Source organism: Protopterus annectens, chromosome 1.part1, assembly GCF_019279795.1.
Source record: "Protopterus annectens isolate FY-2018-M chromosome 1.part1, PAN1.0, whole genome shotgun sequence".
Taxonomy (NCBI): Eukaryota; Metazoa; Chordata; order Ceratodontiformes; family Protopteridae; genus Protopterus; species Protopterus annectens.
In genome coordinates this window covers 1,728,143,806-1,728,287,984 of record NC_056726.1, presented here as the reverse complement: position 1 = coordinate 1,728,287,984, position 144,179 = coordinate 1,728,143,806, and positions in this window count along the sequence as shown.

Below are 144,179 nucleotides of genomic sequence, written 5' to 3'. Positions count from 1 at the left end.
TATCTTTAGCATAGTTTTGTTACAGGTTTTGCTGTATCCAGATCTGTTGGTATGATTCCTGTGTTTCCTGCTATGCCATCTTATGTTAACCGGGGCCTGCCTGCACTTAGTGGGAGAAGGTAAACTGGTTGGAACTGGTCTGGCATAGGGTGTTTAGCTAAGAGCTCAAGGACAAGGGTGGATTGGTCAATTCCAATGTTTCAAGTTCACTTTTTTTGTGGTATTTAAACCCCATGTTTGCATGGGGTTGTGCTTGTTTGCACATTGTGCACCACTGCTGCACTGTGTTAACCCTTTGCAAGGTATCTCAGCTGCATTTTATTCCTTTGCTGGAACTCCTGTGTAAGTGAAGCCCTTGCTTGCAACTACTGTATTGATTTTATCCTGCCCTACTCACACCTATAGGTACTCTCCTCAGATAGTACACACTCTACTATCCTGACCTCTCTTCCGCAGATTCTGACAACCATGAATGGACAATTTCCAGTGGATTCTCCTGCTAGTCTGGTTGATATGGGCATCCTGAGACAGTGTAGCAACTGCCTTATGTACACAGACAACCCTCTACTACTACCATCTAGGAACACAATATGTGAGAAATGCAATTACATTAAGAACCTAGAATCCTTGCTGTCTCAGTCACAAGCCAGTACATCTAGCACTGAGAAGGTTGTCTGTACAAACACTACGAACACCACACCTCTAACACCACCCACACCTGTACAACAAACTCCTACATATGTGAAGGTTCTCAACAAAAACATACATAAACAAAAGAGACCTCCGAAGCAAATATACACACACACACACACACACACACACACACACACACACACACACACACACACACACACACACACACACACACACATATCACAACCCACAGCACCAAGCATTACACATAGTACACACTCCTGTGTCTCACAGCCTGTAAGGCTCAGCCACAAACCCAACATACTAGTCATAGGAGACTCTATTGTGAGACACAAAAATGGGCCCATCACCAGGCTAGACAAGGAAAAAGTCACTGTAAGTTGCTTGTCAGGTGCTAGAATCCACCATATCACACATGCACTCAAGTCTCTTAACAGCATGTACTGTTATGACTCTGCCATAGTCCATGTTGGTGTGAATGACTTGAGATGAATCTCTCTGGACTATATGAAGAGAGACATGACTGAGCTCACTGAATATGTGTCCCAGGCAGGTGTTCCCCCTAGCCTTAAGCAGCATCCTACTGTCACCCAGAATGATGCCTCAATATAAACAGAAAATAATTGACTTTAACAACTGGCTTAGTTTCTGGTGTCATTCCAAGGGGATCCAGTACCTGACACCCTGGGAAGACATGATTGACAGACCACGATGCTTTGCCAGAGATGGCCTTCATCTGTCTCCCCTGGGCTTTAGGTTTCTGGCAAAGGCTCTTGCCTCTCCCATAGTGCCTTTTTTAGGCAAAGTCATGAGCACAAAATTACCAACATGAAACATTCTTCTAAACAAAATTTAAATGTCATGTTGCTAAATGCAAGGAGTCTTAGTCAGCATAGTCTGGTTACAGGTTTTGCTGTATCCAGATATGTTTGTGTGATTCCTGTGTTTCCTGCTATGCCATCTTATGTTAACCAGGGTCTGTCTGCACTTAGTGGGAGAAGGTAAACTGGTTGGAACTGGTCTGGCATAGGGTGTTTAGCTAAGAGCTCAGGGACAAGGGTTGATTGGTCAATTCCAATGTTTCAAGTTCATTTTTTGTGGTATTTAAACCCCATGTTTGCATGGGGTTGTGCTTGTTTGCATATTGTGCACCACTGCACCACTGTGTTAACCCTTTGCAAGGTATCTCAGCTGCATTTTTTTCCTTTACTAGCACTCCTGTGTAAGTGAGGCCCTTGCTTGCAACTACTGTATTGATTATATCCTGCCCTACTCACACCTATAGGTACTCTCCTCAGATAGTACACACTCTACTAACCTGACCTCTCTTCCGCAGATTCTGACAACCATGAATGGACAATTTCCAGTGGTTTCTCCTGCTAGTCTGGTTGATATGGGCATCCTGAGACAGCGTAGCAACTGCCTTATGTACACAGACAACCCTCTACTACTACCACCTAGGAACACATTATGTGAGAAATGCAATTACATTAAGAACCTAGAATCCTTGCTGTCTGAGTCACAAGCCAGTACATCTAGCACTGAGAAGGTTGTCTGCACAAACACTACGAACACCACACCTCTAACACCACCCACACCTGTACAATAAACTCCTACATATGTGGTGGTTCTCAACAAAAACATACATAAACAAAAGAGACCTCTGAAACAAACACACACACACACACGCGTGCACACACACACACACACACACACACACACACACACACACACACACACACACACACACACACACACACACACGCACACATATCACAACCCACAGCACCAAGCATTACATATAGTACACACTCCTGTGTCTCACAGCCTGTAAGGCTCAGCCACAAACCCAAAATACTAGTCATAGGAGACTGTATTGTGAGACACACAGATGGGCCCCTCACCAGGCTAGACAAGGAGAAAGTCACTGTAAGTTGCTTGTCAGGTGCTAGAATCCACCATATTACACATGCACTCAAGTCTCTTAACAGCATGTACTGTTATGACTCTGCCATAGACCATATTGGTGTGAATGACTTGAGATAAACCTCTCTGGACTATATGAAGAGAGACATGACTGAGCTCACTGAATATGTGTCCCAGGCAGGTGTGCCCCCTAGCCTTAAGCAGCATCCTACTGTCACCCAGAATGATGCCTCAATATAAACAGAAAATAATTGACTTTAACAACTGGCTTAGTTTCTGGTGTCATTCCAAGGGGATCCAGTACCTGACAGCCTGGGAAGACATGATTGACAGACCATGATGCTTTGCCAGAGATGGCCTTCATCTGTCTCCCCTGGGCTTTAGGCTTCTGGAAAAGGCTCTTGCCTCTCCCATAGTGCCTTTTTTTAGGCAAAGTCATGAGCACAAAATTACCAACATGAAACATTCTTCTAAACAAAATTTAAATGTCATGTTGCTAAATGCTAGGAGTCTTAGTCAGCATAGTCTGGTTACAAGTTTTGCTGTATCCAGATCTGTTTGTGTGATTCCTGTGTTTTCTGCTATGCCATCTTATGTTAACCAGGGCCTGCCTGCACTTAGTGGGAGAAGGTAAACTGGTCGGAACTGGTCTGGCATAGGGTATTTAGCTAAGAGCTCAGGGACAAGGGTTGATTGGTCAATTCCAATGTTTCAAGTTCATTTTTTTGTGGTATTTAAACCCCATGTTTGCATGGGGTTGTGCTTGTTTGCATATTGTGTACCACTGCTCCACTGTGTTAACCCTTTGCAAGGTATCTCAGCTGCATTTCTTTCCTTTACTAGCACTCCTGTGTAAGTGAGGCCCTTGCTTGCAACTACTGTATTGATTATATCCTGCCCTACTCACACCTATAGGTACTCTCCTCAGATAGTACACACTCTACTATCCTGACCTCTCTTCCACAGATTCTGACAACCATGAATGGACAATTTCCAGTGGTTTCTCCTGCTAGTCTGGTTGATATGGGCATCCTGAGACAGTGTAGCAACTGCCTTATGTACACAGACAACCCTCTACTACTACCACCTAGGAACACATTATGTGAGAAATGCAATTAAATTAAGAACCTAGAATCCTTGCTGTCTCAGTCACAAGCCAGTACATCTAGCACTGAGAAGGTTGTCTGCACAAACAGTACGAACACCACACCTCTAACACCACCCACATCTGTACAACAAACTCCTACATATGTGGAGGTTCTCAACAAAAACATACATAAACAAAAGAGACCACCGAAGCAAACACACACACAGACACACACACACACACACACACACACGCACACACACACACACGCACACACACACACACACACACACACACACACACACACACACACACACACACACACACACACACACACATCGCAACCCACAGCATCAAGCATCACACATAGCAGCATCCTACTGTCACCCAGAATGATGCCTCAATATAAACAGAAAATAATTGACTTTAACAACTGGCTTAGTTTCTGGTGTCATTCCAAGGGGGTCCAGTACCTGACAGCTTGGCAAGACATGATTGACAGACCACGATGCTTTGCCAGAGATGGCCTTCATCTGTCTCCCCTGGGCTTTAGGTTTCTGGCAAAGTCTCTTGCCTCTCCCATAGTGCCTTTTTTTAGGCAAAGTCATGAGCACAAAATTACCAACATGAAACATTCTTCTAAACAAAATGTAAATGTCATGTTGCTAAACGCTAGGAGTCTTAGTATGAAACTGCACTCATTTCAAGCATTCCTTGCCCTGGAGGATGCTGACATTTGTGCCATCACTGAAACCTGGTTCAGATGTGCAGAGAGCACCCCAGCCTTGCCAGATTACTCATTCAACCCTACTTTCAGACCCTAAATGGAAGGCTACAAACCCAAATGAGGTGGAGTTTCAATATTTATCAAAGACATACACACCTCCTGGCTGGTCAGATGGTATGATGCACAGGAGACACTCCACATGCAGTTAACTGTTCACAAAACACCTTTTCAAATCATAGCTAGCTGCAGACCCCAACCATGACTCAAGACACCCACTCCACCTATCTGGACTTACTTGAATCCATCAAGATTCAACCCTCTACCCTGATCCTGGGTGACTTTAACTACCCAACCATAGAGTAGAAGAACTATTCTAGCCCAAACATGAATGCCCAGAGATTCCTTGACTTTGTCAGTGCCAATGCATTGGATCAGCTGGTCAACACCCCTACGAGAGGTGAAAATACCCTGGATTTGGTACTAACCAACATGAGTAGCCACTGTATCACCCCTACAGTGTAATCTTTCTTGGTAAGCTCTGACCATAAAGCGATCACTTTCAAAGTCACCATCTCCCCTGACCCCGTCCCACTTGTCAGGATCAAACAAAAAAACTTTTCCAAGGCTGACTACAATCTACTGAGAGCAGGTATAAGCAGCTCCTCAGCCACCATCCCTTAAGTAGGAACTAGCACTAATGTCCAAGCATACACAAAAAACTATATGAGCACCTACATAGCTGCATGGACTCAGCAATACCTGAAAGGACCAAATCATCTTCCTCAAGGAAGATTAAACCTGTCTGGTGGACAGCAGAAATAAACAAAATCTATAATAAAAGGAAATAAATTGTTGTCCAGGACCAAGAAGTAGCAGGTGCCAAATTGGAAGCAATCTCTCCTTTGTCTGAACAAGCAAATAAGGTCATTGGTGAAATCTTCTAAGGATAACTTCGAGTCCAAATTGGCCACATGCACTAAGGACAATCACAAGGCCTTCTTCACATACATCCGTAGTCTGAAAGGTAACACCCAAATCTGCTCTGAACTGGTAGTCAATAACACCACATACACAAACACCGTAGATATAGCCAACTTAGTAGCAGACAAGTTCAGTGAAAACTTCACCCCCCTGTCCCCCCATCAGTAAACCAGGACATCCCCAGCACCTGCCCCCTCTCCCTTCATCACCAGGGAGCAGGTGTTTAATGCCCTCTCAAAGGCAAAAAATACAGTCTCCATGGGTCCCGACTACATCCCTTGCTGTATCCTACATGAACTCAGGCATGAACTGTCAGCTCCATTAGGCACCCTATTCAACCAAAGCCTGAGCATTGGCTTCGTCCCAACTGAATGTAGGACAGCCACTGTGATTCCTCTACGTAAATGTGGAGCGTCCACTGACCCAGGCAATTATAGGCCCATCAGCCTCACTAGCCTGATCTGCAAGGCCATGGAATGCATTATCATGGACCTTATAAACAACGACATTGATAACCTCCAAATGCTTGACCCCACACAGTTTGGTTTTGTCAAAGCGAGATCATAGCTGTTAAACTTAGTCAGCTTCTTTGAAACAGTCACCAAAACCATGGATGAGGGGAAGACAGTGTACACCGCCTACATTGACCTAGCCAAAGACTTCAACACTATTCCCCACTCAGGCATAATGGATAAACTCTCCCAGCTAGGTATCAACCCATGTTACCAGATGGGTAGCTAAGTGGCTCACTGATAGAACCCACTCAGCCAAAATATGGAAAAACACCGCTAGTAGTAGACCAGTAATGAGTGGTGTACCCCAAGGATTGGTCTTGGGGCCTCTACTGTTTGGGATATGCTTTTCTGAGCTGCAAGCCAAAACCACTGGTCTATGGCTGACCAGGTTTGAAGATGACTGCAAGCTGGGTGCTGTCTTAAATTCCCCTAGTGATGTGAACATCCTCCAAGAGGGTCTTATACAAAGAAATGACAGGTGCTAGAAGCATGGCCTCAAACTGAATGCCAAGAAATGCATCATTATTCCCTTTGGGGAAAATGGAGTTCCCACTAATTATCACATTAATAACAACATACTAAGCATGTAATCAGTCATGAGGGACTTAGGCACCCAGATTAATAGCAACCTGACTTCTGACCACCATGTTGCTTCCGTTGTATGGAAGGCTTTCTACATGGCCCACCTTATAAGTAAGGGTATTTCATCCAGGAACAAGGAGGTCATAACATCCCTGTACTCCTCCCTTATCAGATGCATTATTGAGTACAATGCCCACTTCGACATGTACCTTGCCAAGCACATGCAACAGCTGTAGAGACCACAGAGGTTCCTGACCAGGGAAATCCAGGGTCTCAAACACCTGTCCTATACTGGTAGGCTAAAAGCCCTGTCCATCTACTCAGTCTCGTACAGACAGTTTAGAGGTGATCTATGTCTGGCATACAAGGCCATCTCAGACTCGGCCTTGATGGAGTTGCTGCATATCTGTAAGTCAAACTCCATTAGCACAACCCACACGCAAGGCCTCAACCTGGTCTGTGACATTAATAGTACTTGTCAGCGGGATAGATTTCTGTCCCAAATACTCCCCTATCTTATGGAATGGACTCCCTCTCCATGTCAAGCATAGTACCTCTCTAGTCCTCTTTAAGAGGAACCTGGATGACTGCATGGGAAACAGAAAATACATCCCCCCCCCCTGTGATCCCACCTGTGTCTCTGCTGGACAGGGGAAACAGGTGCTACCTTTGCGGGAACATGGGCAAAATTCTTGGCTAGGCTTATAAGGGCCTGTGGGCCATTAGCTTAGTATCATCCTATGAACCTATGTTTCTCTTGTTACTCTCCTTGTTTTGTACCTTCCTCTTTAGTTTTTGACCCCTGTTGAATCTTTACAATCTATCAAGTGAGGAATACTGACAGCCTTCCATAGGTTCATAGGTTCATAGATTAGTACTAAGCTAACTGCCCTTGCGAGCCATTTTAAGCCTAGCTAATTATCTCTTGTGAGACTCAAACCCTGCACCTTGTGCTTGCAAGGCAAACACCTTAACCATTAGGCCACCCTCCCAACCCCATGCTTAGATTTCTTGCATTTACTGCTTTATCTGTAAATAGCTTATTTGTACTCCCATTAGGGGTCGCCACAGCAGATCAACTGTTTCCATTTCTTCCTGTCCTCTGCATCTTGCTCTGTCACACCAACCACCTGCATGTCCTCTCTCACCACATCCATAAACCTTATCTTAGGCCTTCCTCTTTTCCTGTTACCTGACAGCTTCATTCTTAGCATATTTTTCCCAATATACTCTGCATCCCTCCTCAGCACATGTCCAAAAAACATAATCTTGCCTCTCTGGCTTTGTCTCCAAACCTTCCAACCTGGGCTGACCCTCTAATATACTTATTCCTAATCCTGTCCATCCTCGTCACACCCAGTGCAAATCTTAACATCTTCAACTCTGCCACGTCAAGCTCTGACTCCTGCCTTTTTGTCAATGTCACTGTCTCCAACCCATATAACATAGCTGGTCTCACTACCCTCTTGTAGACCTTCCCTTTCACTCTTACTAGTACTCGTCTGTCACAAATCACTCCTGATACTCTTCTCCACCCACTCCATCCTGCCTGTACTCTCTTCTTCACCTCTCTTCCACACTCACCATTACTCTGAAGTGTTGATCCCAAGTATTTAAACTCATCCACCTTCACCACCTCTACTCCCTGCATCCTCATGATTCCTCTATCCTCCCTCTCATTCACAGACATATATTCTGTCTTAGTCCTGCTGACCTTCTTTCCTCTTCTCTCTAGAGCATATCTCCACCTCTCCAGGGTCTCCTCCACCTGTTCCCTACTCTCACTACAGATCACAATGTCATCTGCAAACATCATAGTCCACGGGGACTCCTGTCTGATCTCGTCTGTCAACCTGTCCATCACCATTACAAATAAGAAAGGGCTCAGAGCTGAATCTTGATGTAATCCCACGTCCACCTTAAATGCATCCATCACTCCCACCGCAGACCTCACTGCTGTCACACTACCCTCGTACATATCCTGTACCACTCTTACATACTTCTCTGACACTCCCGACTTCCTCATACAATACCACAACTCCTCTCTAGGCACCCTGTCATATGCTTTCTCTAAATCAACAAAGACACAATGCAACTCCTTCTGACATTCTCTGTACTTCTCCATCAACACTGTCAAAGCTTGTGTGATCCTTATATGTGTTATTATTTTTTTGTCTTTCTGGACACAAAATGTCTGTTTGACTTAGGCCCCCATTTTCTGAGAGGAAGAATGACCTCATCATAGAAGCCTTATATTAACAGCATGCAGTACTGTTGTCTAGAAGGTGGGCCAATATGGCTCAGCGTACAGCCCTGTGGGACAAATTAGTATGCAACATAAATGATATTGGGCAACACAGTCACACTTATAAGCAGCTGCATCACAGAGGCACCGATATGATAACAGCTGTAAGGAGGCATACAGCTGCAGTGGCACGTGATCACCAGATCGCCAGTGGTGGGCCTGCTGCAGAAACCCCTCTCACTGCCACAGAAGAATTCCCGGGAAACATTGCCACACAGGACAGCTCCCAACAATCAATGACCCAGTACATTCTGGATATGGGTGCCACTCCTGCATCTCAAGAGGAGCTTCCAGGTATACTTTGTTAGATCATCAATGGAGTACTGTGGCATTCTGAAATAGTGTCAGTAGTTTATATGTGTGTGTCACATTTTTTGGGTGGGGGAATTTAAGATAGCTGCAGTTTTAAGCTTATTTTGAAGTCATCCACCCCATTCTTGTTAACATTTGAGTTACTGCAGATATAGATGGGTAAAGGTATTAACCCTGTAATACTGTTAAATGTGGTGCTGTTACCATTACCTCTTCCTTTACTCATTTCAGGACCATCAGGAATTCAGAGACATAGGCCTCCTGCAGTTGATAAGCACAATACATTTAAGTCAGTACTGTAGATAAATTCCAAGATATGTGATTATATGTCCTCTCAGGCCTACTGTATCTATTGCTGTACTGTCTGCATACTTGTCTACTGTACATATTTTTGCTGAATGTCCAGATTTTTGACTCATATTTTTGGCTGGTAGTTCATATCATAGTGATTTTCTGGCAAATTACTGACAAGTCATTAAAAATTGAAAACACAAAGTAATGACAGAGATCTGAGTTTCAGACTTCATACCCTTCAGAACTGTCATACTAAAGAAAAACAATGTTATTCTATCAACTTTCTAAGTTTGTAAGAGCAATATTTCAAAATTGTCCCTTTTCCTGGGCCTTTGTCCATCCATTATTCATGACTTTGTCTGGATTTCTTGCTCTAAGAGTTTGAGAGGTATGACATTCTGAAATAGTGACAGCAGTGTAAATTGTTTAGCATATATTGCAGCATAGTAGTGCAGGTATCAATGTATTCCTGTGTTTCTTCCTTTTATCACACGTGATCATGGAAGTGGTTCTGCGTCCCCTGTACCACCTGATGTCAATGTCTCATCAGACTCTGATGATGATGGTGGTCAAAGTGAGGCACAGCCAGGGGTTGCAGAGGCTGAATCTGACACCGAGGCTGACACTTTAGTGACCCCCCCCATTGTCCCCATACACAACCAGTATGCCTATGCATTCCCAGTCCACTGAGTCCACAGATATTGGACAGGTGGAGGGTGAGGACATTGATCAGGGAAGTGTAGCTACTGCTGCTTCAGAGCCTGTTGACTCTGGCCATAGCCAAACTGTTGGCAAGGTGCCACGCAGGAGGCTCGATAGGAGTGCTTGGAGGAGACCTGCTGTCCCTCCTCCACCTGGTCCATGTGCCTCTTCTCATGTAATGCAACATATCTTTAGGGGCATCATGGAGGCACAGGCGTATTTAGAAAGGCACTCCAGACCAATGCTCAGGGTTGTAGATGTGGCACAGTCTGACATCCATGATTGCCCCCACCATGTTGTTGATTCCATGGATTAGATGAATAACAAATTGGAGCAAGGTGTGTTTGTGATGGGGCATGGAGAATCTGTTATTGAATGCACACTGTCTGTGACAGAACATCTGCTGGGAGGGGATGGTTGGCCTTGCTGACATAGGTCAACAGCTACATCTGCTGTCAGCCAACGTGGCCATGCCTGATCATGCTCCCATAGTGGCAGTACTTCCACTGCTCCATCAGGGAGTGTGCTGTCCACACCCAGATGTGGCAGACCATGGGGTCATGGTCCTGGGCATTCTCAAGAAGGGAGCATGTCCAGCAATCATTACTCACCTGCAGGTAGTAGCCCTGCATCTGACCTTGGGCATGGAGGTGCCAGTGGAACTACTGGCAGAGCCAGTTCCCATGGTTGGGGGGTGATAATGATGAACTGTCAATGCTACCATGCATGTCTCACATCTGTTCAACATACAAACATGTAGAGCTAGCACTGAGCTTGGCTGTGTGCATGCAGGCACTCACACACCAATATTACATTGAGGGCACCTACAGAGACGCACACATTTTCATACTCCATCTTGCCTGCTTCATTTCTTTGCTCACACACACTCACTTACCTTTTGTGTCAGCCTAGGCCTCCTGTACCCCCACACAACACCCCGTGTAAGTGATGTTAACTGTGCCATATCCCTGTTTTCTATCTTTTGGATTCAGGAATAGTAAAGCACAGGGTGACTGTTTACATAAATGATGATTACATCTACATGTCTGGTGTTGAACTGATGATTGCCCCTGTCAGTTATTTTGTACTTAGCCAGTTATACAGATGCTACCATCATCATTTCACTACTTTTCAGTGGATGATGTTGTAAGGGGTGTGAAGTTAACAACTGTAATGTGTATCATACCATTTGAAATTTTCACTGGAATTATTTTTGTTACAGTTATGGTGTACATCAGAAGTCACAACATCAGATTCAGATATCGGGATTTTAAGTATGCGCTGTAGTTAACTCTCATCAAAACAGTAATACAGTATAATAGTATTGCTGGCATGTATATCACCATAGCTTCATAGGTACATAGGATGTTACTAGGGTATTAACCTGATGGTGTTTAGATGCCTAGCCATTAAATCACAATATACAATTTGATATCAGATATCATGTATGGGCAAAATTTTCTAACAAGGACTACCCATGTCCAGGTGAGAAGCAGGGGCAATGCAGAGCAGAGATTAACAGTTTCACATCGTGTCATCCAGGCTGTGATGACACAGTGTCATGGAGGTGCTCAGCATGACATGGTTTTTAAGCCTTTTCCAGAGGTGTGGCAACATATGGGAGATGTATCTGTCTCTCCAGCATGTCATATATATGTCAGTCCACATTGATAGCCCTTGAACAGCTGACTGTAGTCTCAAATGATATATGTTGGGCCAGCATTTCCATCACAGCTGGGTCAGAGATAACACTATAAGGCATACATAAGTCACCTTGAAGCAGTCTATATCATAGTGAGTACAGTGACAGCTACATCAGCCTGTCCTTATTAGACACGTTTGACACCCTGATTTATATTATTTGTAAATCTCTGAGGTTTGTCAGGTTATTGCAGGTGTCTGTTGCACTACATAGCAATGGGAGCATTACATTCAGGGATAGGCCTGAGGAGGGATGACTATAAGGTATTTAGAACAAAATTTGATACTGCTGCGATGGCTTTGCTAATCTGATGCAATATGTAGAATACATTCCTCACCACAGTAGACAGATGTTGCAGTCTACTTGTGTTCCCAGATCTACCAATACAGAACTGGTGATTAAGGTACTCAGGGTTATGTCATAATAGGCTGGAACATTGTTAATACTGAAGAAAATGATGATGAATTTATATGAAGGTCATTTAGCAGCACAGAGGTGTCATTAGTCTGTGTAATCCCCTTTTTGAACCGCACTAACATTGTTAGGGGATACAGTGATAACACCTAAGTGTCCTTCAACCACCAACCTGCCTAAACACAGACGCTTTGTTTTGGTCTTGACTTCAGAGAAGTATATGGCGAACATGAGTGGACACAGCAGTGACACTCGTGGTAACCCATGGGTGATGGTTCTGCTAGAGGTGAACTCTCCCACTTTGAATGAGTGTTGTTAGTCTGTGAGCCAGTATGCAACCTACTGGACAACATAGCAGTTAATATTCACCTGGCTTCACTTCTCGCTGATGCACAAATGTGGGATTGTGTGGATGGCCTTGGCCAAGTCAAGATAGACAAGGTCAATGCTGTGCACACATGCTGTCTCTGGTCACATTACTGAATAATGAGTTTGAGCATGAACAACCTTCCCTTGGGAAAACCATGCTAGAACAGATGTAGTGTTTGGATGTCAACTCTGTCCTTGTGTCTGACATCCATGACAATCCACTCCATTGTCTTACTGTTAAGGCTTGTGAAAGCTAAGGGGCTATAAGTACATGTATATGTTGCTGAGGGTGGGAGGGTGGCCTAATGGTTAAGATGTTTGCCTTACAAACACAAAGTGCAGGGTTTGAGTCTCACAAGGGATAATTGGCTAAGCTTAAAATGGCTCGCAAGGGCAGTTAGCTTAGTACTAATCTATGAACCTATGAACCTATGAACCTATGATCCACCATTGTGTAGAAGGAAATAGGTTGCTGATTTCAAATCTGTGTGGATAAAGGCGATACTCAGACTGTGATTGAACAGGGTTCCTAGGGCAGTAGTTCACTGGTTAAGAACATTAGAAACACATACAAGAATACCATCTGATCCCATGGCGGTTATGTTCCTTCTCTTGGAGAGAACAGTGATTACTTGCTCTTTGTAGAGGGAGGTAAAGTTGGGGGCGGGTGGGTGGATAATTTTTATCCAAGCATGTCTGCTAGCAGGTTTTCAATTTACACTGGGTCATTGTGTGCAATAGCATCCACAATTAATTTGGCACATATCTGAGTTATACCTTTGATGTTGTAGATACCGCAGAGGATAGCCTATGGTTATCCTTAGCTGTGGTTTCAACATATTTCCCATAGCTGCTCTGTGAGGATTTTACAAGGTACCCATTTTAGGGATTTACACTTTTGTATTTGGAGACATCAGCTTTATTTGCTTGCTGTATAATCAAGTAATGTCAGACATCCATCGGCATAGTTATTATTTTCGTAAGGATCCTTCTTTGACCCTATGACCCTATGAGGTACGTCTGTGTCTATACATTTTTGTAGATGTTTATACAGGGCATCATGGTATACTTTACTATAGTTGTCAATGTTTTCTGTGGAAACTGTAACTTGGAAGAAGATTATACCATCCCTTAGAAGAGTGTTGTTACCTTGGAAGATGTATTTTCAGCCGACCACTCATTTTGTAATTATGTACCTATTGCAAATTCTAAACAAAAAAAACTACTTTATGGTTGGATTGAAACAGTGCAGGCCTTACACATGAGGGGTTGCATTGGTCAAAGCTATTTGTGAGGACTAGATCTAGAATATTACAGACACTGGGGTGGGGTGCAGTATTAGTTCCATGGCATATGAATTATCAAAGTCCAGAAATTATTATGCAAGTGAATTTGGCCTCATATAAGTTCCACACTCAATCTAGTTATAGTTGAAATCATCCCTGAGTAAGTTGTTTTGTTCAACTTTAATTGTTACAGGTACTTATAAATAGGCTGTGTGGCCTTTCTTATTCATGGAAGGGGAGATATAACTGGCAATAACATTAAGAAGTTTCTTAGCCATGGTAGATTGAAGTTACATTAACTCCATGGACTTACATTGTCTAACCCCTGTAGAGGAGGAATTATCTTCAATGAAGAGAGATAATCCACCTCCTGTGGTTCCCACAACTTCAAATTGCAGTTTGAATGTGTGAAAGGCATTGTAGCCTTGCAAGGCTGGGTTATTTACTGTGGCCTTGAATCAGGTCACTCTGACTGCACAGACATTCACCACTTCCATTGAGACAAATGCTGACAGAGAGTGCAGCTTCTGATGTTAACTCCTACTGTTTAGCAACATGACCCTTACTTTGTTGGCATTATAAATTTTCACATAGTAACTTCTGTTTTTCTGACCTTGGCTAATACAGGCATTATGGTGGAGGCACGTGCCTTAGCCATCAACCAAAAGCCTAGAGGTGCCAGGTGAGGTCCATGTCTTGCCAAGCAATGTGGTCTATCCACAATGTCATCCCACATTGACAGGAACTGGAGCCTCTTAGCATGACACCAGACACATAACCAATTTTAGAAGATCTTTTGTTCTTTATATTGTTGTGTTATCCTAGGCAAGCTTGTAATGCTCGCCAAACATAGGGACATACATGCTTGGGACACATATTTGGTGAGCTCAACCATGTCTGTCTCCATATATTCCCTAGAGATACATCTCAAGTTGTGCATACCAACACCAACTATGATAGATTAATAGTGGGACTAGTTGTGGAGATACCTGATTGCATGTGTGATTCTACCACACAGCTGACCCTAAATTTCACCTTGTTTAAGCTGGAGAGTGGGACAGGTGTATGACTCATTGTACAATCAACTGTAAGGACAACCTTGGCAATAGATAACTATTGTCTTAGGCACTTCCTGGGTGAGACACTGGTGCTCCTTTTTATGTGTATTGTGTGCATTGGGTTTAGTGTTAGGTGTACCATGCTTGTATTTTGGATGTCTCTGCTGTTTATGTAGGTTGCTGGAGAGTATCTCCGCCCATGATGGTACTTCATTAATGTCGTAACACAGGCCTGAGGCATTATCTGCATTGAGTCAATAAATAATTGTCAACTAGGCTAGCAGAAGAAAAATAGGGGAACTGGAAGCTTGTAATGTGAGGTGGGATCCTGGTATCTGCATAGGGAATAAGAAAAGGATGGGGTATGTGATATGGTGCTATTTTAGGGGGACTAACATATGGGGTGTACAGTAGGAGGTGTATCCAAAATTGGGATCTATGGTTCTGTTGTGGAGTGATAAGATGTGATATTACTGTGTATTTAACTGAAAATTGACCAGCTCTGTTGAGCTGTTGAAGATCTGCTCTGCTAGATAGCATTGATTGATTGTAATGGAAAATAATTGTCTTGATTTTTCTGCATCTACAACCACAAAGAGTTAAACTCTCTGCACGTAAACATGAGCAGAGCAGCTAAGACAAGGAAACAGTGTTAAACATTGAAATGAGACCAGAAACCCTTCAAACATATAGTCCTAGTGTACACTCCAGGCACAAGGGTACAGGGATGTTTTCTCAGAAATCATGTGTCATGATGTTTACTTAACAGTAAAACTGAACTGTATTCATGGAATGTGAATCCAATGTATAGAATGGGCAACACAACTGCAACAGAATAAAAGCAGTAATTGACAATTTGTTTGTTCATAACATTACATAGGTAACAGAGTCAAAAGCACAATATTTTCCAAAATTAATCATAGGAACACAAAAAACTAAACTATACTTCAAAGTAAAAGCAGCAGCTGGACATACTACTGGGCTTTCACTGCATAACAGTGGCTAAAAACAAAGGCACGATGAATGTAAATAGAACAGTGTTCCATAGGCTGCTGTAAAACACTCTCTTTGTAATGTCTAGTAACAGCTCAGATGCACACACCACCTCCCCCGACTAAGTTGACTGCATTAAAAATAGAATCCCTACCTATCTAAGTACACAGAGTACAGAACACAGTACTTAACATAGGTGCTACAGCACAAGTCCGATTTTAACAGGACTGTATGTGACTTTATAGTAGATGACATCAACAGCCCATGTGGGGGACAAGAAGTTGGAGGCCTGCTTGAAATGGATGTTTGTGCAAGCACCAAAACACTGCAAAACCATGGCATTGGAGAAGTCAGTTAGGGATACACACTTTCACTCTTCTTTATGAACACACATACACACACACACACACACACACACACACACACACACACACACACACACACACACACACACACACACTTAACTTTAGTGAGAATAGAACCCCTACCTATCTAATGTACAGAGATTACAGAACCCAGTACTTAACACATGCACCACAACACAAATCTGATTTTAAGAGGACTGCAGGTACAGACTACAGAACACAGTACTTAAAGCAAGTTCCATGGCACAAGTCTGATATATCTAAGACTGCAGGTGAACTTATAGTATATGACATTAGAAAACCATGTGGGGAACAACAGCTTAAGAGGTCTGCATAGGCACATCACTTTTTATTGTCATCTGAGGCTAGTAGCCTAACAGAAGTATACTATTTAGAAGCCTAGCTGTGTAACAACACAAGTACCCTTATTGGGCATATTTGGCTGTTTGAGTTTGGCAGAGCAAGCCTGTGAACACCACCAAATGGACCTGTCAATGAGGAGGGTACATGATATTAAAGCTTGTATTGTGATTGATATATGTGTTGAAAAATTAAGGAGACCCCAGGGTTGCACTGATTGTTGGTGGGGTTGGTGGTGGGGAAGCAAATGGATGGATTGTAAATATCTGTAGACATAGTTATATTATAGCCTCAGTTTGCAATGTTTCCACATGTAGTTTTAGGTCAGACAAAGGGACTGAGAAATGAAGAGCGATAAGAACATATCATGTTTATACATATATATATATATATATATATATATATATATATATATATATAGAGAGAGAGAGAGAGAGTAAGAGAGATAGCATCGGATTTGTGCTATGGTTAACTAAGTGTATTCGCATGCCAGTTTTCCTCTTTACCTGTTTGCGTGTCGGTAAGCAGTGCACAAACGCTTGCTGCATTGCTAACATCTGAGACTTACTATGATGTAATAGGTTCATAGGTTAGTACTAGGCTATTGGCCCTAGGGCCTATACAAGCCTAGCCATAACAATTCCCTGGCTATTTCTTCCCACAGAATTTACTTCCCTGGACCTCTGTCTAGCAGGGAGACTGACATGATCCCCAGGGTGAATTTCCTATCTCCCATCGAATCATCAAGGTTCCTTTTGAAGAGGGCCAAAGAGGCACTCTGCTTGACATGTATGGGCAGTCTATTCCAGAGTCTGGGGAGTCTCTGAGTCAGGAACCTATCCCTCCAGCATGTTTTGTTCATTGTGATGACAAGGTTTAGATCCCTGGAGCATGTGTCTCTGAGGGATTGGGATTTCTTTAAGTGTAGCATGTCCAACAGCTCTGGGCTTGACATGGTCTTCTATGTTAAGCAGAGATTGCCTCTGAGTAGACGATATGCGACAGATTATAGGTAGAGTTTTTTTAGACAGTCAGCACAGGGCATCTGCTTTAGGCCTGTGATTCTTTTAGTGAGGTATTTCTGCGGCCTTTCCAGTTGTTGCAAATGTCTTGAGAGGTACATACAAAATGGGGCATTATATTCTATAATGGGTCTAATGAGGTATGAGTACAGTGGGACAATGACCTCCTTTTTTCTGGATGAAAATCCCTTAGTGATGAGGTGCACCACATAGAAGGATTTCCTGACTGTTGTGGCAATTTGGTTATTGAAGGTGAGACCGCTGTCCACCTGTGTCCCTAAGTCTCTTATCACACTTGCGGTGTTTAGTGTACTGCCACCTATGTGGTAATTCATGGGTACATGTTTTTTCCCAAAGGGGATAACTATACATTTCTTGGCATTGAGCTTGAGCCCATGGCTCTGGCACCAAACATCTGTTTCTGTAAGGCCCTTTTGTAGAATATCCACATCATTTGGGGATTCAGTAATGGCTTCCAATTTGCAGTCTTCTACAAACTTTGTTAGCCAGAGTACCTTAATGTTGGCCTGTACTTCAGAGAAATAGATGCCAAAGAAGAGCAGTCCCGGGACTGAACCCTGAGGTACTCCACTTGTCACTTGCCTGGAGCTGGATTTGGAGTCACCTACTTTTACAGTGTGGGTTCTTTCAGTAAGCCAGTTGGCAACCCATTGAGTGAAATTGGGATTAATGCCCAGCTTAGTAAGTTTATCTACGATTCCTGAGTGGGGGATGTGTTGAAGACCTTGGCGAGGTCCAGATAGGCTGTGTGGACCACCTTACCCTTGTCTACGGCTCTGAAGACTGATTCGAAGAAGTCAATCAGGTTCAGGAGACAAGACTGGCCCTTCACGAACCCAAACTGCGTGGGGTCCAGTGTTTGAAGGTTGCCGATGTCCTTGTTTATAAGTTCCATGATAATACATTCCATGGCTTTGCAGATCAGGCTTTTCAGACTGATGGGGCGGTAGTTCATGGGATCCAAGGTGGAGCCCCCCTTGTGGAATGGGATAACTGTAGCTGTGCGCCACTCAGTGGGCATGAAGCCTGAGGTGAGGCTATGATTAAACATGACACTTAGGTGAGGTGCCAGTTCATTTTGTAGTTCATGTAGTATACAGCCTGAGATGTTGTCTGGTCCCATGGATGCTGTATTCTTAGATGTGGAGAGTGCATTTTTTACCTGTGTGGCCATTATTACCGGAATTTGGCAATCTTTCGATATTGAGATGGGCCCTTTAGGGGGTGAGAGGGGGTGAAGTTTGCACTGAATTGATCTGCCAGGATATTGGCAATATCCTTAGAATCAGTATATTTAATGCCATTCTGTTGTAGCTCTGAGCAGATCTGAGCATTGCCATTTAGATTCTTGACATAGCTATAGAATGCCTTGTGGTTGTCTTTGGAATCTTTGGCGATTTTATTTTCGTAACTAGCTTTGGAGGATTTTATGAGGGATCTCAGCTTCTTACTGAGGCTGGCAATGGAGTTTTTTGCATCCTGGGATTTTCCTCTTTTCTGCAACAGTTTCTTCCTTTTGTTGTAAAATTTGTTTATGGCAAAGGACCAGCAGATTGGCTTCCTTTTTTTGGAAGAGAGCGTCTTGGTTCATTGGGGATGGCACAATTCATGCACTAGTGGATGCACTCATACAGTGCCTTAGTGTAGGATTCAGCAGTCGAACTTTCAGTTCCCGTATCCCGTATGGGTTTCATGAAGTTTGTGACTTCTGATTTGAGTAGCATGAAGTTGGCTTTGGAGAATTTTTTTTACAGAGGTTTCCTTACTGGTGGGTGGGGCTGGGATGTGGATGTCAAGGGTGATTAGCTTATGGTCAGACCTGACCAATGAGGGGGTGACCATAGCTGTAGAGCATCAATTTCCTATGTTGGTAATGACCAGGTCCAGGATATTGGAGCCCCTGGTGGGACTAAGGATTAGTGGATCCAGGGCGTTGGAATTAATGAATTCCAAGAACCGTTGGGCAAAGGTGTTGGTACACAAGTAGTTTTCCCAGTTAATGGCAGGGTAGTTGAAATCACCCAGTATTAGGGTGTTTGGTTGTATCTTAATATTTTCCAGTATGTTTAGAAAGGTGTAGTGAGAATCTTGGGGCATGGTGGGGGATCTGTAGCAAGCTGCAATTTGGATTGCAGTCTTACCTAGTGTTAGTTGCACGTGGAGAATTTCAGACGCATTGTGTTGGGCAACTAGCCTGGTGTTGTGAATATCCTTGGTGAATATGGACAGTCCTCCACCTTTAGTGTTTCAGTCCTGGTTTGGTGGCCAAAAAGTGTGGTAAGAGTTGTAGCCTGCTATTGCAGGGGTGCTCTCTGGAGCCTTGAACCAGGTCTCAGTTACTGCACAGATATCGATGTTCTCCATTTTTAGGAGTGCCTCGAGAGAGTGCATTTTGAGGTTTAGACTTCTAGCATTGAGTAGCATTACCTTCAGATTTTGCATGCTTGTACCTGTTACGGTGGTGGTTTTGTTTTTTGAACTTTGCCTAAAAAAGGCACTATAGGGGTGACAAGAGCCTTAGCCAGTAACCTGAGTCCCAGGGGTGACAGGTGCAGACCATCTCAGTCTAAAAAGTTACGTTTTAGTGGAGTCTTTTTTTTTTAATCAGCAAGATAGATTGAAAGGGGGTGGTCACTTTTGTATTCTGGTACTATGGAATACAGTAGGATGGCCAATAAATTTAAATAGTTGAAGGGGAGTGATTTCACAAAATGATAATTTTGTGCTTACTCACACAAGCCAGTAAAAACAGAGAGGAAATGAGATATATGGTCAAATTAACATAAGGAGATGGCAAATAGAAAGACATTGGTGGTTAAGAACACTACAGTAACCGTCTGGGAGGGTGGGGAAAAAAACTTCTGCCTGACTCACACGAGACAGAGCTGTGGTCTCTTTTCAAGTTTTAATATGCAGTTAAAAGCAGAATACAAGTAAAACACAAGGTAAATAAAACAAATCACAGTATTAAAAATTGAAAAAGGCAATAAAGTAATACAACAAATAAAAAGCAAGCTAACCTTTCCCTCACAGCAAAGTGTAGCAGAGTCTGGGTGAGCCTTTCTAGGCCTTTCACCTATCTGTACTCCAGGCTGGGATTTCCCAGTGACAGAGCAATAATCGACTGCATCCGCTTTCTGTTGTTGGACGTCTCACATACATTGTTTCCCTGTTTCTGCAATGCTGCTCTTCACACAAACTAGGTAAGTCTTCTTAAAAATATTTCCTAGATGCAGTGCATCACAAAAATGTGGAATTAAAACAACACAAAGAGGATAAATATTAAAAGTATGGGACACATAAGCAAAGTCTGTAAAAGCACACTACCAGTTGATAATACACATCCAAAATGTTTACGTATGTCAGGATTAGAACCCTCACACCAATACAGCTTCAGCAAACAGGATGGCTACCTTAGTCCTCTTTGCCTGGGGTCATTCTTCACACAACCAACTGCATAATAATGTACACTGCTATCAAACCATGGACTATATATTGTACAAGTAATTCTCTGTATTATATTTGGACATAGAGCAGTTAGTAGTCATACAGCCTGTCATAATTATGGTTACAAATATACATCTCTCGCTCTCTCTCTGTCTTACATGTGTCTGTTTGTTGGTGATTCATCAGTTACCTAGCACATGCAATGGGTAAGTACTTTAATATAATTGTCCTTAAAATGTGAGAGGATATTAACTGTGGCAATAAACACGCATATACTGTGAGTTTGGAGGTAGCGTAGCTGAGCTTCTGTTATGGCAGGTGCAAGGGTACACTCCTATTTTGGGGCATGGGATACAAAGTGCACTTACTGTGATGACACAAACAAGTCTGAAGTCAGAAACTGCAATGTGTAGCCTCACTTTCTAACTTCTGTCTTGAATGATTTACCAATATTCTGCAGACGTGTGACTGTGTGAATGTTTCGTGCCTGAGGCCTGCCGATTACAAATGGACACATATTAGTAAAATAAGTGTTTGTATTCCCATGTTACTATAATTTCTGTACAAATCCACAACTGTTTACTTGCTTACTGTACCATGTTAAGAGATACAAGGATTTGTTTGTGTCTTTCGGCTTTTCCTGGGTCGGGGTCGCCACAGCGGAACTCCGGTCCGCTAATGATTGGTAGTGGATTTTTACATACCAGGTTACCAGCCCTGACGCACAACCTTCAACAAAGGTATGCTCCATTCACGTATGCCTCCACACAGAAGACGCTATAGCTGAGAATCGAACGGGACAACGTCTTGCTATGAGGCGACAACACTACCACAGCACCACCACCGCAGTCATTAAGAGATACAAGGATATGTCATAATAATCTTCAAGAATACAGTCTACGTTCAGGACTTACCTTGAAAAATGCAGCAACTGACACACCTTTAGGTCAGGGCTGACTCTGTCTGATGCAAGCAGTATATAGCCAATACATGGATGGGTAAATGTTATGCAAGTTGCTTGGCATCACTTTTAATATATGTATGTGAGTAGGAGAAAGGCATTAGGTCCCTAGGTGGCTGGTGAATGTGCTATGTGTTGTCTCTTAGCCAAAGCAAGGGCATACTGAGCATGCATACGTCTGCATACAGGGACAGCAGCTGGTAGTTCCTCCTCAGAGTTCTCCTCTGACTGTGGCTGTGGTGATTTAGGTGTTGGTGGGGGGGGGGTGTGGCTCTTCACATTGCTGATCCTGCTGCAGCTGTTTCCGCAAGATCAGATTGTGGAGCATAGCACATACTGTAAATATCTATATACATGTGCATGGATTATACTACAGGGCTCCACCAGACCAAACATATGCTCTATGATGTTTCTAGTTTGAGATTTTGCCTCATTATGGTGTTCTGCTGTGGGTGTGTATGCATTTTTGATAGGTGTCATCATGCAAAGTTCCAAGGCCTAGCCAGGATCCCCCAGTAAATGGCCCTGTGGGATGTCTCCCCTACCAAACATCCAGTACAGCTGTGATGTGTGCCAGATATGGGAGTCATGATAACTACCAGGGTTGCCAGCACACACATTCAGCATAATCCCCTGGACATTGCACACAACTTTGCTGTTGATAGAGTGGTATCCCTTGCAGTTAATGTAGACTCTACCCTGCTCACCAGGTGGTGTCTTGATGTGTACATGAGTGCAATGTATGGCACCCAGTACTTCAGGGTAGTGCGCTACATGGTAGAATTGTTCCGTATTGCTGTCCCACTCCTCAGCAGGAGGGGAAAATATATGTGCTTATTGACATGTATAGGCATAGCATCCAGGAACTGGTGGAGGATCCTGGATGCTGATGCCTGTGACACACCCATCAAGTTCCCAGTTGGTCTTTGAAAAGTATCTGTAGCTAATATTCTAAGGGCTACACATAGGTTCATAGGTTCATACCGTAGTTTCCACTGAGATGAGTTCCACTCGGTTGGCTCTGGCTCTGGCTCTGAGTTGAGGGCGGCAGAATTCACAGTTCTTGTAATGTGTCCCTGTCTACCCTGTAATGCTCTACTATCTCCAGCTCATGTAGCACCTGAAAAGTCACCCTGGGCCTGAACACTCTTCTTTTTCTCAGCCTAGGCCTATTGTCAGCTGCAGCATCAGTACTGGCTTCAGCTTCTAGCACATGCAGATGTAGAATATCTGCAGCAGCCCCTAGCATTATCTCAGTTAAAATTTCAAAATCTCTTCTGCAATAGTATTCAAGTATTGAGGCAAAATAAGACAAAATAATTTGTATGGCGCAGTGGTGCAGTGGTAGCATTGTCGCCTCACAGCAAGAGGTTCTCCAGTTCGATTTTTGGCTGAGGTGCCTTGTGTGCAGAGTCTGGATGTCCCCCCTACATTTGTGTGGATTTCCTCCCATGTTACAAAGACATGCATCTGGAGCATTTCTCCCCAGGCCTCTGCTGAAAGTTGGCTTTGTTCCAAGTCGTACTTTCCCAGTTAACAAATGTTAAATAAATAAATAAAAAAAAATAAGACTGTAGGCTACATGGATACTTTATACATGTGTTGAATAGTTCCACTGTGTGAAACTGGCTAATTAAGATGCAATTCACCTGCTTAGGCTGTAATTAGCATGAGTTTAACACACCTGCTGAGTGCTCAATAGTGCTCTATGTGCACCTTCATGCAGCTTTGCCCACCATCGCATAAATAAGGTAAGCATAAGAAAAATTCATATTTTTATCTCTGTTTTCCTGATATTGCACAAACATGGGACATAAAACGTGAAGAAAAGCTTGTACATCCTCTACTCAAACCCAGAACTATTGAGACCATTGAGACTATAGCCTGACGCATACGTGTGCTGCTATAGAAATAGTTTCATAACAAGCACACGAAAACTAGCCTTTTAGTGCTCATTTTCCCATGGGTGCACTAAGCGCACCAATGCACAAACATGTTGAGAAAAAAAGAGAGAAGCTGACACCCCCCGATGCCATCACTCACTGTTGACATCCATTGGAAATAGAAACACTGTGTAGGTGCCTACATGATGTGAGCATCTCTACAAGATTACCCTTTTTTGTAATTCAACAAATGTAATGAGTTTTGGCCTCATTTGCTTAATGACCATGCTGACAACCTGCAATCTACACAGTTAGTAGCCACGTAAATAGAGGAACTGCTTGGGAGCACAATATTGTAAACACAAGGCAGGGTATTACTTTGCCTAAATATGTGAAACATACTACATAATGGTTACAGTATATTACAATACTCAGTCTCATGAATTTTGAGAATTTTAGCAGCTTGCATTACGTACAAGTTTATTCTTCATTTGGGGGTAGGAGACCAAAGGTGCATTTATGTCACGGCAGTTATCATAGGTTCATAGGTTGGTACTAGGCTATCAGCCCTAGGGCCTATACAAGCCTAGCCATAACAATTCCCTGGCTATTTCTTCCCACATTATTTACTTTCCTGGACCCCTGTCTAGCAGGGCGACTGACGTGATCCCTGGGGTGAATTTCCTTTCTCCCATCCAATCGTCAAGGTTCCTCTTGAAGAGGTCCAAAGAGGCACTCTGCTTGACATGTATGGGCAATCTATTCCAGAGTCTGGGGAGTCTCTGGGTCAGGAACCTATCCCTCCAACATGTTTTGTTTATTGTGATGACAAGGTTTAGATCCCTGGATCGTGTAGCTCTGAGGGATTGAGATTTCTTTAAGTGTAGCATGTCCAACGGCTCTGGGTTTGACATGGCCTTGTATGTTAAGCAGAGATCGCCTCTGAGTAGACGATATGCGACAGAGTATAGCTGGAGTTTTTTAAGGTGGTCAGCGTAGGGCATCTGCTTTAGGCCTGTGATTCTTTTAGTGAGGTATTTCTGAGGCCTTTCCAGTTGTTGCAGATGTCTTGAGAGGTACATACCAAATGGGGCGTTGTATTCTATAATGGGTCTAATGAGGGATGAGTACAGTGGGACAATGACCTCCTTTTTTCTGGATGAAAAGCCCTTCGTGATGAGGTGTGCCACATAGAAGGATTTCCTGACTGTTGTGGCGATGTGGTTATCGAAGGTGAGACCACGGTCCACCTGTGTCCCTAAGTCTCTTATCACACTTTCTGTGTTTAGTGTACTGCCACCTATATGGTAATTCATGGATACATGTTTTTTCCCAAAGGAGATAACAATACATTTCTTGGCATTGAGCTTGAGCCCATGGCTTTGGCACCAAGCATCTGTTTCTGTAAGGCCCTTTTGTAGAGTATCCACATCATTTGGGGATTCAATAATGGCTCCCAGTTTGTAGTCATCTGCAAACTTTGTTAGCCAGAGTCCCTTAGTGTTGACCTGTACTTCAGAGAAGTAGATGCCACACAAGAGCGGCCCCAGGACTGAACCCTGAGGTACTCCACTTGTCACTTGTCTGGAGCTGGATTTGGAGTCAGCTACTTTTACAGTGTGGGTTCTATCAGTAAGCCATTTAGCAACCCATTGGGTGACATAGGGATTAATGCCCAACTTAGTAAGTTTATCTATGATTCCAGTGTGGGGGATGGTGTCAAAGGCCTTGGCAAGGTCTAGATAGGCTGTGTGGACCACCTTACCCTTGTCCATCGCTCTGGAGACTGATTCAAAGAAGTCAATCAGGTTCAGGAGACAAGGTCGGCCCTTCACAAACCCAAACTGGGTGGGGTCCAGTGTTTGAAGGTTGCCAATGTCTTTTTTATAAGTTCCATGATATATTATATGACATTATAGTGACATTTTTGGGGGGAGAATGATTTTATAACATCCACAGTGTGTACTTAGTCCATAATATGTACGAAGTCTACATGGTTTCATTATAGGTTGTTGGATCACTCAGTTGTACTGATTTGCTTCATTAGCATAAATTTGAGCTACTTATGCTGAAATTTGCATTCCACGAAAGTTTCCATATTTGCGAGTGAGTGCATGTGATTGCACACCGCTACACGGAGCTTATTGAATCTAAAATGTGCTGTTCCCTTGTGCGCATTGCGCTGCAATATGCACACGGTAAAAATTATCATGTAAGCTTTACTGAATTCCCTCCATCATCTGTTAAGCAACATAACCTGATGTCCTCAAATGTTCTGGCATAACATAAGTAAGTTACTCTAAACTGGTAGGTACTATACTCCTTCTCTAACCTCGAACATTACAAAAAGACTATGAGTATTTTGAAAGAGCTGTCTCATCTAATAGCTATCATGGATAAGTCTGTCTTTAAAATCCTAATATTAAAACAATAAAATTATTCCTTAAGAAGTGAGCATTGCCTAGATAAGAAAATTTCAGTCCAAAACCTTGGTCAATGGCTGCGTAGGGTTTGAAGGTGTTCCTCCTAAATGCACAAAGCTTGCCTCATATTCCTTGGCCATACATCTGACCAAATGACTGAAGAGGACATTCTAGAAGGTTTGGTACCTGCTATGTTGAAAGACATCTCCAAGGCATTTCAGAAAGGGAAAGCATCAGTCAAGCCTAACAATATTAGCCTGTTCCACTTTCAAGCAGTACAGAAAAAATTACGGTATAAATAGTCCTTCAAGAGCTCACTAGTTATATCAAGTCTAATTATTCAGTAAGCAAATCTCCACTTTAGAAAGGGCTTCTCTATAAGCATGACAATGCTGATATTGCATACTCAGAAAAAAAACCCTCAGCCAAACTACTTTGCAGAGGTCTTAGGGGTATGTGTTCATCAAAACACTCAGAATTGTTTTAAGTCACCTGTCAGAATTTACATAGAGGGAAACAAAAATTTTCTGGAAAGCCTAGGTGTGACAAAGTAGCTCTCTAAGGCTACATTAGTGGGTGAAGGAGAGTAACTTTCCGATGAATAGTAGAGACTTTGATGTCCTTACATTCACTGCTGCAGTATTCTTAACAGATGGGATTCCTTGTTGTGGAAGCCTGAATGTCAGGCCAGTCTACCAAAGACTACTTGTTGCTTTTAAATGCTACAATGAACATCACCCAAAAGCTCCTTGCATAGCATAGGGAATAAAGGTGATGTTCAGGCCTACCATAATCAGAACGTCTTTGCCAACAGTCTGTACATATCTTTTTACCATCGGTCTGTTTGCCTGCATCTCTTTTCTTCCAGTTGAATGCATTTTTGTTCTCCAGTGACTACCTACACCTGTTTGCTGACTTCTGTTACAGTTGCAGATAAGTGCCCTATTGGGGGAATTAGTTTTTTCTTACCTTTGTGATCCTTGGGGTTAATGTCATCCAGGAAGGGTAAATGCCAGTGTGGGAGACAGATTCCCCATAAAGACCACCATGATAAGTGTCTTTTTTGTCTACGAGCTTCTCATGACCATATGTCTTGTTCCATTTCTCAGGTGTTCATTCTGAAAACCCTTCACAGTAGACTTTCTTCCTTTTCCATGTATCTTGAGAACCAGCATCTTAAACTTCTTGCTAAAGATACAGTAGAAGGAATCTTCCACCCTGAGGGTCAGCCGTTAGGGAAGAAGAAGGTGAAAAAAGTACGACCGGAATCTTCCAGGTGTTTCAGCTGAGGTTGTTACAAACCCAAAGGCTCGCCCATCTGTGTTGTCAGATTTCTATGCCATGAGCTTGTTGGAGGCCAGTGAGGGTCCAGCTGGCAGCACGTCCAAAGAGGCTTTGCAGGCATCTGTCTCAGATGTTCTGGTTTCTGAAGCCAGTGAGGCTCCAACATGCACATCCTCTAGACTTTGAAGTTTCTCTTCTTCCTTGTCTCAAGCAGAAACTTCACTGGTGGACTAGGAACTTCACTGGTGGATTCAGCAATTACCTCTGACTCCTGGGATCCTTTTTTATCCCCCTTTTCCCTCTCAGGAATTGTTCACAGATGCTTCAGACATGGGATGGGGGTGACATTTGGCTCACTAGAAGTACAGGGGGTGTGGTAACCTCATCAGCAGAAGGAACACATCAGTGTCAAAGAGATGAGAGCTCTTCTACTGGCTCTTCCAGCCTTTCATCCTCTTTTTCTGTCCAGGGCCTCTCAAGGTATTCACAGACAATACCATACTGATGTGGTATATCAAAAACTGGGAGGAATGAAATATTTGTTTCTTTTCATCCTAGATCTTTGGGACTTGCTGTATCCAAGCAAATTAGTTCTTCTTGAATTTCTAAGGCTATTTCCTTTTGTTACACTTTTCATGGCAAGAGCCTTCTTTCTCCAGTTAAGGCTCATTCTACTAGAGCTGTGGCTTCTTTGTCTGCTTTTTTCCAAGAGCTTAGATACTAATTCTATTTCTGAGGCAGCAACCTGGACTTCTGTGCATAGCTTTACCAAGCACTACAAGTTGGATGGTATTTCTAGAGCTAGGGCTGGTTTTGCTAGTGCCATTCTTCATGGCTTTTTAGGGGGCTCTTCTGCACCTTCCCCCTCCCAAGTTTCCTGTGGCAGTGAATGTAAGGACATAGTACAGTTGTGTAAAATCTTAACATAACGGTTGATGTCCTTGCCTTCACTGCTATAATATTCGCTCTCTCCCTCCATCCCCCTAGTCATTTGCTTTCCTGAATGTATAGGTTACCACTTGGGTTTCTTGGACTGTGTTCCTACTGAGGAATTCCATTCTGATTATGGTAGGCCTGAACATTACCTTTATGCCCTATGCTATGCAAAGAGTGTTTGGGTGACATTCGGCGTACCTTTTGAAAACATCAATTTGTCATTGGTAGACTGGCCCATCATTCGGGCTTCCACTGCAGGGAATCCCATCTGTTAAAGAGTACTGCAGCAGTGAAGGCAAGGACAACTACAATTATGGTAAAATTTTACACAACTTTACTTTCTATAATTGCAAGTTTTGCCTCCATAACAACAAACTGTAACTCTCATTGTTTTAGGAACCAGTTTGCCTCACATCAGGGCACATTGTCTGTGTGTGTACTTGCATGTTTGAATAATTTGTATATCTTCTCTGTACTGGGTGAACAGAAACCAATGCTGGGTGTGATGTCCCTACTCTGAGCCAGTAATCAAGGAACCCAAATCCTCCCCGCTGACACTGGAGAGGGACATTCACTTGGAATACAAATGGATGCACTCAGTATTTCCAGATGCAGACCTCTCTGCATCAAGCACAATTTCCCTTAAGAGCACATACGGCACACACTTACCCCAGGGTCTGGGTGTCTCTGTCTGTCTCCCTCCAGGTCCCCAATAAGGCTCCATACTGGTACTGTAAATCCAGTGCTTTGTGTCCTTGCCCCAAGTAGCTGGCATACACACTCTCTGAGATTTAATTTTCACAAACACACACGCACAAACACACACACACACACACACACACACACACACACACACACACACACACACACACACACACACACACACACACACACACACACACACCTGGGAAAGTTTGGCACAGATTACCCACTCTACCAACTTTTCCCAGACTACACGGAAGTTTCACTGCCACCAGTCAGTTACTAAAAGGCTGTTAAAAGGGTACCCAGTTATACTGAATGAAGGTAATATTGACCAAACAGACAAGCCTTCAGGAGTGGCCAGAGTTATCACTAAATATATGCAAATATTCTCAAAACTTAAATATTTTCCAAAAAGGACCAGCCACAATGAAAAGCTTAAATATATTTTATAATAAATAATAAAAAAACAAGAAAATACTAAATATCTACAGCAAACACCAGAGTTTAGTCACATGAAGTATTAAAAATAACACCAATGGAAAGTTTCACACAGTTATAGAAAAACAGTATTTAGCTAATCTCAATGTCTATCCCTGATTGACTAAAATAATTACTGTTCCTATTTACTGAATAGTGCAATGCAAGATGGGTGAGTGGTCCTTGTTGTCAGATCCAAGACAGAATACAGAATGCTGCTGAGATTTCAGTCTCCTCTGATACTGAAACATTATTTCTGTAAAGAATGACATCACATACATCTGGTTACCTGACACTGTTTCTCGCACTATTCCCCATCACTAGAAGCTACCAGGGTTTTAGCAACTATGTGTTACCATACACACAGACAGATCTTTTCTCAGATGTGGTGCAGCTGCTGGAAGTCATAAAACCATAAAACTGTTTCACTCTTCCTACAGGAGATACTGACTATTCTCTAGCCAGACATTGTGTCTTTGGCTCCAATCAGAACTGTGGGATAACATCTTTATGGCTTAACCCATAAACTAATTTAATTTCAGATATATTTTGCAAAGTCAGGTGGATTAAGATTAGCCTGTTCACTTCCAGTATATGCTGTTACAATGTAGACATTTAAACAGTTACAATAATGCATGTACATCTTTTTTCCTTCCAGCAGGGCATACTGTTGATGCATTTTAACACAAGCAAAGCTCACAAATACATTTTCAGCACAAGCATCTGTATAAATCAGTTTGATTTACAAATGACATATAATTATTTACAAAATTCCAGCTAGCTGTGCTGTCATATGTTGCAAATCCACTGCCCTATTTTGCCTGGCATGGCTGGCAGTACCTCCTATCATCACACTGTGGTTGCTGCTCTTGACTATATTGTACATATATTATTTTTTATGTAAAGTATTTTTAACATTGTTATTTCACATGCTGTATGTCTTTTGTGATGTAAGCCAGTCAGTTTTTGTAACTGTCCTTGTTGTAGTGGCCCAGGTTATGGCTGAAAGCATTATTGGACAAATTCACTTACATGGTTAACAAATGATAAATAGTTAGATACACAGAAAGAGATAGATAGATAGATAGATAGATAGATAGATAGATAGATAGATAGATAGATAGATAGATAAAACAAAATAAGGTAAGACAAAAACCCTTAGCTTTAGGGCAATCCTTTTCAGTATGTGTACAAATTCTGTAACAAGACCACTTTGGTGACCTTCTTGCCCAATTTCTCTACTTCTCAATGCTGGCTTCAGGACTTGCACTTACTGTTAAATGCAATAAAAGTAATTCTGTTCTGTTTTGTACTAACTGCTGTTTTTGTTACTTGTTTCTTCACTCTGTCTATCTTTACTAAGGCTAACAAAAATAAAATCTATGGGAACACTACTTTATAACACTGTCTAGCTAAAAAAAAACAAGGCTCTTGTTCACTTAGAAAATGCAACAAGCTTTTAGGCACTCTTTACAGGAAAATAAGAAAAAAAAAAGCACCGGCTGAATGGCTGCGCTAAACTGCCAATATATGTGTGTGTATACACATATGTACATATGGTGTCTCTATGTGTGTGTGTGTGTGTGTGTGTGTGTGTGTGTGTGTGTGTGTGTGTGTGTGTGTGTGTGTGTGTGTGTGTGTGTGTGTGTGTGTGTGTGTGTGTGTGTGTGTGTACATATATGTATATATACATACAAAATCACGTATGCATATATATATATATATATATATATATATATATATATATATATATATACACATATATATATATATATATATATATATATATAGATCTACTTCACAAGCTTGAAGTTTCAAAACTTTGAACTGCAAATGGCCAAGACTATAAGAATGCAGTTTTAAATCTTTGAAATTGCAAAAAAAAAGAAAAAAAATTGTGTTTCTTATGTTTTTTTGGGGGGGCAAGCTCCATTGCACACCCCACACCCCCTGCTAAATATATGGGTCTACGTCAGATGATCGATCTTTTAAAACTTCGAATTTCATATGGCCGAAACCATATGATCGAAGTTTCAAAACTGTCAACACCTGAAATAAAAAGTAAACCAAAACAAAAAAAAAATTCCTGGACATTTTTGCAGAGGGGAAAGCCTCCCTGCACCCCCACACACTCTGCTATTTAAATATACCAACTCCAAGATTGCACTACAGTGAGGAAACGTTCAGAGCTTTAAAACTTCTATCATATAGTCTCAGCCATATGAAAGTTGGAGTTTTAAAACTTTGATAATCTGAAGGGGACCCAAATAAATATACCAACTCCAAGATTGCACTACAGTGAGGAAAACAGCAAATTTCCTGTTCCATGTTGTATGGCGATCTCCATTCAGAATATTAGAAGTTTCAAAACTTTGATCTGATGGTCTTTTTCATTTGCGGTTTGAAGTTTTGAAACTTTGAGCTTGAGAAGGGAACCCATATTTACATACGTGTATATATTTATACATACATAATCCTGTATGTCTGAGTGGCTACATAGTAGAAATTAAAAACAGAATGGTGTATGAAAATGATGTGTACGTAGTTGTAAATAGAACATTTAAAACACAATATAACTGTTGTTTAAAAAGGTAGATACCTTTTTTGTACTAGACAGTGAAGATCCTTACATGATACAGTTAATTGACCAGTTATGTAATATTATGATACATCAAACCAGAGAAGTTGGCCTCTTGTAGAATGGGATGGCTATTTTAAACATCGGTTCTGGGTTCTGAGTGTTATGCTGCCACGAGGAAGTATCAATGTGGGCTGTTCTGGCCTGGGTACCTCCCTTTTATGCCAAAAGATCTTACCTTCACATATCACTGCTTGGACAAAAGTCAACTTGATTCTACCTAAAGAGAAAGTTTTCCTGTGTTTTTGAGAATTGGCCAGTCCTGTGTTTTGTGCTTTGTTGCTGTCGAGTACAGTGAACCTAGATCGTACCTGCCTAAATTCCTAGATGGCTATAGTTAAATAACTCCTACAAACCATAACTGCTGCCACTAAGCATGTGGTATCTGTCACCACACCTATATAGCTCCACCACTAAAAAGTGGCCAGGAAAGAAAACTATAATGTATACCTCATAGCTTTTGAGCAGCATGACTACCAATAGGGATGGGACCAGAGTGATTGGGCTAGAATCCTCTCAGCTCAGCTTACTTGGGAACCTTTAAAATCCTTCATAGACACAGAAAGGACTGATTATCTGGACTGTGAAAAAAGTAAAGAAGACATTGTTAGACAAAGCTGATATTACACCTGAGACATAAGTTCAAATGTTTCATAGCTGAACATTTTCTTCTAACAAAATGGTTAAGATTGTGATAATGTGAGGTGGTGCCAGCTATGCCAGGAGGAGTAGGGCAATGGATGTGTAACATATGCAGCATAGCTAGCTGGAGTTTTGTAAAAATTATATCTCATTTGTAGCTCAAGCTGATCTGTACAGATGCTTGTGTTGAAAAATGTATTTGCAAAGCTGCTTGTGTTAAAAATGTACCAACAGTGGGCCCTGCTGGACAGAAAATGAATACACCTGTATGTCACACTGTATTGTAACTGTTGAAATTATATTAATATTGTAACAGAGGATACCAGAAGAGAAGAGGTTAATCTCAGTCCAGCTAATTTTGAAAAATACACAACTTACACAATTCACAACATCGGACAGAAAAAGGTAGTCAAGCAAAACAGAATGAATTTCAAAAATGCGAAGGTTAAACTACCATGGAGAAGGAATTATAGCAGTAGAATTGTAGCAGTAGAATTGACTGTAGAGTTAAAATATCACAAATTTTAATACTAAAGATAAAATTTAAGATAATAAAGCAGCAAATGACATCTCTGATAAGTGCTTTCAGCTAATGCCTTCATCACATTGTAGTACCTGCCATTCATAAATTGAATAATTAAATACAAGTGCTTATCCAGTCAAGCGACAGGCTGAAAGAGGGGTTAACTGACCAAAAAGTCCTTTCAACAACTTATCCTAATGATGCATACTTTAAGAAGTATAACCAATCAAATTCTACCATTACTAATCATTGTTTCTATGATAACCTTGAAAGGTACAGCCAATCAAATTTCTTCCCTTAGTCTTCATACTGAAGATCACCGATTAAGCCAAAATTACTAGCAGGCAGATGCTGCATCCAATCAAAGAACAAGTTGAAGGGGACTTGACCAACCAAAGATCTTCATCAGCTTTTCCAGTATTGCATGCTTTAAAACATGACCATGCAAACTGTTCTGCTGTTTACATTCTATACATGAAACTCTTAAGAGGTAAATCCTACCAAAATATCTTACTTAACATTCATTCTAATAATTGTGGGTAAGCAAAAACACACTGCTTGGACCAAAATTACAGAAGCCAGATAGTTCATCAAATCAACCAATAAGCTGAAGAGAACTAGACCAATCAGAACTCTTCAGCAACTCAAACCAATCACTTCCTTAACCTTCTTCCTACTATTAATATAAGCATGCTGGTTGAACCAAAGTTGTCAGGTACTTAATCCAATCAGACAACAAACTGAGGAATGGTTTTGGCCAATCAAGATCTATTCAACAGCTTATATTATATTAGTCCATACTTTGTGAAGCGTATTCAGTCCAATTGTTTTACTATCATTCATCCTTTCCATAATACTCTTAAAAGGTGTGATCAATCAAATTTATTTCCTCAGTCTTCCCCTTGATAACAGTGGTTACAATGGAAAAATAACAGTGGTTACAATGGAAACACACTGTTTAAACCAGGATTACTAGCAGTCTACAAGTCAGCGACCCGTTTAGTTCCACATATCTATGTTCTATTACGTAATTTCCTTTCCTAGAGGTTTCAAATAATACATCCAGTGTCATAAATTGAAAACTGTGACCTGGGCAACTCAGAATATGTTGAGATAAAGCATTTTCTTTCTTCTTCTTTAGTCTTATCTCACTTGAATGCTTCAAAATTTTGGTCTTGAAGGGACAATTTGTTTTTCCAACACAGAAGCTTGGACAAGTCTTGCAGGTTGCAACATAGATCACATTCTTCATGTTGCAATCAGCATAGGTTTTTAAACTGTACTTCATAGTAACAGGATGTGAAAAAAATTTTACTGATAATATAATTACAAGCTTGGGATTGTCCACATTGAAAAGTACCTTTTCTTCCATGTGAAACATTCCATTTGTTGTAGCTGTCTCTACACAGCAATTGCTTCAGATATATTTTATTTTTGAAGCAAAACTTAGGTGTTTCACCGATAATTTGTTTGATCTCATCATCAGATGTTTGAATTTTTCAGTTATTCCTAATTATTTCACATATCTGTCAGACATCCTGACTATAGAGTGAATATAAAAAGCGTACACACCACTGTGAAAATGCCAGGTTTTTGTGATATAAAAAAATGAGACCACAATAAATCATTTCAAAACTTTTCCCACCTTTAATGTGACCTATAACCTGTACAATTCAATTGAAAAACAAGCAAATCTGTTAGGGGAAAAATTAAAAAAAAATGTACAATAAGCTGGTTGCATAAGTGTGCACACCCTTAAACTAATACTTTGTTGAAGCACCTTTTGATTTAATTACAGCATTCAGTCTTCTTGGGTAGGAGTCTATCAGCATGGCACATCTTGACTTAACAATATTTCCCTCTCTTTTTTGCAAAAGCGGTCCAAATTTGTCAGATTGCAAGGGCATCTCTTGTGCACAGGGCTCTTCAGGTCACCCCACAGATTTTCTATTGGATTTAGGTCTGGACACTGGCTGGGCCATTCCAAAACTTTAATTTTCTTCTGATGAAACCATTCTTTTGTTGATTTGGATGTATGCTTTGGGGCATTGTCATGTTGAAAGGTGAAACTCCTCTTCATCTTCATCTTTCTAGCAAACGCCTGATGGTTTTGGGCCAAAAGTGACTAGTACTTGGAACTGTTCATAATTCTCTCCACCTTGACTAAAGTCCCAGTTCCACCAGAAGAAAAATGATACTGCCTTCACCATGCTTCACCGTGAGGATGATGTTCTTTTGGTGATGCAAAGTGTTGTTTTTTTGTGCCAAACGTACCTTTTGGAATTGTGGCCAAAAGGTTCATCCTTGGTCTCATCAGACCATAACACATTTTCCCACATGCTTTTGAGAGACTTGATGTATTGTTTTGCATATTTTAGCTGGGCCTGGATGTTTTTCTGTGTAAGAAAAGGCTTTTGTCTTGCAACCCTACCCCATAGCCCAGACATATGAAGAATACGGGAGATTGTTGTCACATGTAGTACACAACCAGTACTTGCCAGAAATTCCTGCAGCTTCTTCAGTGTTTCTGTAGGTCTCTTGGCAGCCTCCCTGGCCAGTTTTCATCTTGTCATTTAATCAATTTTGGAGGAACACCCAGTTCTTTGCAATGTCACTGTTGTCCCATATTTTGTCCACTTTTTGATGACTGTCTTCACTGTGTTCCATGGTATATCCAATGCTGTGGACATATTTTGTATCCTTCTCCTGACTGATATCTTTCAACAATGAGATCCCTTTGATGTTTTGTAAGTTCTCTGTGAATCATGGCTTTTGCTGTTGCAGGCTACTGAGTAAATGTCAGGAAAATCCTACTAGGACAGCTGAACTTTATTTGGGGTTAATCAGAGTCTCTTTAATTGATGGCAGGTGTGTTACCCAAGAAGACTGAATGCTGTAATTAAATCAAAAGATGTTTCAACAAAGTGTTAGTTTAAGGGTGTACACACTTATGCAACCAGCTTATTGTACATTTTTATTTTTTTATATTTATTCCCCTAACAGATTTCTTTGTTTTTCAACTGAATTGTACAGGTTGTATGTCACATTAAAGGTGGGAAAAGTTTTGAAATTATTTATCGTGGTCTCATTTTTTTATATCACAACAAACTGGCATTTTAACGGGTGTGTACACTTTTTATATCCACTGCATGTAAGCAGACATCTTAATTTAGAATGACCAAAAAGGAACTCTTCAGCAACTCAACCAAATCACTTCCTTAACCTTCTTCCTACTATTGATATAAAAATGCCACTTGAACCAAAGTTGTCAGGTACTTAATCCAGTCAGACAACTAACTAAGGAATGGTTTTGGCCAATCAAAATCTATTCAACAGCTTATATTTTATTGGTCCATACTTTGTGAAGTGTATCCATTCCAATTGTTTTTGATTGGTTAAACCCCTCTTTCAGATTGCTGCTTGATTGGATAAGCAGTCGTATTTAAGTATTCCATTTATGAATGACTGGTACAACAATCTGATGAAGGCATTAGTTGAAAGCACTTATCAGAGACATTGTTTGTTCTTAGGTTCATAGGTAGGTACTAGGCTATCGGCCCAAGGGCCTATGTAAGCCTAGCCAACAAGGTTCCCTGGTTTACGCCACCCAAAAAAGTTATTTTCCTGTGCCACTATCGAGCAGAGACACAGAAGTGATCCCCAGGTGTATTTCCTATTTCCCATCCACTCATCAAGATTTTTCTTGAAGAGTGCTAATGAAGAACTTTGCTTGACATAGATGGGTAGCCTGTTCCAGAGTATGGGAAGTCTCTGGGACAGGAATCTATCCCTCCAGCATGTCCTGTTTATTGTGGTACAAGGTTTAGGTCCCTAGAGCGTGTAGCTTGGAGGGATTGGGATTTCTTTAGGTGTAGCATGTTCAACAGCTCTGGGTTTGACATAGCTTTATATGTTAGGCAGAGATCACCTCAGAGTAGGAGATATGCTACAGAGTAAAGCTGGAGTTTTTTGAGGCAATCAGTGTAGGGCATTTGTTTGAGGCCAGTAATCCTTTTTGTGAGGTACTTCTGTGGTCTTTCCAGCTGCTGCAGATGTCTTGTGAGGTACATTCCAAAAGGGGCGCTGTACTCTATAATGGGTCTAATGAGTGTTGAGTAGAGGGGAACAATGACCTCTTTTTTCCTGGATGAGAACCCTTTTATGATGAGGTGTGCCATGTAGAAGGACGTCCTGACTACTGTGGCGATGTGACTGTCAAAGGAGAGACTACTGTCCACCTGAGTTCCAAGGTCTCTTATCACACATTCAGTGTTAAGTAGATTGCTGCCTATGTAGTAGTTCATGGGTACAGAGTTTTTTCCAAAGGAGATGACACTGCACTTTTTGGCATTGAGTTTGAGGCCATGGCTCTAACACCAGGCATCTGTCTCAGCGAGGCCCTTTTGTAGAATGTCCACATCATTTGGGGACTTGACTATGGCTCCTAGTTTGCAGTCATCTGTGAACTTCGTTATCCAGAGGCCTTCTGTGTTAGCCTATACTTCAGAGAAGTAGATACCAAACAGGAGAGGTCCCAGGACGGAACCCTGTGGTACTCCACTTGTCACTGCTTTGAGGTCAGATTTGGTATCTGCAACATTTACAATGTGGGTTCTGTCAGTGAGCTAGTTGGTAACCCATCTTGTGATGTAGGGATTTATACCTAGTTTAGTGAGTTTAGCTATAATTCCAGAATAGGGGATGGTGTTGAAAGCCTTGGTGAGGTCAAGATAGGCTGTGTGAAGCACCTTACCCTCATCTACAGCTTTGGTGACTGTTTATTGTTTTATTATCTTAAATTTTACATTTGGTATTAAAATTGTGAAATTTTAACTCTACAGTCAATTCTACTGCTACAATTCTATGCTATAATTCCTTCTTCATGGTGGTTTAACCTTGATATTTTTGCAATTTGTTTTATTTTACCTGCCTAACTTTTTCTGTCCACTGCTGTGAATTGTATAAGTTCTGGTTTATTTGATGCACACAGGATGGAACATGGTGGAAGGAGGGAATTTGGAACTGGGCTATCGTCCAGAACCCAAGAAGGATCCTAATGTTTATCTAGCAAAGAGTAAGACCAGCAACACTAAGCATATGCTTACTGTGAATGCAAATCCACTTTTACATCTTAATTTAACTGACATTGAGACTGCTGATGGGATAGAACCATGCTTATCTGAGCAATTCAATAATACTTAACAGCTAACAGCTTCATTGAGAAGGAGTTGATGAAGGAAGGAGCAGTTTATGCTGGACAGGTTAGAGTTGAAAGAATCTGACCTGAAGTTGGTAAGTTTACGACAGTCTCTATACAGGTGGTCTTTGGATGGTTGCAGGGACTATCTTTGGATATAGGTAGGAAAATGATTGCTTAAAGAGTTTGAAAGTGCCCCAGGGTTGTGATAATGTTTGGTATCTGAGGTGAGGATGCAGTCTAGGGTATGGCCAATAGAAGAGTTTTTGTTGATGTGAGTAGGGGAGGTAATGAGTTGGTGGAAGCCATGAAGGTTGATAGTAAGATTAGGAGCTGTAGTTGTAAGTTTAGTCCAGTCAATGTTGATGTCACTAAGGATAATGATTTGTAGGTAACATTTTGAGAGATCCATGAGAGTATATTCTCAAAGATGGGATTATTGTTCCCTGAAGGGATATAGATAGAAGCTATATCAATTTGTTGTGTGAGTTTAGGTGACAGTTTAAAATAAGAAGCTCAGCAGGGTCAAAGCTGGGAAACAGTTGGAAAGTGGGGAGAGATTAAGTTGGTTGGAGTAGAGGATGGAGACACCTCCACCCCTTTTCTTAATTCTGTCAGAGTGAAAGATGTTTCTGACTAGGTTAGCATTTGGGGTGAGGTGTTAGCTATCCAGGAGTATAGGTCTATGATCTTATTTGCAAGGCTTTGAATATTCAAGGATTAGATACGTAATGTTTTAGGAGAAGGAGAGGAGGTGGGGGTTGAGCAGTAGAGGGTGAGGTGTGAGGTAAGTGGTTGTGAGGAATAGTGACATGTGGGCTTGGGTTAGGATGGATGTCCCCGTCCTGCAGAAGTTATCTATGAAAGTAGTAAGATCTGTGAAGAAGTCTGTAGTAGAAGATGCTTTTAACTTCAGAGTAGAGGAACATTTGATATTAGGAAAAAGTGTAGATCTTGATGAGGTGCGAGGGTGAAAAATTAAAGATAGATGGAGAGATAAAATGTGAGTAGAAGGTGGTGCTGGTAATGTGAGTGTTAGAGAGAGTAGGTGGTGGTTTTTGATAAGGAAGTGCTGTGTGGTAAAAGGTTGATAAAGAGAGGAGGAAGAGAAGAGAGGTGAAAAGAAATATGTGGAGCATGATGAGAAAATATTTATGAGTTAGAGATAAGGAGTAAAAGTTTAAAGATGGGGAAGAGTAAGTATAAATTAGGAAAGCTAAGAGCAGGGCAGATGCCTATATGTAGTAGGGTTATTGGAGATAGAAGCAGAGTAGGGTGATTACAGGGACAGGAGAAAATATATGGAATGTGACTGGGGGAGGAGTTTAAGATGAGTGGGAAAGCAGTGGAGTTTGTTGATTGATGGTAAAATCTGATTGGTGTGATGTAACAGGAAGAGGTATGGTATAGAGAGTATAAATGTGAAGAACGTGGAGGGTGGGTGGGAATGGCAGTAGGAGAGGGGAGTGGAGTGAGCCCAAGTGTAGAGATGGCAAACAGAGTGAGTTGGTTCGGTCTTGACTCAGCACAGAACAAAGAAAAATAATCAGAGAAGCCCAGAAGGGTAAGTGTAACCACTGAGAGATGAATATTATAGCAGGCAGGATAAGAGGATTCCAAAGGTAGCAGAGGGAAATGTTGAGGGAGGGGAGAAGGCAGAGGAAGAAAGGTAACAGGAAAGTCTGTTGGGTTATATGCTGTAAAAGAACATAGGTGGCCTTAGGTAAGCAGTAGGATGAATGGAAGAGCAGGTGAGTGGAAGAGTGAGGGAGCTAGAGCAAGAAATAGGAGGAGATTAGTGTAGTGGGCACAGCACAGTGATGCACACTACACTTAATTTGGAGCTGTCAAACTGGTACAGTGAAACTTAGGGTAAACATACAAGTTTAATGTTTTATTCTTTTGAAATGTTTGAAGTTTAATTCTTTAGATTAGTCAGGAAAATATAGTGAGATTAGTTAAGTATTGTTTTTCATGTATCTCTGTGAACCTTTCCATCTGTGTTATTTTAATATTTCCTGTGAGTGAAACTCTGTTTTTTATTGTAAATAGATATTTAATATGTTCATGTTCTTTTATTACATATTATTAAATATATTTAAAATTTTCAGTGTGGCTGGTCTTTTAGAGAATATTTTAACCTTTCTGAGTACTTATATGTGGCCACTCCTGAAAGCCTTGCTCTTTGGTCAGCATTACCATGGATATTAATATTAATTTCACTCAGTATAATTGGGTACCCTGGTAAGAGCTTTAGAGTAGTTGGCCTAGTGGGTGTTCTGGTCACAATTGTCGCATATCTCATGCATTCAAAAGAGACAATGAAGTGATGTATGGGCTCAAGATAGTTATTGTACATAAACACATCAGGAACTGTAACTGGAACATGTACTTAAACTAAATGACTCACTTATTACTTCAAGCACACTTGCATTTGCATCGTCATTCATGCCTGCATTCACTCTGACTGACCGTACAAAATGGCACTGATCTTGCATGTGCTCAGTAACATATATGCACATGCCATCTAGCTACAGTGGCTGACTAGGTGCAATATAGTCAATGATCTACATCCTCTCTCTTTAATTGTTCAACATGCAGTAGGAGAAAAAACAGTTTACATTCTAGATATCACATCAACATTTCAACAACAAATGAATGAAAGTCCAAGTCGCTGTGTATTTCGGATTGGGTCTGGAAATTCTACCCGATCTGGTCACATAAGAATTTTGACTGGGTTGAGCAACAGGGGTAGTCTCTGGGGATTCTTTCTCAATTGGAACTTCAGGGATTACATCAGAATTACTTGAAGAAGGTACACTGTCCCCTAGAATTCAAACAAGTGTAGAGACATCAGCACAGGCAATCTGCTGAATCACTGATTCAGAGACTGGAAGTATATGTCTTCGATTCCTTCTGAAATCCATTCTTATAGATTGTACGATGTAAGATCTCAATTCTTCACAAATATTTTTGGCAATACCTACTTGGTCATATCCTTTAGATGTTTGCATTTTCACAACTTCCCCTTGTCTTAATTGTCTAAGAGATTTGCTGGATTTGTAGTACAACTTTTGTAACTGATGATTTCTTGAAAGTTGATCTTTGATCATTCTGTTGTTCTTGATGTTTGGTACTAACAATTGTTTACTGATTGGTAAAGTTCTAGTCTTTTTGGACATTAATCTCTGAGCGAGTGAACCAAGCAAGTTATCTTGAGGAATATTTCTGAGATTGAGTAGGTTAAGAAAAACATTGGTATCATCTCTCTTGGATTTCTCTTAACAGACATTTTGTACTTTGCTCAGCTCAGCTAACCCATTGGATTGTGGATACTCAAGACAACTAGTAATATGTACAAACTGCTGACTTGCAAACTGTGCACCATTGTCAGAAATGACTTTATGTGGACTATCATGGACAGAAAAATGTCTCTTCAACTTAGTAATGACTGTGCTGGATGTTAAGTTAGGAAGAAGGTCAATTTCAAACCAGTTTGAATAAGAGTCTACTAACTAATTTTGATCATTCCATTTGAAATATCAGTAGCAACCATTGACCCTGACAATTCAGGAAGTTGGTTTAGCTGAAGTGGTTCTTTTTGTCGTTGCAATTTAGTACTATTATAAATTGAACATCCTAGAGTTTCCTTCTCTATATCTTTTGACACAGAAAGCCAAAATACTGTACTTCTTGCCATTTTTTGGTTGTATCTGGGTGACCACAATGCAAAATTGTGGTACATTTGTGCTGTAATGCTTTGGGAATTACCATTTTACGACCTTTCAGGATGAATCCATCTTCCATCATGAGCTTGTCTCGGTAAGGAAAATACTGCTGTATGTCAAGTGGTAGACTGGTTTGTTTTGCTGACCATCCTTGAATGATAACATTTTTCAACTTCTGGAGAACTGGGTCTGAAGCTGTGTGATTTCTGAGCTCATCAAGATGTGACAATGAAAAATGTCTGACTTCCATGACTTCAAAATCTGCGTTCTCATTTTCATGTTACTCAGTTGCTTGTCTGGGTGTACTTGACAAAGCATCTGCAAGGTATAGATATTTGCCTTTTGTATAGACTGTACTGAAATTGTACTTTTGCAATTTTAACATCATGGGTTGCAGGCATGCTGGGGATGTATGTACTGGCTTTTTCAAAATTGTTACTAGAGGCTAGTGATCAGTCCCTGTATGAATATGTTTACCATAAATATCATCAATGAACTTTGAACATGCGGACACTACTGCCAAAAGCTCTTTCTCTATTTGTGTACAATTCATCTCTGTTTGAGGTAAAGTTCTGGAAGCACAGGCTACTGGTGTGCTTTCCTGAAGACATGCTGCACCAAGGCCATACTCTGAAGCATCACATGAAAGAGTTACAGGTTTGTAAACATCATAACATCATAAAATCTCAGTGTGGGTGGACTGACAATTTTGTTCTTCAGGATATCAAATGTTCTTTGGTGTTGTTTCATCCAAGACCAGTTTACATTTTTGTGTGTCAACTCACGTAAGAGTGCTGAAAGCTCACTCATATCTGGGATGAACTGTTTAAAATAGTTGACCATACCAAGGACACATTGTAAAGATGTGACAATCTCTGGAACTAGCATCTCAAGAATTGCTGCTTGCTTGGAGGGATCTGGTTGTAAGCCAGAATTGGTAAACAAATGTCCCACATAAGTAACTTCTTTTAGTTTGAATTTACATTTCTGTGGTTTCAGTTTAAGACTGACTTCATGTGCACAGTCTAGAACTTGATTTCTATCATATTCATCTTCACCATTGCCCCTTATAATAATGTAATTTACTATGATAGCACATGGATAACCAGAAAAAAATAGTGTCATGAAGCATTGAAATACTTCACTGGCAGAATGTATCCCAAATGGCATTCTCAAAAATCTGTATCTACCAAATGGTGTCTTGAAAGTGGTTAACAATGAAGATTTGCAATCCGGCGAAATTTGCCAAAAGGAACTTTTTGCATTTAAGACTGAAAAAAAAGTGGGATTTGGGATGAGAGCAGTTACCTCTTCTACTGTGCACATCAGATGATGAGGATGTTTCAGTGCTTTGTTTAAGTCTCTCAGATCAATACATATTCAAATATCATCTAAGCTTTTCTTATGAGCTATGACCATGGAGGATACCCATTCATTTGGTTCTTCTGCTGGAGTAAGAACACCTAAATTTACCATTTTGGCAAGTTCTGCTTTTACTTTGCATTGCTACCAGAATTTTTCTTGCTGGTCTGACAACTGGGCTTACTTCATGGTTTAACTTCATGGAGTATGTGACTGGAAGTTTGATAAGCTCGTCTTTGAAGATATCAGCATATTCACAAAAATATTCTGTGTAAAACTATCATTGATGTTCATACTTAGATGGTGGACTGCTTTATTAAATGAAATCAGTCCCATTCTCAAACCATCTTTGAGGCCTAACAGTGACTGCACATTTGAGTACGTAAAACTTCAAGACATAGGTGTTCCCAGGAGAATGGCATGGGAGAACTACTGCACCATCAGTTTGAATCTCTTCACCACCATAAGCAACTCGTTTTGCACACTTTGCTGAATCAAGTGTTTCACCAGCTTGTACTTTGGAAAATATTTGTGCTGATATAACATTGCACTTAGATCCAGTGTCTACTTTAAACTCTACAGGTTACCAGTAATCCGTACAGTGTAAAATATTTCACACTTTGCTGACAACTGATAGTCTACTGTATTAACTGTTTTATTGATCGCAGAGACACCTTAGACTTGCAAAGCCTTTTGACATGATTCCATTGTTTACATTTGTGACACTGCTGACCAAAAGCTAAACACTTCTGTTGTTTAGGTTCATGACTGGCTACACAATTACGACAGTTAATAATGAGGTTAGTTGCTGTAGCCCCATTCGGTTTATAGTTAAGGTTGGGTACTGCCACACCCTTCAGTTTAAATTTCTGTTTCATCTTAACTTTTTGTTGTACACTATCAACATTAGCACTGGCAGATACAATATGAGATACAGCATGCATACGTTTTTCATTCATAAGCATATTTGTGTGCTTTTCTGTAAGCTCACGTATTTGACAGATTTCTTTGGCTTTGCTCAATGTTAAATCATTGCCTTGAAGCAAAATCATTCTCACTGCATCATTATTAACACTACACATAAACCTGACGTTTATCAACTCATCTCCTAAATCACCATATCTGCACGTTTAGCTTTATTTCGCAAGTCAGTAATGCATGCTGCTGTAGTTTCACCAGGCTTTTGATTTATTGTGTAAAATATGTGCCTTTCCATTGTAATATTTGTTTGAGGGTTGCAAATTTCTCTAAATTTATGTTTTAAGCACTCAGAGTCTTCCTGCATTTCAGCCTATATCACAATATGGTGGTACCCCCATGCATACACAGCAGGTGCATAAACAAATGTATGTTCCATCTCAATGGCTTCTAAGGCAGCTAAATTAAGAAGTATGAATGCCTTTGTACATGTGTCTTTATCGGAAAATGTAGACTGTATGAAAATATCATATTCTTACTCAAACACTCACCAATTCTCAGCAATATAATTATCAAACACCAGCGGTCCAGGTCTGCGAAATTCATCTGCCATAACAAAAAAAATTGTTTAAATATAAACATAGACCGGGTACTTGTAATTATATCAAACTGCACAACAATCTGTCTGAAATGGCTTCGTTGTAACACTGTAAACACTGCGAATATTTCGGACACTTCAAATAGCTTTAGTTAATGCAAAAAAGTAGTACATTGTGAAGATTTTGTGAAGAAATTCTGTCATTTTATCTTTTTCATACATTTTAAACACTTTGGAAATTATTTTGAGCACTTCTGTAATTATTTTGAATACATTTATCATAATATCACTATTTTGGACATTTTGTTTATTTATGTAATTATTTTGAATGTTTTGTATGCTTTGCCACACATTTGGGGACTGAAAATTCATTTGAATGAATTTAAGTACCTTTGAATAACCACCAACCTGTTTGCAAGTTGGCTCCTGTATATTTCTCCACTTCTAACTGTGTGCCTCATGGTTTGTAAACTGCTTTAACTTTGGATCCCACTTCTGACACCATGTTGATTGTCTCATTTATTCAAAAGCGATGATGAAGCAGTGTATGGATTCAAGATATTTACTGTACATAAACACATCAGGAACTGTAACTGGAAAATGTACTAAAGCTAACTGACTCATTTATTACTTCAAATGCATTCACATGTGCACCTCCATTCATGGCAGTATTCATTCTGATTGACTGTACATAATGGCACTGATCTTGCACGTACTCAGTAACTTATATGCATGTACTATCTAGCTACAGTGGCTGACTAAGTACAATATACTCAATGATCTACAGCAGTGTATTTACCTTATAGCCTGGGCAAAGGTGGCACAGCTAGTAAAGCTGTGCTAGCCTTTCTCAATTGTGTGTGTGTGTGTGTGTGTGTGTGTGTGTGTGTGTGTGTGTGTGTGTGTGTGTGTGTGTAAACCAAAGCTCAAATAGAGTGCGTGTTTCAGCTACTTTGAACAAGGACACTGAGAGCACTGATTTCACAGTGAGGGTGGTGGAGAACCTGGCTTGGACACCTGGCTAAGAATTTAACTCTATAACTGCGTCAGTGGGGAGTCTTACTTGGGCCCTAGAGAAAGAGAGAGAGAGAGGGAGAGAGACAGGGAAACCCAGCCTCAAGATGGGAGTGTGTTCCATGTGTGCTCTTAAGGGAAACTGTGCTTGGTGTTGAGAGCTGCATCTGGAAATACTGTGTGTATCTATTTTTATTCCAAGTGAATATCCCTCACTTGTATTAGTGGTGAGGATTGAGGCTTCTTGATTATTGGCCTGGGGGAGGGTGTCACAATGATCTTAGTTGTGTTATCTACAGCATACTTAAACTAGATCCTGAGAGTTATCATACTAAAAATAAAATGATATCAATCTGAATTGGTATACTGGGTAAGGTGTTTACTTTACAGACACAAGGTACAGGGTTTGATTCTCACTTTTCCCTTTACACAAGGGGGGACCATCAACTGACCCAGAAAACTACTGGCCCATAAGTCTGACTAGCCTCATATGCAAGACTATGGACCGGATAATAATGGACCTGATTAACAACAACATAGAAAATCTCTAGACTCCAGACTGGACCCAGTTCAGCATCATGAAGGCAGACCCTGCCTGCTCAGTCTTGTGGACTTCTTTGAGAAGGTCACCAAGGTCATGGATGAGGGTATTTCAGTGCATACCGCCAGCCTTGACCATGCCAAGGCATTTGACACAATACCCCACTTAGGTTTTACAGATAAACTCACAAAATGTGGCATAAATCTCTATATCCCTAGAAGGCTAGCCAAATGGCTCATGGATCAAACACATGTTATTAGAGTGGGGGAATCCACATCCAGCAAGAGAATAGTCACAGTGGAGTACCACAGGACTCAGTGACTGTCCCCCTCCTGTTTAGGATATACTTCTCAGATGCCAAGATGAATGTAGATGGCCTTTGGCTGACTAGGTTTGATGATGACTGCAAGCTGGGGGAAATCATTCACTCTGCAAATGAAGTTGAGATCCTACTGAAAGGTCTGATGCAGACTAATGATTGGTGTCAGAGCCATGGCCTCAAACTAAATGTAAAGAAGTGCATAATAACACCCTTTGGGAAGTCAAATAACTGTGCAAATTACAACACTGATAGCATCCCCCTAAGAGTGGACCTAGTGGTGAGAGATCTGTGTATTCAGATAGATAGTAATCTGAACTTTTGACAATCATGTGTGCACAGTGATGAAAAAAATCCTTCAATGTGGCTCAGCCTATAAGATAGGACATTGCATCCAGATCTAAGGATAAATGTTTCATCTCCCAAAACCCTGCTTACACTTATCAAGGATATCAGAACTTGTCAGAGATTTGGGATGCATGGCTAGGCTTAAAAAGGCCCTTCTGGTCATTAGCCTAGTAAACACCTATGAACCTTTGAACTATAGTTCCACTGTGCTTGGCCCTCCAATAATTGAGTACAACGCAGCCTTTGGCATATACATCACAAGGCAATACCACTAAACTTCTTAGAGCAAGAAATCTGGATAAAGCCATAAAAAATAGGGGGGGAACAAAGGCCCAAAAATAGGGACACGCTTTAAATATTGTTCTTACAAACTTAGAAAATTAATAGAATAACAGATTTTGCATTTACATGAATTTTCTGAAGGGTATGAAGTTTGAAACTCATATGTTTGTCATTATTTTGTGACTTCAATCCTCAATGCCTTGTCAGTGATTTGCCAGAAAAAACACAATTTTATAAGAAACAGACCAAAAATATGAAGCAAAAATCTGAACATTCTGCGAAAATCTGTACAGTTGAGAGGTATGCAAGCCATCCAAGGGTGTAGCCAGGGATACTCTTTGTACTCCATAGAGTACATTTTTTTTTCTTTTCAGAACTCAGAAATATTGTAGCATTTTCAGGCTATATTATGTCTACAACTGGTTAAAGTGATTCCTCTAACAACAGGTTCATAATTTGTTTACAGTGATGATTAATAATCTAAAAATAACATATTTAATAGTTTTAGAGGGGACAACTGTAAATGATGTGTACATTTATTAACTGCTGGGGGGGGGCAACATTTTTAAAAATGTCTGGAAAAGTTTAGAAATGTCATTGTCTAGAGGCCTATCTGCTTACTTAGCGAGAAAAAGTGAACAGAACTGGGTTTATCTGGGCAAGGCATTCCTGCAACTGCATTGTCTGGATAATAGGTCTGTTTTCTGTTTTCTGTGCCTTAAATCAGATATACCTGTTGCTCAAACTGTTGCTGAGAGACTGACTTACTGCCTGCTGTGATATTCAGAAAAGATAAGAGTTTATTCTCAATTATCGTCTGCACTTTTGATTTAATATCTCTGTAATCTGTACAACTGTTTTTACTGTCCTTTTTGTTGTGAGATAGAGTTAATATATGTTAGTGTTGACCTCAGTTTGTACTGAAATCATTTGTCTAGAGGCCTATCTGCTTGCTTAGTGAGAGAAAGTGAACAGAACTGGTTTTATCTGAGCAGGGCATTCCTGCAACTGTATTATTTGGATAATAGGTCTGATTTCTGTTTTCTGTACCTTAAATCAGATATACCTGTTGCTCAAACTGTTGCTGAGAGACTGACCTACTGCCTGCTGTGATATTCAGAAAAAATAAGAGTTTATTCTCAATTATCGTCTGCACTTTGATTTAATATCTCTGTAATCTGTACAACTGTTTTCTCACCCGTCCACCCTGTTCTTGTGGTGGTTTTATGTCTTGGTGGCTTTGAGTTGCACGCCCTTGGTATAAAGTTTTGATACTGGACACTCCCCCACAGTCCCATTACATCAGCTCATTCTACTGTTAATAGTGATAACTTAGCAAAGGCCCGCCCCTTTTACTTCTGCATATTGAATTATCTCATTATCTTCTGCCTCTTCACTTTCTACTAAAAAAAAAAAAAAAAACTGTTTCCTACCTTTCCTTGAACTAGTGTAGCCCAGATACAGATTTGCTGTATCCAGGATTTTTTGTAAGCTTCTGAGCAGTGCTCTTCAATTTTTCCCTTAGATCTGCTAGTTCTCTGCTCTCTTGCACTTTTATTAGCTTATTAGTGTAGCACTTTAAAGTATTCCCGGTGCCACAAAGTCTGCTCTTCAAATTTTCCCTTAGAATGAGCTGGTTTCTCGGTAGTAGCACTAAAATGTGAATCCCTGTGACTAGCACTTGCTCTAAAACCTGCTGGAAAGCACTAGGACGCCTTAAACTGATACAAGCACTCAGTTCTTTAAGGAGAAATGAATCATAGGCACTAAACAGCCTGTAATTGCAAAGTACCTTGCCAAGGTAAGGGAAAACAGCTCTTGTACTTTAACAAAGAAACACTGAACCAGGCACGTCCAAGGGTCAGCTTCTGGTGATTTCTCCTGTCCGTCTGGTGAATCTGGGCATACTGGGGCAATGCAGCAATTGCCTCATGTACACAGACAACCCTCTCCTCCTACCATCCAACACTACAACCTGCGAGAGATGCACTTACATAGCCAAACAGGAAGCAAAGCTCTCTCCAGGCAAGATTGTGCTAGACAGTCAAGAAGAGAAGGTTAACACCTTCACTACACCTCAAGCAACACATAGCCCTTCAAAACTCACTCCACCAACATCCACATATAGTAACACTAAACCCACTTATGCGGAGGCCCTTAACATTTACCTGCCCAAACAATAAGGACCTCCAAAGCTGAAACGCAAACAAACACCAATCACAGCCAAAGTGGCACATAGCTCAAAACACCAGTGTGCCACCAAACAACAGCCCCTAAGGCAAGACAATATACACAACACTTTAGTCATAGGTGGCTCTATAGTCAAGCACACCGATGTCCCACTCACCAGGCTGAACAAGGTGAAAATTACTGTCATCTGCCTGTCGGGTGCCAGGATCTGTCACATAACGCATGCACTCAAGTCATTCCACAACAAGTACAAATACAACTCTGTCATTGTCCGTGTTGGAGTGAATGACTTGAGACGTACCTCCTTGGACTACATGAAAAGAGACATGGGAGAGCTCTCGGATCATGTGGCCCAGGCAGGTATGATCCTAGCCCTGAGCAGCATCCTGCCTTTGCCCAGAATTATACCACAGTATAAGGGCAAAATTTTTGACTTCAACAATTGGCTAAGTTTCTGGTGTCATTCAAAGGGGATCCAGTATCTGTCTGCCTGGGACGACATGATCGACAAACCACGATGCTTTGTCAGAGATGGTCAGCACCTGTTGCCCCTGGGATTCAGGTTACTGGCTAAGGCTCTTGCCACCCCTATAGTGGCTTTTTTAGGCAAGGCTCAAAGGACAAAACCACCACCATAACAGATATAAGCATGCAAAATCTGAAGGTAATGCTACTCAATGCTAGAAGTTTAAACCTCAAAATGCACTCTCGAGGCACTCCTAAAAATGGAGAACATCGATATCTGTGCAGTAACTGTGACCTGGTTCAAGGCTCCAGAGAGCACCCCTGCAATACCAGGCTACAAGTCTTACCACACTTTTTGGCCACCAAACCAGGGCCGAAGCACTAAAGGTGGAGGAGTGTCCATATTCACCAACAATATTTACACCTCCAGGCTAGTTGCCCAACACAAAGCATCTGAAATTCTACAGGTACAAGTAACACTAGGTGAGACTGCAATCCAAATTGTAGCTTGCTACAGATCCCCCACCATGTTCCAAGATTCTCACTCCACCTTTCTAAACATACTGGAAAATACTAAGATACAACCAAACACCCTAATACTGGGTGATTTCAACTACCCTGCGATTAATAGGAAAAACTACTCGGGTACCAACACCTTTGCCCAACAGTTCTTGGAATTCATAAATTCCAATGCCCTGTCTCAACTAAACCATAGTCCCACCAGGGGCTCAGATATTCTAGACCTAGTCATTACCAACATGGGAGATCGATGCTCCATACCAGTGGTCACCCCCTCGTTGGTCAGGTCTGACCATAAGCTAATCACCCTTGACATCCTCATCCCACCCCACCCCCCAGTAGGGAAGCCTCCATAAAAAACTTTTCCAAAGCCAACTTCATGCTACTCAATTCAGAAGTGACAAACTTCATGACACCCATGCATACGGGAACTGAAAGTTCGACTGCTGAATCCTACACTAAGGCACTGTACGAGCACCTCCACTCGTGCATGAATCATGCTATTCCAAATAGAACCAAGATGGTCTCCTCCAAAAAAGGAACCCAATCTGGTGGTCCCCTGCCATAAACAAACTATACAACAGAAGGAAGAAACTGTTGCAGAAAAGAGGAAAATCCCAGGATGTGAAAAACTCCCTTACCAGCCTCAGTAAGAATCTGAGATCCCTCATAAAATCCTCCAAAGCTAGTTACGAAAATAGAATTGCCAAAGATTCCAAGGACAACCACAAGGCATTCTATAGTTATGTCAAGAATCTAAATGGCAATGCTCAGATCTGCTCTGAGCTACAACAGAATGGCATTAAATATACTAATCCCAAGGATATTGCCAATATCCTGGCAGATCGATTCAGTGCCAACTTCAACCCCTCCTCACCCCCTAAGGGGCTCATCTCAATACCAAAAGATTGCCAAATTCCGGTAATCACGGGCACACAGGTAAAAAACACACTCTTAAAAGCTAAGAATATTGCACCAATGGAACCAGATGACATCCCAGGCTGTGTACTACATGAACTACAAAATGAATTGGCACCTCACCTAAATGCATGTTTAATCATAGCCTCACCTCAGGCTACGTGCCCAATAAGTGGCGCACATCTACAGTTATCCCACTCCACAAGGGGGGATCCACCTTGGATCCTGGGAACTACCGCCTTATCAATCTGACAAGTCTGTTCTGCAAGGCCATGGAACGTATTATCATGAAACTTATAAACAAAGACATTGGCAACCTTCAAACACTGGACCCCACCCAGTTTGGGTTCGTGAAGGGCCGATCTTGTCTCCTGAACCTGATTGACTTATTCAAATCAGTCTCCAGAGCTGTGGGCAAGGATTAGGTGATCCACACAGCCTATCCGGACCTCGACAAGGTATTCAACACCATCCCCCACTCTGGAATCATAGATAAACTTACTAAGCTGGGCATTAATCCCTATGTCACTCAATGGGTTGCCAACTGGCTTACTGACAGAACCCACACTGTAAAAGTAGCCGACTCAAAATCCAGCTCCAGACAAGTGACAAGCGGAGTACCTCAGGGTTCAGTCCTGGGACCGCTCTTGTTTGGCATCTACTTCTCTGAAGTACAGGCCAGCACTAAGGGACTCTGGCAAACAAAGTTTGCAAATGACTGAAAACTGTGAGCCATTACTGAATTCTCAAATGATGTGGATATTATACTAAAGGGCCTTACAGAAACAGATGCTTGGTGCCAGAGCCATGGGCTCAAGCTTAATGCCAAAAAATGTATAGTTATCCCCTTTGGGAAAAACCATGTACCCATGAATTACCACATAAGTGGCAGTACACTAAACACCAAAAGTGTGATAAGGGACTTAGGGACACAGGTGGACAGTGATCTCACCTTCGATAACCACATAGCCGCAACAGACAGGAAATCCTTCTATGTGGCACACCTCATCACTAAGGGCTTTTCATCCAGAAAAAAGGAGGTCATTGCCCCACTGTACTCATCCCTCATTAGACCCATTATAGAGTACAATGCCCCATTTGGTATGTACCTCACAAGACATCTGCAACAACTGGAAAGGCCACAGAAATACCTCACTAAAAGAATCACGGGCCTAAAGCAGATGCCCTATGTTGACCGTCTAAAAAAACTCCAGCTATACTGTGTTGGATATCGCCTACTCAGAGGCAATCTCTGCTTAACATAAAAGGCCATGTCAAACCCAGTGCTGTTGGACATGCTACACTTAAAGAAATCCCAATCCCTCAGAGCCACACGCTCCATGGATCTAAGCCTTGTCATCACAATGAACAAAACATGCTGGAAGGATAGGTTTCTGACCCAGAGACTCCCCATACTCTGGAATAGACTGCCCATACATGTCAAGCTGAGTGCCTCTTTGGCCCTCTCCAAAAGGAACCTTGACGATTGGATGGGAGATAGGAAATTCACCCCAGGGATCACGTCAGTCGCCCTGCTAGACAGGAGACCAGGGAAGTAAATATTCTAGAAAGAAATAGCCAGGGAATTGTTATAGCTAGGCTTGTATAGACCCAAGGGCCGATAGCCTAGTATGAACCTATGAACCTATGTGTACATTTTTTAGATGCTAGGTGAATTGGGGGGCAGCAAATTGAATTTGCCAGTACAAAACTTGAATTTTCTTTCTACGCCGCTGAAGGCATCTGCAACAGTTGGAGTGTCCTTAGAGGTTTCTCACTAAAAATACAGGGTATAACCAATATGTAATATGCAGAATGATTAAGGGCCCTATTACTGTATTCAGTTTCCTAACAGTTAATAATTGTGATGCTGGAACAGAGTGAAGGTTTAGGTGATATCAAAAGTCAAACATTTGGACAAAAGCATTAAGTCAAAAAAGTAAGGGAGAACCTAGATATACTGGATCAGGAGAAAGTAAAACTCATGAGGGCGGGAAATTAATGTTCCTTGGAAGTTTGAAGTGTGGTCTACTGGACCAGGCAAACTGGATTTTTGGTTAGATAACTACTATTTTAACCATATGTTAGGTTAAGAAAAACAATATTCTGTGCTGGGAACAGTCAATAATTGGTGAAAATCTAATTAATTGGCCAGATTTCATAGAGAAGTATAACTTGTGCCCAAGGGACATGATGAAGTTTAGGGGTTATATAGCATACTAGAAGAATAAGATAGGGCGGTAAAAAGAAGAAACATGCAAAGGTCAAAACTGGTGAATATAATGACTGAACCTGTAAATGGTTCATCTCCCAAGGCCCGTGCTTACACTTATGAAGGGTACCAAAACTTGTCAGAAATTTGGGATGCATATCTAGGCTTAAAAAGGCCCTTGTGGTAATTAGCCTAGTAAATGCCTATGAACCTATGAAACAAGGCAGCCAGGAGCAGACTATAAAAGATTAGTGAGAAGCAGGGGCGGCTCGTGGCATAGGGCTGCCGGACTGCAGCCCCCTCAAAAAGAAAAAAGGGAAAGAAAAAGAAATGAAAAAATAAAAAAAATATTTTTTAAAATTCATGATTTCAGCATGCATAGACCGAGTCCCGCTTATCGGTCTGCGCATGCTCAGGGCAGCCGGGCCGTCGCCATAGGGGGACACAAGGAGCATCTGTGCACTTTTACAGTGCACAGACGGGCCAGGATTATGGGACGCATCCGGACTGCAAGAGGAGCAGCAGGGACTGGGACAGTGCCTCAGGGATCTCGTCAGCGTCGGGAAGGAGCATGTGGATCTCGGGTCTTCAGTATTGCTGGAAGGATGTATGGATTATGGACGTTAACTCTGGATGTATTCATTCAGGATTCAGGTAAGGTGCCTTTCAATTTACAATGTTTATTTTTCTTTGTGTATGGTGCTTGTGCTTTACTGGAGTTTGTGTATGGTGCTTGTGCTTACTGGAGTTTGTGTATGGTGCTTGTGCTTTACTGGAGTTTGTGTATGGTGCTTGTGCTTTACTGGAGTTTGTGTATGGTGCTTGTGCTTTACTGGAGTTTGTGTATGGTGCTTGTGCTTTACTGGAGTGTGTGTGTGTGTGTGTGTGTGTGTGTGTGTGTGTGTGTGTGTGTGTGAGAAAATGCCCCAGGTGCTTATGGTGGTGTGGTAGGGAATGCCTCAGGCTTGAACCCTGTACCCTGTATGCAGGTGTTAAAGACTTGAGTTCCTACCCACCACCATTTGTAAAAAAATTTCAGATTTTTACCTCATATTTGATCTGATCTGTTCCTCATAATATCTGTGGTTTGTAAATGCTGTAATGCTTGATATTTGATGGTGTAGTAGTAGCATTGTTGCCTCACAGCTGCAGGTTCTTGGGTTTGATTCTTGGCTGGGGTTCCTTCTTTGTGGGGTCTGTATCTTCTCCCTGTGTTTGTGTGGGTTTGCTTTGTGCCCTCCCATGTTACAAAGACATGTCTGCATTATTTCTTCCTGGGCCTCCGCTGAAAATTTGTTTATTTGTTCCAAGTCAGACTGTCCTGATTAAAAATGTTAAATAAAATTGATAGGCATTTGAATTTCAGACTTAAGGGTTTCTTGAATGTTTAATTCCTGCGTATTTGATGGTGCAGTGGTAGTATTGTTGCCTCACAGCTATAGGTTTTCTGGTTTGATTCTTGGTTGGGTGGCTTCTGTGTGGAGTCTGCATCTCCTGCCTGTGTTTGTGTGGATTTGCTCTGGTCCCCTGCCATTTTACAAAGATGTGTCTGCAGTTTTAATCCCTCATGCCTCTGCTGAAAATTGTTTTTGTTCTGTCCGCAGTAAATTTGACAGGCATTTGAATTTCAGACTTCAGGTTTCTGAATGTTTAATTCCTTGCAGATTTGATGGTGCAGTGGTAGTATTGTTGCCTCACAGCTATAGGTTTTCTGGTTTGATTCTTGGTTGGGGTGGCTTCTGTGTGGAGTCTGCATCTCCTGCCTGTGTTTGTGTGGATTTGCTCTGGTGCCCTGCCATTTTACAAAGATGTGTCTGCAGTTTTAATCCCTGCCTCTGCTGAAAATTGTTTTGTTCTGTCCATGTAAATTTGACAGGCATTTGAATTTCAGACTTCAGGTTTCTGAATGTTTAATTCCTTGCAGATTTGATGGTGCAGTGGTAGTATTGTTGCCTCACAGCTATAGGTTTTCTGGTTTGATTCTTGGTTGGGGTGGCTTCTGTGTGGAGTCTGCATCTCCTGCCTGTGTTTGTGTGGATTTGCTCTGGTGCCCTGCCATTTTACAAAGATGTGTCTGCAGTTTTAATCCCTGCGTCTCTGCTGAAAATTGTTTTTGTTCTGTCCCAGTAAATTTGACAGGCATTTGAATTTCAGACTTCAGGTTTCTGAATGTTTAATTCCTTGCAGATTTGATGGTGCAGTGGTAGTATTGTTGCCTCACAGCTATAGGTTTTCTGGTTTGATTCTTGGTTGGGGTGGCTTCTGTGTGAGTCTGCATCTCTCACAGCTATAGGTTTTCTGGTTTGATTCTTGGTTGGGGTGGCTTCTGTGTGGAGTCTGCATCTCCTCCATGTGTTTGTGTGGATTTGCTCTGGTGCCCTGCCATTTTACAAAGACGTGTCTGCAGTTTTAATCCTGCTGAAAATTGGTTTTGTTCTGTCCGCAGTAAAATTGACAGGCATTTGAATTTCAGACTTCAGGTTTCTGAATGTTTAATTCCTTGCATAATTGATGGTGCGGTGGTAGTATTGTTGCCTCACAGCTATAGGTTTTCTGGTTTGATTCTTGGTTGGGGTGGCTTCTGTTTGGAGTCTGCATCTCCTGCCTGTGTTTGTGTGGTTTGCTCTGGTGCCCTGCCATTTTACAACGACGTGTCTGCAGTAATAATGTCTGCGTCTCTACTGAAAAGTATTTTTGTTCTGTCCAGTAAAATTGACAGGCATTTGAATTTCAGACTTCATGTTCTTCAGAATTGACATTCCCAGTAGCACAACCTTTTTTCTGCAATTGGTTCTAAGTTTATAAGATGAATATTTTTAAATTTGTCCCTATTTTTGGGACTGTATTCCCTATTATTGGCTTCGTCCAGGTTTTTGTGCTAAGGTTGACAGCTATGGCAAGAACTGAATTCACTGAATATGGACTGTAGAATTTGTGCATATTTTGGGACTGTATAAGGTGCACTGTAGAATTGTGCATATTTACTGATAAAGGTGGACTGTAGAATTGTGCATATTTACTAATAATGGTGGACTGTGGAATTGTGCATATTTACTAATAATGGTGGACTGTAGAATTGTGTATATTTACTAATAATGGTGGACTGTGGAAGTCTGAGTAGACTTTTATGATAAATGTTCTCAAGCTGGGCAGTTTGCCATTATGGGTGCATATGGTTTGTTTCATTGCTTACTGGAAAAATGTTCAAAAAAATTTAAAACACCCTCTAACAAGTGTACTGTATTGTACAAGGAATATAATTTTAGTACAATGAGGAAGGTGTATCAAAGAGCACATGTATGTTTCATATGCAAGGGGCCTATGATTCGAAAACAGCCCAAAATTAATCTTTATCTGCCACTGGCAAAATGTATTTTCTTTGAATGTGGGTTTCAATGAATGTGAGTTTCAAGGGCAGAGAAGTTTTAATGCTAAGTTTTCATTGTGAGACTGCATTGCTTTGTTTAACAGATTACTTAATGTTTGTGCTGTAAAATACAAAATAAAACTTTCAAATGAAGTCCAATCATTGAAGTAAAGCAGTATGCACATTAGTGTTTATGGTAAATGGAGTGAAATAGCCAAGTAATGGTTAATTGGAATGGCTGCAGAGGCTCAGTTCAACCATTATTTTGTCAGGGGAAGGGCAGCAAACTCAGACAGGCCCAGCTGAACTATACCTCCCAACTGTCCAGATTTTCAAAGAATGAATAGATTTTTGCTTCTTATTTTGGTTTGTTGTTCATAAAATTTGTAGTTTTAATTCCTAAATGATTTGCCAGAAGTCACTAAATAATAAGTTTCAGACTTCATAACCTTCATAAAAATGCATGTTAAAGTAAGAGCCGTTCTATCAACTGTCTCAATTTATACAAGAGCAATTTTAGTACTGTTTATATGTGCCCCCAATATATTTGGCCTTGTTCAGATTTACTGCATTAACAGGTTGAGAGGTACATGCAAATAAATTGCTTTATAAATTAGGCATAGCCAACCTCTCAACTGTCCCCAATTTTTGGCTCAAAATGTTGCTCTTCCCCTAATAATCCCTCCATAAAATAGCAATTTTGGAAGAAAACATGGAGGGTTTACAATTAGAAATAACTGTAATAATCAAGTTATAGATTACTTGAAATGCATGTAATTCTTTTATTTTGTCAGCTGCTCAAGGTAGCAGTACTAATATTAAAGTGTCCCTTCTTTGACAGGTAGAAGCTGTATTGTGTGTCTATTTTATATTTTTGCATCACATTTTGGTCCATTTTTCATAAAATTGTGTTTTTGGCAAAGTGGTGACAAATCACTAAAGACTGAAGTTAGAAAATGACAGACATTTGAGTTTCAGATTTTATACCCTTCAGAAAATTCATACTAATGCAAGACCTATTCTATTATCTTTCTAAGTTTATTAGAGCAATATTTAAAAAATTGTCCTTCTTGTTGTGCCTTTGTCCCACTTCTGTGTATGGCTTTGTCCAGATTTCTTGCTCTTGAAGTTGAGAGGTATGACAAATGTGTCAGGGCCATCACAGTCAGCCAGAGAGATTTCAAATTGTGACATGCTTGTTGCACCCACTCCCCATGTAGTGACTCTGGATGTGTCCAAGCAAGGCAAGGGTAGTTGTATCTACCTTGGATGGGGAGGACACACTGCATAAGTACTACAGTGGCTTTTCATCTGTCCTTGATTTTGCAGAATGGTCTGGTTTCTGTCATATTTTGTACTGTTGATTTATGCTTATTACTCAAAGTGCCTGTTGCTCTGTGTTTAAGTAGCAATGCTTTAATGACCATAAAGGTAAGCTTGTCTGACATCGTAAGATGCAAGTAAGCTTTAATAAGCATACTGTTAAAGAATTGCCAACATTGAAAGCCTTTCTGTTGTTGCCATGCAGAGAATACTTGACTAGATAATGTATAAGCCTTGGGTATTAAAGGACAGGATTCCATTATTTTAAAAAGCTCATTACACTTGTTGGAGACTTCCAGTCATCTCTACAGGCTTTACCCGTAAACTAAACAGAATGCCAATCATGTGGTCCATAACCTGTACAGTAATCCTTTAAGCAATGTATCTTGAGCTTGTTTCTTGTTTGCTTTTCATTTTTTTACTTTTATCATGTTTTCCCCATGAAACGTTGTCAGGCAGCAGGTCTTTTTTGGATAAGAAACATTTTTACAAGTGGGGGCATCACATAGATTTCTACTTTCAGCATGTTGCTTGGTACTTTAATAAAGCTGAATATATTATAATTAGAACTGCAGTGCAAGGAGAAGTAGTTTGAGTTGAGTGCTTCTGGTTTTTCTTATACTTGATTTTGACTGGCATTCCAGTAATGTATTTAAAAGTAATTTATTTTTCATGCCTCACAACCTTTTGTTTCCATCTAGATATTAAGTAAGCTGTCATGCAGCCAATGCATTGAAATATTTTATTCTTCTACACTTATTTTTGTCTTGATTGGACTTTCATAATGATGGTTTGCCACCCAGGGCAGCGTATTTAATTAAAGTTAGTTTTTTGTGGTTTTGTGCATAGCTCCTCCCTTTATGGTTGACCACACCCCTTCCCTTGTTATAGCTAGGCTTGTATAGACCCAAGGGCCGATAGCCTAGTATGAACCTATGAACCTATGTGTACATTTTTTAGATGCTAGGTGAATTGGGGGGCAGCAAATTGAATTTGCCAGTACAAAACTTGAATTTTCTTTCTACGCCGCTGAAGGCATCTGCAACAGTTGGAGTGTCCTTAGAGGTTTCTCACTAAAAATACAGGGTATAACCAATATGTAATATGCAGAATGATTAAGGGCCCTATTACTGTATTCAGTTTCCTAACAGTTAATAATTGTGATGCTGGAACAGAGTGAAGGTTTAGGTGATATCAAAAGTCAAACATTTGGACAAAAGCATTAAGTCAAAAAAGTAAGGGAGAACCTAGATATACTGGATCAGGAGAAAGTAAAACTCATGAGGGCGGGAAATTAATGTTCCTTGGAAGTTTGAAGTGTGGTCTACTGGACCAGGCAAACTGGATTTTTGGTTAGATAACTACTATTTTAACCATATGTTAGGTTAAGAAAAACAATATTCTGTGCTGGGAACAGTCAATAATTGGTGAAAATCTAATTAATTGGCCAGATTTCATAGAGAAGTATAACTTGTGCCCAAGGGACATGATGAAGTTTAGGGGTTATATAGCATACTAGAAGAATAAGATAGGGCGGTAAAAAGAAGAAACATGCAAAGGTCAAAACTGGTGAATATAATGACTGAACCTGTAAATGGTTCATCTCCCAAGGCCCGTGCTTACACTTATGAAGGGTACCAAAACTTGTCAGAAATTTGGGATGCATATCTAGGCTTAAAAAGGCCCTTGTGGTCATTAGCCTAGTAAATGCCTATGAACCTATGAAACAAGGCAGCCAGGAGCAGACTATAAAAGATTAGTGAGAAGGATTTACAAGGCAATAGAACTGGTAAATAAACAAATCCAGAAATGGGGAAAGATTATACCAGAAGAAATAGCAGACATAGATTGGACATATTGAAAAGAAATATACTTGGCAATTAGGAGAATGACTAAATAATGAAAATTTTAGAATATTTAATTGGAAGTGTCTACACAGATGTTTTTATACAGCAGACAATTTAAATAAAATGTTCCCAGGCATTGACAGAAGTTGTTGAAGTATGCTAAATCAAAAGGGAAACTGATTGCATATATATATTGGTGTATTGGAAACCAGCCACCAGTTGATTAAAAAGGTGAACCATGCATTGAGATTGTACAAAAACTATTATGTGTATGATAAAATATATGATAATAAAGCAACTTCTTAATAAAACAAATAGGCAATAGCTATTTCATAACTTTATGTCAACTATGCTGTTAATAACCCAGTGATCACAAGCCTTCAACATGTCCCATATCTAGGGTCATGAAAGTACCATTGGTAAATTTCATGAAAATTATCAAACAGTTCAGAAGGTGTAGAAGGTATAGCCATTTAAGCGTCCCAAATAATCTTTCATTCCTAATAAAATCAGCAAGGGTGCCACCAACAAAACTGTAAATTGGTTTATTCAAAAAAAAAAAACTTGAGTGCTATCATCTTTACATTTAAAAAAGACTTCACGTGAATTCTGGTGAAACCTAATGCAATAATCAGACACAACCCACCAATGGAAGGCACAGTGATGTAATTAATTTGTTAATCATGTTAAATCAGATTAAAATCACTGCACTCCAAGACCACAGGAAAAACAGAAAAAAAAGATGTGCAAACCCAAACAGAAAGCAGGACAGTTCACTAAGATGCTAAACATATTGCAATATAAAAAAGTACAAACATGTATAAAATATATATAAATAAGATGTATAAATGGTACATTTAATGTATACATGAATAAATATGAATACAATCATTAAACTATAACAGCCTTCATCTTTAAAACACTAGAAATGAAAACAGAGTCATTTAACCCCGGTGAAACTCAGGCATTGAGCCTCAATTGCCAAACTAGTTTCTTGAGCTCCAGCAAAGTATCATTGTTTCCCCCAAGTGGATCAATCATCACCCTATCAATAGCAAAAAAGTAGACTTTCTGTAACTGGGACAGACTGTAGTATGCCTAAAGAGGGCATTGGTATTTTTCTTTTTCCAGATATCATAATAATACTCACGTATTCTATCTTTCAGCTTTCTGATAGTTTTACCCACGTAATATGCATTACAAGAATCACATGAAGCTAAACAGTTTATGTGGGTAGTATTACAATTAACCTTCCTGGGCATGGTATACTTCTCTCAAAATTGTGGGCCACTCTTTAGGGAACTACATGAATATATCCACATTTCTGCATATTGCTGTGTGTCAAAGATACTTTCCCTGAACATGACTCCAAAATAATTCTGATGTTTCTACCTTTTGAGAAGACAATAGTCAGGGCAGTACCAAGACATTTTTTTAACCTTATTTGTTTTTACAATATCTCAATGCAACCTAATTGTGTTAGTGTATAAGTGTGACTCGGTGCTGAAAGGGATAACAAAAAGTAGTCTGGTCAGGTTCACTGAAACATTTTGTCCTTGTGCAATGTCAGTTGTGGTCTCATTAATTGTCAATGTATCACACTGTGTGATGACGTTGCTGTTTATATTAAGAATCTGGGCAAAACTGTTGTGGCAATGTCCCTCCACTTCAGCCCTAATATCCCTTAACAGTTAACCCCTGTCTAGTTACAAGCATATCAAGTAATTCACCTCTTTGTTAAAGGTGGTGTCATCAGCTATAAGTTGGGACAGTCTAACCATCTATCCCATGGCAACGGACTTCTTTTTGATACAGGGGAGGACAACTGTCAAAATAGAGGGAGGGTGTTAGTGAAGGACTCTTTTCTACAAATTGTTGATGAATAACAAACCTTGACCATGTTTTTCCCTAGTAAAATGTCAAGATAATTAATGTTGTCACCAGTAGTAGAATAAGTGAACTTTAAAAAGGATGTAAAATCCTACCATAACTCAGAAATGTTTCCATTGGCTTAAACTAAGTTTCCACAAGATTAGGACATCATCACAGTACCTGTAGTACCCATGTACCAAGGCCATAAATTCAAGGGTGAAAACAAACTTCTTTTCCCTCACAGCCAGCATAATGTTGGCATATATGGAGCACAAGCAGTACCCATGGCTATACCGGATGTTTGATGAGACTATTAGGAATGACCTGTCTTTTGCAAATATTAAACAACAGTACAATGACATTTTTGTTAAGGTCGATAACAACATCAGTAAAAACAAAGCACATAAAGCCCTTAAGTTACAGAGGGACAAAACAGACTATGAACTTGGGAAGGCTTATCCCATGCCGCATCCAGTATGTGGTAAAAATACAGTTTGTTATAGAGATAATTTGAAGTCTGTTAATGAGATGACTGACAATGATGACACTGGCAGGGTTTTTAGAACAACCCCAGGTTCAGTGATCAGAGAGACTTTCCAACCGGTACCAAGGCTCAAACCTTGGCTTGAGAATAGATCTAAGACCCCAACAGAGAGAGACATTTGGGAATTTTCAAGCCAGGGGTAGGGGCATGTTCAGGAGGTAATGCTTTGTATATGTGGTTGTAACACACCTCTTGACACCACCATGGTTGAATCTTTTCATGTTTTTAATTTGTCTAATGTTGTGTTTACTGAATCTAGCATGACTATTTTCAAAAAAGGTTTCAGTTTTATTCCCATTTTCAAGCTGAACACTGTTCAAGCTGTTATACAATTAAGATAGTTCACTAGATGCATACATTTAAAATGTATGCTTGTTGATAGAGCTGCTTCCATTAGATCCACTCCTGGTGTTTTACACAGGAGGAGTACGTATATGCCACCCCCAACACCCTGGTTTCAGCATTTGAGAGGATTTGTGAGGGTCAGTTTAGAAATATTTATAACCAGTTTAAAAGGAGACATGTAACCCCTGACAATGTATCCATTGAAGAGAGGAGTTGTTAAATACCCTTGCAAACTGGACAAGGGTGGGGATTTGGTTATCATAAATAGCACTGATTACTTTTCCAAAATGTTCCTTTTGCTTTCTAATGACACCACTTACAAAAGGGTCCCTTTGAATGAAATAAATGTTGCTTATGCCAAACTGGATTTTTTCTGCTTGATATAGTCATACAGGGGGAAATAGACAATGAGTTATTGGAATACCTGAATGTAGCTAAGTCCAAGGTAGCATCAATTTTTGGTATTTATTTATTTTATTTATTTCTTTATTTACATTTGTTTACCAGGTAGTGTACAACTGGGCTGGTGGCTCATTTTTAGTGGAGACCTGGGGCGAAAAGCTCCACACATAAAAATACAGTACAGAATAAAAGGAAAAATCTATATTACTACATTAATAAGAAACATATTAACATGAGTATTAAGTTTTACAAACAAATGATTCATTAATAATTTTCTTTATAGTAATTTTAAAAATGTGAAATCCATTGATCTGGATAAGTAATTAATAACTGATAGTTTATATCACTCCAGGTGGGATTTGAACCTACAACCCCTGGTTTAGGGGGCCAACGCCTTATCCATTATATCACAGGGGCCTGACAGATTTCAATGCAAGTCTTTGTTAAATTCCATTGCACACATATTGAAAGATTCTTGGAATCTGTTGGAGACCCTGAATTCTTTAGATTTTGATGGTAATGTTTTATTCATCGTTGTCGATGTGGTCAGTTTATTTTCTGTCATCCCCATGACATAGGGCTCCAGTGGTTTCATTCTTTCCTATCTGAGCTCATGTCACTTTCTACATAGGATGCAGGTGTGGTCAGCTCCCTGCTTAGTTTAACCTTGAATTATAACTTTTTATTTTTTGAGTTGTGGCAGGATTCTACATACTTTTTAAATTTTGCTTGACCATTAGGTTGTATTGGGACATCGTATTTACAGATGAGGTTAAAAAATGCATTGGAACTACCTCGACTATTGTCTTCTCAAAAGCAGAAACATCAGAACTATTTTGGAGTCAGGTTCAGGGAAGATATCTTTGACACACAGGAATATGCAGAAATGCAGATATATTCATGTAGGTCCCTATACAGTGGTTCACAATTCTGAGAGAACAATACCTTGTCCCGGGAAGGTTAACTGTAATACTACCCACATAGTCTATTTAGTGTCACGTGATTCTTGTAATGCATATTATGTGGGTAAAATAATCAGAACACTGAAAGATAGACTGCATGTGCATTATTATGATATTAGGAAAAAGAAAAACACCAATGCCCTCTATAGGCATACTACAGTCTGTCCCACTTAGTTTACTTTTTTTGCTATTGAAAAGGTGACAGGTGTTCCACTTGGGGAAACAATGATACTTTGCTTGAACTCAAGGAACTAGTTTAGCAACTGAGGCTTAACACCTCAGTTTCACCAGGGTTAATGACTCTGTTTCAATTTCTAGTTTTTTAAAGATGAAAGCTGCTAGAGTTTAATCACTTTATTCATATGTATTAATGTATACATTAAATATACAATTTATACATCTTATTTATACATATTTTACACATTTTTATACTGCAATATGTTTAGCATCTAAGTGACCTATCCTGCCTGCTGTTTGGGTTTGCACATCTTTTTTCCTGTTTACTGCGGTCTTGGAGCTCAGTGATTTAATCTGATTTAACATAATTAACCAAATTAACTACATTATGTGCCTCCTATTGGTGGGTTGTGTGTATTTAATGCATTTTCACCAGAATTCGCTCTGATGAAGTCTTTTTTTAAATGTAAAGCTGAAAGAGCTCAGTTTTCTTTTTAGAATAAGCCAATTTACAGTTTCGTTGGTGGCATCCTTGCTGATTTTATTATTTTTGGTTTTATGTTTTTTCGTTGAATCTTTCATTCTTAATAGCACAATATAACTAATTTTACAGTATACAAAATTGTTATCCTGATCAAATTTCTGTAATCTGTTTAATGTGTGGTCATGCTGATGTTATTGACAGGTATTTTTAGAAATAGAAGTTCAGTGTTTAATAAAAATGTGTATGCTGGGAACTCTTTCCTGCAGCTGAATTGACCAGACTAAAAAAATACAACATATGACTTACTAGAACTGTGGGTTTTATTCACACAATAAATAACACAACGCTGAGCAAAAAAATGACCTTTATATCACAAACACAAAGCTTTCAGATATTACACACTTTCTCAATGCTTTAACACAGGTTCACTTAAAAACAGCATTTAAATAGGAGCCATAAACCACATGACACACAGCCCAAACATCATGTGATAAAATTAACTTAATAAATGCATCAATCTAAAAATCATTACTAAAAATCAATACATAACCATAATATATAACAATTATATCAATATTTTAGTTATAAATAGTTAAAATATACAACATTACATTTGAAGTCTTACTTTAACTTTGTGCGCTGTAATTTAGCCAAAACAGGTTTTAAAGAGACAGAAGAGTTCAAACCTGGATGTTGATCTGCTGAAAATCTAATAATCCATTCAAATTCTCTGACCTCTAATAAATTTCCAATATCACCTCCTCTAGCGGATAGTGTAACAGTATCAATTACTCTAAATTTAAATCTATGACCTAAACCATGTGTACTAATGTGTTTAAACAATGCATTATTTCCACAAGCTCTTCTAATTTCAGACTTGTGTTCTATTATCCGTTCTTTTAATCTCCTAGTAGTTTTTCCAATATAAAATGAACAGCATACTATGCACGTTGCTAAATAAACCACATTATTTGTATTACATGTGGCCGAAATATCAAATATAAATTCCTTATGTGTTAATGGGTGCAAAAATTTACTGTTATCAGATGACCCACATAGAATGTCATCACAACAACTACAATTACCACATATAGAGGTACCTTATTTTTTATTTTTTATATTTTTTATTTTTTATATTTTTTTATTTTTTATTTTTTATATTTTTTATATTTTTTTATTTTTTTATCTGTTTCAGAATTATTACTAGACACTTTGGTGTTTAAAGTTATAACACACTTAGATGTTAAGAAATGTGTTATTGATGTTAACATGTTTATTTATGACCTGCAGTTATCAGGAGATATAGATTTAGATTTATTTCATTATTTTACAGTTATATGTCCAACTATACCACAGTTATATGGCATACCGAAAATCCATAAATCTTGGCATGATCCACCTATGCGCCCGATAGTTTCGGGAAATGGTTGGATAACGGAGCCCATTTCTGTTTATTTACAGAAGCAACTGTATCCATTTTTATCTTCCTGTGAAACTGTGTTGAAAGATACAATAGATTTTCTTTTAAAATTAAAGCAATGGTATATAGCCTTTAATGATGTAAATATGAATAAGGATGTAATTTTTGTTACACTTGACATTACTTCTTTATTCACAGTAATTCCTAATGAATATGGTATTAACTCCATACATGAATTTTTGGTACAGTCTTCGTCATTTACAGCCAGGCATAAAGAGAACATTTGTTCTCTATTAGATTTGGTGTTACATAATAATATTTTTTTATTCAATAAACAGCTTTATCTACAACTTTCCGGTGTGGCCATGGGCACACCGGTAGCCAATACATATGCAAATTTGGTTTTGTACCAATGGGAAAAACTTTATGTATTTAATGGGAAAGAATTTATAAATCCTAATGTGTGCTTTTATCAAAGATTTGTAGATGACTGTTTTTTTTATTTGGAAGGGGTCCTCTAGAGATTTACATGAATATTTATGCTATTTGAACAATACAACTAGTTTCTTAAAATTTAAAATGGATTGTTCCGATAGTTTGATAAACTTTTTGGATGTTAGTATAACTTATTGTGATGGTGTAATAAATACAAGTGTCTATAGAAAGGAAGTTAATGCAGGGAGGTATTTGCATGGGTCCAGCATGCATGCCCCTCATGTTTTCAAAAGTATTGTTAATGCACAATTCAGTAGGATTAGTAGACTTAATACCGATGATTTACAATTTTTGGAACAGATAGATGAAGTATACAAAGATTTGTTAGATAGTGGATATGATCCTGATATTCTGCTTGATATTAAGACCCAAGTAATAACAAACAGGTCGACCACCTATATTTTTGTCTAATGGTGAATATAAAAATAGTAGCTTTAGTGATGTTAGTAGGGAAGGGAAGCTTAGATATATAACCTCATATAATACTAGGACAAGATCAGTAAGGAGTATTATTAGTAAATATTGGACAGTACTAATGGCATCCAATGAAATTAGGGCAATCTTGGATGATAAACCCAAGTTTGCTTATAAAAATATGAAAACTATAAAGAGCATGTTATGCTATAAGGATTTTAGAACGGTAGCTGATTTTACTTGTGTTATAAGAAAGAAAGGTACCTCTATATGTGGTAATTGTAGTTGTTGTGATGACATTCTATGTGGGTCATCTGACAACAGTAAACTTTTGCACCCATTAACACATAAGGAATTTATATTTGATATTTCGGCCACATGTAATACAAATAATGTGGTTTATTTAGCAACATGCATAGTATGCTGTTCATTTTATATTGGAAAAACTACTAGGAGATTAAAAGAACGCATAATAGAACACAAGTCTGAAATTAGAAGAGCTTGTGGAAATAATGCATTGTTTAAACACATTAGTACACATGGTTTAGGTCATAGATTTAAATTTAGAGTAATTGATACTGTTACACTATCCGCTAGAGGAGGTGATATTGGAAATTTATTAGAGGTCAGAGAATTTGAATGGATTATTAGATTTTCAGCAGATCAACATCCAGGTTTGAACTCTTCTGTCTCTTTAAAACCTGTTTTGGCTAAATTACAGCGCACAAAGTTAAAGTAAGACTTCAAATGTAATGTTGTATATTTTAACTATTTATAAATAAAATATTGATATAATTGTTATATATTATGGTTATGTATTGATTTTTAGTAATGATTTTTAGATTGATGCATTTATTAAGTTTATTTTATCACATGATGTTTGGGCTGTGTGTCATGTGGTTTATGGCTCCTATTTAAATGCTGTTTTTAAGTGAACCTGTGTTAAAGCATTGAGAAAGGGTGTAATACCTGAAAGCTTTGTGTTTGTGATATAAAGGTCGTTTTTTGCTCAGCGTTGTGTTATTTATTGGATTTATTGGATTTATCTTTACAGTGGTGTGTGTAGAGGTTTTATTCACACACCAGATGTTTGGATTCATTTTGGAGTATTTTTTCTGAGTGTGTTGTCCTTCAGAGGCACCAGCTGCATGAGTTGCTGTTAGTACAAGTTCATGTAAAAGATACCATGGCATTTATCAAAAAGAGTAGGAGGAGCTACTGTACACTTCATAAATCAGAATGTACACATTTTATAATACATACATTTTCTTATCCATTGAATTGAAAAAAACATTTCTTATTTTAATCAAAATAGATTTTTTTTATTCTACACTCACTGTTTCACAACCATTTTCTTCTTTCTAACACCCCATACTTTTCTTCACACCTACATTTATGCCTGTTGCATACAACTCCAAAAAGTATTATATTCACTACACATCTCAGTATTTTCATAACCCTTTCATACTTTCTATACTCTGTCATGCCTAAATGCATTTTAGAAACATTCATTACAATATTCTAACTTACTTCTGATATAGATCTAACTCATTTACTTTCCATTAGCACATGTTCAATTGTTTCTTCTGCATCACATTCTTTACCCAGTCCTTCAACGTGTTTTTGTATTTAATTTGTCCTTTAACCAGTGATGTTTTTAGCAGCTGCCATAATAAATTGGATGTTTCCCACTCATTTTTTAAACCTTTCTTGTCTCTCCTTTATTGCTTTATTCCACCGCCCAGATCTTCCCATGGCTTCATATAATGTTGGTTTAGCCATACTTTATGTCACTCTCTCCTTAATGTACACCTTTTTCCTGGCTCTGTCTTCCATATCTCAATTATACTTACATATTCATTAATTTCTAGATTGTCATGATTGATTTTTCTTTTCTCACTTCCCACTTCATTCCTTGTGTCTGCAAACATTTTCCATAGCATTTTTGCAATACTGCAAAATCTTTCTTTCTCTTTCACTCATAACTTAAATGCATTGAAGCCAAATATACTACTAGGGTTATTAATTCTAGATCTCCAGTCTTCATTTTGCCATGCAAAATTCCTCTCTTAATTGTGTTTAATTTTGATCCCCATATTATACTAAACATTATCTCTAATATTGTTTCCTTCTGTGCTGGAAACAGATATACCTATTTCCCCCCACATATGAAAATGAATCAGACTTAGACTTTCTTATTCGAGGACACATGAAAAGATTTCCACATACTTGCCAAACTTTTAATGTCTTTTGAAAATCTTTACATTATTTTTCAGCGACAGTCTTTCCAAATCTCATCCCTAATACATTTATCTTATACCTATAAAAATAAGACCCTCCAGAACTGATTGAATTCCCAAATCCCTTGATTTTTTTTGTTTAATGACAGCCCTACATTACTTAATTCTTATTCCACCTTAAGTTTTCCTTCACCCACACTTTAGTCTTTGTAATTATAACTAAGTCATCTGCATACATCATACGTATCGATATTTTACCCCTTCTCTTATCTCACACCTTGCTTCCACCATATTATATTTTTTAGAATTTATAATGGCTTCATTTATTATTAAAATAACATCCTCACACATTGGGCAACCTTGTTTCATCCTGGTCTACATCCTAGCCCTTTCCCAGTGATCCATTTACCGAAACTAAGTTCCAAGTACTTTTATAAGCAGCTTTCAAAAATCTCTTATGGATACCACGTGCCTTTAAGATTTATTTATTTATTTTTTATTTATTTATTAAATTTGTTTACCAGGTTATGTCCGACTGGGCCAGAAGCCCATTTTCAGAGGAGACCCAGGGAGAAAAGCTCCAGTTATACAGTTTTCAGTTACAGACTAATAATATTAAACATACTAACAAAATGTCAGAAAATACTGCTAGTGAACTAATATTTCTACAATACCATGAGTATAGGCATAAATTAATTGTGTTTGAGTCATAATCACAGTGTAATGAAGATGGCAATATTAATTACTAAGAAAGACAAAGACAGCAGGAGGTAACAGAATGCATGGATATACAGTGAATTAGGAGACCATATTGTATACAGAACATATAACAGTGACAGATGTGGTTACAGATATAAGATCAGTAAGATTGTCTAGGAGCTCTGTCCAAAATGTAGTAGCTGACAGAAACCTGAAAGCATTTAGCTAGGTGGTAAGAACAGAAGCCAGGAGGGTTAGAGCAAGAGATAAGAAGGAGCAGAGTTAGGAGATATAGTTGGGTGTGTGTATGCTTAGCCAGGAGTATGGCCGGTGCGAAGGCAATAGTTTGCTAGATGTTCTTTTAGGAGTTGTTTGAAGTCATGATAATTAGGATTATTTTGCTATGGTTTGAGGAAGAGTGTTCCAGAGCTTGGCAATTTTGAAACAGTAAGAATTTGAATAGAAAGATTTTTCATATGCTAACACATTCTGTGATCTCAAAAGTCTTTGATACATCATATTATACTATTTTACAAGTCCCCTCTTCTTTTTTTTAACTGTATTGCATTCATTATTAATACATATATACAAATGATTGTGATTAAAAAACTCTGAAGCATAAAAGAAGCAGAAAATAATCCATGAGAAACTGTGTACAACTATAGACTGCAACAAAGACTTGTGATTCATTTATAAGAATTGGGTACTTAATGAAGAATAAAATGTTAAAAAGTCAACAGATCATTTACTCATTGTAAGGATATTGAGATTACCTCATCAGATCTAAACTGTCTGAAAAGGGTTTCTCATTCCTGTGGTCAGTACATTTAAAAGAGGAAAGAATAAATCTTGTGTTTTTGCATATGATGATCAATAAATTCTAGTATAACTTTCAATCTCTCTTTTCATACCCTGGGACAAAGAAGTTTAATGACAATAGCCAAGACCCAGTATACCTATAAGTCATTGGACTCCTAGAGTGCTAACCTAAGGAGTTATACCAAAGCTCCAGGACCTCCAGTCTAAGTTAAATTATATTCCATATATTCTGTTAATCCAACTCATCTCTTCTCTTATTGTATTGTTTAGAGTTTCATTAACTATTAAAACCTATTATTTAATTATTTGTCCTTTATAGGTTCATAGGCAAGTGCTAGATTTTCTGTCTTTGTGGACCATTTTAAGCCAAGTCAATTTCCCTTCCAAAGGTAAGGATCAATCCCTATACCTTATGTCTGTAAGGTAAACACATTAACCATTATACCACACCCTCTTCTTGCATGCATACATTCATTTGACTCCTAACTTCTGTTAAGTTTGCTCAGAGCTGCCCAACTAGCAGCAGAGGTTAGCAATACCCTGTATAGTAGCAAATGCCTAGACAGTAAAATCCCCCTATAAATTTACAATTGGGTCCAAAACCTGTTAAACAGCGTGGCATTGTGTGGAAATGAGCTTAGAGCAGCTAACAAGTATATCAAATAGCACTACCATATCCTAGCACTATATAACATCTCACTCTTAACCCCAGAACTACATTGGGAGACCCCTCTTAAAACCCAATCCTTTTTCTAAGCACCTTATTTGAACTATCACTTGTAACATAGGCAAACTTACATTTATATAAACTTAATCAACCCATATTAACAAGGTCACATTTACAAACATTACATATCACATATGTTGTTCTATATCATATAATCTAAAGTCAAAGTAAAAGTGAACTTTATTGTCATTCAGACTTTGCACAATAGTGCAAACTGAACAACATTTTGTTTCTCCAGACTCAATGTGCAAAACATCAGAAGAAGCATTACAACAGACATTACTACATCACAGCAAACCATTACAGACATAACACCCAAAACAATTTACGAATTTAAAACAGTACATTATTGAGCAGAATTCCAAGAGTTATCAGTATTGCACAAGAAGGCTAGCTTCTCATTGGCTGGTTTATTGCACCAAAAAATTAGTTGAGACTAGCATTTGAGTTATTGCACAAAAATATGAGTTCTCATCAAAATAGATATCTACTACACCTAATGGCCATCATCATGCATGCTATTAGTAGAGTTGAGTAGTTTGTTACGCTTGACATTACTTCTTTATTCACAGTAATTCCTAATGAATATGGTATTAACTCCATACATGAATTTTTGGTACAGTCTTCGTCATTTACAGCCAGACATAAAGAGAACATTTGTTCTCTATTAGATTTGGTGTTACATAATAATATTTTTTTATTCAATAAACAGCTTTATCTACAACTTTCCGGTGTGGCCATGGGCACACCAGTAGCCAATACATATGCAAATTTGGTTTTGTACCAATGGGAAAAACGTTATGTATTTAATGGGAAAGAATTTATAAATCCTAATGTGTGCTTTTATCAAAGATTTGTAGATGACTGTTTTTTGATTTGGAAGGGGTCCTCTAGAGATTTACATGAATATTTATGCTATTTGAACAATACAACTAGTTTCTTAAAATTTAAAATGGATTGTTCCGATAGTTTGGTAAACTTTTTGGATGTTAGTATAACTTATTGTGATGGTGTAATAAATACAAGTGTCTATAGAAAGGAAGTTAATGCAGGGAGGTATTTGCATGGGTCCAGCATGCATGCCCCTCATGTTTTCAAAAGTATTGTTAATGCACAATTCAGTAGGATTAGTAGACTTAATACCGATGATTTACGATTTTTGGAACAGATAGATGAAGTATACAAAGATTTGTTAGATAGTGGATATGATCCTGATATTCTGCTTGATATTAAGACCCAAGTAATAACAAACAGGTTGACCACCTTTATACCTATATTTTTGTTTAATGGTGAATATAAAAATAGTAGCTTTAGTGATGTTAGTAGGGAAGGGAAGCTTAGATATATAACCTCATATAATACTAGGACAAGATCAGTAAGGAGTATTATTAGTAAATATTGGACAGTACTAATGGCATCCAATGAAATTAGGGCAATCTTGGATGATAAACCCAAGTTTGCTTATAAAAATATGAAAACTATATAGAGCATGTTATGCTATAAAGATTTTAGAATGGTAGCTGATTTTACTTGTGTTATAAGAAAGAAAGGTACCTCTATATGTGGTAATTGTAGTTGTTGTGATGACATTCTATGTGGGTCATCTGACAACAGTAAATTTTTGCACCCATTAACACATAAGGAATTTATATTTGATATTTCAGCCACATGTAATACAAATAATGTGGTTTATTTAGCAACGTGCATAGTATGCTGTTCATTTTATATTGGAAAAACTACTAGGAGATTAAAAGAACGCATAATAGAACACAAGTCTGAAATTAGAAGAGCTTGTGGAAATAATGCATTGTTTAAACACATTAGTACACATGGTTTAGGTCATAGATTTAAATTTAGAGTAATTGATACTGTTACACTATCCGCTAGAGGAGGTGATATTGGAAATTTATTAGAGGTCAGAGAATTTGAATGGATTATTAGATTTTCAGCAGATCAACATCCAGGTTTGAACTCTTCTGTCTCTTTAAAACCTGTTTTGGCTAAATTACAGCGCACAAAGTTAAAGTAAGACTTCAAATGTAATGTTGTATATTTTAACTATTTATAACTAAAATATTGATATAATTGTTATATATTATGGTTATGTATTGATTTTTAGTAATGATTTTTAGATTGATGCATTTATTAAGTTAATTTTATCACATGATGTTTGGGCTGTGTGTCATGTGGTTTATGGCTCCTATTTAAATGCTGTTTTTAAGTGAACCTGTGTTAAAGCATTGAGAAAGGGTGTAATACCTGAAAGCTTTGTGTTTGTGATATAAAGGTCGTTTTTTGCTCAGCGTTGTGTTATTTATTGGATTTATTGGATTTATCTTTACAGTGGTGTGTGTAGAGGTTTTATTCACACACCAGATGTTTGGATTCATTTTGGAGTATTTTTTCTGAGTGTGTTGTCCTTCAGAGGCACCAGCTGCATGAGTTGCTGTTAGTACAAGTTCATGTAAAAGATACCATGGCATTTATCAAAAAGAGTAGGAGGAGCTACTGTACACTTCATAAATCAGAATGTACACATTTTATAATACATACATTTTCTTATCCATTGAATTGAAAAAAACATTTCTTATTTTAATCAAAATAGATTTTTTTTATTCTACACTCACTGTTTCACAACCATTTTCTTCTTTCTAACACCCCATACTTTTCTTCACACCTACATTTATGCCTGTTGCATACAACTCCAAAAAGTATTATATTCACTACACATCTCAGTATTTTCATAACCCTTTCATACTTTCTATACTCTGTCATGCCTAAATGCATTTTAGAAACATTCATTACAATATTCTAACTTACTTCTGATATAGATCTAACTCATTTACTTTCCATTAGCACATGTTCAATTGTTTCTTCTGCATCACATTCTTTACCCAGTCCTTCAACGTGTTTTTGTATTTAATTTGTCCTTTAACCAGTGATGTTTTTAGCAGCTGCCATAATAAATTGGATGTTTCCCACTCATTTTTTAAACCTTTCTTGTCTCTCCTTTATTGCTTTATTCCGCCGCCCAGATCTTCCCATGGCTTCATATAATGTTGGTTTAGCCATACTTTATGTCACTCTCTCCTTAATGTACACCTTTTTCCTGGCTCTGTCTTCCATATCTCAATTATACTTACATATTCATTAATTTCTAGATTGTCATGATTGATTTTTCTTTTCTCACTTCCCACTTCATTCCTTGTGTCTGCAAACATTTTCCATAGCATTTTTGCAATACTGCAAAATCTTTCTTTCTCTTTCACTCATAACTTAAATGCATTGAAGCCAAATATACTACTAGGGTTATTAATTCTAGATCTCCAGTCTTCATTTTGCCATGCAAAATTCCTCTCTTAATTGTGTTTAATTTTGATCCCCATATTATACTAAACATTATCTCTAATATTGTTTCCTTCTGTGCTGGAAACAGATATACCTATTTCCCCCCACATATGAAAATGAATCAGACTTAGACTTTCTTATTTGAGGACACATGAAAAGATTTCCACATACTTGCCAAACTTTTAATGTCTTTTGAAAATCTTTACATTATTTTTCAGTGACAGTCTTTCCAAATCTCATCCCTAATACATTTATCTTATACCTATAAAAATAAGACCCTCCAGAACTGATTGAATTCCCAAATCCCTTGATTTTTTTTGTTTAATGACAGCCCTACATTACTTAATTCTTATTCCACCTTAAGTTTTCCTTCATCCACACTTTAGTCTTTGTAATTATAACTAAGTCATCTGCATACATCATACGTATCGATATTTTACCCCTTCTCTTATCTCACATCTTGCTTCCACCATATTATATTTTTTAGAATTTATAATGGCTTCATTTATTATTAAAATAACATCCTCACACATTGGGCAACCTTGTTTCATCCTGGTCTACATCCTAGCCCTTTCCCAGTGATCCATTTACCAAAACTAAGTTCCCAGTACTTTTATAAGCAGCTTTCAAAAATCTCTTATGGATACCACGTGCCTTTAAGATTTATTTATTTATTTTTTATTTATTTATTAAATTTGTTTACCAGGTTATGTCCGAATGGGCCAGAAGCCCATTTTCAGAGGAGACCCAGGGAGAAAAGCTCCAGTTATACAGTTTACAGTTACAGACTAATAATATTAAACATACTAACAAAATGTCAGAAAATACTGCTAGTGAACTAATATTTCTACAATACCATGAGTATAGGCATAAATTAATTGTGTTTGAGTCATAATCACAGTGTAATGAAGATGGCAATATTAATTACTAAGAAAGACAAAGACAGCAGGAGGTAACAGAATGCATGGATATACAGTGAATTAGGAGACCATATGGTATATAGAACATATAACAGTGGTAGATGTGGTTACAGATATAAGATCAGTAAGATTGTCTAGGAGCTCTGTCCAAAATGTAGTAGCTGACAGAAACCTGAAAGCATTTAGCTAGGTGGTAAGAACAGAAGCCAGGAGGGTTAGAGCAAGAGATAAGAAGGAACAGAGTTAGGAGATATAGTTGGGTGTGTGTATGCTTAGCCAGGAGTATGGCCGGTGCGAAGGCAATAGTTTGCTAGATGTTCTTTTAGGAGTTGTTTGAAGTCATGATAATTAGGATTATTTTGCTATGGTTTGAGGAAGAGTGTTCCAGAGCTTGGCAATTTTGAAACAGTAAGAATTTGAATAGAAAGATTTTTCATATGCTAACACATTCTGTGATCTCAAAAGTCTTTGATACTTCATATTTATACTATTTTACAAGTCCCCTCTTCTTTTTTTTAACTGTATTGTATTCATTATTAATACATATATACAAATGATTGTGATTAAAAAACTCTGAAGCATAAAAGAAGCAGAAAATAATCCATGAGAAACTGTGTACAACTACAGACTGCAACAAAGACTTGTGATTCATTTATAAGAATTGGGTACTTAATGGAGAATAAAATGTTAAAAAGTCAACAGATCATTTACTCATTGTAAGGATATTGAGATTACCTCATCAGATCTAAACTGTCTGAAAAGGGTTTCTCATTCCTGTGGTCAGTACATTTAAAAGAGGAAAGAATAAATCTTGTGTTTTTGCATATGATGATCAATAAATTCTAGTATAACTTTCAGTCTCTCTTTTCATACCCTGGGACAAAGAAGTTTAATGACAATAGCCAAGACCCAGTATACCTATAAGTCATTGGACTCCTAGAGTGCTAACCTAAGGAGTTATACCAAAGCTCCAGGACCTCCAGTCTAAGTTAAATTATATTCCATATATTCTGTTAATCCAACTCATCTCTTCTCTTATTGTATTGTTTAGAGTTTCATTAACTATTAAAACCTATTATTTAATTATTTGTCCTTCATAGGCAAGTACTAGATTTTCTGTCTTTGTGGACCATTTTAAGCCTAGTCAATTTCCCTTCCAAAGATGAGAATCAATCCCTATACCTTATGTCTGTAAGGTAAACACATTAACCATTATACCACACCATCTTCTTGCATGCATACATTCATTTGACTCCTAACTTCTGTTAAGTTTGCTCAGAGCTGCCCAACTAGCAGCAGAGGTTAGCAATACCCTGTATAGTAGCAAATGCCTAGACAGTAAAATCCCCCTATAAATTTACAATTAGTTCCAAAACCTGTTAAACAGCATGGCATTGTGTGGAAATGAGCTTAGAGCAGCTAACATGTATATCAAATAGCACTACCATATCCTAGCACTATATAACATTTCACTCTTAACCCCAGAACTACATTGGGAGACCCCTCTTAAACCCAATCCTTTTTTTAAACACCTTAATTGAACCATAACTTGTAACATAGGCAAACTTACATTTATATAAACTTAATCAACCCATATTAACAAGGTCACATTTACAAACATTACACATCACATATGTTGTTCTATATCATATAATCTAAAGTCAAAGTAAAAGTGAACTTTATTGTCATTCAGACTTTGCACAATAGTGCAAACTGAACATTTTGTTTCTCCAGACTCAATGTGCAAAACATCAGAAGAAGCATTACAACAGACATTACTACATCACAGCAAACCATTACAGACATAACTCCCAAAACAATTTACAAATTTAAAACAGTACATTATTGAGCAGAATTCCAAGAGTTATCAGTATACAAGAAGGCTAGTTTCTCATTGGCTGGTTTATTGCACCAAAAAATTAGTTGAGACTAGCATTTGAGTTATTGCACAAAAATATGAGTTCTCATCAAAATAGATATCTACTACACCTGATGACCATCATCATGCATGTTATTAGTAGAGTAGAGTAGTCCAGTGGCCTGTGGAAAGAAGCTCTTACTGAATCTGGCAGTTTTGCACCGTATGCTGCGATAGCGCTTGCCAGATGATAGGAAGGAAAACAGTCCATCTGCGGGATGAGTCAAGTCCCTGACTATTTTAATGGCTCTGCTGAGACATTTCGACAAGTATAGATCCTGAATGGATGGAACAGTGGTCCTAATAGTTTTCTTGGCCACTTTCACCACCCTTTGGAGAGACTTCCAATCCAAAGCAGATCAGTTTCTATACCATACCAAAAGTCTGTTTGACAAGATGCTTTCTATAGTGCTCCTTTAAAAGGTTATCAAAACAGGAGGGAGAAGGTTTGCTTTTCTCATTCTTTGCAGAAAATGGAGACACTGTTGCGCCCACTTGATAATGGAATTTATATTTATGGATCATGCGATATGTACCCCTAATAACTTGGTGCTTTTTTCCCCTCTCCACTGTTTCTCTGTGCATTGTGAGTGGAGGATGCACTCCATGGTTCCTTCTGAAGTCAGCAATTATTTCCTTGGTCTTGTTCACATTTAGTGCAAAGTTATTGTTGTCGCACCACACAATCAGTTGGTTAACATACTCTCTATAGGTTGTTTCATCATCATAACTGATGAGACCCACAACTGTTGTGTCATCTGCAAACTTGTGATTTGAACTGTACCTGGCGATATAGTCATGGGTCAGCAAAGTGAACAACAAGGGGCTCAAGACAAAACCCTGTGGTACCCCAGTGTTCATAATGATGGTCTCTGAGGTGTTCTTGTCAACACATACTGTCAGGGGTCTATCTATGAGGAAGTCCAGTATCCAACTGCACAGTGGGGTGCTGATACCCATTTGGATCAGTTTCTTTAACAGATGCTGTGGGGTGACTGTGTTGAAGGCAGAGCTGAAGTCTATGAATAGCATATGCACACAGCAGTTTTTGTTCTCTAGGTGGGCCAGAGATAAGTGAAGTGCCAATGAAATAGCATCTACCATGGAGCGATTAGCTCGGTATGCAAATTGGAGTGGATGAAAAGTTGCAGGAAGTCTTCATGTTATATAGTCCTTGACTAGCCTTTCAAAGCACTTCATTACAGTGGAGGTGGGAGCTATGGATCCGATGTCATAGAGGCTTGATGGTGGAGACATCTTGGGCAATGGTATGATGGTTGTATTTTTAAAACATTTGGGTACAATGGCCTGACTAAAAGAGGTGTTGAAGATATCAGTGATGACGTTTGTCAGTTGATCAGCACATTCTTTGAGTACCCACCCCAGAATGTTGTCAGGTCCAGCCACTTTCCTTGGGTTTACACTGTGTAAGGTCCTCCGAATATCAGATGGGTTGAGACAGAGCACTTCATTATCCTAGCTGGTAGAGACTTTTGTTGCTGTAGTGTTGTTCTTTTCCTCAGTCTGGCTAAAATATATTTTGAGCTTGTTGAGAACTTCAGTGCTGTCATTACATTGTGAGGATGAGGGCCTGTAATCTGTTATGGATTGAATTCCTTGCCACAGATGTCTGGAGTCTTTTAGGTCTGTGAAATGACTCTGAATTTTTTGTCTATAGGCATGTTTGGCATCTCTCAGACCCCTATTTGGATTTGCTCTGGCTAACCTAAGGGCATCCTTATCTCCCAACTTGAAGACAGTATTGCGTGCTCTTAGAAGTTCGTACACCCCACTTGTAAGCCAGGGTTTCTGGCTAGCCTGCATGGTGATGTTCCTATTGACTGCCACATCATCCATACACTTTGATATATAACCCGTCACAGACTCTGTATACTCACCAAGGTTGATGTGCTGGTTTACAGTGGCCACCTCTTTGAACATGTTCCAGTCTGTGCTTTCAAAACAATCTTGGATTGCTGAGACTGCTCCTTCTGGCCATATCCTTAGTTGTTTCTTGGATAACTTCCCCCTGGTTAATAATGGTCTATATTCTGGAAGTAGCATTATAGAGAGATCATCTGAATTTCCCAAGTGTGGGTGAGGCACTGCCTTAAATGCTAGTTTGACATTGGTATAGACCTTATCCAATATGTACTCACCCCTAGTTGCAAAATCCACGTGCTTATAGTAATGCGGTAAAACTGACTTCAGATTGCCCTGAATGAGGTCTCCCACTATTATATGAACATGGTCTGTATTCTGGTTTTGCAATTCACTGATCAGCTAGTATTATGTTGCCAGTGCATCATTTATATTAGCGCTGGGAGGAATATATACAGCTGTGATACTAACCCTATTAAATTCCCTAAGCAAGTAGAATGATCTATATTTTAGCGACATGTACTCTATATTTTCTGGGCAGTAAGTGGAGACCTTCTCACAATTGGAACACCAGTTATTATTGATGTAAATACAGACTCCTCTTCCCTGAGAAATATTCAGTTCCTGCCTTCTCTTAAACCTCATTTCTACTCCAAAACATTTGTCTGCATGCATTGTTCCCATAATTTCTATATTTTCTAGGTAATTTACTCCCACCCTTTTCCAAAGATCCCACTTCCTGTTATTTTATCTATATTGCAATATTCACTACTTCAAGTATAGTTTGTTTAGAGTTTCATTTTCATTTTCTAGTAATTGCTTTTTTGGCTGCAACCAGAATTAAACTTGACAAGTCATTACTATGTCTAGACAATTCAGATCCTGTATCCCAGCTCAAAAAATCATTTCGTTAGTTGAACTCATTTCCTTGTCCAGTATTCCTGACAGAGTACTCTGTAGGGAATTTTTAAAGTCTGCCAGTCATTACACTCCTAAAACATAAGTTCCCAGTTATCCCTTTCTTCCATGCAAGTTTGATGATGATGATGAATAAAGAGTGCCAGATTTTCTGCTGCTGGTGTGAAGTTTCAGCCTTTTTAGACCCCCTTCTTCAGAATGTAAAGGGCCCCTTTTTAGATGTGAACAACAGCAAAAGAACTCATGTAGGTACATAGATTTGGTAGACAAATTCAAAGTCTATTGAATAATGAGGAGATTGATGCCAAGGATCCTGAGCTGGACCAGTTCTGCCCTGAAGATATGAAAATATTTTTAACTGAGATGGGGAGTTTACATTGTGTAATACTTTATGAGTCTACAGCTGAAAACTCCTATAGTCAGCCATAGCTCTCCTATCTGAAGAATGCATCATCCTCAAGACTTATGAAGAAAAAGTGGACAACGGTGCACACACTGGAAACTTCTGAATCATTCACCACCGTCAGACTTTGGTAATGATTTATTGAAGAATAGTTTATACATGGACTATTATCAGCCCAGCCCTACCAACAAGACATAGTTCAGGATTCAATAAACTCCGTGTAGACTCCATATACAGCCTACATGGAATGTATCCAGGTACACGGCCATGATGTGCTCCCAGCAATGTGCAATGCATATTAATGATGTCCGTCATGCCTAAGTGAGGTTTTGCGGTGCATCTCAGTAGTGTTGGCCACAAAACCTCATAGAACAACGCAGATAATGAATCCGTGTACAGGAGAGCATTGACAGTCTGCCCCCATACCTCTCAACCTCTTAGAGCAAGAAATCTATACAAAGCTGTAAATAAAGTGGGACAAAGGCTGAAAAATACGGACATAAGGATGTATTGCCCTTATAAACTTAGAAAGTTGACAGAATAAAAGGTTATGCATTAGCATGCATTTTCTGAAGATTATGATGTCCAAAATGAAAATGTCTGTCATTATTTAGTGACTTCCATCCTGAATGATTATTAAAAAACCTCAAATTTTATGAAGAATACAGCAAAAATATCAGCCAAAACCCTGGTAAAATTGCCAGAACTAGTTATAGCGGTATAGTTTGGCTTTTATCCTATTCTTTTTTTTATTTTTTTCTATGTTTGTGTGATGCACCATGGCGTTTGGCTATGCTTACCTCATTTGTGCAATGGGACCACCTAAGTATCAGACATGACCCAGACATCCAAAAATAGAAACCGGATCCTTTCAATTGCTATTGCTGAGCAATGCTGGTTATCACGCAAACCCTGTAAGCAGGGCTGCACTATGCTCATACCATCAACTTAACAATGAATGCTAAAATACATGACTTCATGTAACTAATCTTGTGGTGGCATATGTTGAGTGTTGGATGGGAGTGTAGATGGTCCTGGGTTCTAGTCCAGGGTACACAAACTTTATTTATACTGTTGTGACATTTCAGCTGTTACAAATAAAGTGGTACTCTAGCAAAATAATCATGGAATTGCAGTGGTTGAAAGTCATTTGCTGATACATTCAAAAAAGCTGGGGGCCGCTTAGCATCACACAAACCAATGTAGTTGTTTTACTGTGTTTGCACAATGATAAGCAGCTTTTTTGAATGCATCAAAATGTACACTGTGGATACTCTCAATAAGAGCAATTTCCTGGAAAAGATGATATTTAAAGGTGAATTGGCAGGAATTATACTTTAGACATTGAGCTTGAACTTGTGCAGATATGTCAGGTGTTAGAGAGGGTGTGTGATTCAGAGCACAGCACTGGTCTGTCCAGGAGTCCGAGGTCTTTATTAGGATCCTGGTTAAGAACGATGGGCCCCGCCTCATGCAGGAAAATGATACCAGCTCACAATATAAATCTGAAGCCTAGTCTAGTTTGGCAAGAGGTCGTACCAGTATGACTGGTATCTCATGCACTGGGGAACAATGTCATCACCATTCTGATGACCTCTCCTGTAGGAAAAGGGATACCCTTGATTGGTGGATCAGGGAATGTCAGGCGGAGAGCAACCCAGAGATGTGTATGTATGAATTTAATTTAGTACTCATAAATATTCAAGCTGAATATGGTAAAAACTGGTATTCATAGTGCTTTTTTTATTTTTCCCTCTTTCCACAGCTGTAGAAGGGTGGGCCTTAAATGTGAGGCCCCATGCGAGGTGATTGGCCAGGATGTGAGAAGCATGTGGTATGTAAGCATAATAGTATAAAGCACTTATTTTTATAGCCTTAACAGTTATAGCTGGATTAGTTGTTATATTATGCAGTTGTATGAACTTGGGGATGCATATCTGAACTGGAAAAGCAAGTATGCATGCATTACTCTGTAGCATAGTTTTCAACTGTACTTATTTCTGCTAAATACCCAGATTTAAGAATTACTGTTTTGGTCTGTCATTCTAAGATTTATAGTTGTCTGGTAAGTAATTTATATTGAAGTCAATAAATAATGAGTACCAAAATGTATGTTAACACAGATCATATGCAACTATCCATGTGTGTAATGTAAGAGCAATATTTGAAATATATTCCTAGTTATGGGTCATTGTACACCCATTATTTTATGATATGTCAAGATATCCTGCTCTAAAAGGTGGAGATGTATTGTCTGTAGCACAAACAACAGTTGCAAATTGTCAGATAACAGTGAATATGAATGCATAAAGTGAAAAAGGAAAGAGTGCTTGCATTTTGTTGTTTTCCAAAGGAAAAGTAAAGTATTACAATAGATGCTGCTTGTGGGTTCTAACACCACAATCCCTAAATTTAAAACTCATCTGATTACAATATTGTTTTAGCTTGTCATCAATAAAAAATATAGTACTGTTATGTAATCTTCATTACAGCATTTGAAGTGTAAACCTCTAGACCTGTAGCTTGAATAGCCTGCTGTCAAGTGTAATCACTGTACATGGAACATATATATATATATATATATATATATATATATATATATATATATATATATATATATATATATATACAATATATGCACCCATGAATGATTGCTAGATGCGATATGATCTGTACTGTAATGTGTATATGTTAGGAACAGGGTTGTATTCCAAGTAAAAAATAAACTTCTTAGTAGTTTGTATTGTTAAAAGTAAAATGTAATAGAATAAATTAATTGTAGAAACATTTGTATATTATCTGTGAAGTTACTAATGTTCTCCTTTTTTCTCAACACATCCCTTCTCTTCTTCTTTTTTTATGGATTTATTATTTTGTATTATTATTATTATTGTTATTATTATTATTATTATTATTATTATTATTATTATTATTATATTTATATAATCCTATTTCTTATATTATTTGGTATTACTTCTTATGGTTTTTATTATGTATAATTTTATATTGCTTTGTTGTTAAATACTTGTTCATTTTTATTATTTATAATTGTGTTTGTAATTAAATTATTTAAAACTTTTTATAATGATTTATTGTTTCTTTATTTTTTATTATTTTCATTTATTTTGGTTTACATTTTATTTCATTTTTGGTTTTAATTTTATTTATGTAATTACTACAGCACAGCAGGGTAGGCTGGTTCACATTATTTGCCTACACTCACTCCACCAGATAAAGCACCAAGGCCCAGCACATCTGGGCTGCAGCCTGGCAGCATCCCTTGCTGCCCCTGCCCTACCTGGACCTTCAGGTAGTTCTGCCCCAGAGGCCAGGCCTGTGGCCCCCACTGGCAGCAGAGGCAATAGGGGTGCATTCATCACCTGGGCAAAGTTGCTAGGTGTGGTGCATAGGATTGCGCACCAGACCATGGGCACATACCTATGCTGGATGGAGAGCCTGTTTTCCATCCTAGTATGGCAGACCAGCCATAGATGCAGATGTAGGCCACTGCAGCCAGCGGTGCAGTGATGGAACAGTGCGGACAGTCCAATGGATGAGGACTTGAGTCACACTGTTACCATGCCTGATGTCCATAGGACCAAGAGCCCCCACTCCCACCACAAGCAAGGTGTTTATTCCCTCTTGTGTCCTTCACCAACCTTGTCTCTTGTCTTGTATGTTTTGTCTGACTGCAAATGTTTTCTCTCCTTCCCAACTTGTCAGCCCCAGACATGCCTATGCCCCATCTGCAACATTCCACTCTCTCCTTAAAAAAAAAAAAAAAAAAAAAAAAGGCACCTGTCCCCCAAAAACATTGTCCCATACGTAGCTCTCCATTTCACACACATGTCTACTCGACACACTTAATTTGGTCTGATTTGCTTCACAACACAATTATGTTTTCACCCCTCTCTCTGGAGGTGACAGTCCAAATTTAGCTAAGAATCTGTACATATGCCCAGTTGTTACTGTTGAAGAAATGGAAGCTATGGTTCTTATCTACTCTCTTCTTGCACATTCCTACCTGCCTTTCACTTTGTTCCCCCCCCTTCTTGCTCCTCATTTCACCACTTTCCCATTTTTCCCATTTCTTTTCTTTAAAGAATTATTGCGCAATGGTGTGTGATTGCACCATCGCTAAGCAATGTTAAGCATCAGTAGCATCATTGAATGTATGTAAAAGTATAATACACATTTGTAAAAATTATGCCAACACCCTATTTTGAACCCAGTACCATCTGCCTTCGTCAACAATGCATTAACCTGTCCAGTCATAGAGTCAGTTAATGAGCAGATGTGTTGCAATTGGTTTACTATGGGAAGGTCAATCCAGAATCTGTTGAATGATAGAATCAACGACCCATGTCCTTGAAAGTGACAATGTCGAATTCCAACATTGTTGAAATACATCTTGACTTTGACCTCGGAACGTACTTTAACATGGGTCGAGATGAGTGTGAGATTTATATTTTGACAATGTTAGGTTTGACACTGTCGCTGTTCAGCCTCCGGACTTTGGTACAGTGGATTTCATTTATTCCACTTCAACCTTCCCATAGTAAACCATCGGCAATCAATACTAATTGTCACATATTCTCAATAAAATGTATTTGCAGGATGCTGTGCATTGTGCAGCTTTACTCAGCAAGGCTGATCAAATTTTAATTCAATAATAGGAACATACCTGTCAGCTTGGAAGATCAGTACAGCTGGACAAAGCCATACACAATGGGGGAACAAAGGGGCATCACTAAAGGGACATGATGTAAATATTGCTCTTACAAACTTGAAAACATGATAGAATAACAGGTTTTGCATTATTATTAATTGATTTACTTAAGTAGCAAGTGTATGCAACAACAGTTTAGTGTGCAATTATCTATGCCATTTGTAGAATACACATGCTACTCAACTGACTCTGTAACACTATCTGTTTAATGCTTTGATGATACTTTGTTTTGGTTCAGATGGTACTGGGTTTAAATACAGGTGTATCTATCATTTTAAACATGTGTATGTGAACATCAGAATTACAAATTGTGATATTTATGAATCTATGTCATCAGCTATTTATGCAATCAATGCAATCATGATGAAATATCTGATGTTAGATAGTAGTGGTATCCAATAAAAGTTAATGAGCTCCTTTTTACCATTGCTGCACAATGCTATGCATCGAGCACCATCTCACAATGATCCTTTAAAGAAAATAAATGGGGAAAATAGGAAAGTAGTGAAATGGGGAGCAAGCAGGGGGGAAAACAAAGTGAAAGGAAGGCAGGAATGTGCAGGAAGGGTATAGGTAAGAACTATAGCTAGCCATTTCTTCAATAGTATCAACTGAGCACATGTACACGTTATCAGCTGAATTTAGACTGTCACCTCCAGAGACAGGGGAGACAACATAATTGCATTGTGATGTCAATGGGAACAAATTAAGTGTGTCAAGTGGACACGTGTGTGAAATGGAGAGATATGTTTGGGACGATATTTTTTGGGACAGGTGCCTTTTTTTATTAAGGAGAGAGTGGAATGTTGGGGAAGGGACATAGACAAGTCTGGGGCAGGCAAATTGGGAAGATGAGGAAGCATTTACTGCCAGACAAGACATACAAGACAAGAGACAGGTTTGGTAAAGGACACAAGAGGGAGGATGAACACAATGGTTGGGGTTATGTTTGGTGACAGTGGGAATCGAGTCCTTACCCACTGGACTGTCATCACTGTCACCTCACTGCACTGATGGCTGCAGTGTCTGATGTTTGAATGTCCTTGTGTTATTCAGGACGATGATGGAGAGCAGTGTCTCCATTCAGCGTAGGCATGCACCAATTATGTGTTGCACAATCTTATGCACCAGATTGGGCAGTTCAGCTTAGGTGACAAAATCACCCCCTCTGCTCCCAGAGTGTACCACAAACCTATCCCCATGGGGCAGAACTACCTGAGGGTCCAGGTAGGGCAGAGACAGTAGGGGGTGCCACCCAGCTGCAGCTCAGAAGTGCTAGGCCTTGGTGTTGTAGCTGGTGGGGTGAGTGTACGTGGATCATAGGGAAATGGCCTACTCTGCCACCAGGCAGCAACCTAGAAGTGCTGGACCTTGGTGCTGTAGCCAGTGAAGGGAGTGTAGGCAGACCTCGGAGAACTGGCCTACCCTGCAGTGGTGTAGTAATAACATAAATAAAATTAAAATTCAATAATGAAATAAAACATAACACAAAATAATGGACTGAATAACATTAAATAAAATTTAAACATGTACTAAATTAATATAAAATAATAATATAATTACAGACACAATGATAAATAATAAGAAATTAAAATGTATTTAAAAGCAAAACATAGGAAATAAAAAATAATTATGATAATGAAAAATATGACTATATACATAATATAATAATAATAATAATAATAATAATAATAAAAATAATGATAACAAATAATAAATGCATAAAAAACAAATGAAGAGAAGGGATGGGGTGAGAGGAAAAAAGTAAAGAACGTTAGTAACCGTATGCAAAGCTTTCTACAAATAATTTACTATATTCTGTTACATTTTACTTTTAAATACCTTTATTACTTGGAATACTACACTGTTGCTAACACAAACACACTATAGTACAGATCATATCACATTCAACAATAATTCAAGGTTGCATATATTGCACATATACATGTCCCATGTACACTGATTACATATGATAGCAAGCCATCCGAACCACAGGTATAAAGATCTGCACTTTTAATGCTATCATTATGAATATGTAACACTACTGTATTTTTATTGATGACAACCTAAAACAGTATTGTAAAGAGCTGATTTTAAATTTGGGGTGGGCCAACCTATTCCATGCATCTGATCTGTAATTTGATCAATGATAATGCTCCTGCAAATGCTGAGGACCATAATCATTCACTAGGAGTCCAACAAACACTTTGGACTCCTGCACACCCCACCCTTAAGACCAAAGTCTCAGAACCTCTCCCCAAACACCAGCCATGTCTAATGCAGATGAAAACCAATGTATAATGACTTTTCCCATCAATTCCAGTTATGACAGATACTGAGAACACACACTGTTGGATTTTGCAACATTTGAAAATGGTGTGGGCTGCTTAGCATCTCACAAGCATGGGTAATATGTTTGCTTGATGGGAAACAATAAAGAGAAGTTAACTAATACAGATTTTATCATATAAGTACATGACTAACAATATTAGTGTGTCATCCATCAGGAAAATACTTGGGATATAAGAAATACTAGGTCAACTGCTATAACTGATGGTGACTATAATGTGAAGTGGGACACCATTGAAAAAAGGCAGATGTCTGCTGTATTAGAACCCTGGACCTTATCCATGGTAGTCCTACACTCACATCTGTTGCCAGTGGAAGTATTAAAGAATTCATGTGTATATTTAATTACATTGTTATGTAATGCAAGGTTGCATTAGTAAAATACAAGTTGCAATCCTTGTATCAGAACCCAAGACCATGTGAACTTCAGTACAACAATTAACACCTGCAACCACAGGAGACTTTACATGTAAATCTACTACATTAATAATTATCTTGAGGTTCTCACTGTTACACACAGTGCAACAGCGCTTACCGGGTTTGTGCTACACAAACTGACATTAACAGAATGCATCCTAGGTCTATTTTTAGATGTCTGGCTCCCATCTACTACCTGGGAGGTCCACTTCTACAGTTTGTGTCTGCCATTGTGCGTACAAATCAGCTACACATAGCTGATGCCATTTGTGCTATGCGCAGCAACATGCAAAGAGTGGCTCCAATTATTGAGATAAAAACAAGTGATAACAGGCAGAATATAAAATCAATGTATCACATACATTTGTAGGCTATGTTACTACACAGGAAATATACTTACATAGTTCTAAAATCCAATTCACCATCCAATGCACATGCTAAACACAGGATGGGTGGCTTAGCCCTGTGTTTCAAACATCCACCTTTGCAGCAAGCATCAACAGTCATCCAGCACCATACCTTTCAACCTATTAGAGCAAGGAGTCTAGACAAAGGCACAATTAATGGGGGGACAAAGGCCTAAAAATAGAGACACTTTTAAATGTTGCACTTATAAACTTTGAAAGTGGATAAAATGTGTTAGGATGAATTTTCTGAAGGATTTGAAATCTAAGACTCAAATCTGTGCCATTATTTCCTGACTTCAGTCCTCAATGATTCGCCAGTGGTTTGTCAGAAAACCACAATTTTATAAAAAAAGACCAAATATATGAGTCCAACATCTGGACATTTTGCGAAAATCTGTACAGTTGAAAGGGATGTCCAGTACACAATCAAATTGAAAATAATGTACAGTCATAATAAAATATTATGTTACCTGTACATATAGTGAAATGTTTCACTTTTAAAATACTGCACTTACTGATTACACGCCCTGTTATGATGTTTGCTTGCAAATATACAGCACTATTTTGCATGTCTGTGTTTCCTGGTCATTCATCAGCTATGTGTCCAGTATCCTGGGACACACAGTGTGTACAACATTCTATATTATTGCATTTATAATTTCAAAGGATATTAACTTGGAATAATATGATATGCAGCTGTAACAAAATCCAAACAATTGCCAGGGCAATTGCTTGGATTTTGTTACTGGTGACTTTTTGGTGCCTTGTATTCAGTTTCTTTGGAGATGATATGCAGCTGCCAACTAAGGAAAGCCAGAATGGATGTCACAAACAAGCATTGACTGTTCTTTTGGGGGTGGGGGAGCAAAGATGTGTGTTTGCTATGGCACTAACAAGACTGTCTTGGTCTGGTTGCTCTACATGTCTGGCATTCTGCCTGCTGTATGATTTAGTTATGGTTGAGAATTGTTATCTCTAATGCATCCCTAGTAAAAATGTATAGTGATGTCAGAGGATGGATTTAGCCTCCTAGGTGTTGCATTAATGTGTTATGGCTTGTCTCATAGCCAATGCAAGGACTTACTGAACATGGCTATGTCTGGCTACAACCACTCCTGCTGCTGGTTTCTCCTCTGAGTCATCATCAGACTGTGGCTGTGGTGACCTTGACATGTTGGTAGCATGTGTTCCTCATCCCCTTGACGATCCTACTGCAGCTGTTTCCACTATATTAACTTGGGTAGCAAAGCACATACTATGAGCATTGAGGGACATGTCAGTGGATTGTAATGTTGCCCCCAGCCAGAGTATGTAGGCACTGGCACTGTGAATGCAGTAGCTGAAAAACATGCTCTATGACATTGCAGGTTGGACTGTGTGTCTCATTAAGGTGTTCCTGTGTGTGTGTGTCTGTGTGTGTGTGTGTGTGTGTGTGTGTGTGTGTGTGTGTGTGTGTGTGTGTGTGTGTGTGTGTGTGTGTGTGTGCATCTCTGACAGGTTTCATCAGCCATGACTCCAGTGCATAGCATGGATCCACACCTAAGTGAGTGTCAAAGGAAAAATCAACTTCAAAAAGATCAATACACGGCAGGTTCAGGTTAAGGCACTTTAATCTTGCAGCAAGGAGACAAAAACGTGCTAATACAGAGCTTGTCTAACTAAAATAAGGAAGTGAAGCCATTCTTATACATTTCTTACAAGACATTGCCTACTAAGCTGATGTAACAAATCACAAGTTCTTTCAATATTATTTCATAGCAGCTGTTTGTCCAGAATTTTCTGCTGGCACATCAAGTTTATGAAAAAACTTCCTAAGAAAAACAACGTGGCCTTGATGACCACCGGTCAGATACAACTTCTCACTATGCAATGTTACCATTCAAGGTAATATGGCTAATTTGAGCACAAAGCAAGTACAGATTATAATTCATTTCTTCAAGCAGTCTTTGTTTAACTGTATCTAGTTCTTCTGCAGCTGTGCATGTTCTCATAACACGAACAGAACTGATTGCTCAAGTTCAGTAACATTATAGAAAACAGTATTGTTCTATTCATTAATTTCCTGACCTAGCAGATAATCACCTGCTTCTCAGTATATTTCCAAAAGGCATAAACATGAATTTTGCTGTGCTAGCAAATACTAGGTCAGAGAGCATCTTGCAGTTTCAGAAAGCATATTGTCATTTTAGAAAAGCATCTTGTAGTTTCATACAAAACTAAGCTGTACATAAAATAGAATGAAATGTGTTAACCCTTTTAGCTTCTAATAAGCAGTAAACACATACATTAATACATATTTTTCTGACATTTCCCCCTTGTTAATACTTTTTATTCTATTTAAAAAAGCATAAACAGTTTGCTTCTTCCCCTAACCTCTTCTGTTCAAGATTTGCAGTTAAGAGAGTCATTCGGTTTAAACTTATGAAAGTGTTTCACTTTTCAACAATTCTTCAATTTCAGTACTTTGATACAAAGTCTCAGAAACTGACATGTCTATAAAATCTTTGATTAATCTTTTCATGCAGGGAATACCACAACAAACACACACTCCCAATAGGAGTAATCCCACACAAATGGCAACCAGGATGTTCATTAGGATGCTACCCCACCCCCAAACAAATTCTGGAAAAAGTCCGGGAGTTGGTTTGGGCCTGGTTTGGTCATGGCCGACACTTGCTGAATCACCTCAAGATGGTCGTTTATCTCATGCTGATTGTCAGGAATATATGAACAGCACTCCTCTTTTATTAAAGCGCACGTACCACTTTTTGCCGCTAGGATGAAGTCAAGAGCCATGCGGTTTTGAAGCACCACAGTTCTCATAGCATTCAGTTCATCAGTCATTAATTCAAGAGCAGAAAAAGTTGCATTACTCATTACTTTGAGAAGTTTGGACAGTTTTCTCAGCTCCCAAATCGATTTCACTGCGCCATATGCAGGGGCTATACCTGCCCATGATATAATAGTGTCACTCAAGTCCATGTGTGTCAGTTTATCTTTGTTTGTCACAGAATTATGGTTTCTCCAGCCTGCTTTGATTCGTCCCATTGGATTTTCAGGCCTTTTGATTGGATTTCCGGTTTTCTTGGTGACCTCTCTGACATTTCGAATTCTTCCCTGAGGCAAGACTATAGTGTGTCGTATGGCTGGAACCAGGTAACCCAAAAAACAACTGCTGGACCAGTTCTCAGGTAACCATTTGTATGCCTTTTTCCCACAAATAAAATAACAATTCTCTACTTTACTATTAGGTTCATAGGTTCATAGGTTCATACTAGGCTATCTGCCCTAGGGCATTTATAAGCCTAGCCAGAGTGTGTTTGGCTTTCGCCACCCATTTTAAATTAATTTTACTATGCCTTTTTTTGAGGTTAGTATACTGTGCCTCTGTCTAACAGTGACACAGAAGTGATAGCCGGGGTAAACCTACGATCTCCCATCCACTCATCAAGATTCCTCTTGAAGAGAGTCAATGTGGGACTCTGCCTAACCTGGACTGGGATTTTATTCCAGAGTGAAGGGAGCCTCTGGGTTATGAATCTGTCCCTCCAGCATGTCCTATTTATTTCAGTGCTGAGGTTCAAGTCTCTCGAGCGCGTAGCTCGATGGGATTTGGATTTTCTGAGGTGCAGCATGTCCATTAATTCCGGGTTGGACATGGCTTTATACGTCAGGCACAGATCGCCTATGAGCAGGAGGTATGCCACTGAGTAGAGCTGGAGTTTCTTTAAACGGGCAGCATATGGCATCTGTTTGAGCCCTTTGATCCTCTTGGTGAGGTACTTTTGGGGTCTTTCCAGTTGCTGCAGGTGTCTGGTAAGGTACATCCTAAAAGGGGCATTGTACTCAATTATGGGCCTGATGAGGGATGAGTAAAGAGGCACGATGACCTCCCCAGATCTAGATGTGAATCCCTTCATGATTAGGTGGGCTATATAAAATGTTTTTCTAACCACTTTGGCCACGTGGTTGTCAAATGAGAGATTGCTATCAACTTGGGTCCCCAGGTCCCTAATGACTTCTTCTGTACTTAATGGATTACCACCTATGTGGTAATTTGTGGGCACTTTGTTTTTGCCAAAGGGGATGACTATATACTTTTTGGCGTTTAGCTTGAGGCCATGGCTCTGGCACCAGTTGTCTGTTTCTTTGAGGCCCTTTTGGAGGATGCTTGTGTCGGCTGGAGAGTTGATTATGGCGCCCAGTTTGCAGTCATCTGCGAACTTGGACAGCCACAGTCCTTCCGTGTTGGCCTATACCGCCGAGAAATATATACCGAACAAGAGAGGTCCCAGGACTGAGCCTTGTGGGATGCCACTTGTAACTGGTTTGGAGTCTGACATGGCTCCAGCAATTCTAACCATGTGGGTTATTAATATACAAGTTATTAATATACACTTGCCCTGCATGAAACATTTTCTTATCAATAATAGATAGTTGTTTAAAAAGAACAGGATTACGTTGTATTTCATCAATCGTTTTGTGTATCGACTTGAGATATGAGTCATAGTTTGCATCACAAATATAACCTGCATTATTAGCTTTGGTATAACATTTGTAAGGAACAGTCACATTACAATTACTCCAACCTACCTGAACAGTATCATTTTTGAAAAAACACACAATTCCTTTTTGTGTAACAGGCAGGTACAATGCTATTTTGTCTTGTGATTTTACAGTTGTAGTATCAAAAATCAAATTTTCCCAGGTCTCATTGACCCCTAGGGGGACAGCAGTCATTAATAATCCCCCGTATGCTGTTGGTATAGCTGTGCAAATCCAGCAATTCGAAACATTAAAAGTTTCAGCATACACATATTTAATTGCTTGGTAAGTGTTAAAGTTTGGATGCCAGTCTATGAGCAATGCATCACGTTTCTTTGGTTCAGCTTGTGTGGCTGGAAAAAGGAAAGGCCACAGCAAAAAGATCATTGTTATCAGTATGGTTAACAGGATGATCATGCAATACTTCTGGGGTTGTTCTGCATTCCTGTTTTCTCTATATGTGGTCATTTTGTTCTTGTTGGGTAACAGTAATAAGGGTTTTGTCCAGTTCAAAGTTCTTAACCAGTTTACAGTGTGTCAAATGAATCCAGGACACTTGCTCTGCGATCTTGACTGCAGTGGGTGTTGACAGTAGCACTTGGTATGGCCCTTCCCACTTTGGTGATGTCCAGTTCTTTTTCTTGATAACTTTCACCCAGACCCACGTGCCTGGGACTACTGCTGCTTCCGATGGTCCGGTTTGTTCTTTATCTGAAACAGAATTTAACTGCAAAAGTTGTTTATTACTTAAAAGTCATCTCATATATTCTGCAAGTGAAGTGTCAGCCTCCTGGTCTGCAAGCATGAGAAGTTTCCACTGAGGTATATAATATGCCCTCCCAAACAGTATTTCAAAAGGAGTTAACCCTTGGTAATCATGCTCAACAGTGCCAGAGGCAGGCAGTGCACCCAGTTCTTTTGTATTTCACTCATTAATTTCCTAAGCTTATTTTTCAAATTTCCATTATGCCTCTCTACTAATCCTGCAGATTGTAGGTGGTATGCACAATGGTTTTTCAAGGAAATTCCGAAATATCGACTCAACTGTTGTATAGTTTGATTTACAAAGTGTGTGCCATTGTCACTATAGATCTTTTCTGGTATGCCAAATCTAGGAATAATTTCTTTAACAAGAACTTTCGCAACAGTAGCTGCATCTGGATTTTTAGTTGGAAAAGCTTCCACCCATTTGGAAAACATATCTATAATGACAAGACAATACTTCTTATTTTCGCATTTGTTTAGTTCTATGAAATCCATACAAATAGTATGGAATGGGTATGGTGGTGTAGGGAAACTCCCTTGCTTAGGCTTCAACGCCCCTTGTGCATGATGTTTATTACAAACATGACATGCCGCACAAAATTTTTTAGTGTAGTTTATAAACCCATATGTTGTAAACACTCGATTCACTAACTGTACCATCCCCCCTGTTGAGACATGGCACTGCCCATGGCTCATCAAAGCTGCATATCTAAACAAGTTAGATGGCAATATTGGTTTTCCTTCTTTGGAGATGTACAGCCCTTTCTCAAGAATTGCTCCTCGTTTTATCCATTTCTGTTTTTCTACATTTGTAGTAAGTGTCCGCATTGTTTTCAACATTTTTAAATCTAAAATCTCAGAGGGTTGTAATTCCTCACTCAAAAGAAATACTTCTGAAGCTGAAGCTGCCTGCTTTGCAGTTGTGTCAGCTCTCGCATTACCTTTTGAAATCCTATCTTGTTGCTTGGTATGAGCTACGCATTTACAAATAGCTACTTTCTGAGGTAACTGAAGAGATTCTAACAAATCCAAAATAAACTGCGCATGATTAATCGGTTTGCCAGTAGATGTTATCATTCCTCTATTCTTCCACTGTTGCGCAAAAACATGTACAATAGAAAAAGCGTGCTGGCTATCAGTAAAAATATTTACACATTTACCCTTTGCTAAGGTACATGCCCGTGTCAAGGCAAGCAATTCTGCTGCTTGTGCAGATAAATTGTGTGGTAAAGATTTCACTTCTAAAATCTCAGTATCAGAAACTACTGCATATCCTACTAGATTCTGCCCTGTAGGACCCCTTTTACATGAGCCGTCCACGTAATATGTCACCTTGGCATCATCCAAGGGAACATCCGTAAGATATTTTCTAGGTAGTGTCTTTTGCTCAATCTCCTGCAGGCAGCTGTGTGGTGTGCCATCCGCAGGGGTTGGGAGCAAGGTAGATGGATTCAAAGTTGTACACCGTTCAATTGTCATGTGAGGTTGGCTCAACAGTATAGTCATACAGGAAAGATGTCTAGCAGGAGAAAGATATGCTACTTTTTCTTGCAGTAAAATAATCGCGACTACATGAGGCACTCTCAATGTGAGAGGGTGGAATAACACTACTGAGGCTGAAGCCTGCACTGCCATTGCAGCTGTGACTACTGCTTGTACACAGTGGGGCAGGGATCGCGCCACTGGGTCCAGCTGTGATGAATAGTAAGCTATGGGATGTTGCTTGTCCCCATGTTGCTGTGTCAATACTGATGTCATATAACCTTGCTTACAATCTACGGTTTGGAAAAAACGTTTATGATAGTTTGGTAATCCTAAAACTAATGAGGACGCTATCAATTGCTTTAATCTACAGAAAGCTGACTCTGCTTCTGGTGTCCATTGTAATAAATCTTGTGCTGCCATATGCTTCTTGTATATCAAGTCAGTCAATGGAGCAGATTCCAAAGCATAGTTCGCAATCCAACTCCGACAGAAATTAGTTGTACCCAGGAAAGACATCATTTCCTTCTTGGTAGTTGGTTTGGGTGCTTGTAAAATTGCTATTTTTCTTTCTTCATCTAATATTCTGCCTTCTTTGGATATCACATATCCCAGGTATTTGACCTGCTTTTTCCAAAGCTGCAATTTCTTTTTGTTTACTTTATGTCCTTGAGTGGCTAAAAATTGTAGTAATGATATGGTATCTTCCCTGCATTCTTGCTGGGTGGGGGCTGCCAGCAGGATATCATCTACATAAAGTAAAATCTGGCTGCCTCTTGGTGGGATAAATCCCGCCAAGTTACTTGCCATTTCTTGTGTGAATATTGTTGGGCTTTCACAATACCCCTCGGGTAGTCTTGTGTATGTGTACCTTTTACCCTGAAATGTAAATGCAAACCAATGTTGGCTGTCAGGGTATATCGGTATTGAAAAGAACGCATTGCTAATATCTACCACAGAAAAATACTTCTGTTGAGGCTTTAAATCATTCAACAGGGTGTGTGGATCTGGCACCATAGATATTACTGTGTCATTTACAGCTTGTAAATCTTGGACCATACGCCATTCTCCATTTGCTTTCCTGACAGGAAATAAGGGTGTGTTACATGGTGAATCGGGAGATTCTATCAATACTCCTTCCTTAAGCAAAGCTGCTATTATAGGTTTGATTCCTACTTCTGCATCTTTTCTTAAGGGATATTGTCTCTTCTGTGGTCTAAATGCTGATTTTGGCGTGATAGTAACTGGTCCTGCTGTACGAATAAGTCCTACATCTGATTTTCCTGTTGACCAGAGAGTTTCTGTAAGTAAGGCTTTTTCTTCCTCTTCTAGTAAGAGTGCTACTCAGCTGTCCTCACTTGACTGTAAGTGTACAGCTGGGTGTGTTTGTGTTATCCAATTTAACTTCTGCTTTTGTACTCCCTGTTCTGACAGTTCTAACTCTGTCTGTTTTTCCCACTTTGTGACTTTTTCTCCTAAGTCTGCCCATTTCACATTCTTGTCTTTAGTCAAACTAACATGTCGTAATCGATTAGATTTATAAAGCGCAAAGAATTCCTGGGGTAATGAACAGCTAACTACACTGTTCCCTTCTGTGTCCCAGTACAGATTACGTAATACTAATCTGTTGGCATGGTTTCTAAACAGTTCTTGTTCATATTCTTTATCAGGTCCTGGTGTGCTACAGTAATATAGAGTACAGTGCAACAAATGTTGTTTATCAGTGTCAAGGGAGGGGGACTTACTGATGGCTACGTTCATCAGTTCTTTGGTTACTGCCCCTGGACCAGTCGTAACCAAGTCCTGGCTGTACCAATAAAATGTTTCACCCTCCGGTCGCACTACAAAAGTATCCATTTGTCGCTGTGCTTCCATACCCTGCATGGTCGGAACTACTGCTATTCCAAATATCTGCATAAGGTCTCTGCCCAAAAGGTTTACTGGGCATTTTGCAGAAAAAACAATTTTGCTTTTCTGGGTCATCCCTGAAACAGGGTCAGTTATTGCTATGTTATGGGAGAGTGGCTCTCGATACAGCTGTCCATTAGCTGCTTTCACTAATATATAATCAAGTGATTCTGAATTTTTCTGGTAGTTTGGAAGGATGTATCAGGGTTCGTGATGCCCCTGAGTCACACAGAAATTTAACTTCCCTCCCCTCTACCAGAAGTGTAACCTCCGGTTTCGTGTCTGCTAAATAGAGCTCTAGGCTCAATAATGCTAAGTCTAAAATTTCACTTTCTTCACTATCTGTGATTTCCTGCACTTCCTCTATTCCTTCTATCACATTTGCATTTATCTTTTCTTGGTTATTCCTTTCTAGTGATTCTTGACTATCATATAGTCAGTCCTCACCCTCCTTATCTTCCATGGCTACCTTCTTGTTTTGCTTGCAATCCCTTGCTAAATGTCCCTTTTTTCTGCATTTAAAACATTCACCCCTTTCCTTTTTTTCTTCAAACTCTTCTGATCGTTTATCAGATTGTTTGTTTCCCTGGGCATTTTTCTTGCCCTTTTTCCCCCGATTGTACTACAAAAACTTTGGCTCCATCTTCTACAGCAAATACTTGGGTTTTCTTTTTCTTTTTGTTATTAAAATGCCTTTCGGCATGTCTTGCATATTCAAGTAGTGACTGTAATCTACTTGTACGATGATCTACCATGTGCTTTGTAATAAAGCTGCTAATGGGTGCAATACTGCCTTTCAAAAATGCATTCTTTAGCTGCTGCTCATATGGGGAATCATGTGTCTGGTCTTCAGGTACCTGCATTCCACAATGGTTATTAAAACATTCTAATAATCTAGCATAATATCTATCAACAGTTTCACTTTCCTGTTGGATGCATTGATTAATGCAAGTCCAGTCTGCCCTAGGCTTCCATTTCTCAGAGATTCGGTCTGTCAGACCTTTCACTCTGTTATCCAGCTCTGCGTTGCTATGTGGGAGTGGCTTGTGTTCTGTGTCACGGGGATTCCAGTTGCCACTGATCATGTGCCAATCTGGACCAACGATTTGTCTGACTACTTTTTCTACGTCTTCTCCATTTAAATGGTAACTTAACCTCATGCCCTGTAAGTCTTCTAAGAATTTTCTAAAATTAACTTTTGGATGGGGAATTCCCTCTGCGGCTTTCCAGATATCTTCCGGTGTCCATGGTCTATATACTAGGAGAGTTGGGTCCTGCCCTTCCTGTCCTGCTTGAGGATTTGGTACTTCTATGAGCGGACACATTTCTTTTTCACTCATAGCTCGTGAATTTTCATTTATCTGATATTCAATATCCCCTCTCAAGTTATGTGTTCGAGACCTAGTCTCGATGGGATCTCTGACAAATGGTTTTGGCTTCGCGGGGACGGCCGGATATGGACCAACTTGTCCACCCGCTTCATATTCTGGCAAGGGAAGCAGAGGAGGTGGAGGGGCTAATGCTATTACCAAGTTATTATCTTCTTTATCTAGAAACATTGCTTTTGAATTATTACTCTTTTGTTCCATACGGTTCGCTTCCTCAATCCACCTGTGTGCCTGAGGTATGCCTAATTGACGTTGCTTTTTTACCTGACCTCTTGCGTCAGTTTTAAGCTGTTTGACAAGTTTAATAAGTGAGGATTCTTCTAATTTGCCATCAAATTCATATTTATTAACCCATTTTGTATAGTACCTAACATTGTCGGCACATTGTAATTGCATATATTTTGCATCTTCAGTTAATGGCGGATCTTGGGATCTTTTTGTGCACTTATTTCCCATTTTATTTTTAACCTTTGAGCTGTTACGTAACCCTTCTTATTTTACGTGGTACCATGATTCTTCTCTTTTTTACAGTTTTATCTAGAATAACTGCCTTACCTATTCTGTTTCCCTGATCTATGACAAGACTGCAATCTTCCTGTCCCTGACTTGTACAAAACAAATCTCCTGACAGATGACACATATCAAGTCCCTGATCTAAAACAGAAAAAAGGTAAATCTCACCTTACCTGAGCCTCCGTGATTGACCGTCTCCGGTTCGTATGATAACTCGTCCTCCAGTCGCAGATCAGAACACTGGCTGGCCTCTTTTGAACGACAATTCAGTCGGAGGTCTTTCAGCACAGAAGAACCGATGTGGTCTCTTCCCCGTATGGTTTCATGCCACCTGGCCCATCTGACCTGAGGCGAAGTGAGAGTTTCCGGTCCGAAGGACCAATCTGTCAAAGGAAAAATCAACTTCAAAAAGATCAATACACGGCAGGTTCAAGTTAAGGCACTTTAATCTTGCAGCAAGGAGACAAAAACGTGCTAATACAGAGTTTGTCTAACTAAAATCAGGAAGTGAAGCCATTCTTATACATTTCTTACAAGACATTGCCTACTAAGCTGACGTAACAAATCACAAGTTCTTTCAATATTATTTCATAGCAGCTGTTTGTCCATGATTTTCTGCTGGCACATCAAGTTTATGAAAATACTTCCTAAGAAAAACAACATGGCCTTGATGACCACCGGTCAGATACAACTTCTCACTATGCAATGTTATCATTCAAGGTACTATGGCTAATTTGAGCACAAAGCAAGTACATATTATAATTCATTTCTTCAAGCAGTCTTTGTTTAACTGTATCTAGTTCTTCTGCAGTTGTGCATGTTCTCATAACACAAACAGAGCTGATTGTTCAAGTTCAGTAACATTATAGAAAACAGTATTGTTCTATTCATTAATTTCCTGACCTAGCAGATAATCACCTGCTTCTCAGTATATTTCCAAAAGGCATAAACATGAATTTTGCTGTGCTAGCAAATACTAGGTCAGAGAGCATCTTGCAGTTTCAGAAAGCATATTGTCATTTTAGAAAAGCATCTTGTAGTTTCATACAAAACTAAGCTGTACATAAAATAGAATGAAATGTGTTAACCCTTTAAGCTTCTAATAAGCACAAAACACATACATTAATACATATTTTTCTGACAGTGAGCCTTTGAGATATCCCCGATAGCACACATCTGGTGCAGTTGGGGGATGTGACACATATGGAAGTCGTTGTAACTGCAAGGGTTGCCAGTCAACTTGTTCCAGATGAATCCCATGACATTACACATGACTTTGTTTGAGTGGTAGACCTTATGGTTAATGTAGACCCTACCCTGTGTACATGACTGCGATGTATGGCATACATTACTGGAGAGTAGTGCGATCTATGTTACAATTGCATCATACTTTTGACCCTCTCTTCCGAAATTATATTAAAATATATGTGCTCTCAGCCATGTTGTAGCATAGCATGCAGGAATGTTTGGAATATCCTGGATGCTAATGCCTATGACACACCAGGCATGTCCCCTGGTAGTCTGTTAAGGGTACCTATGGCTAACATGCTAACTTCAACACATACCTTTGTTATATCCTGGTAAATAAGGAGACCACACGGTTCTGGAGTTGTAAGGCCTTTCTTTAATAAGAACCTTCAGGTGCGCACCCATGTTACATGTTCACATCTTCCCCATAGCCATACGTACACCGGAACCAACAAGTGACCAGAGAATACAGAACCAACACTACATGTTGTTAATCCCCCACAGCGCCCCTACAGCACAATAACAACATTACCTGCCCTATACTACATTCCTCCCCTCTTAAGCTGTGACATACGCCTACTTACATAAGAGAAACGAGGGAGCAAGTCAAAAAAACAATCCATCCAGTCACTTAATTTCTAAATAACCGGCTAGTTATTAAACGGTTACCATGCAATCAAGTTATGTTGTCCTTCTAACCTATACATGCACTTTTAACACTGATAGTCCTTCAAGTAACTAGGTTTAACCAGTGCACGCTTAGAACGGCGCAATGGTACCACACTAGGTGACTCCGGTGTCACCGTTACCACCTCTGGTACAGGTGTGTCCATCCCTGGAAAGGTTGGGTCCTCGGGAACCTCTTCTTCTGAGTCCCGGCGGTCTTCCTCGGGCCCCAGGATCGGAGATCCTCCTGCCGCTGCGAGCCCTTCTCCCGAAACTAATGGTATTTCCGGGGCTTGCAGTTCCATGAAGTCCTTCTTCTGTTCGCTCCGCAGAATCTGGTCCACATGTCTCCTCACCAAAAAACCTCCATTCAACCTCACCTGGTACGACAGTGGACCTGTGCTCTTGACAATGAACCCTGGAATCCATTTAGGTCCATAGCTGAAGTTTCGAGTCATCACTGCATCTCCCGCAAGGAAACTTCTCTCTCTCCGTCGTCGATCATGATGTTCTTTTTGCCTCCACTGTGTCCTCTCCACCTTAGCTCGGATGTTTGGATGCACCAGATCCAACGTTGACCTTAATCTCCATCCTTGCAACATCTCGGCAGGTGACAATCCAGTGGTAGACTGGGGTGTAATGCGATAATTGAATAACACCCTTGACACTTTTGCTGCCATACTTCCATCTCCGGCCTTTGTCATCATTGCTTTAAAGGTCTGGACAGCCCTTTCAGCACAGCCATTTGAAGCCGCATGGTATGGTGCTGATGTGACATGTACGATGCCATTTTTTTCCAGAAAACCCTTGAACTCTCCACTCATGAAACATGAAGCATTATCTGATACAATAGTCTCTGGTAGTCCTTGGCTACTGAAACTCTTCCTCAGGCATTCAATGGTAGTGGTGGAAGTGGTTGTTTTGACTGGGTAGGCATCCATCCATTTAGAATGAGCATCCATTATTATCAAAAACATTGCCCCCATAAAAGGCCCTGCATAGTCTATATGAAGTCTCTGCCAAGGTCTACTCGGCCACTCCCATGGGTGTAGTGGTGCCGCCACAGGTGAGTTGCGATGTTGTTGACAGGTGTTACACTCTTTCACAGCGACTTCAATGTCGTGGTCCAACTTGGGCCACCAGAAATAACTTCGTGCTAAGGCCTTCATTCGGGTGATGCCCACATGACCCTGGTGCAGCTGTTGTAAAAGTGCACCTCTTCCTGGGGGCGGAATTATCACTCGTGCCCCCCACAACACGCATCCATCTTGCACACTCAGCTCTGTTTTCCTCACCTCATAGGGCCGAAAAACTGGATCAGTTTGTTGTGTTGTCCAGCCTTGCTGGACCCACTGAAACACTCGAGCCAGCACCGGGTCTTTTCGTGTCCATTCGCTCAGTTCCCTCGCTGACACCAACGTGATGTCCTCCATCATCAAAACTCGGTCCTCCATTTCCTCTTCCTTGAGATGCCCCGGTAGCGGCAGACGGCTCAGCGCGTCCGAATTGCTATGGTGTTTCCCGGGCTTATAAACAATCTCATATTTATAAGCTCTCAATGTTACAGCCCATCTCTGAATGCGGGGAGAAACCATCTGAGGCACGGCTTTCATCTCGCTGAACAGTGACAACAAGGGCTTATGATCAGTGCAAACAGTAAACTTCCTGCCATAGAGGTATTTGTGGAACCACTTAATTCCAAACATTACAGCCAAACCCTCTTTGTCTAGCTGGGAATAGTTTGACTCCGCTGGTGTTAAGGTTCGTGACATGAACCCGATGGGTCTTTCTTGTCCATCTGGCATACGGTGTGCCAACACTGCCCCTAACCCATAAGGTGAGGCATCACATGACAGAATTAAGTCCTTGTGACTATCGTAGTGCACCAAAACCTCTGAGGACTGCATTAGTTCCTTGGACTGCTCAAACGCTCTGTCCTGTTCCTCCTGCCACGTCCACAGGGTCTCCTTCCTTAATAGTTTATGTAAAGGAGCTAACAGCGTTGACAGATTTGGTAGGAACCTGTTATAATAGTTGAGTAAGCCTAAGTAGGCCTTCAGCTCTGTAACATTTGTGGGTGCAGGTGCCTGTTGGATGGCTTTTACCTTGTTTGGCAGGGGGTGTAGGCCCGATGCATCCACCTTGTAACCCAGGAACTCTGCTTCCTTTTCCATGAAAGCACATTTACTCCGCTTCACCCGCAGACCAGCCTCTCGCAGTCGCCTCAGCACCTCGTTCAGAGTCTCCAGATGCTCGCGGTTGTTCCTACCCATCAACAGGATGTCGTCCAAATAAACAGCCACCTTCGGAATTCCTGCCACCAGTCCCTCCATTATTCTCTGGAAAATAGCTGGACTAGAGGAAACACCAAAGGGTAAACGATTTACTTGGAACAAACCTTTGTGTGTGTTAAGGGTGACATATGACTTTGACCCTTCCTCCAGAACGACTTGTTGATATGCATGACTGAGGTCCAGTTTGCTAAACTTTTCACCTCCCGACAGCTTTTCAAATACATCCTCCACCATTGGTATTGGATACTGCTCCAGCTTCGAAACTTGGTTCACTGTTAGCTTGTAGTCACCACATATGCGTACAGTATCATCTGGCTTTAATACTGGAACAATGGGTGCCGCCCATTCAAAACTTTACTGGTTCAATTATACCTTGCTTGGTGAGTCGCTCCAACTCAGTCTCCACTTTCTTCTTCATTGCGTATGGTACGGGTCTTGGTTTGTAAAATCTTGGCGTTGCATTTTCTTTGACGTGTATCTTTGCTGGTGGACCCCTCCAGGTACCCAGTTCCTCTTTGAACACTTCTTCGTTGTTCTCCAGCACATCTTGCAAGGTCAGCACATGCTGTTCTACTTTATGGAGCTATAGACAGCCCATTTCCAGCTCCTTTAGCCACGCCCGGCCTAACAGGTTTGGTCCATTACCTGTCACCACCATGACTGGTAACTGTTTGACTTTGTCTTTATGTGTTACAGTTACTTTTGCCATCCCTAGTGTGGGAACTGTTTCACCTGTATATGTTTTCAAAGTCACTGAACAGTCCTGCAGCTCCTGAGCTTCTTTTAGCCATAACTTCCCATACTCAGCCTTTGACAGAACTGTCACACTACATCCAGTATCCACTTCAAACTGCACCATTTTACCATTTAAGTCCAACTGGGTTGTAATGGGATCGACTCTTTCCATCCTTGCCTCTTTCATGTTAAACATAGTAAACACTTCCTCTTCTTCCCTGGTTTGTTGATCTGTACCTTCACGCATGTGGTGTGCATACTGCTGTTTTATTTTCCGGTTTCCCTTTCTGTCCGTTATGCTGCTCTTTTCCTCCCACTTTCTCTGCTGGTCCCTAGAGGGCGTTGACCTGCACATTTTCTTCACATGGCCCTTTTTTCCGCAAGCATGACATTTTTCATTTAAGAAACGACAGTTCCGTGACAGAGGTTCACCGCCACACCTGTAACAGGCATACTGACCAGACTTCCCTTGTGGTTTATGCTCCATTACCACTTTATGCACTGGCAGTGGGGTAGCACTCCTGCTCCCAACCCCCTCGATTGTTCTTGGTTGTAAATCACGAATGTCTTTATTCGCTGTCTCGATGGCCTGTGCCAGCTTCAAGGCCTTTTCAAACGACAACTCAGGCTCCGCTAACAATCTGCGTTGTATGCGGTCATCTGCAATGCCACATACGAGCCTATCACGTAGCATTTCTGTCAGTCTGTCACCATAATTACAGTGTTGCGCCAGCTCCTTCAGCACTGCAACATACTCCGTTACCGCTTCATTGGCCATTCTAGTCCTTGAATTTAACTTGAACCTTTGGACTATCTCACTCGGCTTCGGGTTATAATGTGACTGAAGCAAGCTCGTCAACTCCGTGAATGATTTATTCCCCGGTTTATCAGGACTCAATAAGTTCCTCATCAGACTGTACGTCTTGCTGCCCACCGAGCTCAGCAATATGGCTCGCTTCCGGCCCGCGTCCATTATCTGGTTTGCTTCAAAAAAATGTTCCAACACTTCACAATACTCCTCCCAGGTCTGTGTCCGACAGTCGTATGCAACCAGCGACCCTAACATGGAAACAGACATAACTCCGGCAGCCCCAGTCTCTTCGTCATCCGACATTAACTGCACCCCGCCGTTTTCACTCTCAGCGGACTCTGAGGCATCCCATCCTCGTCGCCAATATGTTATATCCTGGTAAATAAGGAGACCACACGGTTCTGGAGTTGTAAGGCCTTTCTTTAATAAGAACCTCCAGGTGCGCACCCATGTTACATGTTCACATCTTCCCCATAGCCATACGTACACCGGAACCAACAAGTGACCAGAGAATACAGAACCAACACTACATGTTGTTAATCCCCCACAGCGCCCCTACAGCACAATAACAACATTACCTGCCCTATACTACAACCTTAATTTCCACTGGGGTGGGTTTCCTGCATTTGGCTGTGTATCTGACTCAAAGCTGCCAGAGGTCCCATGGTTCCTCTATTGTGTTGTCGGCCTCCAAATTCTTCACCCTCTGTCTATGGCTATTGGCAGTAGCAGTGGCAGCAGTGGCTTCAACCTGTAGCACACACAAGTGTATGTAAAATGTAGCTGCTACTAACAATCTGTGCTTACCTTGTATCTGTACTCCACTATTTTCTCACTCCACATATAAGAAAGGGCATGGTGTCTACATTGATGCCTTATATCTTGTTGAGTAGCTCCACAGGATTGGTTGATTAGCATGCGATTCAGCAGTGTATGCAGCAATTAACATCTCTGAAGCACAGACTAGGTCAGATGTGATCAATTACCAATGTACACCATTATAAAAAGGCAAATGTGTAACTAGGCAAACCAATGTGGATGAGAGTTATTTCATAAGTCAAACTTAGTTACACATTTCATTTGGAGCAGTATATTTCGACAGAGGAGTATTGTACTCCATCAGGTACGCATCCATTTTGTTACCTAAATAATGCATATGTTGAAATGTACTTAGGAATAAATAAAATAAAATAAATAAGCATTTGTTAGAACTGTACTCATGACATGGCCTTGTTTTCCAGCCATTTGAGAGGTACAGAGGGTGTAGAGTAGGCTGAAGGTATAATGCTGTGTGGTAACTATGCACACATTTCATGGATAGGTCCTTTGATAGCACATTTAACATTACACTGTTGTTTGGTTAGCACTATTGTCCATTAGCCTGTTATTTTGTTTTTTTCGGGTGGAGGGGAAGATGAATCCCTGCTATGGCACAAACTAGAATGGACTGTTGTGTTGGGTGTGTGAGCATAAGTGAGTATCTGTTATGGCACAAATAAGAATATGTTCCTTATGATACTCTCCTTGTTTTGTACTATATGCTACAAAGGTGGATGTTATTTTTGACCACTGTTGAATCTTTAAATTGTAATCAAATGGTGAATACTGAGAGCCTTCCTTTACTGTTTTATCTGTACACAACTTACTTGTACTTATGTGACCCTTATATGTGTTATCATTATTTTGTCTTTCAGTAAACAATATGGCCACTCGACGTAGGCCCCCATTTTCTGAGGCAGAAAATGACCTTATAATTGAAGCATTATGCCAACTGCATGCAGTCCTGATGTCCAGAGGGTGGGCCAATATGTTAAAACATGTAGCCCTGTGGGATGAATTGGTCCGAAACCTTAACATAATTGGGTGACAAAACTGAAGCTACAAACAGGTGTGACACAGAACCACAGACATGATTCATGCTGCAATGACGCATGCAGCTGAAGTGGCACATGATTGTCAAGTCACTGGTGCTGGGCTTGCAGCAGAACACCCTCTCACTGCCACTGAAGATTTCCTGGCAAACATTGCCACACAGGATAGCTCCCAGCAATCCATTAGCCAATCCATTCTGGCTGTGGGTGCCAACCCTGCATCTCAGGAGGAGCGTCCAGGTAGGCTTTGTTAGATCATCAGTAGAATACTGTTGTAATAGTGTATATAGTTTATATGTGTGTCAGGTTGTTTTTTGGTGGGAGTATTTAAGATAGCTGCAGTTTTAAGCTCTTTTAGAGGTTGTCAGCCACATACTTATTAACACTACAATCACTGTATATATAGATTATTAAAAGTATTACCCTGTTATACTGTTAAATGTGGTACTGTTACCACTACCTTTCCCTTTCCTTTTTTCAGGACTGTGATGCCTGTGCCTTGGCCCAGCAACCAAGGAGCCTCAATCCTCACCACTAACACCAGAGAGGGCATCTCATATGAGAGGAAAGGATAACAGATACACACAGTAAAGTGCAGTTTCCCTTAAGAGCACACAGTCACTCTGAGGCTGGTCGCTCCCTTGCTCCCCAGGTCCCCAATAAAACTCCCCACTGGCACAGCTATAGGGTCCAGATCTCAGCCTAGCTGGCAAGCTAAAACCTCCAGTACCCTCTCTGTCCAACCAGTGCTTCGTGTCCCTGCCCAAGTAGCTGACACACACACACACTTACAGATAAGTATTTATACAACTTCACAGACACTCCTGGGAAAGGCTAACACAGATTCTCCAGTTGTGCCCCTATACCCAGACTATACAGTAGTAATTCCTGCCACCAGCAGCTAATAATTATCAGCTACCCAAAGGCCCTTAAAAGGGTGTCCAATTATTACTGTGCAATATTATTATCCAATAGTAGTGTAACTAAGCAATCAAGGCTTATTGGAAGGGCTTATTACAGGATCACTTATAAGCATGAAATGTACTCTAGAGCTTAATTTATCTCTACATAAACCAGCCACAGTTGAAAAGGGTTTAAAAATATTTAATAAATACTAAAAACACAAGACAATACTACTACACCACAGTGCTATTTAAGAATTCAGAGATCACACAGAAACTTAAAATAATCCAGTAGTACAGTTCTGACATAACAAAAAAAGTCTAATCTTTATAGTCCTAGCTATTTCTACAAGATGACTTACTTAAGACACAGACAGAGTGCTGATACGTTGGATATCAAGACAAAAATGCTTAACAATCTCTGGTTCTCACTGTTTAAATTGAAACTCCAGTTCTGATAAACATTACATCATCTTTTTCACTCTTCCTGGAGTTCCCAGGCTACACATTAACTGCATTTACATTCTTTTATACTTAGAGCAATAAAGGACATTCCACATGTAAATTCTGGTCATTAACCTTAGCCTTAAAACAATAGGCAGGAAGCCCCCATCCAGCTGGTCTGGAGCCGACTTTTAAAACATCAAAGGCAGTGATGAAATCATTTTAATTTCAAAGGACCAACAAGAATTGCTTGACTTAGCTTTGTTTACAGCAGATGGCAATGTTGCCACATTGTTTTAAGTTCAACATTCACAGTATTTACAAATACTAGAATTATGTGCCAAATGATATTTGACTAGGCTGGCAGCCTTCACCCATCTCTACCAGTCTTCACATTTCTCCACCCATCTCTACCCAGTCTTCACAAGGACAATCAGGAATTCACAGATATAGGGCTCCTGCATTTGGTAAGCAGAATACATTTATGTCAGTAATGTAGATATATTCTAAAGTATCTGATAAAGTGTCATCTCAAGACTGCTTTATGGATTGCTGTACTGGCTGCATACTTGTCAACTGTACATATATTTGCTGAATTCCCAGATGTTTGACTCATACTTCTGGCCCATATTTAAGATCATAGTGATTGACTTGCAAACTACTGACAAGTCATTATAGAGTCATAGGTTCATAGGATGATACTAGGCTATTAGCCCAGGGGCCATTATAAGACTAGCCAAGAATTTTGCCCATTTTCCCACAAATTCAGCACCTGTTTCCCTTGTCCAGCAAGAACATAGGTGGGATCCCAGGGGTGTATTTTCTGTTTCCCATGTAGAGGACTAGTGAGGTACTCTGCTATCATGGACAGGGAGTCTATTCCACAGATGGGGGAGTTTTTGGGACACAAATCTATCCTTCCAACAAGTTCGATTAATGTCACAGACCAGGTTGAGGCCTTGTGTGTGGGTTGCATGAGTGGAGTTTGACTTATGGATATGCAGCAACTCCATCAAGGATGGGTCTGAGACGGCCTTGTATGCCAGACACAGGTCACTTCTGAGTAGTCTGTATAAGACTGAGTAGAGGGAAAGGGCTTTTAGCCTATCTATATAGGATAGGTGTTTGAGACCCCAGATTTTCCTGGTTAAGAACCTCTGTGGTCTCTCCAGCTGCTGCATGTGCTTGGCATGGTACATGCCGAAGGGGGCATTGTACTTGATAATGGGTCTGATAAGGGAGTAGTACAGAGATGTTATGACCTCCTTGTTCCTGGATGAAATACCCTTACTTAAGAGGTGGGCCATGTAGCAATCCTTCTGTACAATGGAGGCAACGTGGTGGTCAAAAGTCAGGTTGCTATCAACCTGGGTGCCCAAATCACTCATGACTGATTGCATGCTTAGTAAGTTATTAATGTGATAATTAGTGGGGACACTATTTTCCCCAAAGGGGATAATGATGCATTTCTTGGCATTCAGTTTGAGACCATGCTTCTGGCACCATTCATGAGTTTGGATAAGGACCTCTTGGAAGATGTTCACATCACTAGGGGAATTTAAGGAAGTGCCCAGCTTGCAGTCATCTGCAAACTTGGTCAGCCACAGACCACTGGTTTTGGCTTGCACCTCAGAAAAATATATCCCAAACAGTAGAAGCCCCAAGACTGATCTTTGGGGTACGCCACTCGATATGGGTCTACTACTAGAGGTGGCTTTCCCTATTTTGAGTGAGTTGGTTCTATCAGTGAGCCAGTTAGGTACCCTTCTGGTAACATACAAGTTGATGCCTAGCTGGGAGAGTTTATTTATTATACTTGAGTGGGGAATAGTGTTGAAGGCTTTGGCTAGGTCAAAGTAGGTGGTGTGCACTGTTTTTCCCCTCATCCATGGCTTTGGTGACTGTTTTAAATAAGTCAACCAAGTTTAACAGGCATGATCTCCCTTTGACAAAATCAAACTGTGTGGGGTCAAGTGTTTGGAGGTTGCTAATATCCTTGTTTATAAAATCCATGATAATGCATTCCATGGCCTTGCAGATCAGGCTAGTTAGTCGGCTGGGCCTATAATTGCCTGGGTCGTTGGATGCTCCACCTTTGTGTAGAGAGATGACAGTGGCTGTCTTCCATTTGGCTGGGACAAAGCCAGTGTTCAGACTTTGGATAAATAGGATGCTTAATGGTGTTGAGAACTCATGTCTGAGTTCATGTAGGACACAGCCAGGGATGTTTTCGGGTCCCATGGAGGCTGCATTTTTTGCCTTTGAGAAGGCATTAAAGACCTGCTCCCTGGTGATGAGGGGAGGTACTGGTGATGTCCTGGTTTACTGATGGGGACAGGGGGGTGAAGTTTTCACTGAACCAGTCTGCCAGCAGGTTGGCTATATGTATGGCGTTTATGTATTTGGTGTTCTTGACCACCAGTTCAGAGCAGATTTTGGGTGTTACCTTTGAGATTGTGGACATATGTGAAGAAGGCCTTGTGATTGTACGTAGTGGATGTGGGCAATTTGGACTCAAAGTTAGCCTTATAGGATTTCACCAGTGAACTCATTTGCTTGTTCAGACAAAGGAAAGACTACTTCCAACTTGGCACCTGCTCCTTCTTTGTCCTGGACAGCAATTTTTTGATTTTTATTATAGAGTTTGTTTATTACTGCTGTCCACCAGGCATGTTTACTCTTCCCTGAGGAATATGATTTGGTCCTGTCAGGTATTGCTGAGTCTGTGCAGCTATGTAAGTGCTCATATAGTTTTTTGGTGCAGGCTTGGACATTATTGCTAGTTCCAGTTGAAGGGATGATGGCTGTAAAGCTGCTTATACCTGCTCTCAGGAGGTTGTAGTCAGCTTTGGAAAAGTTTTCTTGTTTGACCCTGGCAAGGGGGGGGGGGGGGGATCAGGGGAGATGGTGACTTCAAATGTGATCGCTTTATTGTCGGATCTTACCAAGGAGGATGACACTGTAGGGGTGCTACAGTGGCTATTCATGTTAGTTAGTACCAAGTCCAGGATATTTTCACCTGCCATGGGGGTGTCGACAAGCTGATCCAATGCATTAGCACTGACAAACTCAAGGGATCTCTGGGCATTCATGTTTTGGGCTAGAATAGGTCTTCCACTCTATGGTTGGGTAGTTAAAGTTGCCCAGGACCAGGGTAGAGGGTTGAATCTTGATGGATTCAAGTAAGTCCAGATAGGTGGAGTGGGTATCCTGAATCATGGTTGGGGGTCTGTAGCTAGCTATGATTTGAATAGGTGTTTTGTCAACAGTTAACTGCACCTGGAGTGTCTCCTGTGTGTCATACTGTTTGACCAGTCTGGTGGTTTGTATGTCTTTGATAAATATTGAAACTCCACCTCCTTTGGGTTTGTAGCCCTCTGTTTGTGGTTTGAAAGTATGGTAGGACTTGTAACCTGGTAAGGCTGGAATGCTCTCCACAGCTTTGAACCAGGTTTCAGCGACTGCACAAATGTCAGCATCTTCCAGGGCAAGGAATGCTTACAATGAGTGCAGTTTCATGTTAAGACTCCTAGTGTTTAGCAGCATGACCTTTAAATTTTGTTTAGAAGAATTTTTCACATTGGTAGATTTGTCCTCATGACTTCGCCTAAAAAAGGCACTATGGGAGAGGCAAGAGCCTTTGCCAGAAGCCTGAAGCCCGGGGAGACAGATGAAAGCCATCTCTGGCAAAGCATCGTGGTCTGTCAATCATGTCCTCTCAGGCTGTTAGGTACTGGATCCCCTTGGAATGACACCAGAAACTAACCCAATTGTTAAAGTCAATCATTTTCTGTTTGTATTCAGGCATCATTCTGGGTAATGGTAGGATGCTGCTTAAGGCTAGGGACATACCTGCCTGAGACACATATTCAGTGAGCTCAATCATGTCTCTCTTCATATAGTCCAGAGAGGTATGTCTCAAGTCATTCACAACAACATGGACTATGACAGAGATATAACAGTACTTGCTGTTGAAAGACTTGAGTGTGTGCATGATATGGCAGACTTTAGCACCTGAAAAACAACTTACCGTGACTTTTTCCTTGTCTAGCCTGGTGAGGGGCACATCTGTGTGTCTCAAGATAGAGTTTCCTATGACTAGTATGTAGGGTTTTTAGCTGGGCCTTAGAGGCTGTGATACATAGGTGTGTGTTCTATGTGTGTTTCTTGGTGTTGTCAGTTGTAATGTGCATGTGTGTTTTTGCCTCGGAGGTCTCTTTTTGTTTAGGTATGTTTTTGTTGAGAACCTCTGCATATGTGGGAGTATGTTATACAAGTGTGGGTGGTGTTAGAGGTGTGGTGTTTGTAGTGTTTGTGCAGACAGCCTTCTCAGTGCCAGATGTACTGGCTTGTGATTGAGACAACAAGAATTCTAGGTTCTTAATGTAATTGCATCTCTCACATATTGTGTTCCTAGGTGGTAGCAGTAGAGAGTTGCTACACTGTCTCAGGATTCCCATATCAACAAGACTATCAGGAGAAACCATAGGAAATTGTCCGTCCATGGTTGTCAGAATCTATGGAAGAGAGATCAGGGATAGTAGAGTGGGTACTGTCTGAGGAGAGTGCCTATAGGTGTGAGTAGGGCTGGATAAAATCAATACAGTAACTGCAAAGGAGGGCCTCACTTACACAGGAGTGCTGGTATGGAAAAAATGCAGCTGAGATACCTTGCAAAGGGTTAAAACAGTGCAGTGGAAATGCGCTTTATTACTCTTGTAATGAATCACAAACACATCTCCATAAATTAAATTTACTAGTTCTGGTGTTTTACAATCTTGTAGAAAGGGGAAAAACACAGACTTATATAAAGATCGATCTGATGAATTTTGGTCATTGCATAATTCAATCAACTATACCACTGACAAATATTGCTAGATTTTCAGCTCACAACAAAATGCTTGCAACATCAAATCGTGTAACACCCATATATCAATATGTTTATAAGTGTAGTTTGACTTTGACATACATGATTATGACAGGCATGTTGGAGACAAAATGAAAATTCCAACATAGATTGAAATGATAATTGAATACTGATTCAGTTCTAGCAATGAATACATGGAATGCCGTGTAACTTCTGATTAAGGGTTTTGCATTTAGGTGTAAATGAGTAGAAACCAAGTAACCTTCCTGACAGGAGAGGAAAGGAGACATCCCTGGAGTCCTGGCCAAGTTATCTCTATGCAGTACTCTTACCACCTTGGTTCTCCCCTAAACATAGATCATGTAAATAAATAACGTATGATATTTGAAGTTTACCAGATATTACTTTGGTATTTTAACAGGTTGAAATCGATGGACAGAAGTTCACTGGTGAGGGGCAAAATAAGAAAACAGCGAAGGCACAAGCTGCGCTGGCTGCACTTGAGACACTCTTCCTACATGATGATGTCCTACCTGCTAACGGAGATAAGAAGAAAATGGCTACTATACTGGAAAGAAGAACAGATGCAATAGAAATAGTGCCAGGGGTATTTTTTAAAAAACTTATTTCTATTGTTATATAGAAACTGATATATATCAATGTGGAAGACCTGTTTTTTGTTTTATGTGACCAGAAGTATGTATACAAATCTGTACAAAGTTACGTGACCAGTAACAATTTAGATATTTGTACATATTTTTATTTATTTATTTATTTGACATTTGTTAACCTGGTTGGTCCAACTGAGCTCAAGCTCATTTTCAGGGAGATCCGAGGAGAAAAGCTCCAAAAAAATGCTTTTATACTTTTATGGAAAAATAAAAAAGACATAAAGTAAAAAAGAATGTACAGGGATTTAAAGTTCAATAAATGACAAACATATATCAGTTTAATAATAAACACACTCTGGTACACCGTAGAAAGAGCAGATGCCAACTAAAAGCACAGTTCAAGCACAGTAGGGGGCTAGTAAAAAAACGGCAGACTCGTAGAACTATATGAAAGTCCTTACACGTTATTCAAAGGAACCACATGCAGATACAAATCCAGCATTAAATGCATTAACTTCCTCACCATGTTTTTCATCCCCGTTACATTGGGACTTCTTCAGATCACTAACCACAACATCATTATTCATCCATTTAAATACCTTCCCCTAAAAACAGTTAAATAGCATAATTATGGTTAATGAGATTTTGTAAAGTGATAACATCTTATTCACCTATCTTAGCTACATTACACTTCTTCTTCCTTTTGGCTTTTCCCGGTTAGGGGTCGCCACAGCAGATCACCTGTCTGCTCATGATTGGCAGTAGAGTTTTTGCAGTGTCGAGTTGCCAGCCCGGCACCCAACCTTCCACAGAAGGCACACACACACACACACACACACACACACACACACACACACACACACACACACACACACACACACACACACACACACACACACACACACTCACACTCACGCCTAGGGCCAATTTAGAGTTTCCAATCCACCTACAGCATATCTTTGGGATGTAGGAGGAAACCGGAGAACCCGGAGAAAACCCACGCAACCACGGGGAAATTAGAACAGAATACAGCTCATGAATCAACATGCTGTACTATTAAAATATTTACTAAATCTTATGTAAATATTACAAAGACTTGTTTATGTAAACCAAGTAAAAAATCTATTCATTCTCCTGAAACATCTGCTTAATGCTAATAAAAACTTTTAATAGATTTATGCAGCTTCAGATTACTCAGTGCAAAGAACCATATGAATATCTTGGAACACTTTAAAAAAGCATCTAAATTCTCAAAGATGTATGCAGAGTGTCATAAAAACAAGCAAAAGAATAAACAGCAGGCAGATTGAAAAACATCAGAAGGAAATTATACCACCTAATATAACTTTAACGATAGCTAAAATCTTTAGAACATTCTTATCCTTATATCTGAAAGAACGCAAAAGCATAAATATAACATTATCATTTCTATAAAATCCATTAAAATAATTAATTTAAACTGCTTCATCTAATTTAAAATTTCATAAATAGAATCTTAAAAATATTTATTATATCATGATATATATGGTAGCCCAACAATGTAAAGCTGAATGTAAATAACTACCTTTATTTAACGTCACCTTAATCATAATCTAGCTGATCTCAATTTTAAAACAAGCAGCAAGGATATATTCTCATTCAATCTCGGAGTTTCATTTGCTTGTAAGACTGATTGCCAGTAAGTCTCCCTGTATTCATTTTTTTCCTCCCAAGGGCCACCCCTAATGTTCATTGTTATAGTCTCCAGAACAAAAAATGAAAATCTTACATGTTGACATATGAGGGTATGTTTATATAAAGCATTATTCAAATTCTGAGTTCTTATATTGTAATAATGTTCATAAATACACTTTTTTAAGGCCCTTTCAGTTATTCCTCCATAGAATGCTTGACATATATCACAAGTAGCCAAGCAGACTAAACCTTTACTATCACAGTTTTTATATTCCTTGGTGTTAATCATCACATCTCTACTGGGAATATAAATGCAATCAGTGTTGCTTATATGTAAACATTGTGAACATCTTCCACATGAGTACTTACTTTTCTCACCTGCTTAGAGAAAAACAGCTCTTGTACTCACTTTCCTCACTTATCTAGAGAAAAATAGTTTTTTTATTCAGGCATGTCCAAGGGTCAGCTCCCAGTGTTCTCTCCTGTCTATCTGATGAATCTGGGCATCTTGAGGCAATGTAGAAATTGCCTCATGTACACAGACAACCCTCTCTTCCTACCACCCAACACTACAACCTGTGAGAGATGCACTTATCTAGCCAAACTGGAGGTAAAGCTCTCTCCAACCAAGACTGAACTTGACAGTCATGAGGAGAAGGTAAACATTTGCACCACACCACACTCATCACATAGTCTCACTAAATCTACATCACCAAAATCCACACATAGTAACACAAAAACATTCGCGGAGGCTCTCAATAATAATCTGTCTAAGCAACAGAGACCTCCAAAGCAAAAGTGCAAGCAACCTCCATCCCCCAACACAACCCAAATGACACATAGCCCACAGACTCAGTGTGCCACTCAACCACAGCCAATAAGGCAAAACAACATACCCAACACACTAGTCATAGATGACTCTATAGTCAGGCACACTGATGTCTCACTCACCAGGCTAAACAAGGAGAAGGTTACTGTCAGCTGCCTGTCGGGTGCCAGGATCCGCCACATAACCCACACACTCAGGTCACTCCACAACAAGTACAAATATGACTCTGTCATTGTCCATGTTGGTGTGAATGACCTGAGATGTACCTCTCTGGACTACATGAAAAGAGACATGAAAGAACTCTCCGATCTTGTAGCCCAGGCAGGTATGACCTTAGCCCTGAGTAGCATTCTGCCATCGCCCAGAATGATAACGCAGTACAAGGACAAAATGATTGACTTCAACAATTGGCTAAGCTTCTGGTGTCATTCTAAGGGGAGCCAGTATCTGTCTGCTTGGGATGACATGGTCGACAGACCACGATGCTTTGCCACAGATAGCCTGCACCTGTCGCCCCTGGCATTCCGGATACTGGCTAAGGCTCTTGCTGCCCCTATAGTGCCTTTTTTAGGCAAGGTTTAAATTCACCACCATAACAGGAACAGGCAAGCAAAAACTGAGGGTAATGCTACTCAATGCTAGAAATCTAAATCTCAACATGTACTCACTCGAGGCACTACTTAAAATGGAGAACATCGATATAGGTGCAGTGACTGAGACCTGGTTCAAAGCTGCAGAGAGCACCCCTGCACTACTAGGCTATAACTCATACAACACTTTTCGGCCATGTAACCTGGACCGAAACACCAAAGGCAGAGGTGTGTCCATATTCATTAAGGATATCCAGATCTCCAGGCTAGTTGCTCAGCATAATGCATCCGAGGTTATCCAAGTGCAACTAATTCTGGGCAAAACTTCAATCCAAATTGTAGCTTGCTACAGATCCCCCACCATGCCCCAGGATTCCCACTCCTCTTTTCTTGAGGTACTGGAAAATATTAGGGTTCAACCAAACACCCTAACAATAGGTGACTTCAACTACCCCACCATTAACTGGGAAAACTACTCGTGTACCAACTCCTTAGCTCAACGCTTTCTGGAATTCATAAACTCCAATTCCCTGGATCAACTTATCCACACCCCGACCAGGGGCAACAATATCCTAGACCTAGTCATTACCAGCATGAGTGACCGGTGTTCCACACCTGAAGTCAACACCTCGTTGGTCCGATCCGACCATAAGCTAATCACCCTTGATATCCACATCCTGCCCCCACCCCCCCATTAAGGAAACCATGGTAAAAAATTTCTCCAAAGCCAACTTCATGCTTTTTAAGACAGAAGTGGTGAACTTCATGACACCTATGCAGATTGACAATACAGTTACAACTGCTGAATCCTACACAAATGCACTCTATAAGCACTTACACGAGTGCATGGATCGTGCTATCCCAAACAGAACCAAGATGCTATCCTCCAAAAATAGGAAGCCAATCTGGTGGTCCCCTGCCATAAACAAACTGTACAACAGAAGGAAGAAACTGTTGCAAAAGAGAGTAAAATTCCATGAGTGGAGGAGCTCCCTGGTCAGCCTCAGTAAGAAGCTGAGATCCCTTATAAGATCCTCCAAAGCTAGCTATGAAAACAAAATTGCCACTAATTCCAAGGACAACCACAAAGCATTCTATAGCTATGTCAAGAATCTTGATGGCAACAACCAGATCTGCTCTGAGTTACAGCACAAAGAACCAACTGATATTGCCAACATCCACGGTAGATAGGTTCAGTTCTAACTTTACCCCCCCTCTCACCCCCTAAAGGGCCCATAACTATACAGGAAGAATGCAGAGTCCCTGTAATCACAACTACGCAGGTAAAAGCTGCACTCTCTAATGCCAAAAACACAGCATCCATGGGACCGGACAACATCCCAGGCTGCATTTTACACGAACTTCAGAACGAACTGGCTCCCCTCTTAAGCACCATGTTCAATAATAGCCTCGCATCAGGCTTTGTGCCCACTGAATGGTGCACAGCAACAGTTATCCCACTCCACAAAAGGGGAGCCACCACTGATCCTGGGAACTATCGACTTTTAGCCTGACGAGCCTGGTCTGCAAGGCCATGGAACGTATCATCATGGAACTCATAAACAAAGACATTGGTAACCTCCAAATTCTGGATCTCACCCAGTTCGGGTTTGTGAAAGGCAGATCATGCCTCCTGAACCTGATCGACTTCTTTGAGGCAGTCACCAAAGCTGTAGATGAGGGTAAGGTGGTTCACACAGCCTATCTTGACCTCGGCAAGGCTTTTGACACCATCCCCCATTCTGGAATTATAGCTAAACTCACTAAACTAGGTATAAATCCCTACGTCACAAGATGGGTTGCCAACTGGCTCACTGACAGAACCCACACTGTAAAAGTTGCAGACTCCAAATCTGATCTCAAAGCAGTGACAAGTAGAGTACCACTGGGTTCTGTCCTGGGACCTCTCCTGTTTGGTATCTACTTCTCTGAAGTACAGGCTAACACAGAAGACCTTTGGCTAACGAAGTTCGCAGATGACTGCAAACTAGGAGCCATTGTCAAGTTCCCAAATGATGTGGACATCCTACAGAAGGGCCTCGCTGAGACAGATGCCTGGTGTCAGAGCCATGGCCTCAAGCTCAATGCCAGAAAGTGCAGTGTCATCCCCTTTGGTAAAAACTCTGTACCCATGAACTACCACATAGGCAGCAATCTACTTAACACTGAATGCGTGATAAGAGAACTTGGGACCCAGGTGGACAATAGTCTCTCCTTTGATAGTCACATCACCACAGTAGTCAGGAAGTCTTTCTACGTGGCCACCTCATCATAAAAGGGTTCTCATCCAGGAAAAAAGAGGTCATTGTTCCCCTCTACTCGACACTCATTAAACCCATTATAGAGTACAACGCCCCTTTTGGAATGTGCCTCAGAAGACATCTGCAGCAGCTGGAAAGGTCACAGAAGTACCTCACAAATGATTACTGGCCTTAAACAAATGCCCTACACTAACCACCTCAAAAAACTCCAGCTTTACTCCATAGCATATTGCCTACTTCGAGGTCATCTCTGCCTAACATATAAAGTTATGTCAAACCCAGAGCTGTTGGACATGTTATACCTAAAGAAATCCCAATCCCTCCAAGCTACACGCTTTAGGGATCTAAACCTTGTCACCACAATAAACAGGACATGCTGGAGGGATATATTCCTGTTCCAGAGATTTGCCATACTCTGGAACAGGCTAAGAGTTCTTCATTAGCACTCTTCAAGAAAAATCTTGATGAATGGATAGGAAATAGGAAATACACCCCGGGGATCACTTTTGGGTTTCTGCTCGACAGTGGCACAGGAAAATAACTTTTTTGGGTGGCGTCAGCCAGAGAACCTTGTTGGCTAGGCTTATGTAGGCCCTTGGGCTGATAGTCCAGTACCTACTTATGAATTTATGAACCTATGAACATTTATAGGTGCCTTTCTTCATCATTCCTTTTTCATAATGTTTATACTTATAGTTTTTTAACTCAAATACTTTTTTAGATTCATACCCTTCTTATAAGTAATTTGACAGGTTCATTAAAAATATTTAATTCATCAGTAAAATGTCTAAAAAATCCCAGTATTTAACTACCGTTTCTTTTACAGTAGCAACATCCTTACTGTAGTTCAAAACAAAAGCACCGCTATACCCTTTAGTGTTTACTTTATCACTCTCACCTGCTAAATGAATCTCCTTAGATTCTATATTAAATGGCACTACTTAATTCCCAGTATAGGGTGATATCTTTCCTTTCAACCTTCCTTAACCTCACCAATGACCTCTTCTATGACCCTTTCTGTGTATCTTATTTCCATAAACATCTTTTTGATAATATTATACTCTAGAAGGAAATCATCACCCTCAGATGTCATTCTAGAAGCTCTGATGAGTTGACTTTTTACAATATTTTGTTTCTGTTTATATGGATGGGCACTTGTGCAATATAAGTATTCATTTGAAAAGGTTTCTTTTCTATAAATTGTAGATTTAAACTTTCATTTATCAAATATTTCATGTATGGTTATATCCAAATAATCTATTTTAGATGTGGTTATTTTAAACGTAAACTTTAAAAAACTTGTAGACTGCTGAATATAATTAATACATTCCATAAACATATTCTTTGTCCCTTTCCAAAAAATACATATATCGTCTAGGAATCTTTTGTAAAGGCTACAATACCTTACATAAGGGGAATTAAAACTATATTTACTCTCCAATGCTTGAATAGCATTTGCGTACATGGGGGCACAACTGGCCTCCATTGGCTACTCCACTGATTTGTTTATAAAATTCCCCCTCGAAAGCAACAAAATTGTTCTTCTACTTCTTCTTCTTTCGGCTGCTCCCGTTAGGGGTCGCCACAGCAGATCAACTGTTTCCATTTCCTTCTGTCCTCTGCATCTTGCTCTGTCACACCCACCACCTGCATATCCTCTCTCACCACATCCATAAACCTTATCTTAGGCCTTCCTCCTTTCCTGTTACCTGGCAGCTTCATCCTTAGCATCTTTTTCCCAATATACTCTGCATCCCTCCTTAGCACATGTCCAAACCAACGTAATCTTGCCTCTCTGACTTTGTCTCCAAACCTTCCAACCTGGGCTGACCCTCTAATATACTTATTCCTAATCCTGTCCATCCTCGTCACACCCAGTGCAAATCTTAACATCTTCAACTCTGCCACATCAAGCTCTGACTCCTGCTTTTTTGTCAATGCCACTGTCTCCAACCCATATAACATAGCTGGTCTCACTATCCTCTTGTAGACCTTCCCTTTCACTCTTACTGGTACTCGTCTGTCACAAATTACTCCTGACACTCTTCTCCACCCACTCCATCCTGCCTGTACTCTCTTCTTCACCTCTCTTCCACACTCACCATTACTCTGAACTGTTGATCCCAAGTACTTAAACTCATTCACCTTCACCACCTCTACTCCCTGCATCCTCACCATTCCTCTGTCCTACTTCTCATTCACACACATATATTCTGTCTTAGTCCTGCTGACCTTCATTCCTTTTCTCTCTAGAGCATATCTCCACTTCTCCAGGGTCTCCTCCACCTGTTCCCTACTCTCACTACAGATCACAATGTCATCTGCAAACATCATAGTCCACGGGGACTCCTGTCTGATCTCGTCTGTCAACCTGTCCATCACCATTGCAAATAAGAAAGGGCTCAGAGCTGATCCTTGATGTAATCCCACCTCCACCTTAAACGCATCCGTCACTCCCACCGCAGACCTCACCGCTGTCACACTACCCTTGTACATATCCTGTACCACTCTTACATACTTCTCTGACACTCCTGACTTCCTCATATAATACCACAACTCCTCTCTAGGCACCCTGTCATATGCTTTCTCTAAATCCACAAAGACACAATGCAACTCCTTCTGACCATCTCTGTACTTCTCCATCAACACTCTCAGAGCAAATATCACATCTGTAGTGCTCTTTCCTCGCATGAAACCATACTGCTGATCACTAATCATCACCTCCCTTCTTAACCTAGCTTCCACTACTCTTTCCCATGACTTCATGCTGTGACTGATCAGTTTAATCCCTCTGTAGTTACTACAGCTCTGCACATCACCCTTATTCTTAAAAATTGGTACCAAAACACTTTTTCTCCATTCCTCAGGCATCCTCTCACTTTCCAAGATTTCATTAAACAATCTAGTTAAAAACTCCACTCCCATTTCACCTAAACACCTCCATGCTTCCACAGGTATGTCATCTGGACCAACAGCCTTTCCGTTCTTCATCCTCTTCATAGCTATCCTTACTTCCTCCTTGCTAATCCACTGCACTTCATGATTCACTATCTGCACATCATTCAACCTTCTCTCCCTCTCATTCTCTTCATTCATCAACCCCTCAAAGTACTCTTTCCATCTGCTCAACACACTCTCCTCACTTGTGAGTACGTTTCCCTCATTATCCTTTATCACCCTTACCTGCTGCACATCTTTACTAGCTCGGTCCCTCTGTCTAGCCAATCGGTACAGGTCCTTTTCTCCCTCCTTAGTGTCCAACCTTTTATACAACTCTTCATACGCCTTCTCCTTAGCCTTCACCACCTCTCTCTTTGCCATGCACCTCATCTCCTTATACTCTTGTCTACTTTCTTCATCTCTTTGACAATCCCACTTCTTCTTCACCAACCTCTTTCTCTGTATACTCCTGTACTTCTTCATTCCACCACCAGGTCTCCTTGTCCTCCTTCCTCTTTCCAGATGTCACACCAAGCACTCTTCTAGCCATCTCTCTTACTAGCTCTGCTGTAGTTACCCACCTATTCGTTAACTCTTCACTGCCACCCAGTCCCTGTCTTAACTCTTCCCTGAACATCACCTCACAATTACCCTTTTTCAATTTCCACCATTTGATCCTTGGTGCTGCCCTCACACTCATCCTCCTCTTCTTGATCACCAATGTCATCCTACAAACCACCATCCTATGCTGCCTAACTACACTTTCCCCTGCCACCACTTTACAGTCTCCAATCTCCTTCAGATTGGCTCTTCTACATAAGATATAATCCACCTGTGTGCATCGTCCTCCACTCTTGTATGTCACCCTATGTTCCTCCCTCTTGTTAAAATACGTATTCATCACAGCCATGTCCATCCTTTTCGCAAAATCCACTACCATCTGACCCTCTGCATTCCTTTGCTTAACACCATACCTACCCATCACTTCCTCGTCCCCTCTGTTCCCTTCACCAACATGCCCATTGAAATCTGCTCCAATCACCAGTCTCTCACCCTTGGGTACAGTCATCACCACTTCATCCAACTCACTCCAAAATTTTTCTTTCTCATCCATCATACACCCAACTTGTGGAGCATATGCACTAACAACATTCATCATTACACCATCAATTTACAGCTTCATAAACATCACTCTATCCGACACTCTTTTACTCTGTACTCATTTGGATTCACAGTGCCTATTTCCCCTAAAGCTTCCTCAAACCATTTTAACCCTGTTTCATGTGGTATACTCGAAAAAAGGTCCACTACATCAATTGTGGCATAAATGGTATTTTCGTTATATAATTCTTCATTGATTTATCTTAAAAAAATCCCATGAATCCTTTAGGTATCCATTATGACCTACCCCCAAGGTTTTCACCATTAGCAGCTACAATGGGTCTCATGGGGGGGGGGGTGGTCTTCAATGTTTTATGCATTTTTGGTATACCAAATATGAAAGGAATAATAGGTTTCTCTGTTTTAAAAAAAATAAATGTTTCCACACTAGTCATCCCTTCTAAAAGCATATCATATAGGACACAGTCAATCTTTTTATGAGCTATATTTATTTCATTTTTAGATACTCTCACATATTTGTCAGTATCTTCCAATATTTCCATCATCTTAGCTATGTACATAATATTACCCTCAATTGCATTCCCACCCCCTTTATCTGGCCTTAACACTCTTAATATTTTCATTATTTGTAATAAAAATGAATACCTAGATTTCTTCCTTCGCCATATTTGGTCTAACTTTATTATTATTCAGATTTTCTCTTAATTCTTTTTCCACAGACATTTCAAAACTTTTTAGCTGGGGGTGAAGTGGGGGGTTATATATGCTTTTTCTATTAAGAGTGGAGTCATTTGATGTATCTTTAACATCCTTGGACATCAAAAATTCTAGATTTTTCTTTCTAGTAAATAATTTTAAATATATAATTAGCTTATTTACATCTGTCTTTTTGCTGGGCATGAACTTAAAACCTTTCATAAATAATTTAAATGTTTTAATTAATTTCTATATTGCTATAGTTAAAAATCTTTTATAGTTCTTAAACCTTCCTGTTTACCTAACTCTTCCCCCTGTAGTAATGATGGAAATTCATAGGCCTGTTTTTATCCTCTCTGATCTTCTCAGGGGGGCATGATCTAAAAGGCTCCTTTCATCTACTTCAGTATCCTTTCTATAAACATACTCCTCCTCAAACTCATCAAGTGTATCTAACCTTCTTTCATAAGTCTTCCTACTTCTATCTCCTTGATCATAATTCTCTTTTTCATAGATTCTTTGTGTATTATAAAAGCTCTGTTTTGGCTTGGGGTAACTTCTATGCTCCATATATTCCTGTACATCTTTGTCGTATTTTTTTCTTTTTTTCTTTTTACTAGATAACCAATCTTTTCCTCTGTTTTATATTTAATATTTATTCCTTTCTTCCTCCACTGTATATAACAGATCTCCTGTAATAGATTTATTAATATTCCCTATTTTCACCTGGATACTATCCATTTATATCTTATTATTTATAATTATTAATTCCATAATGGAAAAACCACAGCGATCAAATATATTCAGTAATTCCTTATGAAAAGTAGAACCCTCAAGAACATATTAAGGTATTTATATACCCTTAACCACCCTAGGAACTATTTTTTGCTTGTAGACACTTGGCTAAATACCAGTTATCAACTTGTAATGATTTATATTTATGTAAACATTCCTGTAGTGTATCCAAATTATCTTGATATGTTTTATTATTAGATACCTCATTTTGTTTAGCATTAAAACAGAAATTACTTTCTTATAACCAAGCATTCCAGTCCATTTGTTTCAAGTCGTTTACCCTATCATGAGTTTCATCCTTTCTATTTTGTAGTTTATTAAAGTCATTAGTAAATGCAGTTAATTTTTCTTTGGGTCTCGCACCATCCCTGTAATATGTTCCTTTCGATTTGCTCACTTCCTCAGTTGAAGGCGAACAGAAAATCCTGGGAAATAAGTCCAAGGATTATCACTCTTTTCTTGTTCGGTCGAACACTGACTCTTATTTTGCACAGAAAAAACTTCTGGTTCAACAGATCTCTCCTTATATAATACTTCTTAGTTGCATGGCAACCCCATAGTAATAGCAGAGTTACAAGCTCTGGATAATTCTCTCCAACCATAGAGCCAAATTCATGTCTTATTTCTGCCAGTTCTGTTTGTATAGTGCGGCTTTTAGTCTCCGTCATATCTAGCACTCCTGAGGACTCCATAATTCAAACCAATAATAAACACACTCCAGAACCACTGTGCAAAGAGCAAACACCAACTGAAAACACAGTTCAAGCGTAGTAGGGGGTAGTAAAAAATGGCACACTTGTAGAACTAGATGAAAGTCCTTACACTTGATTCAAATGTGAGAAATCCAAAACAGGTTATAAGCATAATTAAATTACATACAATGTTTAAAAGTATGGGAGAATAACTTTATACAAGTTCATATTACACAAGAAAAAGCAGGTAAAGCTGTTTAAGCCTTAACCTCTTGATTGTGTTAGTAGGTATAATTAGTAGAGGAAGGAATATGTAGTAGACGGAAAGGGATAAGGATTTTTGTGGGGTTATGACATGGGCATAGCCAAAATTTGGCTAGACAACGTTTTAGTTCTTTTTTGAAATTTTTGGGGTGTGTAATACTTCTTATGTTGAGAGGGAGTTTGTTCCAATTATGAGATACTGAATATTTGCATAGTACTTTTCCAGTAGTTTTATTGGGTTTGTATATTTGAAGAAAAAGTTGGTTTGTGCTACGTAGTGGGCATGAAGAGGTATAATAAGATACAAGATTGGATAGGGAGGGACAGTTTGAGGATTTGTTGAATAGGAAGTGAGTTATGTGGAGTTGTGAAAGTTGTAGTTGATTGGGGAATTTGAGCCATTGTAGGTTCTTTAGTGCAATGCAGTGGTGAGAGGAATGTAGTATGTTTGCAGCAAATTTTGCGATTTTATTGTAGGACTGTTCTATCTTAGTAATTAATGAAGATTAAAGGTTTGTGAGAATTGGTGCAGCATAGAGAAAACTTGAAAGTAAGTAAGCTTGAGCCAAAGAGCGATTTGAGATTGGAGTTTATATTTTTTTGGTCCTATAGAGAAGACCCAGTTTTGTTTTGTTTTTGATGGATTGTTGGACATGGAGGTCAGATTTGAGTTATTCATCTATTATCGTTCCAAGTAGATTTGTGTGAGATTCTATGTTAATGATAGTTTTATTTAAGGAAGAGATGGTGAAGACGGGTTTGAGATGAGAAAGTGATTTGGGGAGAAAGAGTAAAAGTTTAGTCTTTTTAGGATTTAAAATAAGCTAATAAGCATCTTTCAACAGAGAGAAAAGAGTTTTGGGTAAGAGAGTGAAGTTGAGAGACATTTTCTGAAGAAGAGATGAGAGTAGAATCTTCAGCACATTGAATGAGAGAGGAGTGTTGGCAAGAGGTCTACAAGCTGTTAGTGAAGATATTGAATAGAAGGGGTCCTAGGATGAACCCCTGGGCAACACCTGTATGGATGGGTAGGAAGGGGGAGCAGGAGGAATGCTATCTGACATATTGCAGTTTATTTGAGAGCTGGAGAACCATTCTAGAGTGGAAGCTGAGAGGTTCAGGTTGGCTAACTTGGTTAGGAGTTTAGAATGGGATATTGGGTCAAAGGCTTTTGACAGGTCTAAGAATAAACATGAGACAAGTTTGTTATTGTCACGAGCTTCAGCTATTGTATGAGTGAAAGATAAAAGGGCTGTAGTTCTACTATGGTCTGGACAGGAACCATGTTGAGTATGTGTCAGAAGGTTTTCTAGGATGAGAAATTTGAGAAGCTGGGAGGGAATACATTTTTTGAGTATTTTTGAGAGGGGGAGAGTATAGCTATAGGTCTGAAGTTAGATGGATCAGTGGAGTTGCTTCCCTTGTGTAGAGATATTGCATAGAAATATTTCCAGATCTCAGGTACAGTGGCTTCACAAATTGATCTATTGATAAGTATTGAAACTGGATAGGCTATAGAGTCGGCTGCAAGTTTGAGAAGGGGGTAGAGTGTCAGCTGAAGGAGAACATGGTCTTAGTTTTAGAAGGAGGGATTTTATATATGTGGTGGAAATAGGTTTAAGAGGAAAAAATGGTATGATTAGAGGATGTTTGGGGAGGTATTGTATTGTTGTAGTTCTGGTCAGTGATGGTCAGTTTATGGATAGTATCAGTGAAGTAATGGTTGAGAAGGGAGGCAGTGTCTTGTGCTGAATTGTTAGGGAAAGGGTTAGGAGTTTAACGCCTTTCAGGGTGAAGGATTGAGATGATAGTTCTCCAGAAGTTTTTGGAGTTTGAGTGATAATAGTTTGAGCCTTATAATAATATTGTTTCTTGTCATTGTAAATATGTTTCTTTGTTCGGTTTCTGAGTTTTTTAAAATTTGATTGTGAGTAGGGGATCTGGATTTTAACCAGGTTTCCCAAGCAGAATCTCTGTAATGCATAAGGGAACTAGTGTCTTTAGTAAGCCAGGGGGCATAATTTGATTTTATTCTGATTTTCCAAAGGGGTGCTAGTATGTTGAGAATGTTTAAGATGTTATTAAATTTTAGTACTGCATTATTAAGGGGAAGGTATGCAGACAAGACCAGTTTATTGATGAGAGTCTTTCATTAAATGTTGTGGAGTTGAAGGTAGAGAGTTTATGGCAGTCTTTATATAGATGAGGTCTGTATAGTTGTGGAGATTGTCTTTGGGTGTACATGGGTAGGTGGTCACTTAAGGTATTGGGTAGTGTAGTGGGGTTGTGGTATAGGTGTCAGTGAGTAGGCAGTATCCAGTTGAGGATAGTCCCAAAGTTGGAATGTTTGCTCAGGCAAGTTGGGGCTGTGATGAGCCGGATAAATCCAAAGAGATTCTTGCTTTGGATAGGGGAGTTTGCACTTAGTGTTTTCCAGTTAGTATTCACATTGCCTAGTATTACAGTTTCATAGAGTATGTTTTGTGAGACTCATGACAGTATGCTTTCAAGAATAGGGATATTTTTGCCAGGAGAGATATATACGGAAGCAATAGTGAATTTTTTATGGGTGTTTATATGGCAGTTCAGAATTAGTAGTTCATCTGGATGAAAATCAGGTGGATGGGTGGATAAGGAGGAGATGTTAAGTTGTCCAGAATAGAGTATAGCTACTCCACCTCCTTTTTTGAGATTCTGTCATGGTGGTAGATATTTTAGCCTGTGGTAGAATTTCATTGTTTGCGATATGGGATTTTAGCCATGTTTCAGACAAGGTTAAGATTTGTAGAGAATAGTGGGAGATGCATGTGTGAAGTTCAGTGATTTTGTTTTGGGGAATTTGTATGTGTATGGCTAGAATATATATGATTTTAGGGGAGGAGGAGGATAGGGTTGGAGAGTGAGCTGTGGAGATGGGGATGGTAGAAAGATATGTTGCTTGGTTAGAAGTGGGGAGGGATGTGGAGGGACCTGGATTAGGGTGTATATTGTCAGCTAGAAGAAGACTTCTAGTAAGTAAGGTGAGCCTGGGAGTGTAGGAGTTGTAGAAGTGATTTTTTACTTTGATTCTGGGAGAGATAGAGGTGGGGAAAGATGAGTCTGGTTTTGAAGAGATGGGTGAAGGAGAAATTAAATAATGAGAGGGAAATAAAGCATAGCAGGGTGATGTTATGGTTATTGTATGTTTAGGAGACAGTTGGTGCAGGTTCTAGATAATGAAGGTTGGTGTGATAAGAGGTTAAGTAGGAGAGGAGGAGTAACAAAGAGGTTGCCACGATGTTGTGGAGCATGATTTGGATGGTAGGGAGTGAGAGAAGGTGGATTACTTTGAAATAGGAGAGAGGTAGTTGAAGAAAGGCGAAGTGCCTAGGATGAATTGAGAGAAGCAGAATAATGGAGTGTTGTATTAGAGTGAGGGTGTGGTGGAGGATTGGTTGAAAATGATGTAACACTAAAGGGAGGGACAAAGAGGAATGTAATAAGAGATGTAATCAGAGGAGTTGTTAGGTTGGATTAGTGGGTGGAGATTAATTTTGAGTGGGTTGGTGATTGGTTGATTAAGGGGTGGATAATTTGGTGGGTAGGTATAAATTAAATGAGTTAGGGGTGGGTGGAATGGGGGTAGTGTAGGGGAGCAGAGTGAGCCTAAACTTGTGAGGGCAAATGGAGCAGGGCTAGACAGAGCAAGGAAAACAGCTCTCAAGGAAGAGAAAAAATAATCAGCAGTACTCAGAGGTAAAGTAATTAAATGTAAACTTATATTAATGACTTAGTTAACTGTAGAAGGCTGTAAAGATAAAAGGGATGGAGAATAATCAGGCTGAAGCTAAAACATTGAGTAGAGGGTCAAGCAGATATGTAATTTAACAGAGAAGTGTTCTGTTTAAAAATGTATAGCAGTGGTACTTTGTAGGGGCTGGGTACTGACGGAAAGAAGTTTGAGCAAGATAGAGTAAATTAACTAGATGAAATGTCAGGAAAAAAGGTGGATGAAAAGGTGAGGATTTCAGGGAGATGATGGCAAGAAGTTGTGTATATAAAGACAGGGTGTGGATGGGGGGCAGCAAGTTCTGGTGGTAGGTGTAGGCTTTGCAGACAAATAACAATATTCACTCTTGGAACATACTTTGGGTCTCTAGAGATATGTTGGGGAAGGTGTCCAGAAAAGCAAGTACTCTTTGCCTCACGTAATTCCAACACCGCAGGGCACAATACGGGTAGTGGTGCCTGGGTGTGCAGCTGGTGAAACTGGTATACTTTCTAAAAAGAGAAGATGGTGATATTAATAAGGAATGAGACAAGCAGAAAAGTTGAGTGCCTCTATTAGCTAAGGAAAGAAACAGACAGTAATGTACTGGTGAACTGCAGGTTGAGCCAATCTAGTATAGAAGAGTCAGAAGGACAGAAGAAGCTAGTAAAAAGGCAGGTTATAAACAATGAATTGCAGTGCTAGTGGAAGAAAATTAGCTATTGGGGAGAGGGTAAATAGACATAGAGTGGAGATGAAGGTTTAGGTTGACTGTGTGTGTCTGCAGGAAGTTAGATATAGATAGGTAAAGTGTTATATTAAGAGGTTACACTTTACTCAGATAAAAGTCATCAGAATAAAATAAATGTACAGTGAAACACATCACCTATTAGTCTAATTCAGTTTAGCCAGAGTCACAACAGAGAGCACAATTTTGAATAATCAAATACACAGTAAGTAAAAGCAGTGTAAAGTTAAAGCTAGGCAGACCATTGTACAATCGAAACATAAAAATGTACAAAATAGAACAAAAGACAAATTGTTGTTAGCAGTTTATTCATTATGGCTGTGTTGTGTGTATACTTAGAATGCAGTCTTTGTACAAAGGAGAGACACAAGTTTTGAGAGTGTTCAAGGACAATTTACAACATGGAAAAATATATAAATAACAAGCTGGAACTGGCTTTAGGGTAACTATGGTGACTGAGGCTGTAGCCGAAAAAATTGTTCAGAAGCACAAATGGCAGTTCCTAATTGAGAGAAGTTTAATAATCTGTTTACTAGATGCAATATAGCAGAGATATGCAGTAGTGGATATAATCTACAGAGACATGAACAGTTTAAAGCAATAATAGTATATAGCTATATCTAAGCTATTGATGACTATAGCTCTTTATAGTAAAAGTCTGCATTTAGTTAAAGGGGACTAAGCTGACAACAAAAGTTACAACAGTGCAGGATAGAGTACTAGCATAGCTAAATTACTGACTGCTTTAACCTTAACTTTGTATTCCTCATGAAAAAGGCAAGGAATCAGGACGTTTTGTGTGTCAGTAGCATGAAGTGTGTAATATGTGCAAATGGTGACCTTGTTTATGAAAAACAAATCCACATGAAGCTGTAGAATATCAGCTGTCGAACCAGATGATGATGTATGTTGTAGCAGATGTTGGAGAGCTCGTTCTGCAAGGCAAAATATTATAGAGAAGATTTTACTAGCATAAACTGCAAAATAGTGATGATAAATACTTCTTTTTGGGTGGTGGTAAACTGATTCATATAAAAGAGTTTTGTTAAGGATTAAATTAAGTGTAATACTAGGCACTGAATTGCAGGACTTCTTATCCTTTGAAGGTCCATGTAAGTTACTGACCGTTTTTAGTTAGAATGTTTCACTGTGCTGAGCAGCGAGTACAAAATACTAGATATTCCACAAGACCTGGAGGAGCCCTCACATACCAGATGATAGCTTTATCTTGTTGTAAAAGAGAAGTTAAGGAACCATTGCACAGATTTTATTGCAACTTGATTTATTTTAAGTTTGATAGCTGACGCAGTGCATTCCTTAACATTGTAGTCTAAGTACTCCATTCTGTTTATGTTCTTTTAGATAATTGTGTAGCCAGTTGAGAAGTCAGCAGATCTAGCAGAGTGCTTCAACAACTGCTGTTAGAGAGCCACCTTAATGTATTCTGGATTAGAATTCACTAGGTTGGAATGTCTAACAAATTAATTTTGCCTAAATAAGGTACTGTGGTGGCAGAAAAGATCTTAGCCAATATGTGGAACCCCCATGGGAAAGAGAAAGAGAGAGAGAGAGAGAGAGAGAGAGAGAGTTGAAAGCCACAACAAAACACAAACCAGGAAAAACCACAGGAAGACTGAACAAACCCAACAAAAACAATCCTGTTGCAGTAAAATGATGTAGAGACTTGTAGAGACTGGTAGAAGAAGTACTTTATTCAAACCAAGCAGTTAAGCGCTTTCATCCTATTTTTTAGAGGAACTTCATCAGAACTGACTTTAACACAGACAAGAAATTCTTTAAATAACAAAACTAGAACAGCCATGTGCTTAAAAAGCAATAGTGAATGGCAGCAAATTAAATGAGATCAATTAGCCACTTAAAAACTTTAGCTTTTTCCCATGAAGCTGTTTGCTTCCTAGTTCTTTATTCGTCAAGATCTTGATTTGAGTCATGACATTGGCTGTTTACTCCATTAGTCTATTGTTAGATTTAAACAACTTGATTGGTTGTCTGCATTCCATGTTATACTTATTCAGACCAGACACAATTTTTTACTATTGTCTACTTTTTGTCACAATGCTGTCATCTTATTGGCTTTCCAGCTGGTATTAGCCTGATACATGGTCTGTGAACGTTCTTCACATTTGTTATTTTTATTTTGTGATTTAGAGGTCATTATAGGAAACTCAGTTATTTTTTCATTCTATATACATCTTGGACACACTTCTCCAAGTAATAATGATGTTTTTAGTTGGAGTATTTTATTTGTATCTATAATACTATAGTTGTGATAAATTTTTATAAAGCTGGGTACTTAGAGTTTTTCATTTGCTGTTTATCCTATTGGTCTGTTTTTACTTTTAAACAATTTGATTGGCTGTTTGTTCTCTAGTCCATCATTGGCTGAGATTCTTACTTGAGTTATGTCATCTGACTGTCCCATTGGTTCATACACATATTTAAGCAATTTGATTGGCTGTTCGCCTCCTAGTCCTTTATTGGTCGAGATCTCGATTTGAGTTATGACATTGGCTGTCTACCCCATTCGTCCATTCTTGGATTTAAACAGCTTGATTGGTTGTTTGCTTTTCATGCCATACTTATTCAGATTAGACCTAGCTTATACCATTGTTCATTGTTTGTTACAATCTACTATCTTATTAGCTTATTGGCTGGTATTGGCCTGATGATTTGTCTGTGAACGTTCTTCACATGTGTTACTCTCAGTGATTATTTTTATTCATTTTTTTGTGATTTAGAGGTTATTATAGGAACATATAGCTATTTATTCATTCTATATATGTATTGGACACACATTTTTCTAGGTAATGATAAGTCCTTAGTTGGAGCATTTCATCTGTATGTATAATACTACATGTCAAATGACTATTTGTAATTGGTTAAATACTCCATTCTAGCACTTTTATTGGTTAGAATTTTAATGTTTTTATTGGTTGATAATTACAACAGGCAAATGTGTTTGGACAGGATTTATATAAATATTTCTTTTTTGTTCAGACATTTTTGAATCTGAAGAAGGATAGAAGCCACCCAAAAGCGATCATTCTTCTTTTATATTCTTCAATAAAATCATTTTATGACTAAGGCCATGGTGACTGCACTAGTATATTTTGGGACTTATATATAAATATATATATATATATATATATATATATATATATATATATATATATATATAGTTACACTTCAAAACATCTAAAACTTATAACATTTAAATTCAAAACATCGAGACCACAAAATCTAAAACCCAAACCATCTAAAACTCATAACATTGAATTTCATAACATTGAAACTTTGCATTACAACATTGAATAGTACAAACCACATGAAAATAACATCCCGACCAGCTATAACACCACCAAACTAACAAACACACTTTTTACTACGTTTCTGCAGGGGGGCAAGCCCCCCTGCACCCCCACACCCCCTGTAAATTAAATATACCAGCTTTGAGATCGCACTACAGTGGGGAAAAGGTTAATTTCCTAACTCCACTGTATCGCAATCACCATAAAGAATGTACTCATAATGTCTATATCATGTACCTGTTTGGCCTAAAAACCACACACAGAGTGGCAAAATAAACACTATATAAATAGTATAAATTCCTACACTATATAAATAATAACTATATAAATAAAACCTACAATATCTCATACTGATACCACAAGAATAACAGATTAAACTATAACATTTGCACGTTTCATGATACACTATTCCATGTTATACATTTTCAATGTTATGAAATTCAATGTTATGAGTTATAGATGTTTTGGGTTTTAGATGTGGTCTCAATGTTTTGAATTTAGATGTTATGAGTTTTAGATGTTTTGAAGTGTAACTATATATATATATATATATATATATATATATATATATATATACACACACACACTTAAACATATATATATATATATATATATATATATATATATATATATATATTTTTTTTTTTTTTTTTTTCTTTATCCCACTGCATCTCCCTCACAGTAGAGCATCTAAGGTAATTGTGGGAGATGATGAGCGTGAACACATACTTGGTTTGAAAGGATCTAAAGGTTCTGGTCACATCCTGAATCTTGATGCCAGACAGACAGCTAGCCATAACTGTATGCCTGCATAACCTGCAGTGTGGAGTGTTAGTGTACCTACTATAGAGGCACCTATTAGTGTCACCTATGGACTGTTAGTGTGACTAAATGTAATCACCTGTGGCTTATTGGTGTCCATAGCTATGGTGCCACCTATGATTGTTACTGAGGCTAACTGTAGAGTCACCACTGGACTGTTAGTGTATCTAACAATGAAGTGACCTGGGAAGTATCATTGTGCCTCACTGTAGAGCCAGCTGTCACTAACAATACATTTTTTTATCTACAGCTTCCAAAGTACTTATGAATTAGGTAAAGAGCCAGGGTAACACCTAGACATGAGTGAAGGTGCAGGTGAATATGTGTTAGAGTAAATAGTATTATGTGGCAGAGAGTTGTTCAGATGAGGTCTTGGTGGCTGAAGTAATGATTTTCTAATCCTTAAGAAAAGTGAGTCTGTTATTAACAAAAGGGGATATAGTATTAGGTGTTAAGCTGCTTAATGACTTGTGTATGAGAGCTTAGACTGTAAATTCAACCAATGTTTATGCCTATCACAAATAGCATCAGTGGTTATAAAAGTAAATGACTGTCATTAAGCATGAAGCAGTTGCTACAAACCATGCCTCAGAGTTCCTAAAGCAAGCAAGCTGGCAACAAAAAGAGACAGAGCAAGCTGTAAACCCATGATGTGAAGTTGTTAAATCTCGCCGTTTATTCTCACTGATGCGATCGGAGCCGATCCTCGGCTCTGACATGGCTGATAGCAAAGCTCAAGGTTTGCCAGTAGCTCAAGACCAAGCCCCTTATCCCACAATGCAGTGCTGGAAGAGAAATCTCAGTGATCCAGCTAGCTTGGACCATTTGTGGAAAAAATAACAGCAAGTTTATAAAAAACCTTTACTTTTTGTTACGCAAATAGTTGTGTGTTAATATCAGGTTGTCTATTAATATAATCTATAGTTTATGTAGTTTTAAACAGTTTAAATAGTTAGTGCCCTGTTGGCTTCTTGGTTTGTGTGGGCCTTTAGCCCTATTTACTCTTATTAGTCTTTCTAATAGTCAGGGTTCTTCTCTGTGGGCCTCTCAGCCCTATATTTGTAATCTGTAATTCTATTATTATAGTTAGTGCCCAGTTTGGGCTTAGTAGTTTTGTGGATCTTTACAAGTGAGTAAGAACTTTTTTGTCTTACTCTTTTCAGTTTACTGTTTGTACTAACTATGTCGGATGAAAAGTAGAAATCCCATCCTAAATCGGGTTTCAAAAAATGCCCAGATTGTGGGCAGAAAATGTCTGTCACTGACGGACACATTCAATGTGTCTACTGTCTGGGGGCTAAACACCTCCAAGACACTTGCAGCATTTGCCATTCCTTTTCTTCAAGAGTCCTCTTGGACAGAAGGAAGAAGCTAATAGACAGGGAATTGCTACAGCAATCCTTTTCTGATGTTTTGAGTAGCCATGAGGGTACTAGCTCGTCCTCCAAATCCTCAAAATCCAGATCTTCAGACAAAGTGACAAAAAAGGCAAAAATTTCAGAAGGAGGGTCATCGGTTCCACAGACCTCGGAACCGAGTGTTCCTTTGATTTGGAGCCAGCTCTCGGTTTTGGAGCCGGTCTCTGAAGTTCCTTCTTCCCCTCTGCTCCAGTCAGCACCTTTGGTGCATTCAGCTAAGTCCTCAGTCAGCCTTTCAGATTTGGACATGGATCGGCTAGTGCAGAAGCCTTTACAGGCACCAGGACTTGCCAAATTGTTGTCGGCCCCAACCAGCTCGTTGGTGCCGAAGACCATGGAACCGGATTTGTCTACTCCTCCTCCAAGCCGTACTGGACTCTTGGAGCTGAAGGAAACTGAACCGATGGTTGTCAAACCCTTGGAGCTGATACCTGCACCAGTGTTATCGGCTCCATCTACTTGGATGTCCTCGGCGCCGACCGAGGACTCTAGGAGCCGACGCTCTCCCATCGGGTCCGGGGAGGATAGTCGAACCGATTTGTCGGTGCCAACTCTTCCTCTTGGGGCTTCGGCTTGGATGAGCCCTGCTCCTACCTTGGGCTCGGAGCCCAGGGTTTCGGTGCGGGAGGATCGGACGGTGCTCTCGGGTCCGTCCAGTCCTTCTCATCAGAGCCATGGTGCCTTCGATGCTATGAGGAGAGTTTTGTCTCCAAATACAACATCAGCATCGGTTCAGCCTTCCCTCTCCCCCTCAAGCTCCTGTGTCAGCTTCTTCATCTACTGGTCCCTCTAAGCGTAGAGACCCCAAGCCTCAAGTACCCCCACAGGGCATCCCCTACTCTTCTGAGACCTCCCCAGATCCCCCCACTGAGGAGTTGCCCAGAAGAGACTGTGCAAGAGGAGGCACTTAGACTCCGCACAGGAGTCTTTGATATCTGACACGGACTTAGATGAGTTAGAAGGGTCCCCTCGATCCCCCTCTGAGGATATCTCCTTTGCAGAGATACTAGAGATCCTTAGTCAGAGGGGCGATTGGCAGTCCAAGACCCCTACTGATGATGAGTCCATGCTCTTGAAACTTTTGGGTCTCAACCTTCCACTTCTTGGGTGTCTCTGCCTTACGACGAGCTCATGGAACTGATTTCTCATAAGGCATGGGAGTCACCGGAGGCCATGGAACCTGCTCCTCGTAAGCCCAATAAATTTATGTCTGTCCCACTGGACAAGCCATTTTGACAAAGGGAGTGCCTGTTGATGCCATGGTGGTAGCTGCAGCCACCAAAAAGGAAGTATCTGAGACATCCACCTGTATCCATCCCCCTAACAGAGATTCTAGGGTCATGGATAGATATGGGAAATGCATGTTTAGTTCAGCGACTTTTTCTCTGTGATCGCTGAACTACTTAATCCACTTTACGAGACTACAAAGAGATCTCCTGAAACAGCTAGGAGATACTCTCCAGGGTATGGTAGCTACAGGGGTGGCCGACAAAGTCAATGTCCAGCTCGCTACCCTAAACTCAGTGGTAAACTCGTCCATGCATCTCATATCCTATGCAGCTGATGGTTCAAGTAGAGCTGCTAGTTTGGGCATTGCTCTTCGAAGACAAGCCTGGATGCGTCTCTGTTCCTTTGTGGAACCCTTTAAGTCTTCCTTTATTAATACCCCATTCGATGGCTCATCACTGTTTGCACCCAAAGTAAAGGAAACTTTAACCAGGTGTGAGCAGGAAGGCAAGACCTTATCTGCTGTTGGAGTCCATTTTTCTGCCCTACCCCAAGGGCCCTAGGGGAGGGAAGATGTGGTTCTGAAAAGCACAGAGTGCCTTTCAGGACACACATGGAGAAACCCCCTCTAGAGGCAGAGGAGGGGGTTATAACGGAAGACACTGCCCCCACGGCAGAGAGGGTCCACAGCAACAGGGTGACAGGGGCCAGTTCTCTGGTCAACCCTACCAGCGCCCCTGAAAGGGGGCCCGACTGTTTGGCTCTGGAGGCAGTCGGGGGTCACTTGTCTTTGTACCCAGAAGCCTGGCTAAACATAACATCAGATACTTGGGTACAAAGCATCATTTCCAGAGGATATTTCATACCGTTCTCTTCCCCTCCCATTCCTGTAAAGAGAATCCCAGATATTCCACCCAATCTCAGGGAACAAGCAATCGTAGAGGTCCACAGATTGCTAGAAAAAAGAGTCATCCAACAAGTCCCAGCAGACCAAGTTGGATTCGGAACTTACTCAAGATTCTTTTTGAAACCAAAGAAAACAGGGGACTGGAGACCTAACTTGGACCTCAGCAGACTCAACAAGTTCATAAAGAAAGAGAAGATCCGAATGGTCACACTTCAGTCCATTATTCCCTTCCTAGGGAAAGGCGATTGGATGTGCTCCATAGATCTCAAGGATGCGTACTATCACATAAAGATGAACAGACACTCCAGAGATCATCTGCACTTCCGGCTGAAAGCCAATCATTACCAGTTTCGAGCCCTGCCCAGTCATCCCCCGAGAGATTCACTTTTATACGATTGGCCCCCGGGTCTCCTTTATGCATTTCCACCCTTCCCATTAATACCTAGATTTTAACAGAAAGTAAAATCACTGGGAAGGAATGTTATACTCATAGCCCCCTACTGGCTTTGACAGATTTGGTTTCCGTTTCTACACCATCATCTTTTGGAAGATCCATGGATCCTGGACCCAGTTCCGGACCTTCTGATGCACCCATCAGGGGACCTTCATCCTTCACTGCAGTCCCTGAAACTGACTGCTTGGCTAATCCACTTCCCCTAATTGCCAGGCTTCATTCAATTTCAGAAGATACAAGACAAATTCTCTTGTCTTCTCACAAGCCATCTACCAGGAAATTATATGGCAGTAAATGGAAAAGGTTCTCAATTTGGGCCAACACGCAGAACATTGACCCTTTCCGAGCTCTGCTATCTTATACTTTAGAATTTTTGACAAAAATTTTTAAGGAAGGGGCAGCAGCTGCTACAGTTCGAGTTCAGTTAGCTGCCATCTCAAATTTTCACCTTGGGTTTGGAGGCTCAAATGTTATGGGCCATAAATTATCTAAGACTTTTCTTAAAGCTGTTCTTCATATGAGACCTCCAATCAAAATTCCCTATTCTCCCTGGAATTTAAACCTTATGCTGTCTTAAATTATTCTTCCTCCTTTTGAACCAGCATCTTCTTGTGATCTCAAATTTTTATCCTGGAAAACGTTATTTCTTGTGGCCATTACTTTTGCCCGTACAGTGTCAGAACTTCAAGCATTATCTATCAGACCACCCTACATGATTTTCCATGCTGATAGAGTATCTCTCAGAACAACCCCCTCATTTTTACCTAAAGTTTGTTCTGAGTCAAATATCAATCAGGTCATTGAGCTGCCAGTCTTTTTTCCCAACCACTCTAGCAAATTGGAATACATGCTGCACAAACTTGATGTTCACAGACAGCTCAGATTTTATCTTGGCAGAACTAAGGATATTAGAAAATCAGACCAACTTTTTGTATCCTTCTCAGAAGCAAGAAAAGGCAATCCAGTGGCTAAAACAACCTTATCTAAATGGTTATCCGATTGTATATCCTTTGTTTGTGAAAATGCGAACATGCCATTAACACACAAACCTAAGGCTCATTCTACTAGAGCCATCTCTATGTCTTCTGCTTTTCAAGCTAAACTGCCCCTTGACAATATTTGTGCTGCAGCCACTTGGTCTAACCCTCATACCTTTATCACACATTACAAAGTAGATAAGGCTTCTAGGGACAGGTCTTCCTTTGGTTCTACGGTACTGAAGAACATACTCCCATGAGCCACCCAGGGTTGAGGGTGCTAGGGATGCTACCCATCAGTGAGAATAAACGGCGAGATTTAACAACTTCACATAAAGAAGTTATGTACTTACCATAACGTTCCATGTGAGTTGTTTATCTCACCTTTATTCTCACGTCCCTCCCTCCTTCCCCCTCCTGGCTGACTGTTGACTTAGAGGCTAGTACCATCCTGGTTATTCAATATTTCTTCTTCCCCTTTGGGCAGTGTTCTTGGTAGAAATACATAAAAGGGTATGTATATGTTTATATATATATATATATATATATGTGTGTATATATATATATATATATATATATATATATATATGTATGTATATACTGTTACTTGCAGCAAACAAGATCTGAGGTAATTCCAGCAATGCACTGTGGGATAAGGGGCTGGGTCTCGCGCTACTGGCAAACCTTGAGCTTTGCTATCGGCCGTGTTGGAGCCGAGGATCGGCTCCGAACCCATCAGTGAGAATAAAGGCGAGATAAACAACTCACATGGAATGTTATGGTAAGTACATAACTTCTTTTTCATATATACCAATTCATAATCAGATTTTAGTGAATAAAGCATCACAGAGGATTACATTCAAACAGTACTGCCAGATGTTAGTTTCACACTTCATATCCTTCAGTGGTACTGCAAAACCTGCTAGACTAGCACCTTTCTAGGAGTTTTAGGTGCTAATGTAATAGCTGCCCCTGTTGTCTTATGTACAGTTTTGAGTGGTTTGCCAGCTGGTCCTCATCCCACTCCGGCTTATGTAATGCACCATTTCAGATGCTAAATAATAGATTCTCTCTCTCTCTGTATACAGTGGATATAAAAAGTGTACACACCCATGTTAAAATGCCAGGTTTTTGTGATATTAAAAAATGAGACCAAAATAAATAATTTTAAAACTTTTCCCACCTTTAATGTGACCTATAATCTGTACAATTCAATCGAAAAACAAACAAATCTGTTAGGGGAAAAAATATAAAAAATAAAAAACATACAATAAGCTGGTTGCATAAGTGTGCACACTCTTAAACTAATACTTTCTTGAAGCACCTTTTAATTTAATTACAGCATTCAGTCTTCTTGGGTACACACCTGCCATCAATTAAAGAGACTCTGATTAATCCCTATTTTCAGGCTATTATTGAGTATGAACAATTATTAAATAAAGGAGTGCAGTTGAATTATTTTTATAAGACAGATGTTACTGACAAATTTTCTAGCAAGGAAAGTACAATAGCTAGATTTTACTGTGTCCCCAAGATACATAAAAATATGACACATCCCCCAGGTCGACCTATAGTGTCGGCCAGTGGCTATTTTATACATAACCTGGGTTGTTTCCTGCATGAATGTTTATTGAAAGAAGTGGTTAAATTGCCCTCATACATTAAAGATTCATTTGATTTATTAAAGAAATTAGAAAATATATGTTGGGAACCAGACATGTATTTTCTTGTATTAGATGTAACTAGTTTATATACTAGCATACAAAATAATTTAGGTATTGAGGCATTAAGTTACTTCATGGGGAACAACTCAAAAACACAATATATAAAAGAATTGGTACATTTTTGCTTGGTGAATAACATTTTTGAATTTGATGGTATATTATACCAGCAGTTACAAGGTGCAGGGTTGGGGGCAGTTTTCGCCCCAATGTATGCAAATTTGTTTTTGGGTCTGGTGGAGTTCAATCATATATATATATATATATATAGAAGTGAATTTTACAGAAATTTTGTGACAGGATACTTTAGATTCATAGATGACCTTATATTTATTTGTATGGGGAGAAGAAATTAAGTTGATACATTTATCAAATACATGAATAATAATAGATTTCAAATAAAGTATGATGGATTACAAGAAAGTATAAGGGTAAATTATTTGGATTTGACCTTGGAAGGGTTATGTGATGGAAAAATAAAAACTCTAATTTATAGAAAATTTCAACAGCCAAGTCAGATGTTCCATGCATCAAGCTGTCATCCAACACATACTTTAACAGCTTTACCCCATGAGGAAATCCTTAGGATTAAGAGATTATGTGGTGATGTGCAGGAAGCTAAGAGAGACTTCAAAAGTAGTGGATATGTTTATAGACAGAGGCTATGCAGAAAAAGTAGTGAAAGATAGTTATAATAGAATATTTGGACATAAGAGAACAGATCCCAGAAATAGAAATGTTGATAATGAATGTATAGATATTGATAAGGGATGGGATCTGGAACAAACAATAATCTTTGTATCCAAATATACTATAATTTCAAAGAAGTTGCAAAAACTGTTAGATGATTTTTGGAATGTAATGAGAAGAGAAGTTGCTTTGCTTCTAGAAATTCAACTTAAATTTTCATATCAAAGGGGCCGGAGTTTAAAGGATTTTTTTAGTGCATAGTGCCTATAAAAGACCAAAGGAAATAATAACAAACATAAAAACAGAAATTGGAACTACAGCATGTGGTAAATGTACAATATGCCAATACATAACAAACACATTTCAACAAATTACTGGTAAAATATTTCATACTAAAGGACACTACACTTGTAAAGGTGTAGGGGTAATTTATGCCATCAAGTGTGAATGCAATAAGTTTTATATTGGTGAAACAAAAATAAGTGTAGGAGAAAGAATAAAAGAACATGTGAGAGACATTAGAAATAATAAAATAATAAGCCCACTTGCAAAACATTGTAATAAAAAAATTGGGGTGAATTTATGAATTTAAAAGTATCTGTTTCATTTACAAATTCAGTGCCTGTTGCCCCTGAAGAATAAATTGCCTGTGTTCGTTAAAAGAAATGGTAAGCTGGTATAGTGCAATAGGGAATGTGTGGCAAGATGAAAAACAAGTTCATAGTTATTAGGTGTCTCATCCAAAGGAGGACATACTAAGGACTGCAGTACCATACCCCCTTAAAATACAAATGTACATGCTGTTTGAATAGAACCTACAGTCCTTTGCAACAAGATGCAAGTATGCTACCTGCTGTGCTAACACTGCTTTAAAATTCTATACCACAATAATGATACCATTTGCCAAACAAAACAGTTGCACATTTTAAGCAGACTTAGCATGAGCAGCAGTAACCTTTGCTTCCCGTGAAGCTCACAATTCCTTATAAATGCACTTGAAAATAAATTCCACCTGCTAGATCTAACTAGGGCATTCTCTCTCTCTCTCTCTCTCTCTCTCTCTCTCTCTCACACACACACACACACACACACACACACACACACACACACACACACACACACACACACACACACACACACCTCTTCTTAGTGCAAGAAATCTGGACAAACCTAAAATAAACAGTGACAGATTATAAATATTGCTTTCATGACTTAATTGCTAGAACAACAGGATTTGTGTTGGTATGCATTTTTCTAAAGGATATGCTGTCCAAAACTATTTAGCAACTTCAATCTTTTTTAGGAGGAATATGGGGCAAAAATCTGGACATTCTGCAAAAACCTGGACAGCTGAGGGGTATGCTACCTCCCTTTTATACATACACACACACACACACACACACACACACACACACACACACACACACACACACACACACACACACACACACGTGCCAAACTAGGGACACATTTAGAAAGTTGCTAGAATAACAGGATTTGTGTTAGAAAATATTTTCCGAAGGATATCAAGTCTGAAACTCAATGCATGTAATTTATTTAGTAACTTTGGTGGTACGGCGGTAGCGTTGTTAC